Below are 144,179 nucleotides of genomic sequence, written 5' to 3'. Positions count from 1 at the left end.
GTCTTAATTTTCCATGGAACTTAATTTCTACCTAGACAAGAATGAGTTCTATGATGGTGCATGTGTAACAATGGACTTTGGCTGAGCGTCATTGAAGGCTTTCAGTCAGTAGGCTGACAAAATGTCTCTTTTGCCTGTAGGACAAATGTAAATGTACATTTCTGTATGGTTGGTTGTCTACCTGTCTATCCGCAGGACATCTTAAGAATAAAGTAAGCTTGAAGTTTGAGATTTTTAATGCAATCTTAGTGTAACCGGTCACGTGACTCATGTTGTGGCATTCATTCTATCATGTAGATACTAAAAGACACACATGAAATGTCTGGTTTAAGTAAACAATTACGCAGTACACACATACGCCTGTTTCGTAACTGCAAATCACAAAAAGAGGAACAGTAATGTTTATTGAGTGCAGTTAAAACGTACATTTTGACTTACACGATAAGTGAGACTTGTTATGCATTAGGTCATTGGCCTCAGCTGATGCGGGCCTTATCTGAACTCTGAGAACAGTCTGCACGACTAAACTATCAAAGAAGTATGGGGCACACCTGCATGCTGCTGCCGCTGCTCATGTGTGTGTCTGTTGATTTAACAGGCTGTCGATTGGCTTAATACTATATTAAATCGTCGAAACCTGTCAGACACGTAATAGCTGTCATTACATCGCTAGTTATGTAATGGCTCCGAACTCTACTATTACGTAATAGTTCTTTCGAAATTTATGACCTGATCAGGCATAATAAGAACCGTGATGAGCTTTGAAATTCCCCCTAACATTATAATAAACTATAAGCTGCCAGTATATAAATATTTAACTCTCGTTAAATTAATCTAATACAATATTTAACTCAACTATTCTTTGGGCAAAATATAAGCTGATTCATTACTTTAATATCGACTACACGTGTTCTTATTTTATTGCATACTACAAGATGCTAAAACAAATCCTATATTTACCATGAATAGGTACCAAACTTTATGAAATTTATACTTCCATAGCATTATTATTATAGTGGTTTAGGATGTTCGTGGTTTAATGAATAACGGCGCTCCCTGTGTTTCTTTCATTGAAAACTGTTTAGAGGATAGGATATTTGTAAAAGTCTTATGGGTCGAAACTTTTACTGAGCTAAATTTTCTAGAGCGCTTTGAAAATATTTATCAATGTGCAATGAATATACTCGTATTAGGAATTTTAATGGGATTAGAACGTTAATACCTGTCATCGAAGCTGTACATGATTAATTCATTGGTATTTTAACAATAAATTATAAATGTTTAGAAATTGTTTTACTCGGAAACCTCAAACGATACTTTCAAAGAGGGAAAATTTAGCACTAAGGTTTTTATTTAATCTGAGAAAATTTAATCAAATTTCTTACCATAGAAAGCAGGCCGGTTTGCTCTGAGTAAGGGATCTCTGTAAGTAAACTCCGAACTGTGTCAGTGATACATAAGATTTTGGAAACTGGTGAACCTTCTTACCTGAAACGCAGGTATTTAGACAACGAGTGACATGCATAACTGCTGCGTAGAAGGCCGGAGGCAACAAAGAGCTTTCTCGTACTTTGGACCCAAGTAGTACAATACCCTTCCAACATTGGGTTTACATATATATTATTATATATGAATATATATATATATATATATATATATATATATATATGTCACATATTATGTGTTCCAAATACCTTTCATTTACATTCATTATATTTGTATCAATTAAATAGCCTAATTTAATTTCAATAAACATTGACTCACAATCACGTGTATGTGATTGTGTGTGTGTGTGTGTGTGTGTGTGTGTGTGTGTGTGTGTGTGTGTGTGTGTGTGTGTGTGTGTGTGTGTGTGTGTGTGTGTGTGTGTGTGTGTGTGTGTGTGTGTGTGTGTGAATTTAAATTTAATTGTAGTTACTAACACGAGTTGACATTTATCAAAACTGAATTTCGCTCACATATTTATTTTATTTGGTACAATATTTGTAGTGCAAAATAGGATATAACTCCAAATACACTATAACCTGTAATTATTTATTAAAGTACCGTAATTTTCAGCATAACATAAATGTGTTAGCTTTCGAGCTAGAGTGCAGTGTTTATTATCTTCTCCACAGGGGATGTAGTTTTTAGAGGGAAACACAACGAAACAGCAGTAAACTCTCGGCGATAGTCGCTAAACCTGTCATAGTGGGGCTTAGGTTATCAGCTACTGTTGAAAGCCTCCAATATTGTTATCAGTAAAAACACTCACAGGTATTACCTGGAATGCATTAGCAGGCTAATACTTAGTAACGGTATTTATGTCACAAACTACGATAATCTGTGCTTAAATTTAATCATCAGTTTGGTTATAATATAAATTGAGTTTATTATAGCCTAAATGGATCCATACCTGTAAGCAGCAGTCACTTTACGCACTCACCCGATGCTTACATGGACATGGGAATGAAAGCTGTTGTAACAATTCGTTCGACGGATAGTATTATTAGTATTTCGGATTAACCTATGTTGACTAAAGATGGCTATTCACAGCTAGGCTGGAATATTTCAAGAGTTTAACTATGAAAACAACATTTTGACACGGTGCGAAACGGAAACCTAGAGTGTAATACACATGACGTAGCTATGGTAGGAAGGTTTGATTCAATTCAATTCTGTGAATGAAGAAAGTACCTATACCGTTCAGTGAATAAAAAATACCATCCACCAAAGGGATGGGGGGGCCAAAGGCTTAAAGGTGACTTCCGAACCACCACCAATTGCTGGGCAGGCGGGCTGCTTGCAAGGACAGGATTGCTCAGCGGTCACCCATCCAAGCAGCAGCCTCGCTCGACGTTGCTTGATCTCGTTATCATGCGATAACCGTTTTACCCGCTACACTACGCCATTAGCCAAACATCAGGAGAATTATTGACTATTTACATTATAATTGAATTTTGAGTTTAGCTTCAGTTCACCTTTCTTTTATTGCAGCGTCTGGTATATGACGCTGTCTCAGACTTGACTCCTGGGATCTGGAGTCATGTTCGTCTGATGAAATCCAAAGAAAGTCGACGATGAAGAAGCTCAAAACAAAAAATTTACATCGTTTCGACATCAGAGACAACTTTACATAGGTGAAGTGGTAGTCTCATTGTCTCATCAGGTACACAATTGAGTGAACTACTATGTTTCTGTAACGCGACCGATTTGGGGATTAATTGGTATTCCGCTGCCACACCGGATGATTCCGGAAAAAAAGAAATAAAGTTTTGTGCAACAACGTTTGAATTTTAAAAAACAATGTTTATTAAAGATTAATTTATAGAAATCACACAATTTACATTGGTTTAAAAAAGGGGAGAGCACTTCTGAATGATATAAAGTATTGAATTTACATTATTGAAAGAATTTAGAAAAGTTTTAATATAGGGCGACAGAGAGTTAACATGTCTACGAGTCTGAGGCTCCTGAACTAGGACTACCTTCCCAGCACACGCAGGTGCTGACTTCTGGCTTTGTCAGCAGTCTTTACTGCTGACCTCCTCAACAGTGCTGTACACTTTACAATTATTATTACGTCTTTAGTTAAAATTTTACCAAATGGATGAAATTTTTATATAACCAAATAAAACATAATTTCTTGAATTATTGTTAATATTGGGTTCGGGTCGTTACATCACCTCTCCTCTGGAAAAGATGTGTCATAGGATTAAAGTGGATGGCACATCTTGAATCTATGCACATTCGTATATTAATGACTTATTGTAACTTTTAAAATGTGTTTTTTTTCTTTGAAGTGTTCCCCAAATTATTAATACATATTTCTAATCTAAGTTTACATAATCATGATATTATTAAGATTTAGGATTATTACTAAAATTTACAATATTTCTTTTCAGAGTCACAAGCGGTCAGAGTCTTTTGATTTGTCCACTTTAAAGATTTTTAAAATGTTCACTACTTTAATCATGAGGGGGGGTCATCCGAACAAAGGAGGCTTCGTGGATGATCTCTGCTAATGGGAGTTCCTTCCTCCACCCTCACCGTCAGTTGGCTCTGGTCTGGGCCGCTTGTGCTCTGAGTTTGTCTTTGCCGCCGACTGGTCGTGCAAAGGCGCTTTATTCTCTCTATGACATATAAAAACTACGAGCAGTACACAATTTAAACTTACAACTAACATACATGACAATAAAATTATAATTCTTGTTTACATTAATGACGACAGGTCGGTTTTATATTATATCCTTGCAATAATGAAATTTTAGTCCTATTTCTATATGATCATCAATTAGATTCTTTTTTTATATCTTTTAGCGTTTCAAAAGTTAAGTTATTGTTTAATAATATAAGAACGGTTTCATTCGGCCTGCAACATATGTTTATTTTCGGTATATGAAGGTGCGTAATATTTCTTTTATAAACTATATTCCCTCTGATTCTTGAAAATATTTTACCACTTTTTCCAAAAATATCACACCTTGATATTTGTTTAATGATACCTGAGGTGTTAACAACAACTTCTAAATAATCCTTTACAATGTCTGTTTTAATTACAGATGTGTCATTCTTCAATATTTCTAAAACAATTTAATATTACTTTGTAAGGTTCTGCAAACACTATTAAATCCAGTCATTGCCATTTTGTAACCAAAACGGTGAGTTTTACATTCTCAGTTTAGAACTCTGTTACACTTTTTGAGTTACAGGAACTTAATCCATAAACAATGAATAGATGCAACCATCAACTGTATGGTGTAACACAACTTATTGAATTTGACAAATGTTAACATAAACTGTGTCTACATTGAACATATTCATCTGAGGCGAGAAGGTACATAGTACTACTGCCTATCTTTAGATATCAACAAGTAAATCGTGTTCAATTTTCCAAAAACTAACAATGTCTTAACCTATAGGTTGATTAAAGTGGTATCACTTCTATGTTTTATAGGTTTCAAATTGTCTATCAATTGAGCTTAATGGTACTGTAACAATCAATCTTATGCTAGCTGGGTTAGCTAATGCTTGTGCTGTACAAAGATCCTAATACAAAATATATCTTCATCATTTACAGGAACAATTAGTTTCATTGAGATGGTATACTCTTCTCAATTTTATTCAAAACCTTTGTGAAATCTATGTGGATTTAGTAGTTTACTGGCTTTATCTTACACAGAGTATATAAGTTCTAATGCTTTGCCTAAACTCTACTACTCTTAACTTAGCTTCATCAACAGTTTGACCTAAATGTCTTAACATTGTTGTAATTGCCATATGTTTTGCTAAGGACTGACAATGCATCATTATATTCTGTTCATTGAAGTTTGTTAATGATGTTATTAACCTGTCGTTGGCTGTAGATAACTTAATCATTATCTCATGAATAGCTTTAGTGTTACTTACAATTCTAGAATTTAATATCTTTCATCAAAGTTATTTGTGTATGACGCGAACTAACAACTGTACCACTTACTAACTTTAGTTCGTCTACCTTGGTATTTACATGTTCTAAATCTTCACTAGTCGGTACACCAAATAACCACTTTAATGCATAACCTCCTGCATTTATAAGTCCACGCTTATTTCTAGAATGTCCTACAGGTGGCAAAAGTTTTTAATAAGTCAGTTTATATCACTCTCATATTGCTCGATTCCTTCCTTCACTTCTTATATATTCAAACTCGAAGTCTTCATCCCAGACGTTTCACACTGATATTTTTAAACTGTTCTAATTCTACACATCTTTCTTTTAATGGTATCAGTTCATCAAGGATTTCTACTAGATCAAAGTCTAAAACGATCCTCCATTCATCTCCGGATATCACAGAGTCTTCTAGCTTCCTAAACACAACTCCTTGGCTCATTTCAGCTGCTTTGACCATCGTAATAATCATTAGTCCTGTAACAAAGGTTATACTTGACATCTATAATCTAACTTATCCATTTATGTTATGCATATTCAATGTTGTTTAACCTAACTTCTCCTTATTATAATATAACACAATTGATCTTCTTAAAGTAACTCGATTTATTCCTTTCACTTCTTACAACTTTTTTTCTTCCGGCCTTCTGTATTAGTACTACTCAGTAATCTCATGTGCTTGTGTGGATGTACTCAGACAATTTTTAGTCTTTAGGGATCCCTTTTTTTTGTTTTTCTCTCACACAACATTCAAACTCATTCAGCAACATTCGTTTCACATTTTTCACTTCTGTCAAACTGATCATTTTCACTTCATTCGCTACTGAGTTGTTATCCTACAAGATGAAATTTCAAGAATACTCAACAGCTTCGGCTTTTCTTTTACTTCTCTCGTGATATAACACTTTATTTCTACATTATTATAGTACAACTTGTATGCTTCTATTTACAACTCAACTTCATAGTCTTCCAGTCTGGACGGCTTCCTCCTTTCCCTGACTGGTCTTTCATTGTTTCCTTCTTGGGCAGGTTGTAATCCACTCGGTCCGGCTTGCTCTGCTGCTTGGCTTGGTACTGTTGGATCTTCAACTCCTCTTCTGCATCACTTGCTTCTTCTTCGAGGCTTACTCCTCTTCTTGCTTTCTTGCTAGGAACTTCTAGTGCTTCTTCATTTTCGTTCCCATGGAATTCTTCTACGCTGTCTTCGCTTTCTTCTTCTTTGTTTTTCAGTTCAACTACTGGCTTGATTCTATTCACGTGCACTTTGACGTTTTTCCCTCTTATTCTTAAAACTACATTTAACTCAGATTACGATTTCTACTATTTTGTATGGACCTTTCCATAAACTGTGAGAGTTTTTTAACTCTTCCCTTTTTTATGTGTGGTACATGCAGGTACACTAACTGTCCGACATAATACTCACTTTCTTTCGACTTCTTGTCGTAATGCTTCTTTTGAGCTTTCCTTGCCTTTTCCTGGCAGTGTTTCGATACTTCTTGAATCTCTTTTAATCTGGTTCGTAGATCTTCTACGTAATCTGAGTAGACATCTGTGTCCTCAGTTATAGTGAGATCTGCTTCTAAGGGTGTTTCCATCTTCTTTCCGTACACCATTTCAAAAGGTGTGTACCCTGTACACTCGTGTTCTTGGCTGTTGTATGCCATGTTGATCATGGGTAACAGTTCGTCCCAGTCTGACTGGTTTTTGTTGACAAAGTGGCTCAGCATTTTAGGGATGGTTCGGTGTTCTGTACTCTCTCTGTCCGTCCGTTACTCATAGGGTGGTAAGCAGTTGTCTGTAATTTTTTTATTTTCAGTAGTTTTGCAAACATTCTGAATCAGTTCTGATGTGAAATTTTTCCCTTGGTCTGTAATTAATTCTTTTTGGTACTCCGATTGACGTTATAACTTTCTGAACAAATGCTCGTGCTATGGTTTCAGCTGTTTGATCTGGTAATGCTATAAATATTCCGAATCTTGTGTGAAATGGTCGATAACAGTTAACATGTACTTGTTATTTGATCTAGTTAACGGTAAGGGACCTACTATGTCACATGCTAATCTATAACCAAATTCACTCACTTCTTGAAACTTCCCTAATGGTGCTTTTTATTTTCCATAGTCTGTTCGTCTGTTGCATGAGTCACATGATCGTACGAATGCTGTTACATCTGCTCTCATTTTTGGGCCAGTAGAATTTGTCTTGAATTCTTAATATGGTCTTCTTTATTCCTCCATGTCCACTCGTTGGTAAATCATGATGTAGTCGTATTACTTTCTCTCTCAATTCTCTTGGTATTACAATTAATTTTTCATCTTCTTTCTTGAAGTACACTACTCCTTGAGGACTTGTTTTGAAATGTTCATGTATTTTCAGTTCAGTTTTTGACATTCTTTATCTTTCTTTTTGAGCTGCTTTAATCGCGTCTATATCTAATAAGGGTAACTTTTCACACTCATTTTTGTATACTACTCTACTTAGACAATCTGCATTTTTTGTTTTTCACGCCGGGTTTGTGGTAAACTTTGTAGTCATACTCAGCTAATTTCAAAGCCCATCTGGTTAATCTACTTGAAGGATCTTTTAATGATAGTAAACCATTTGATTGCACTGTGATCCGTGTAAAGAGAAAAGGATCTTCCATAAAGGTAACATCTGAAGTACTTAACTGCCCAAACTACAGCTAATAACTCTCTTTCGGTTACACTGTAGTTCTGTTCTGCGGAATTCAACTGTCTTGATGCGTATGCTATAGGATGTTCTACACCGTTTTATTTCCTGTCCTAGCACTGCACAACCGCTACGTTGCTGGCATCTGTGCTAAGAATGAAAGATTTTGAAAAGTCTGGGTAGATCAACAAGGGTTCAGTGGTTAGTTTTTTCTTTTTAGTTTTTTTGAAAGCTGTCTCACAATCTGGTGTCCAATTAAATTTTTCATTCTTTTTGATCAATTTAGTCAATGGTTTGGCTATGTCCGCAAAGTTTGGAACATGCCTTCTGTAGTAACTGCATAATCCAATGAATCCTCTGATTTCTTTCTCATTCTTTGGCTGAGGGAACTCCTTTACAGCTTCAATCTTTTTCGGACAAGGCTTTACTCCTTGATTCGTGATTATATGTCCTAAGAAATTAATTTCGGGTTTTGCAATTTGGCATTTCTTTAGCTGCACACTTAAGTTTACCTCCTTAAACCTCTCTAGCACGTCACTCAAATCTTGTGCATGCTGTTCTATTGTCGGGCTGTAGACTAAGATGTCATCCATGTACGGTAGACAAGACTTTCCTTTCAGTCCTGATAAAGTGGTATCAATCAAACCTCTGGAAAAACTGCAGGGGAGTTTATAAGACCCATGGGCATTCTGGTATATTCATAATGTCCTGTTGGAGTACTGAAAGCTGTTTTCTCTTGGCTGTCAGGATGCATTTTAATTTGGAAAAATCCCGAATTCATATCTAGCGCAGTAAAGGAATTTACTTCCACCAAGCATGTCAAGTGTTTCGTGGATATCTGGTAAAGGATAAACTTCTGGTACTGTGCATGAGTTCAGATCTCTGTAGTCGATGCATCATTCTGTGAGTTACAACACCATCTGGACCAGGTTTCTTTGGCACTATGACCACTGGTGCTGACCATGGTGATACACTCGGTATTTTGATTCCCTTATCTAGTTGTTCCTCTATCAGATCTTGTATCACTTGTTTCTGTGCATGCGGCACTCTGTATGGCCTTTTGTTAATGGGAGGGTGGTCTCCTGTGTTAATTTTGTGGCTTACTTTTGCTGTACATCCTAAATTTTCAATTCCTCCAAGGCTAAACAAATTTCCAAATCGATGAAGTACGTTTCTAATCTTTGCTTTTTCTTCTGGTCTCAAATGCTCTATCTTTTCTTCTACTTTTCTTCTGAATTCGTCGCTTTTTTTAGATACTGTGTTGACCCTTTTTGGTTCTGTCGAAATTCTTTGGTTTTAAATGAGTTCTTCTAATTTACAGATCAGAGTGTTCTTGTACATTACTAAATCTTCTGGGCTTGTATTAACTACTTTCGTCCAACAAGTTCCATTTTCTTACTTTAGTTAGACTTCTGGCTACATAAATTCCATGAATTTTTACGAGTGCTGGTTCTGTAATTACAACTTTGTTCTCAATTTCTTGCTTTCGTTGTTTCACATTTTTCCCCAATTTTAGTTTGTACTAACATTTTCTGAACGGGCAGGTATGTTGAGGTTAGTTCTTGCAGTATGCTGGAAGATTTTCAGGCAAGTTTTCGTTTTCGTTAGGCTTCACTTGCGCGTTGATTGAGCGATCGGGTTCTACTTGGAAGGTTTGAGTTCGCTTGGTGGCTTATACCAAGTCCACTCACACAATCATTCGTTAGTTTCTTTGTCTCGTTCGTATAGGTTGACTGCGTCACAAAACCTTCAATACTTAAGACATATCGTTCTAAATCAATGACAGCTCTTTTTCCACCTAAGCACATCATACCCTATAACTGCAATATAAATCGTCAGGCAAGTCTGCTACTATGAACGTACACATCATTTCTGTGTCTCCTAGCTTTATAGTCTGTTTTACTTGACCGTAGGTGTGCATTATGGCTCCTGTGATGCCATGTACACGAAACATCAGTCGGTGAGATAGGTCCTTGGGTGGACCGTTTTCTCTATCATCGAGATTTGTGCCCCAGTATCAATTATTACTGGCCCATTGACACTCCAATGGTTCCATGAGCTAGTAGTTCATAGTTGTTTTCCTGCTCAGTGATGTATGCAATTTTAGGTTTTTTCTTCGCCTGTCCAAACCTTATCTTGTGAGGTTCAGATTTACTTCCTCACGGGGTTGCCAGCGGCGCTTCTGGGTTCCCCGCTGTAGTTTAACGGTAGAGCGTTTCTTGAACTATAACCGCTTCCTGAAGGTTGAACCTCTTTCGTTACCCGTGTTCTTTGTTCTGGCCCAGCAATTATCAGCCGTATGACCTTGCTTCTTGCAGAAGCTGCAGTGAGGACGTGTGGAGTTTGCCTTTGATTTACATTCTGATTCTCTGTGCCCTTTTCTACGGCAATATCCACATTCCTTCATCTGCCTGTCTGTAGAGCTTCTACATCTACAGTCTTTTGCTACGTGTCCTATCTTTCCACAATTGTAGCATTTACTTGTTAAATTGTTTCCAAAAACTTTCCTTGGTTTTTCTTCAAATGGATTTGGCCTTTTTTCTAAGTTATTTATTGCTATTGCGGTAGTCACTGCTTCTCTAAAATTCTTTGGAAACTTAATCCTTGTTTGTCTGCCAATTTCTCCGTAAAAGTCCTCTGACAAAGGCTTCCATTGTTCTTCGGTCCAGCTTCTTCTCTTAATACTCTATTTTACTTCTTCGTTATTGGTGGTTCTCAGTGTTTTGTCACTGACCCTCTTTACTCTGTCAGAGAATTGTTCGATAGTCTCTCCTTTATTTTGTCTGATGCTAGCTAACTGTTCAAAATAATAGTGATCTGGTAGGCTATCTCCAAACCTTTCTGTTAGAGCAGACTTAATTTCTTTAAGTGTTGTGGCGTTTTTGCATTTTTCATCTGATTTTGGAAAACTGTAGTGCACTACCAATTAACTTTAATTTCAATACTTGTAATGTTTGTGTTTCGTTCCAATTGCTCAGTTCTCCTATGCCTTGAATGCTGTCGAAGAATGGCATGAGTAGATCGGCTCTCTCTCCGTCGTAGGGAGTAATGCTAGACACTAGCTCAAATGATGGCCTGCTTGCTGCTCCGATTGTCATATCCATAGCGGATGGTGACATTCCTGTTCTGTTCAGCACAGAATTTCCCGCGATGGTTTCGTCTATGCAGTCTTGAAGAGACCTGACTTTGGTTGAAATTGCATCAAAAGCCTCTTGAAATTCAATGGTTTTTTCCTTCAAACGTTACTGTAGAAACTCATTGTTGATTTGTTATAATGATCTTAATAATCTAACATTTAATTTAGGAAACTCTACAAAAATTTTTACGAAGTTCGATTTAAAATATACGACTGAATTTATGACTAATAATACTATTTTTCTTCAAAATCCCAAAAGTTTTCTATCAAAATAAATTTTCTGATAACCAATCAATGATTGATAGCCTATATATACCCAATCCTATCAATCAATCATCATCAATTGATGTTAGTGATAATAATCCATATACATCATAATAAAACTAATTAGTAGATTAGCAATGCCTAATCAATTAACAATATTAATTTACACAGCAAGGTATAAGTATAGATTTTAAATAACGCACTGGATATAGCGTCTAACTTCAAATTCAAAATTAATTTTAAAACATCATTATTTCTCAATAACAATTATCTAAACTCAAAATATTAATTTTATCATAGCTATGACACTTTTGTTTTAAAGAGTGCTTCTACATTACAAAGATTTAATAGTTCATTTTTTTATCTGGAAACATTGGCAATTCCTACTAAATATTATTTAATAATTATTCTTATCTTAATTTTAAAATGAGAAATAGGTGCCCTGGAAGTGACGACCTGACATTGAAGTGCACATTGTTACTCCATGTTAGAGCAATTTTAATTTAATTTACTTGTTACTTAATAATTGATCACAAAATTAATAAGAAATTGTGCTATCATTCAATGCTGCATTCACTATTACACCACAGCACCTTTATTCTCTCTTATATCTATGTCTTATTTTATTATATAATTATTTAACGTAGAATATTTGGTAAGAATTAGTTTAAAAGTATAGCCAATGTTTCTTTATTATATTTATTTAGTTTCTGAATGTGAACAAAGGCTCACCAAATATCGCCGCCATTGTGACTGCCATGGTTGCTAAGGCTGTGGACAGATGATGTTGGTTGTTGACAGCGTCACCCACGATGTTGGTTGGTTTGCTCCGCTTCCGTCTCCTAGGCTGGCGACGTGATGAAGATGGCAAGATGGCGTCCTTTCTCGGCGTCCTTTCTCGGGTTGGCGTCTTCACGTGTAGATTCCTTTATCCAATTCCATCATCTCCTTGTTGCACTTTTTTATACCAAAATTTTGCAAAATCCAACTTGGAAACACTTTTCCTAACTGTTAAAACTATACTTGACACTGGATTACACTGTTTGAATAATTTTGATGTTCACGTGGTCACTTCGGCGTCGGGAAATCAATCAACTGTACAGTTAAATTGTCCCAAAGTTACGCGATCATCCCACCGCACTGCCACCAAATCTGTTAACGCGACCGATTTGGGATTAATTGGTATCCGCTGCCACCACCGGATGATTCCGGAAAAAGAAATAAAGTTTGTGCAACAACGTTTGAATTTTAAAAAACACTGTTTATTAAAGATTAATTTATAGAAATCACACAATTTACATTGGTTAAAAAAGGGGAGAGCACTTCTGAATGATATAAAGTATTGAATTACATTATTGAAAGAATTTAGAAAAGTTTTAAAATAGGGCGACAGAGAGTTACATGTCTACGAGTCTGAGGCCTGAACTAGACTACCTTCCCAGCACACGCAGGTGCTGACTCTGCATTGTCAGCAGTCTTACTGCTGACCTCCTCAACAGTGCTGTACACTTTACAATTATTATTACGTCCTTTAGTTAAATTTTTACCAAATGGATGAAATTTTTATATAACCAAATAAAAACATTAATTTCTTGAATTATTGTTAATATTGGGTTCGGGTCGTTACAGTTCTGACACGTCCTCCAAACACGGTAGAGCAACAGAGTTTTCTACACATAACGTAGCTTTGGTAGAAAGGGTTGATTCAATATTGAATTTTGAAGTTAGCTCCAGTTCACATTCCGTTTATTGCAGTGACTGGTATATGACGCTGTCTCAGACTTGACTCCTGGGATCTGTAATCAGGTTCGGCTGAAGAGATCCAAATAAAGTCAACGACGGAGAAGCCCAAAACAAAACATTTACATCGTTTCTACAACAGAGACACCTGTAAATAGGTAATAATAATAATACTCTTTATTGCAGGAAACAATTAACAATAATTGTATTGCAAGCGTCATATAGAAATAAAAGTCCTAATCTAATAACTAACACAATTAATTTTAATTCTGAGTAAAAAAATATTCGAGTAAATTTAAAATAAAAATTACTTTTTGGGTATGTGCCACCTGCCGCCGTTTTCTCGATAGTGGCCAAATTTTCTTGGATATCAGAAGGGGAGTTGTAATTTTTTTTTTTTTTTTAATGTTAGTGAAGACTATCCCAGCGACCCATCGCAAACTCGTCAACTGAGTAAAATGCTGAGGTGAATTGATAGTCTCGTTGTCTCATTAGGTACTTTCTTCATTCACTTAATTGAATTGAATCAACTCTTCCCACCATAGCTACGTTATGTGTATTACACTCTAGGTCTCCGATTCGCACCGTGTCGAAATTTTGTTCTCACAGTTAAACACTTGAAATATTTCAGCCTCGCTGTGAATAATCATCTTTAGTTAGCATTGGTTAAACCGTAAATACTAGTAATACCATCCGTCATACCAACTGTTACAACGGCTTCATTCCCATGTCCACCTAAGCATCGGGTGAGTGTGTAAAGTAACTGTTGCTGTTGGATCCATTTAGGCTATAATATACTCAATTTATAATATAACCGAAGTTACCGAGTCAAGCAACGTCGTTCAGCGTGGCTACTTCTTGCTTAGGAGACCGCTGAATGATCCTGTCCGTGCAACTAGTCCGCCTACCCGGTCATTGATGATAGTCCGGAAGACCCTTTTGTCCCAGGTTGTGACAGAGAGGGCTGCTTCTTAGGCCTAACTTTGCCTGGTAAAATAAGACATTCTTGAATTATTTTATTATTACGATGGTTGATTTGAAAGGATAACAGACTTTTGGATATCTGCCATCGTTAATGTTACATAAATAGGACACTAAATTTTGACGATTGGAATCCATCCTATGCTAAGGATTAATCACACATTCTATGGAGTATGGGTGTTCAGTGAGCATTTTCTGCACGGTGACAAGGTTGGTACTCGCTCTGATTACTACGAACCCTCAGTTATAAAAACTGATAATATTTTTTTTTTTACCTTAACCAGGGCAAGTTCATCGTCATACATAGATTAGTTTTTAATTTTTGTGTTTGCATAACCTAATGCGTTTAGGTTTTATGGCACCTGGAAAAAAGGATAGATTCTAATGCTCGAATCGTAGAGTTCTATTAAATTTTTTTATATTAATGATGGCAAAGTATTTGAATATATATCAACCTTCAAATTTAAATACACTTACTTTATAAGTCTAACATATAGTAGGAAAGACATATATTTCTGTGTTTGAATCAAGTTCCAAAATCGGTTCAATAATTTGTGCGATAGCTACATACATACAAACTTTCATAGTAATTCATAACATTAATATATTTAATGTGGAAGAGATAAGCTGGAGCTAGAACGATAGGATGTTTTAAAATATCAGAAATACAGTGAAAAAAACCTGTACACATTGTGCACACGCACAATCACAGAATGTAAAACAATATAACACTCCGTAACGAATCGTCCTTTGTCCACATTTCAAACGACTGAATATTTCGAGCTATATGTTGAGACACAAAAATAAAATGTTAGTGTTATCATCACGTATGCACAGTGGTCTGTTCTGTTATTAGGAAGGAGCACAAACTAATGTAATAATATTTTGTACAATGTTGTTTTTAGGACACATTGTCGTTCACCAAATAGTATATTAAACACTAGACTGGTTGTATTTTTAATTATATACAATGTATTTTCCAACTCTTAATATGAAATACTAGCCACTGTGTCAAATAATTTTTGCATTTGCACTACACAAGGTACGAGTATAGTTGACTAACACCAAGTACTTGATGCTCTGAGTTCGCGTGTTGTTTTGGAAATAATAACCGGGTTGAGTGAAGCAAAACTGAGAAAAGTACAATGCTAACCTTAAAAACTTCTCCGTATTTATTTCTAGCCGAACAATTATAGGATGTGTCTCTCTTCAAAGATAAGGTCAATTCACATCCGGGCGTTTGTTTTAGTTATACTGTAAAGTGTATACTTTCGTGAAGAATGAAGATTCAAAGAAACTAGAAAAATATCAAAAGTACTAAAAAGCGTTTTTAACCGTGTTGTATTTGTATTATATTTAAAATAAAACAACACTGCTATGATTTTTTGAATAAACATAAGGTTATATAGTATTTTTAATGTAGAATCGTTTTTATGCTACTGAACCCAAAACAGCCGCCAATCCACCTCATCTTATACTGAATAAACAAATCGATGAAAACTACAAACGCATGTCGTATTTTCTAGTGAGCAAACCAAAATACAAACTCAATACGCATATCTGAATTAAATTATTCGAGTTTTACTTTAATTTTTGATAATACTGTTAAAAATTTCTTTAATATTTTTATTCATCGTCAGCCATTCTATTTAATTGCATTAACTCAGACATTTAAACACTTGTTACATTTTATATGTATTAATAATTTGAAAAAATGTTAGCCGTAATAATGCAAAACAGGATTAAATTATGTCCTTTAAAAAAAATTAAAGTACTGTTTTACATCTGTGTTCGTTTAAGGGGGTTCGGTATGCCCTATCCTTCCCATGTTAATTTGGTGTACCTTTTTCTCAGAAACCTTTAAAGCTATCATTATCAAACTTTAGGACACTACTATTTAGACCTTTGTTAACATTTAGAGCGGAAGACATTATAAAAATCTATTTTTAATTTTTATTAAAAAAAAATTATAATTATAAATTATTTTACAAAAAATTAATAAATTTATTATTTACAACAAATTAAATAAATTTTCTTTTTTATCAAAGATTAAAAAAAAATAATACAAATAAGTGCTTAAATATTAGAATATTCCATGCTTTAAACAAAGGCGATGATGGTTCATATCTTCATTAAACTAAATTTTCCATCACAGATTTTTTTTATTTTGCATAATTTAGGTCACTAGATTTTAAAAATGTATATTTTTGTATATTTTCTGCTTCTAAAATTTAAGAATATAGTATCAACAACGTAAATATGACAACATATAGTAAGGAATTTAACTAACAGTGCCAAACGGTTTAATTGTTTTATTCAATTCATTGAAACTCCCTCAATGATATGAATGAAATTTCAATAACTCGTTAATAATATATCTCAAAGAGACTAATTTTGAGATATAGTAGTTTATTTTAAAAAATGTATAAGCAACTCTAAGAATAGTTATAAAAATGCTGGGAAAAGACAAACTTATTAGTTTTAACCATTAACCATTATTCGTTCATAACATGCACTTTATCCAAAAAAGTGTTCTTAAAATCTGTGAAAACCTTAATATCCTTAATAAACCTTAATTCTTTATTATTATAAATAAAGAAGCTATGTGATACTTAAGTCCTTGGGTGATTTCTGCATAGTCATATTGTGTCTTTCGTTTGCTTATATGTTTTTCGTCTCCTTTTAGTACGATCTCTACCGATATAGACCGACCTATACAACTTTTAACATAAGGTTACCTGTATATGCGAGCTGATCTGTGAATGCATAACATTCTCTCATAAAAAGCAAAAACAGATCTTGTAAAAACATATCAGAAATTGTTTAAACGATTTTGAGTATGAATCTATCACCTGCGATTTTAGTGTATGACTCGAGTAAGACCAAAAATAATAGACCAAATTCGAGTAAGGCCAAGATAATTGCGTTTTAACCCAAATGTAACTTTAAAAATTTGGATACCAGCTAAAACTCTCGGAGAAAATAATGGCAAGATGTGAAGTCATTTCGTTTGGCGTTCAAGGAACATTTGCGAGCAAGGTCGAGTTTTCAAAGTTAATACAGTTCACGGTAACTAGAACAAAACGGTAGTGCTCACGAGGAGGATGCGCAGTGGATCGCCGGGCAGATGACGTCACGCGGACCGACCGCCCTGCACTAGACACAACGCTCTAGTGCTGTTAGCTGTTTGTAGTGCGGTCTATCGCTACGACGGCTGTGTTTGTAATATTCGGACTATTTTACTGAATTTTATCGATAGACTGAATATTTATCCTCTTTAAAATGCCGTTTTGTGCCGTTGCCGGTTGTACAAACCATGCAGATAATGCGAAGAAACTGAAATTGTCATTTCACATGTTTCCAAAAGACAAAGACCTTCACAAACAATGGCAGCATTTTTGAAAACGAAAAGATGATTTTTTTCTTCTGCCAGAGTAATAGGTAAAAAAAGAACTATTGCGTTTTCAAATAGACTTTATGGTTTCAATTCGAAGTTTACAGGGTTTATTCAAGGAATTAGAAACCGAAGGTTATCAATATTTACTATCAGTGAAGTGTAATCAAGATGTGCTGCAGTCGTATTTTTCACTAATTAGTGGATTTGGGAAATTATACGACCACCCCCTCCCCACAGCGGTGATACATGGAATAAAATACCTGTTATTTTGCAAAAGTGCCTGTGACATATTAAAAACAGGCAATTGTATTGCTGAGCAGTGTGAAACGTTAAGTGTGAAAGTTCTTAAACATATAGACTTGGCAGAACCAGTACTAGATTGTGAAAATTCAGACTTGACAGAAGGCAAGTTGGAAGTGGACGATTTCTATAATGAAATATCACTGATTGAAAAGTTGACTAAAATAACTAATAACAAACTAGTTTACACTGAAGAGAATACAGATTTAATAAAAATGTCAGCTGGTTATGTAGCATACCATGTTAATAAAAAAGGCCTTTCAATAGGGAGAAAGAACTGGAAACTCAAGCAATTCTGACTGGTTTCGGTTTTGTCAAGGGATGCTCTAATAAATCCGTCACCAAAATGGTTAAGGATTGTTTAGAATTTGGAAAAAGATTTCCAACGATTTCACGGTGATAGCATAAAAGTCTTCAAGTGATGAAGAAGCTGATTGATATAATCAAAGGAAAGTTCAGTGAAGTGGATGATTCTGCTATTGCAACATATGTTAGAACGCGATCCTTTATAAGAATGAAAGAACTGAACAAGAATAAAGAGCTTAAAAGAGCAATGACGAAAGACGCAACTTCTGACACTGAGAGAAAAAATCAAAGAAGAAGTAAAAAACTGATGTAACGATTTACGTCAAACACAAGGCACTATTGTTCAATAATTTTAGTTTTCTAACAATTATAAATGATTAACTTAAATATATATTAATTACGTTTACTTGTACAGAATCCTTTTAAGAAATATATTTTTAAATTGGTCTTTACAACTGTTTTGACATTATATTTTAATAAATGTTTTATAGTGTATGTAGAAGATTTTTTCAATAATAAAATATTACATGAAACAATCTCATTAGCGAAATTATTATTTGACCCCTGAACCTTTTTCGAAAGTTTTAAAATGAAAAACAATAAAGTTTGATTGTACTTGTACAATTTTTAAAGATTTTAAAATCAATTACACTAATTTGTTTTTCAGTAATAACTACCTTAGCCTACAAAACTGTTATAATTAATTTCAAAAGAAATGTGTTAACATGTGAGTCAGTGTTAGTAAAATAATAATAGACTAAGTAAGGTAACACGAAGAGCCAACCATAAGCTTAGAAAAATCGCTTCCTGTTACGATTACAGCAGAGGAGCTAGGCATACATAGTGGACGGCGCGGCGCGGCCGGCTAGATGCAGATGACGTCACGGCCTCACAGCCAGATGCGCGTGAGCCCTACTGTCTAGTTCTAGTTACCGTGATACAGTTAATTAAAGTCCGTCTGTAGTCCGTTTGCGTCTACTCAATCATCCGGTGTTGAATCAACAAATCGGATATTCTGTCAATATAATTTACTTGCACAAGCTCGGCTTGATTACTTATATTACATACAGTTCTCTCCTGAGAAGTTGTTTAACGGTGCTAAGCCAGACTGTATTGTGTTAAAGCGTATAATTCTGAATATATTTGATCTATTTGGGAACTTTATAGCTTTTGCAGGGCGGCCATAAAAAATGCCGTAAAATAACCTTTTCATTTTGTTCTTTACAAATTTTAAATCTTTGAACGAAAATTTATTTCAGGTCAACTTATCTTTCTACCATTTGCTCATCTTTATCCTCTGTTAAGCCAGCTCTACTGGATATCTAATTCCGTAGTAAACGTATCTTATTTTAACTTTCCCACCCTGATGTACTAATTCTTTTAGTTTACTTAAATTCTTCCGATCTGTCCTCAATCACTAAAACTATCCTACCAGTAAACTTACATCCTTAATAAACCAAACCTCTTTTATTTTCTAATAATAAATTTATTACCTTGGTCACATTCCATGTTCAACTTCGAATCATTTCTCTTCACGCTGGGTCTATTATCAGTTGCACATCCTGATCAACGCACAATACTAATCAGGTAAACTTGTACAGCATAACAAACAGTGAAATTTTGCTACAATCTATGAACTATTTCAATTACACCCTAACCCCCCCCCCTTAAAATTATACCCTTCCTCATGAGATCGAGATAAAGATGAAAGTTAAAGAACTGCAGTGCCCAGCTGTTCAGGAGGAAGGTCGCCTCACTTCTCACAGCTCAAGAGCGATTAGATGTGCCTCTACAGAGCAGTGGCGTAGCGAAGGGGGGGGTCCAGGGGGACCGGACCCCCCCCCGAAATTTTAGAACATATTAAAAAATAAAGCATGAAGCAGGAGAAAAAAGGAGAGTTATCATTACTCTTGTCTACAAACATTAAATTGATTGATTTAATTGATTGAAGTGACCGTTGTTAAAAATATAATTGTCCTTTCGTTTAAATCATAAAGTATCAAACGATACTTTTGGGTTCGGCCTTTCGGATAGTGCAGTGTAATCACGGTATTTCTATAGGGCGCGGTCACGTGACGTCGCAAAGTAACCTGAACCGTAACACGGCGAACAGTTTAAATTAGCGACCACTTCGTTCAAATTCGTCTTGGGGACGTAAAATTACTGCTTAGAATTAAGTTACGACGTTGATTTTAGGTGTCATTAAACTGTTAACGTATATATAATTATCTAAAAAAATATAAAAAATTACTTTCGGTCGGAAAATACACTTGAAAAACTCTACTGATTAGAACTTCAACTAATTTGGACTTCAGTGATTGAGGTAAACGTGGTGTTTTCGATTGAGTTAGGACGACGATTTTTGATATCATCAAACTGTACACTGTACCTATATAATAATTATCGAGAAAAAAGTCACTTCCGGTCGGTAAATACCGAAGAAAAGCTCTCTACAGATTCAAGTTTTGACGATTTTGGATTTCACTGGTTGAGGTAAAATTGGTACTTATAATTATGTTAAGACGGTGATTTTAGGTATTAATCAACGCCGACTAATACATATATAATTATCAAGAAAAAAAAATTAAATTACTTGCCGTTGAAAAATACCTAGGAAAAGCTCTACTGATTCAGATTTTGACGATTTTGGATTTCACTGGTTCAGTCGTTGAGATAAAGGTGGTACTTAGAATTATATTATAACATTGATTTTAGGTATCAATTGAACGCCGACTAATACCTATAATAATTATAGAAGAAAATACACCAGAAACTCTACTGATAAGAAGTTCCGACTACTTTGGATTTAACTGACAGGTATTATTTCATTTTTCTTAGTATATTCCGATCGGAAGTGATTAATTTTGTTTTTTTTTCTCGATAACTATATATTTATTAGGCGGCGTTGAATTAATCTCTAAAATCAATGTCCTAACATAATTATAAGTACTACTTTTACCTCAACCACTCAACCAGTGAAATCCAAAATCGTCACAACTTAAATCAGTAGAGAGCTTTTCTTCGGTATTTACCGACCGGAAGTGATTTTGTTCTCGATAATTATATAGGTAGTCGAGTACAGTTTAACGATAACAAAAAATTCTTCGTCCTAACTCAATCACAAATACCACGTTTACCTCAATAATCGAAGTCCGAAGTAGTTGAAGTTCCAATCATTTGAGTTTTTCAGGTGTATTTTATTTCCGACCGTAAGTGATTTTTTTTATTTTTTCCGATAATTATATACTCGTCTACAGTGTAATGATACAAAAAATCGTCATTATAACTCATTCATAAACACCTCAATCAGTGAATTCCAAAGAAGCCGAACTTCTAATCAGTAGAGTTTTTCCTTTGTATTTTCCGACCGTTAGTTTGATCTGTACCCGAGCAACGCTCGAAAATTGCCCTCCTTTTCTAAAGGGCTTTCGGCTGTCAGTGGTCCAATGTCCACGAAGGGGTATTTAATTTTCTCCACAGAATATAGTTATGTCAATTATACGCTTGAGCGAAGCTCTGTTTTGTTATTTTTCTTTCTTATCCAGTGAATCCAACATCACTTTGGTGTCTTCTACTCGGCCAGAATCAAATTTCGTAAAGTTTTTGTAGCTATACAAGAAAATTTTTGGTACTAGAGTTGCTGTGAGAGTTTAATTTGCCTATTAAATCTTTCCACTTTCTATAAGGTGTAGTTACTAATGCTCCATATTTTTGGTATTTACCTTTTACCAGTGAATTCATTGGCAAATAACACACAAAACGTCCCCCGGATTCCCCGGTTTCGGACCCCCCCCCCCGAACGAAATTTCTGGCTACGCTACTGCTACAGAGTGTTGTGTACTGCAATTTCATATAATAACTTATTACCTAGCTACATTCTAGATTTATTAATGTCTTATTTTTAATCCTAATATATGGTATTCTTGTTATTGCTATATTATATAGTTTATTAGCTGTTAATATTCGTTGTTGTTGCTTTCATATATTTATTATATCTTATTTATTCCTTTTATTGCACTTTTATATAGTTTATTATTGTTGGAATTTATTATCTGTATATTATTATATAAAAATGAATGTTTGTGTGTTTGTCCTTTATGGAATCGTACACTATTTGACCAATCATTATGAAAATTTTAATGTATGTGTACTTTTCGACGGAGAAGGTTTATATGCTAGGCTATACTCATTTATAAAACTCACCACGAGGTGGCGCTGCAAAATATAAAAGTTTTCAAAGCGCCAGCAGATTATAAACTGCAATTACGAGACAATTACGTGTAGTAATTTGCCAAAGACTATTTGAAGCCACTAAGTTAGGATATATGTTTGTCTTTATGATAAATGGTTGAACTTAAAGCTTGACTGTTAGACCGCTTTATAATAAAATACATGTACTTGCATGAACCAGAAGTGCAAATACACGGGCAAAGTTTAGGTAAAGCGTGCGAAGCCGCGGGAAACAGCTAGTTTTATATATATATATATATATATATATATATATATATATATATATATATATATATATATATATATATATATATTATATTGTTATTAGTATCTAATTTTTGTTAATTCACGGCTCGCTATATTTCAACAGTTTGTATTTTAGTTTACATCTTGTTGTTTATAGGCTTCATATTGCTATTGTATCATATTCCTTTGATTTATACACTTATTCTTTTTACTTTCTATTTTGTATTTATATTATTTTATAGCTTGTATCAGCTATTGGGTAATTTATTGTAAAGTGGTTTGTCCGTTAATAAAATTAATTACATAATAAATAACAAAACTTTACCAATTGGGATGAAAAATTAAAATTTTAAACCCAAGTAACTAGGGCACACGGGAATCATATAGAAAAAAAGGTGTAAAGATTGTATAAACCTGAAATTGTGGACATCTATGAAAAAATATGAATCTATTTATCAATCATGAGTAATACCAAAACATGCAAGAGTGAGGATTGAAACTTTGAACTTCGACTATATGTAGGTTATGATTGCTTGCAAAGAAATGACCACTCTCAACAAAGTATAAGGTCAGAATACCCTCAATATTAAATGAATAGTATTTTATGATTTACGCTGTCAAAAGCTTTTGAAAATGTAAAAGAATGAGAATTGTGCTTTGTTTACCCTTAAATATAAAAAGTCCAAACCCCTATGCCCCCTAGCCCCCTATGCTATGTTATGGCCCTAGCGGTCTTTTTGTTTAGCCCTAACTCCGCCTCTTAAATAAAGGCATATTTCATTTCATTTCAAATATACAAGGATTGTCTACAAGATACCTTTAATAGCACCTTCCAACAACGTAAATAGTACAATAGCCGTATTGGTTAGAAAATTATTGATTTAACAATGCACAATTCTTTTTCTTATTTTCCCAGAATTTAGATAACAAATCATATGGAAAAAAATAAAAATTCTTAATTTTAATTTTTACATTTTCATCACTTTTAATTTAGCTAAAATATTGAGCAAAAACCAAATGCCTTTTAAGAAATGCATCCAGCATCCATGACCATACAAATTCATCAAACTAAGACTTTGCAACTATAGTTGGTTGTGATGAATCGGAATTTAGTAAAGTGGTATAAAAATTGTGTAATGGAAGTTACAGCATGGTAACCACAAATCAATTACGATATAACAAAAACAATTAAAATAAAACAAATATTTTTCTAAGGAAATAAAATTAAACATCATCATTATAAAATAAACAAGTGGAAAAATATTTAAATAAAGAATTTTAAAATATTTTAACTAGAAAATAATTCAACATTAAAACTGGCAAATAAGAAAGATAACAATTTTACTGGCCTTAACGTAAACTATTATTAACTAAATATTAAATTATCATTTCTATATCTCATGTTTATATATGTGACATAAAATATCACTCATGTCTGATAGTAGGAATATATTATATTGTTTAAAGTACAAACATACTTTAAGGTTGATTCCTTAGAAATTTGCAAATTGCAAAAACCCTCAAGACTGAATATCATGGAGATTTTTAGCATTTTCTCCTACCATAACCCCTAGAATCAAAAACTACCATAATTTGAAAATATATATATATGTATGTATGTATGCATGTATGTATGTATATGTTGGTATGCAATATAACCCAAATGTGAACATGATAACAGGATTTAAAAAATCCTGACAATAATTGGTACAAAGGCAGTTTTTGCACATAGCTTGGACGAGTTTGTTACTAAGTCTTAAGCTATAAAAAGTTTCAAGATGGCATCAATTCCTCTTCGAGCAACAATTTTAACTTGATGAGCTCCCCATATAGATCCAAACTGATTCATTTTTTTAATATGTTTGATAATTATAAACAGCTTAAATTACTTCACTTGTTTCTATGTCTCTTGAGGTTTCAAGAAGGCGGCCATTCATAGTTTAAAAAAGAAATGGTTTATACAAGTTATTATGCATTATAGCAGAAAATAAAAAAGTGTTTTAGAATGCTCGTGCCATTTCCAATAATGTGTGTTCTACAGAGTTTTTAGATATCTTATGATATTTACAAATAGCGTGCAAAATGATAAGTAGTATACAACATTGCAGGATTAATTATGAACACGATAATAACTACGCTAAAACATTAGATCTACTGTAGTTCTTAATAGATTGAGACTAAACTTGGTACAGAAGCAATATTTGTATATAGCTTAGATGAGTTCGTTAACCAATCTTAACCAATACCTTTTATCTCGAGCAACTTAGGAGCAAAAGTTTTATGTAGTATATTTCATAACATAAATAAAAATTGACTAATTTCACGCAAAATTTATTCTTACTTATTTTACAATAACTCTTTCAAGTTTCAAGATGGATGGCCTGATGGTTTAAAGTTATATTTTAAGTTATAATTATTATAATTATAACTTAATATAATCATTATAATTATTATATTAAAAGTTATAATTATATAGAAGTATACAATTATATGCAAACATTGAGAGTCATTGTTCCATCAGTGTTTTACATATTAAACATCTAAACTAATAATGGATCTTCAGTTTGGCAATTTGAGATAATGGTCCAATGTTAATTCTATATTCCTTCTGACTGAGCTGGAAAATATATTTTTATTTCACTTTAGAACAATTATATAAGTAGGTACCTAGTTAAGAGGAGCTTTAGACCACTTCAGTTGTACACTTATCAATGTAAATCTGGGGAAATTTTCCTCAAGAATACTGAATATTATATTAGTCTGAAGTTTTGAAAAGTTTTGGGTAGCATAATGAAGGTAAATAAAATTAAGAAAGATATTTTGAAACCTATACATCTAAATATATGTATTCTCATACTCTCTCATATATGCAGTTATGTGTGTGCGAAAACTTTCAGGTCTGCAATGCATATTTAATAGCTACCGGGGTCTACTTATATTAGAAATATATAATTTTGGAACGTGAAGAATAAAGAAAACATATGATTTACTTTTAATACATTCTGGAGAGTGGGTTGGATTTGAAGAATATTCATGCCTCTCAAACTCATCTTTTAGCCTTTCCTCAATTAAAAATTAATTTAAAAATGTGTTATTTAATACTAAACAATAATAATTGAGTTATAGAAGGGTAGAAGTGTATTGGAATTATTGAGTTCTACTAGACCGATGTTAAGAAAATATATGTATAATAAATTGAAAAGCTCTATCTTTCTTTCGGTTTGCCAAAAATTATACAAGTAAAACTTTAAAGTATTTATACCAACATTTTTATAAGAAATTCATTATTAGATTTACTTTGAACTGTACAACTTAAATTAAAGTGGACAGATCTTAAAAAATGATATGTCATAAGAAAAATTACTCAGAAAATTAAAAAATATACCATATGTTTAAAATATTTGTAGTGAAAAATCGTATTTTTCATCAGAAGTTCAATGAATCTAACTTTACACCCCCTAAAGATGGCAACTTGACCATATTTGATGTTTGAATATTGTTGACAGAAGTAACCATAAGATGTACGTAATAATGGCCAACTTATTAAAAAATAAAATATGGACTGGTGGCAAGATCCTGAAGTGTAACAATCAAGTTCTCATCATAAACTGCAAGAAACAGAAAGTATTATGACAGTTGATGTCTTAGTTTTGCGATGAGCATGACGTGTACTATTGGAAAATTCACATTGGTGGTTCAGAATACAAGAAAACACATAAGAAAATATACAGACTACCTTTTTTGGATAAATGCAGCTGAATAAATTCTTTCTATCACATCCATGCATCAGTTAAGATGACCCCATTAAGGATGACTTGGTAGAACATGACCCACATTAGGAACAGTTACCACTACATGACTTGGAATTTTATTTCAGATTCTAAATTTTTTCTCAGTTGATTGGCAATTTAACCAGAGAATAGTTTATAATGAACACAAAGCAAGTGAGAGATGCTGAAAATGACAGGCCGAAAGTGGAGAGATCATAACAAATTTTATCTAACACGCCTTGGAAGTGGTTGAAGAACATCCACGGAAGGGACTTTATTGTACGCACCCCACATTAGGAACAGTTACGTCTTGCATAATTAGAAATTCTATACAAACAGACTGGATTATGATTTTTTATGGGTATATTGGTGGAAACTGACACACTTTTAGAGATCACTATTAGAGATTAACCATAATAGAACTAATCGCTTGTATAAAAAAGATATATATTTTTTACCCAACCCTGTGATTTGGTACCAACGATTGGTGGAGGAGTGATTTGGTATTGTTACTTAGCAAATTAAAAATTTATATGGGGGATATTTATTTAATACTCTCCATGTAATATTTATCTCAAAAACTGATGTTTTAAACATTGGTTATAGTTTATATGTTGTGCCCAGTTAGGTCTATGTAATGTGAGTTTTTAAGCTAAATGATGTATTGGAGAGAAAGCACCGTCTTCTCATCTCATGGGCTTCATATAAACAAGCATGGAAAACACCTTGTAGGTAGTTAGACCAGTAATTAGAATAGAACCTTAAGTAAAACAATTAGAGTGTAATACAAACATCGAAACAATATACTGTATCTAGCACAACAGGGACTATTACTGAATTACCTTCAAGAATTCCCACCTCTACAATAGCCAGGGCAGGGAATCCAGGCAACCAGTCCACAGTCTCTAAACATCAATGCTGAGTCCTCTATGAGCATCATAACTCCTGTAGGAGCTTCTCTTCCTCAGAAAAAGACTTCCCTCTACTACTGGACATTAGCGATTCCTCACCAAGGAATGGATGAGGATCTCCGGCTGCTGCATCGTCTGTTTCGTAGTCAACTAACGAACAATTAGATGTACTGACTGATGCCTGTAATGCCACCTAACCCTACTTTAAATTCACTGCAGATCATATCGGGCCAATTAACTTAAAGCAAAGGAACAAACACACGAAAAGTAAACAGCTGAAAACTCATTAAAAATTTTACACCAAAACATTGTGTTCACCACCTAGAATAGAACAACTAAAAATTGTTTTTGAAGAGATAAATTCTCACATTTTGGTAATAACTGAACACAATATGAAAATTCATGAAATATAAAGGCTCAATATTAACGACTATGTTGTTAATGGAAGTTTTCCCGTCAAAATTCAACTGAAGGTGGTGTTTTAATGCTAAGTAAATCCTACTTAAAATTTAAAAAGTGGTTTTTTTCTTCATTAAATTCTTTGTTAGAGGAAAAGCAGTTTGAGTTTTATTAATTTAGATTTATTCTTGTTGTCTTGTATAGATAGATCTCCCAGTTCTACCTATGATGTCTTTGTAGAGATCCTACATTGTTTGATTTGAAAAATAAATAAAACCAACTGGCAAATTATAATTACAGGAGATATCAATTTTTATGTTTTAGAAAATAAAAAAAGATCATATTCAATTGAAACATGTTCTTTAAAGCAATAATATGTATTATTTAGTACATTTTCCAGTCAGAGTTTTCAATGGCTCAATTTCTTGTATAGATAAGTCAAGTAAGAGTCTGTGGCTTGATAACTTTTCTGTATGATCATGATGGACATATTCTTGAGCTCTTGAATGTTAACCACATGCATATTAAGAATCAAAGCATTATAGACTTCCGGAATCATTTTTATAAACAAATAATTAACATTTTCAAATGTTATTGAAATGAGAAATGTGGGGAAATGTATACTATACTCAAATCGAGGAAAAGTATAATGTATTTAATAGAATTTGTACGCAATACTTCAATTCATTATTTCCTAAAAAACATTTGAAATTAAGAGTAGTGATTCTAATTGGATTAATAATGAACTGAAAGAAGAGAAAAAAGAAATAATAGACTTAAGTAATTGTTCTAGGATTTCAAAATATGATAGGCATAAGATATATATAAAAAACTAATAAATACAAAGAAATCTTTTCATGACAATAACATTTCAAAATCTACTAATGTAGCTAAGCTATCAAAAACTACTTGGAGTATAATAAATGCAGAGACATGCCATAAAATAATAAACTGGATTCAAACATTATAATACACAATGGTGATGAGCCAATAACAACCCTGAGCTTATAGCAAATTCTTTAATGACTATTTTGTTAGTATAGTTTATTCCAGTGGCGTAACTAGTTTGATTGCGCCCCAATGCAAGTCTTCCTGGATACTGCTTCGCTACATACGGCATTGTACAATCTCTATCCAATTAGAGAAAGATATATGATATACTAGGTTATTTAGGTTATCATCCTGTCAAAAATGACGGTATTTCTAATTTTTTAATGTTTTATAATCAACGGATTATTAAAACTTATGATGTTATGACTTTTTACTGTTTGTATTTCTTGGTCATATTAGTTTCAAACTTAGTAAAATTTAAATCAATCATTCAATCACCTGGTAATTGGTAAACGTAAACACTAATGTTAAATTTGGCAAAACATCTGGTAAATGTTAACACCAATGATGAATCTTTTGTTTACATTTACATGTTTTGATTGTCAAAGATTATGTACAAACATTTCAATTAGGGCTAACTACAAGACTAGGATCACATTACATACTTTCAATTAATTATTGTACTTTTTAGGACGATAAAATAAGACTACTTCTTTTTACTTTTTACATTTATTTTACATTTATTCAGTGACATATAAATGATGTAAGAAGCTCCAACATTATCTTAATGTTAATTTTATGCTAAACATGAAACATAGACATTTTAATTGAGGGTTTTAATTCCTACTCCCACTCCCTGACAAAGCCCCTACGGCTCTTTGTTTCTAGGAACCGTCTAGCTAACCTTTTTACATCTAAAGACCGAGCTCTCTCATGTTCAATACTAATTACACTAAGGTCACACAGTCTAGTATTGGACATAGAATTTCTTAAGTAGTTCTTAATTATTTTTAGTTTGGAAAAAGACCTTTCACTACTTGCCACAGTCACGGGTAATGTAAGAAACATTATGAATGCAGTACATACGTTTGGCACACTTGATGAAATAAACTTATTTTCAATCAATAGATAATCAGCCAGCTGGCTGATTTTGCTTATTTTATTACTTCTGATGTCGTCTTTGACTATATTTCTAAAGCAAATGACTTCGTTAACTAAAGCATGAGTCACATCAGATTCATATTTTTTACAAAAGTCAGAGGCTGACTGTACGAGTTGTTCGTCAGAAAACCGTAACAAATTATCTGGGTTTAAAAAACTGAACGTGTCAGTTATACATAACATAGATTTAAACCTTTCGTTTAACTGTGAAATTAAAATATCAACAGCTCTCACAAATACCCTAACTTTAAAGCAATGCACAGGATCACTAAACTCATAGTCACTAGAAAGTTCGTCAAAAAAAGTCTTTACTTTTCTTTTACGTTTGGAGGTCATTGACGAATCAATATTCCCCTTAGCAGCTAACCTCCTGGCTTGATCTAGGACATCGTCGAATTCTCCTCGCAGTTGGCTCACAGTATTTAAACACTTCTGAAGGAGATTCTTTGCATCGTCTAGATTAACGTCGGACCTCTGTAGGGTTTTCGACGTGATCTGGATTCTTTCTAAAATTCGACTTTGAAACACTAACATCAAAACAAACTCAAAAGAAGACATTTCCTTTATAAGACCAGTTGCTTCTGCGACTTCATTGTTCTTGCTTGAAGGGCGGCGGCCTACTACATGCCGCATGACCTTGAGATGCGCAGCAGTCAAGGCCATGTCACACTGCCGTGGCGTCGCGTCCGTCCATCTGCGGATGGATTTTTAAAATAATCGCTAACCATGTTGTCAAATAGGACAAGTCACACTGACATAACCGACGTGGCGCAACGTTCGTCGCGTCGGCCACCGTCTGCTGCGCTATGCGGCTGGAGCGATCCTTGGCCGACGTCGGCGATGCTACGAAGGCTCCCAACCCCCTCACCGGGGCACCGCCACTGCCTACTCCTTTTATTTTATATTTTTAATAATTTGTTTAAAAAACCCTTGCGCGAAGCTCTAAAACAGCCCGACACTCCAGGATGAAATGACCGCCAGTTCTAGGTTTAATGAATACTCTGGTGTCATGTTTATATGCAATCATTTTATTTGTTATTATTCATATTATGTTTGATTTATAACAAAATTAAATACGCCTTATTTTAAAAACATAAAGACTTATTACAAAACTGAAAACACCAACACAAAAATTACAAAATAATCCTTTCAAGTGCATCTTATATATAAAAACCAATAGTTTTAAAGAGGTTTATCAAAGTATTGAATGCCCTAATTACTAAGTTCATAATAGAAATAGTATTGCATGTAATAATGAAAATATAATTTTGATAATAATAATTATTAATGAATACGCTCCAGAACAATAAATTAATTTTGTAGAGCTATAACAAACTATTAATTCTACTATCAGTGTATAACTAAACAAATTCAAAGTAGTTGAAATGCATAAGCAACTCCTAGAAAGACGTGGCGTTGGCCGCGGACGCGTACGCGTGTCTGGTAGTTTGACGGGATTCGAGACCGTCGCGGCATACGCGGACGTTCATACTATGGATGGACGGACGCGACGCCACGGCAGTGTGACATGGCCTTTACGGAGTAAAACTGAGTTGTGGGGACAGCGCGCGGCTCAGTAGTGTCCCAACATTCACACTGAACGTATCAGTCCGGCATAGTAACATCGCAGATAACCTAGACTTGAGTGGACTAGTTATCATATTTCATTTCAAATATACTCATCATGAGAATATTTTTAAATAGTGTATTAATAGTTCATACTATTGTACTGTTAGAATAACGAATACAACTCGGTGGTCAAATGTTTTGTTACCCACAAATTTAGCTTCAATTAAAAAAAAACACTTTTGCGCTCTTCTAGGGCCTGCGCCCCCTGAAGGCCTGCGCCCCAATGCACCGCATTGGTTGCATTGGCGTTAGTTACGCCACCGGTTTATTCAAGTTGTAAGAATGCTTCTGTAAGTATATGGGGGGGAAGAAACTATTGCCAAAGAAAAAATTTTAAACGTACCAAATGTTTTTCATATAAAACCAACAGACAGTAACGAAATTGGAAAAATTATAAGTTCATTTGAAAATAAGGACACTTGTGGCTATGATAGAATACCAATTGCAGTAATAAAAGGTGCGAAAAATCAACTAAGTAATTCTTGCACATCTAATAAACTCCTCTTTCTCATTTGGAATTTTTCCTGCAACATTAAAAATTGCTAAAATCATTGCTTAGTTATCGACCTATTCCACTCCTCCCAGTAATCTCCAAAATTAAAAAAAAATTATGTATGATATACTTTGTTTATTTCTCGAATCACACAATCCCTAAAGCAGGGGTTCCCAAACTGTGTGCCGTGGCACATTGGTGTGCGAGGCCGGCCAGGTGTGCCGCGGAACTCAATGAAAATAAATTTAATTTAACTGAGATTGATTTTGTTTATAGAAGTGACTGTACACGTCAGCCGTGGCTACTTGCTGCTACCAAACTCTACTATACAAGTGTGGGGGGGGGGTGGATGAGTACATGTTGCGACAAGTTTCTGGCCCTGGCCAGTTAGTTCTCGCTCCTTCATCTGTCATAATTACTGACTGCCATCGTGTTTATTTGCGACTAGCTATCTTTTATTAAAGTATATTATTCGCATTTATTTACTTCTATAATTTTTTTAATGGATCAATTTGTGATTAAAAAACGTAAAGTACGTGAAGATGAAAGTGAACTGGACTTAGTTTTATTTCATTCTAAGAACCACAGTGAAACTGCAAAACAACTCTTGCAAAACGTGATAGGCCTACCACCAGCATCCTCAAAAAGCAATTCAAAGTTGACTGCACAGAAGTATTATGAAAATTTTTTTTTTTTATTTACTTCAACATTAAATGACGGAGTGCCTGTACCTCAGTGTGTAATCTACAGAGAACGGCTGTCTAATGAAGCAATATTAATAAACTAAAACGTCATCTTACTACTAAACATAAATTTGTAGCTGACAGGTCCCTGGAATATTTCAAAAGAATTTTATCTGGGGAGACAAGCCAGGCTAAAGTTTTTACTAAACAAAAGATATCAACAAAAAATAGCTGAAAAAGCACAAGAAGGTAGCTACGCAATTGCTGAGCTTGTAGGTAAAAAATTGAATCTCATACTTCTGCAGAAACGTTAGTTATGCCAGCTTGTTGTGAAATTTCCAAAATTATTGTGCGACGAGTTTGAGACACAAGTTAATAAAATACCCCTGTCTAATAATTTCTCGAAGAATCAAAGAAATGAGTGAAGATGTGGAAGTCCAAGTTGTTGATAAACTTAAATTATTGATATGTTTGCATTACAGTTAGATGAGTCAACTGATATATTCAGAAAACCACACATGGTGACTTTTGTGTGGTTTATTGATGAAACATATATACGTAAACAATTCCTGTTTTATAAAGATCTCCCTGAAACAACAAAAGGACGACATTTTTAACTTAGTTGATAAGTACTTTGAAAATTTAAAATTATCATTGCAGTCCTGTTTAAGTGTATATAATATAAAATATAAATATAAAACTAGTTCAAAAGATGCAGAGGAAAAGTCAAAACCAAAAAAAGAAAGTAAATCCTGACCTAAAAGCTTTTTGGATGTCTTTAATAAACGAGTACCCTGCAATAACTAAAGTGGCATTGTTGTCATTTTCTACATCCTACATTTGTGAGGCAGCTTTTTCGGCTATGAACCAAATCAAAACGAAGAACAGGTCACAGATGCAATCAGTAAAGCACGACATGAGACTGGCCTTATCCGTTGTTCAACCTCGAAAAATGGAGTTAGTGAAAAAACACTAAGCCCACGTTTCACTTTAACCAAGAATGGGAATAATGGAGAGTAGGAAATATTTTGTTTAATATTATACTACTTCTACTGGTTGTATTATACTACTGTATTTTGCTCAATAAGCTAAAGTAAATTTAGTTTCTTTTAAATGTAATGTTTTTCTTTCACTTATCAAAGAAAATTATATTATTCACTATATAAGTATTTTTATATCAAGTACTTAAGCTTAATCAAAGGCATAAACGGCTATATACATTTACGGCTTATTTTTACCTAATATAAGCTGAGTTATAAATTAACAATATTAAAGTTGTCTAATTAAATTGTCTTAGTCATATGGGTTATAACTAACAATGCATTAACATTTTCAGGCCAGACAATACAGAATATTTAGTGCAAATTCCCAAACCCTTAAATATTGATCTTAGTTTTTCTTATTTCTGCGGGGAGGAAGCCAGGCTCCAAACTCTCCAAATCACGAGCCTAGGGTCTGCACCACAGGTGGAGCCTAAGGGCCTGTTTTTTTAAACCCAGCCCTGTACTGGACTAGCAATAGTATACAATGAAAACACTCTCATCCACAAGCGAAAGTAATATTAATGATATTACCATATACTTTAGACTGCCTGAGCAGAAAGCATTATATTGTGATACTGGACTAGCTATCTAGTACTCAATGATAAAACTCATAGTCACAAGTGAAAATTCATGTTAATAATATTGCTATTTACTGTAGATTCCATTAGCAAAAAGCATTATATTGTGATACTGAACTAGCTATCTAGTACTCAATGATAACACTCACAGTCACAAGCAGATTCATGTTAATGATATTACTATTTAAGATAATAATAATACTGAAGATTGCCTGGGCTACAAGAATTGTATTGCAATACTGGACTAGCTAAAGTACACAGTGAACTTTATTGTTTGGAACTTTTAGACTAGACACAGGCTCTCCAATAACAGCAAGAATTTGTAAAATCAATGGCACTTACTAGACTTTTTCAACAAATCATTTGAGAATCCTCAACAGAACACCAAATAATAATATGAAGAAATGACAAGACTAATGAAACATCTTAGATGTCATCAAGTATTTTTTTCAATATCATCATAACAATATAATCTAGCCAAAACCATGGATTAGAAATAGGAGAAGCTGCCAACAATATGTGAACAAATAACACCCTCAAAATTCTCCACTGAAACACTGACAGAGAAGTCAACAAAATTAATCGTGTAAATGAACTTCTAATCAGCACCAATCCAGACCTACTTATTCTTACAGAATATGGCCTAAAACAACAGCTTATGTTCAACACATGATTAGCTCGGTGTACACTAATCACAGACTTCAGCAAGGAACACTACCAGAATGGAGGTGTTGCAATATATGTCAGTGAAAACACCTCATTTCACTCTAAGGCCATTGACAAATCCGACCACTGCAGAGAACAGATAATATAGGGTGCTCTAGTAAAAATCTAGACAATGCATACATCTTTCTATGCCCTAGAGCTCTACAGAAACTACAGTAATCTGAAAGAAGACCTTGAGATGATGTTGGAGATATTAAACAAAATACCAACATCAAAATTCCCGGTGCTATTAATGGGAGACATTACCATTGATATTATAAGAAATGGATCTGCACAAGCCACCGATCAGAAATTCTCCTATGTCATAATATTGACTGTCTCTTCTACATATTAGAATTAAACCTACGTCTAAAACCTGTCTGTACAAACCTGGATCATGAATACTTAGATGTGACTATCATTCTTTGTTTGAAGGTTATTTTTGACGATGGAAGGATTGTGAAGGAAACAGGATTTTTCCGGACATTTGCCATCGTTAAGTGAAACAAGAAAAACAGTAACACTACGTTTTAGTAGTAGATTTGTTTATTTTAACCTAGTTTGAATTATGTATTAGGTTAGTTCTTTACCTGAAGAAGAGATCAGATTGCAGATCTCGAAACGTAGTGTTACTGTTTTCTTGTTTCACTTAACGATGGCAAAATGTCCGGAAAAAATCCTGTTTCCTTCACAATCCTTCCATCGTCAAAAATAACCTTCAAACAAAGAATTGATTCTCGGTACGGACCCGGAACCAGTAAACAAATCAAAGACCTTGAGAGCTTGCATCTTAAATTAACTAAACACATTAATCATTTTTAACTTTCTTGCATAAATGTAAGGTTGAAGACCCTTATGCCTATAGGGTTAACTCTAAAAACTCCTTTTCATAGTAGGAAAGCCAGTAAAAATTTTGTCTTCTGCTTCTAAATCTTTACTTAAAGAAAGAAATTGCATATCATCATCGTGAAAAATACCTCCTCCAAAATAGTATTGAGTGTAAAAAAACTGAATTAAAAACACTGATCGGTACAGAATTCAACAACATTCTCGAAAGCATCCAAAATAGATGTATAAAAGTTTCTGAAACAGATAAGAAAAAGAAAAATCTCCAAACTGGAAAAAATTAGGCCTAAAAAATGTGATTTGCCTAAGGATGGGCAACGTGAATACGGATGCAAATAATAAAAACGTAATCAATCTCTCTTCGAAAATCCTGAATGAAGCGGAAATATCAGTATTATCCAAGGGTTTAAACTTTTCTTGTGGCACAAAAATCGGTAAAGGCACTGGATTTCGTAGCTGGAGTTGAGTCGGCTGTTTCACAGTTACCTGAGGAACAAGGTGACCGCTTCCGCTGCGAGGCCAGTCTTTTACTCAGAAAAATTCTCCCACAAAACCCAATTTAACAATAGAGGAGAAAAAGGCCAGGTCGATCCTTGGGAAAAGATGACACGGTCAAATCTTACCTGCCGAAAAAGGCAACGCTACTGTGGTACTTGACTCAGTAGCGTATAAAGAAAAGATTGCGGAAACTTTAAATACTGGCAAATATACAGTTTTAAATAAAGACCCGACTGATTCATTTGAACGCAAAGTAGCAAACACCTTAAGAAAACATAAAGAATTTTTTTCAGATAAATTTAGATCTAAATTAACTCCTCACCACTCCAAAATCCCCCATATGTATGGCCTTCCCAAAATCCACAAACCTACCATCCCTCTCCGGCCCATCATTAGTTCTCGTGATTCACCTTGCAGGGAATTGTCTAAAGTCCTCTTGGACATCTTAACACCATTGGTAGGAAAAACTGACCTCTTTCATCAAAAATTCCAGGGATTTCGTAGACAAGTCAAAATCCCTAAAGTTGACTGAAACTGACAAACTGGTAAGTTTTGATGTCGAAAGTCTATTTTACAAATGTACCAGTTCCAGAAACTCTCGGAATTATTAAATCACGTCTCAAAGAAGACCAAACATTAAAGGATAGAACTAAAACTTCCCGTGCCAGTAATTTTGGAACTGTTAGAACTATGCACTCAATGCAATTATTTTGAGTTAGAGGGTAAAAATTTACCGTCAAGATGAGGGGATGGCAATGGGTTTCTCCACTGTCTCCTATTTTTCGCCAATATCTTTTATGGAGGAATTCGAGCGAAAAGCTTTGGCTTCAGCTCAGTTCAAACCGAAGATTTGGTGGAGGTATGTGGATGATACCTTTTGTTATTTTTTCTCATGGAGACATTGAATAAATAATTTTTTGAATCACATTAATAGTATTTCTCCTTCCATCCGCCTCACAATGGAAGTGGAAGTCCAAAACAAGCTTCCCTTTTTGGATGTGTGTGTATTAAGAGATAGGGATTCCTTAAGACAACTGTTTTTCGAAAGATAACACACACAGGAAAATATTTAAATTATCAATCCAACCATCAAAAATCTGTCAAAGAAGGAGTAGCCTACTCGTTGTTTTGATAGAGCAAAGAGCTTGTGCTCAGAAAAAGATGGACTAAAAGAAGAATTTAAGAAAATTGAATCGGATCTCAGAAGCAATGGATACCCTCAATTAGTAATTAATAAGTGCAAACGAACCAGAAGAATCATTCCTGAGTCAGAAAAACAGAATTGTGATAAATTTGCGTTTATGTCAATCCCTTATGTGCCGGGATTATCGGAGAAAATTAGAAGAGTAGGTTAGAAAGTACAACATTAGAACCGCGTTTAAAACACACAACACTTCCTTAGACAAAGTCTCGTAAAAACAAAACCAAAAAAATGGCACACAGGATTCCAAAAACTGTGTTTACAGTATAAAATGTAGCTGCAATAGGGAATACATAGGCGAGACAAAAAGACCACTAAACATAAGGATAAAAGAACACAAAGAAAAACACGAGAAAGGGTTTCACAGAAAAGTCTAAAATTGCACACCATTGTTTGGTCCGAAGACCATCATATGAATTGGGATGAAGCCCACATAATACATCGGGAACCACATTTCTTCAAAAGGAAATTAATTGAGGCAACATACATTAAATTGGCAGACCAACCAATCAGTCAACCATCAGTCGAGATTAGGCCGCTTTGGTTGCCAATTCTAAAAAATGAACTAAAGAGAATACCAAAAGTATCAAACGGATCGGATATTTGCAATAAACCAATGCGGAGTCACAATATGGTTTTAAGAAGTTCATCTCGCATGAACCAATAATAACGAAAGGGCCCATTCCTGTTCCCCTTCCCTTGTATTTCCGCCATCTTGTTTTAGCCGGCCGTCACGATTACCACTGGCTACCCCCTCTGGTTCAGTCGTAAATGGTTAGTAGACGAGTGAAGACATATTGTGACCTGTATTCCGTAGTTTAGTTTAATGATTGGTGTTTTGTATAGTTTTTTTTTATTAAGTGCATGTCTTTAGTGTTAGTGAAGTTGACATACAACATGTAGGTTGTGATTCCTGACTCAGGCGTTGCCACAACGCTTTAGTAAGATTTGTTTATTTTAACCTAGTTTGTAATTATGTATTAGGTTAGTTCTTTACCTGAAGAAGAGATCAGATTGCAGATCTCGAAACGTAGTGTTACTGTTTTCTTGTTTCACTTAACGATGGCAAATGTCCGGAAAAATCCTGTTTCCTTGACTATCATTAATACAGCAATATTGAACCACATAGCGTATTTATGAATACTTAAAATATAATGAAACACAAAGATCAGACCTTCACTTCAGAAAGTAGAATACTCAGTTTGAGAAACATTATGAATATGGGAAGTCTGCTGGATCTACATGACTGGAAAACAGTTCCTGATCGGTCTCTGTAGATGATGCATATGAAATCTTTTGCAAGATTCTAACAAATGCTTTAGACTTAACCTGCTCTGTCATCAAGTCAAGGAGAAGGAAAAAGCGAAACACAGAGAAAATTCAATTAAAGAACATATTCCTTAAAGCATCTGACAAATACAACCTGACAGGGTGAGAAGAAGACAAGAACGAAACAATTTCAAAGAAGAAAGCATATAATTTGAGATTAAGAACTGATAAACTATTAGAAATACCAAAAAATTACCCAATTAAATGGCAAATCAAAACAATTTGGAAAATCATTAACGATGAAAGGAAGATGGGTAAAACAAAAATGCTACCAACTTTGTATATAAAAGGACGGGAAGTAAATGAACCATTGCGAGTCATGTAAATGATCACTTTGTAATAATTGCAGGTAACACCTTAAAATAAAATGGGCAGATCAACACTATCCTTCCAGTCACTCAGCCATTTTCTGTACACAACTACTGAATAGAAAGTAGTCTGTGAAATTAACACATTCATAGCAAAACCCTGTGCAGGAGTGGACGGAATGTCAGTAAAAACTTACAAAGAATAACTTCAGCTACCATTAACTGACATTACAAACTAGTCTTTTGCACAAGGAAAATTTCCAGAACTATTAAAAGTGGCAAAAGTCTACCCAAAATTTAAGAAAGGTGATGCAACTGATTGGAATAACTAAAGGACCATCTTGCTATCGGAAAATGTTTTAAAGTGATAGAGAAACTTTTCATAGCTAGACTAGTATACCATCTGCAACAACACAACCTGCTAACCATCAAACAGTATGGCTTTAAAGCAGGGAAGTCAACATTCACTGCCATGGTTCACTTTTCCAAAACCGTTATTGACCACTTAGAATCTGACATTCCCATGGCAATACTCCTAGACTACAGCAAAGACTTTGACTGTCTGGACAACAATCAACTTCTCAGACAACTTAAGAATATGGACAATGAGGGGAAAGCAGCTCGATTGATTTCCACTTATATATACAAAACCATTGTACATTGCTTATGTATGCCAATGACACGATACTACTCCTAGGAAATAAGAACCCAAACATTATTAATTCACTGCCACCACTGCTTTAAATACAGCCCTTAACTATTGTAAGCAGAACAATTTAGTAGTGAGCTAACTAAAACAAAAGTTATTTTTTGCAAACAAAAAACAAACAGTGACAAGACTGTCAGAATCAGAAACTACTAATAGACCTATCTTGGCATTACACTTGACAAACAACTAACTAGGATACCTCATGTGGATAATCTCTGTAGGAGATTAGGCACAGAAATCTGTGTCATCAGAAGAATTAAGACCGTTTGTGAACTCAACAATGCCTAAATACTTTATTACTCCCCTTTCGAACCATACCTTTGATACGGGTTATTAGTCTGGGGAAACTCATACGTGTGCTTATTCTGTGGAAAAGAATCATAAGGACACTTTATGATATATCACTCAGAGAATCCAGTAGGGAAAAGTTCAAGGAACTCAAAATCTTAACTATTAGGAAGTTGTACATACCAGAAAATAACATATGCAAGGACAAAACCCTGAGCCCATTCAAGACGGGATCACGGCTGCACATGTGCAACATCCGACATCCCATTTCTGCCTCTCCGTACACGGCTGACCAAATATGAAGAGAAGCCAATCTACATGGGATCTAAGCTTCAGAACCATCTTCCAGCAGCAGTGAAGGGGACAGACCAGTACCTGAGACAGCAGCTTGTAGCTGGGTAAAAGAATATCCATTCTACTCCTTGAAGAGTTCTTTTATTCTTGATTTATACTTGACTTACCACCAACAATGTTACACAATTTGAAATCTGTCTACACGCTAATTTTGACGTAAAATTGTTCTTGAAGAATATGTTAATAAAGAATATTGTCTATTTTGTACAGATACATGGGGCTGAAGTTCTTAGAAAGCTATGTAATAATTTTAAAATTCACTAAAGGTAGTATTAGATTGTGAATAATAATAATTTATTCATGTACTTTAAAGAAAGGTTCTTTCCAAACCACCTGTAGATATAACGTGCAAGACAAAAATATGTTCATAATAACACTTCATGAAATAAATGATCTAATAATATAAAATCTCTGTTGATTGAAATTAAGCAACATGACACAACAGGAAATATTAATTTTTATTGAATAATATACAGATTTCTACGGTGCCATACAGAAGCAGTATAAGTCTCGATATATAAAAATTAATTCTGTAACTGTTCTAAATGTAATTCTTATAAGCTAAAGAGAAGCAGGAAATAAATCACTCATACCATAATAATAGTTGACCAAAATATTTTATTTGAAAATATCTCTTACTACTATGATATTAAAATTTCAATTCAATATAAATACATTAATACCTTATTTCATAATTTTTAAAATACAAGTATGATGTAGAGCTAGGGTTATGTTTCAAAATATATATACCCTTCTCGAAAGTGTACTTTAATCACACAACCAAATTTTTAATTAGGCAGTTTAATTTTAAACTGCTTAAATGAACTACACTAGTTAAGTAACATATTCCTTACAAGCACTATTAAAAAATTGAAATTTAATTCTTACATACAAATTTATAGGTTTGATCATCAGGCGACTCCACAAAGAAATATTTACATTATTTTTATTACAATTAATATTAAAATACCATATGGTGTAAATATGCAAAAACAAAAATTTTGGAAATATTTTATCCTGTATGAAAAATTAGATATGACTATAATTTAATTCTTGAATAATTTGAGAAGAAATAAGACTGGAATTTTCAATATGGCCTTCCTCATTGTTTATGAGGTTTTATTTATTTTTGTTTATGTGTAGTGTTTCCCAAGTATTTAAGTTCAATGGTTTTGTTACTTCTTTTGTTAATTTTAGATTTTTAATTGATGTTCTGAGTCCTGATATAATGCAGTACTTGGTTACAGCAGAGTTTTCAACTTTTCCACATTTTGTGTGTGATAAATGCTCTTTGAATCGTGTTTTTATTGTTCTTTTTGTTTGTCCAATATAAATTTTGTCACAGTCATCGCATCCAATTTTATAAATTCCTGATTTATTATTATTTGAAATTTTGTCTTTAGGGTTCCGAAAAATTGCGATAGTTTGTTGCTTGTTCTGTGAGTGACCGTTTTAATTGTATGTTTTTTAAAAGTTTTGCATATTTGATTAGAGAAAGTGCTGCATTTTTTGCAAATAAATTCTTGTTTCGTGCCTTCAGGTGGCATTAATGTTGTCTTATCTCTTCTAATTATTCTTTTCAATACTTTTTTGATTATATTGTCAATAAGTTGTGAAGTGTAACCATTGAACATAGCAATATTTGTTATGTAATTTATTTCTTTATTGTAGTTTTCTGTTGAAAGTGGTGTATTTAAAAGTCTGTAAATCGTTGAATTAAATGTTGCTACTTTTTGTACAGGTGGATGGTTAGATTTATTGATAATAAATCTATTTGTATAAGTTGATTTCCTGTAGATATCAAATTCATATTTTAATTACCATTATGTCTAATACGTCTAAAATGGGATATTATTGTTTTGATCAATTTCATATGTAAATTTAATGTAGGGTAAAACTAATTTAGAGTTGTGATAAAATCTTGAAGGTTTTCATTTTTAATAAATATTGTAAAGGCATCATCGACGTATCATATCCATTTTCTTAGGAAATATGTCATTTTAGATTTAGCTCTAGTTTCAAAATGGCTCATAAAATATTGGCAAAAAACATGAAAGAGGATTTCGTATAGCTGTCCCATCAATTTTGGTGTTGTAAGATTGTCTATTTTGGAATGTGCTCTGATTCATAGATAAATTTGTCATCAGGGAGTATTCATCATTATTTCCATTTTGTAAATTTGTACAAGTTAACCAATCTGTAATTACTTTCATAAATCCTTAAATGGAATATTAGGGTAAAGTGATATTACAACATAAGATATGAGATATTCATCTTCATCTAGAACAACGTCCATAATTGATTCCATAAAATTGTATCGGTTCTTGATGGAAAATAAGGAAAACTTTCTAAAGTTTGATGACTTTTCGACAATTATTGAAACCAAAATATGTTGAGGAGTTTAAACATTTTTTAGGGATTAAGATTTTAAAATTATCTTTATACATGATTATATTAAAAATCTGTATTAATAGACAATAGACAAACAACTTTATTTGTAATTTCATTAAGAAATACAATGGCGTCGCAATATATAATAAAAGAGGAATTCAGTTCAGTTGATCCAGGAATTCCTTAATTGAGTAGACTGGTCATTATACCAGAAATTTCCAGAGTATTTTCTTTAGTTTTTTACTTGGAGCAGTTTTTATATGATCTGGTAGGGAGTTAATTTTGCAGCCAATATATGAGGGTTTCTTGGTGTATTGTGTCGTGTGGTGGACAGGAAGACTGTAGCCGTTTGCTCTTCTAGTATAGTATTTGTGAAAATCCTCGTTCCTAGGAAGGTCCAAGTCCTTTGTAAACATAACCACAGCATGGATATAGAGTGCTGGGACTGTTAGAAGCTTTAAGGCTATGAAAGCTTCCCTGCAGCTGTCAACGTTGTTTAGTCCGGCGAGTGCCCTAACAGCCTTTTTTCTGGAGTAGCAGGATTTTATTAAGGTTTCCTTCAGATGTTCCTCCCCATGAGATCAATCCATACCTTATAATTGTGATTCAATCACGGCATAATATGTTGTTTTAGCTGTTTCTAGATCTCCTATTCACATCATCCTCTTCACCACATACATTCCGGACAATAGTTTTTTTTAGATAAGTCATGTATGTGATTGTTCCAGGAGAGTTCCTCATCAATTGTCAGACCTAAAAGTTTTGCATTTTTTTATACCGTGATTTCTGGAATTGTTGGTAGTTGTTCCTGTTTTCTGCTAAAATTTATCAGTTTTTATTTAAAGGGGTTAATGGCCAAATCATTTTGAAAACAGTATTACAGTGCTTTATCTGTTGATGATAGGATATCCGAGTTTAATTCTTGTGCAGTATTATGTGTAAATAGAAGAGTTGTATTGTCTGTGTACATTATGGGTTCAACATTTAATCGGATCATTTTTAAAATACCATTGAGTATTTTCCTTTAAATCAATTTTGATGATATATTTCCAAACATTCACTTTGGAATTAGTACCACATAACGCTCATTTAACATTATATACTGAAGTAGACTTTATTATTCAACAATATTACAAAGTTATCAAGTTACAAGATTTAATTTATCATATTGGCATTTAATATTTTTGTTCATTTATTATTATTACATATTACACTTCTTTGAAATTGTATGTTTTAAATTATTACAATAGCGCAAAAAGTATGGTCAGAGTTGAACTGCATAGTAGTGATGGGATACACATTCCAGTGACCATAACAGCCCAGAGATGGTGCAGCAGAACGTTATCGCTGTAGAGATTTCTATTAGAAACAATGGATTGACTTTTGTTTCTGTGAAACTGATGTTTTGACAATGTTTCATTATGGCTGGTGGTTGACAGATCTCTGATCGTAGACCAATGTTGATTGGTTGTTTTCCACACTATAGGAATTTATACTGAATGTCAAACCCGTTTCCTGTTCAGTGGCAGCTCTAGGAAACAGCAAAACTATGAAATATAGTAGAAGATTAGATGAACTGATAAGGGAGGAGGACCTTGAGAAAGGCTCTGAAATGGGTCGAATCCAACTTATTACTTGTTAATGATAAAAAAGCTGAAAAAAAAATTTTCTTTAAATTATACAATTTATTAAAGTGTTAAACCTGTTAAGTTATTATGAATACATCTGGATTTGGACCATCATATAGAATAATTATGTATGACATTGTCAAGAGTTTTTTATCTATTACGTAAATTAAGAACATGTATTACCTTAGACGTGCTAGTTTCAACTTATTATTTTTTTCACTCACATTTGAGATATGGAATAACATTGTGGGGCAATAGTAGTGGTGCACAAAAAGCTTTTATATGGCAGAAAAAGGCATTGAGAGCTATTAAGAATGTACCTGAAAGAGAAACATGTGTACCAATTTTTAAGAAACAAAAAAAGTAACAATTTCATGTTTATTGTTGATTAGTGAATGTTAAAGAATCGTGTAATTTATTTAACAAGAAATTAAATTCATAGTTTTTTTTACCAGAAGAAACCATATATTCTAGATTTACCTACTGTCAAACTTGAAAAAAGTAAAAGCTGCCACATATATATGAAAATTAATCTATGTAACAAATTACCGGAAATAGCATGGTCTGTACCTATGTAAAGATTTAAAATAGTAGTGGATAGCTGGTTAAAAGAGAATGTGTTTTATTCTGTTGATAGTTCTATAGCATGTGATATTAGCACTATACATTTTTAACTACATTGATATATTGTTTTTTTATTTTATTTATTTCTGTTCGTGTATTAAGCATATGTATGTGTTTTTGTTATCATAGTTTTAGTATAGATTATTTATATATTCATTTAATTATTATAACTTCATTATCACCTGTTATTACCTTATAGATACCTACTGAGAATTTGACAACTGTCCTTTAGACAGAGATTTATATTATGAAAATGGTTAATTGTAAATCTGACTTTGTCAATTGCACAATATGTTTAAAGACCATAAAACTTCTCGTTTCTTAACATTTAAAACGTTCGAGCACCAGTGCTTCAGAGTTCTCGTCGGTCAACTAGGTAGTGTGCTACAATGTTGGACATTAGCCGTCGCTCATTACAGCACCTTTTACATGAGTTCAGGTTTCTCCTGTATAAAATAATGATAACTCAGTAGCCTTATGAATGTGATTATAAGCGCTGAAATGGTTTTATAAAATAATGCTAGATGTGTTGCATCCTGAAGATGCTGTGGTCATATTAGATGAGACTCAATTACATTTGGATGGTTACGTCAACGAGCAGAACTGTGTAGGTACTGGGCAGCGGAAAATTTAAATTAATTGCAGAAAGTTACAGAACATTTTAAGAAGAATTTGCCTATATTCATACCAGGGTCCCTAAGAATGTATATGTAATCTGTCAGTAGAATAAGTTTTTTTTTGTTCTCTTAGGACAAGAAGCAAATAAATTGCACCTAGTCCTTTAAGGACTTCGGTGCTGCTTCTGGAGTGACAGGATATTCTGAATGGGTAAGGTTAGGGGTAGAGTCTGCCTCCTATCGAGATCCATGAGGAAGAATTTAGGGTTCTTATCTCAAGTCATGTCCCCTCGAAAGAAAGGGAAGCCAACTCTGAACCAGCCTCTCCAGTCAAAGCGGGAAAGGACTGGCACACCCTTATGTTGAAGCTAGCAAAAACCTTTGACTCTTAGCGAACGAACCCCACCAACTCCAACAGACATCTCCCGCAGTAGACTAGACCTATCGAACTACTCGTGCACTCCAGAATCTAGAAATTTGCGGTTAGTGATGTGCTGCTCCTGGACATCCATTAGGTTGCCCAGATTTAAGTGACACATCGGTTTTTGCTGTGCCCAGTGGTAGGTTCAATGGGAAGGTATAAATCAGCCAATAGTGATCCCTGCTGGGTAGTAGAGTCAGTTAACATGTTGACTGCGGGAAACACCAATTAGCGTTTGATCTATCTGCCGCATATAGGGCGGAAAACTATAACTGGTCAGTTCCTGTTGTTATTATTCAGTTATTTGATATAATTTGTCTTGGAAGGTCAAACTTAGAGGTTATGTTTTTACATTCTTCAAGCAGTTTTTGATTCAATGAATATTTTTTTGTGAAAATGAGTCAAAACAAGAAAGAACCTCAAAACCCGAATAATTGAAATATTAGTGAAATGGATAGTTATTATTGTTCTGATTCTGGATCTGAGGCTTATAGTAGTGATGTGAGTGATGATATTAACAGTGCATCTGAATTGGATTTAGACACAAAATTATAGCCAGATGGATGTGTCCTCAGCTATAAGTAGTCCACAACTGAATTTACCTTCCACAAGCCAAAACACTCAAACGAGAGTAAAAAAAGCTTCCCTTCCTCAGCTAGATTGGTATGAGAATCCTGTTATGAAAACATTTATGTTCATGGAACCAACTGGTTTACGTGTTGATATAACAGGTGCCAATACTCCCTGAGACTTTTTTAAACTTTTAGTTGATGACACCTTTCTGCATAGTATTATAAATGAAACTAATGATAATGCTGGAAATGTTTTTTTATCATCAAGTATGACAGAGAACTCTCGTATAAGCCAATGGAGAGACTTAAAACTTCCTAAATTTAACAATTTGTTGGGGCTTTTATTTCACATGGAAAATGTAAAAATGCCTAAAATTCAAGATTATTGGAAAACGAATAAACTTTTTAAGACATGTTTTGGCGAGTACATGAAACAGGATAGGTTTTATTAATATTAAGATGCTCACATTTAGCAAAGGATAATCCAGAGTCTGACGATCAATTGCAAAATATCAGGCCTGTCGTAGATTATTTTAATAATAAGATGCAATGCATATACGTACCAGGAAAGGAACTCTCTCTTGACGAGAGCATGGTCTTGTGGAAAGGTCGCTTGATTTTTAAGCAGTATATCAAACAAAAAAGGCATAAATACGGCTTAAAATTGTATATTCTATCTGAACCAAATGGCCAAGTCTTGAAGTTCTGTGTTTATGATGGAGCTAAGGATGGTCTATCAGGTGCTGGGAACACTGAAAAAGTGGTAAGCACTTATTATCTGAACGGTTGGGAAAGGGCTATGCTGTTTTTGTTGACAATTTTTATAATAGTGTACCACTGACAAAAAAACTTCTTGCTAAATAGACATACGTAACTGGAACACTCCATGTAGATAGGGTAGATAACCCTAAGAAAGCTGTGAAAATTAAACTTAAAAAGGGGGGAAACTACTGCTAAGTACCATGAAGGTGTAATGGTCGGACAATGGAGGGACTCTAGGAATGTTTTGTAAATTTCAAACCAATACGAAAATGAAATGACGACTATTATCACTAAAAGAGGAGAAGAGAAACAAAAACCATTGCCAATTATCAGATACAATGAAAATATGAGTGATATTGACAGACAAGATCAACTCCTAAGTTTCTACCTCTGCGAAAGAAAGACCATCAGGTGGTACAAAAAGTTGTTGATCCATAAATTACAAATGAGCCTACTGAACGCTTACCTGCTTTACAAAAAATGCAACGTTGGCAAAAATGTGTCATTGGTAGAATTTAGACTCAGCGTGATTGATGGATTGCTAACTCCCCTAGCACGTGAGGTGGCCAGACCTGCTGCTACCAAACATCTTCCTACTAAACTCCCCATGGGTAACAAAGGAAGGCCACTAAGAAGAAGATGTGTCATTTGCAGTGGTTAGGAAAGGAGAACAGACACGACATACATGTGTGAAGCTTGTGATGAGAAGCCCGCGTTGTGCCTAATGGGATGCTTCCAAAAATACCATCAATGAACGCTGTCAAAAAATCTTTCTATTATGGATTTTATTATTCTTATTTGTCTATTATCTAGAAAATGGTCGGTTTTGTTTGAATTAAAGTAAGTAATAGTGTTCCAAATTTGTATTTCCTTTATTTTAATCATTACTAAGTTACATTAGGCAGAAAAAGTGAAAACGCCAAATGGCGTTTTACGCATATACCATCATAAAATAATGAAATATGCGGGTAACGCCAAATGGCGTTTTTATTTTATTTTACTGCAACAAAGATGTAAAACCTCTAATTACGTTCAGATAAACATAGAAACATAGTTAAAAACCCATTCTGATATTTTGTTTTGTTTTTTGTTCATTGCATGCGTCAAATAAGGAATTTTTTTCTTAGCAGTCAACGTGTTAAGTAGTTTACGTGTGAATTCAAAACAAACAAACAATGTCACTTTTGCATTTATAATACTATTAGGATTAATGGCTAATATTGCCTTCAATTTAAACTCTAACTAAATCATCCTACTAAAATAGCGATAAGTATCGTGCCAAATTAGAGGATCAAATATGGAATACACATAATACAGTGTTTACTAGTTTACATTAAACTATCTAAATGTTTATTGTTGTAAAACATACATTACTAATTTATTTTTCCGAATTTTAAGACCTTGCAAAATAGTTGAAAGGGTTTTTTTCTATTGAATGTAGATATTACTAATGTTTTTAGATGAATTTACTGGTATCATTAAAAATAAATCATTCTATTGAAAACCTGTTCCTTCTCAAACACAGATGTTTGTTATTGTAGTTTCTAATGAGGAAAGCTCTAAAATTAAAAAAAAGTGTAACATACTGTTAGAATATACTAGCTTCAACAGAAAGTGAGCTTAACAAATATTTAGAGTATTAATATATTGAGTTTCATGTTGAAAATTTTACTACCATTGTCTGAGTGTGAAAGAAATTGGCCATTATTGTTTCAGGCATTATTTTTACTGTACTAAAAAGATAATACTCAACATGTAAACGTAATTTCAATGGTATTCTATATTTAATAATTTAAAAATGACGTTAACAATAAATAATTGTTTCAAACAAATATCTAATTTTGTAAAATAATTAATATACAAGAGTTTAAAACCATGTTAATTAAGCTAAGAAATGGCCATGTATGACACATTTACAAATATTATATATTCATATTACATAAGTTTTGAAGAAGTAAACATTTTACTACACAATTTTTATTTTCTTATGTTGATAAATATGATTATTTTAGAATTGATTTCAGTGGGTCATTACTTGAATGGTTGTTTATAGGACTTATTTATGCTACATTACATAGATAATATAAAAATAAACTTTTAACACAATAAATAAAAACATGTAAAAAAATAAATAAAAAAATAAAACATTATTATAAAAATACTGTTCAAGTCATACAAACTATACTTCTGAAATCAACAAACAATTCTAATTAGAAAGTATACATTTGGCTTTTTTTGAACACTTTAAGTTATGTATGAAACAAAATTTAATGATAAAAATATTTTTAATACAATCGAAAAATAATTAAATTTGTGCACACTTTACTCTCTAAACATTCAGCATAAGAAAGTAGACTAGATACATTGAAGAATGTTTTATTATTTTATTACGATTAGAGCTCATAAAAACTACAATAGTAAAAGTAAATACAATAAATAAGAACTGTTAAGTACTACAGACATTTGTACTCATGCTAAAAACAGAAACCTGTATTTTCCACACCCTGAAATTTACAACAACAATCATAGTGCTTTAACCCTGTAAAAGTACTTCCCAACAGAATTAAAATAATTAGTAGTTAACTTACAATATGCAAACATACATACAAAGTTAGTTATTCAATTTATAAAAGTAAATATGGGCAAATACACTATTGCTCATAACATGGATGGGACATTATATTTATTTATATAAACATAATATACTGTAACATACACACTAAAACTGAGCAGAAAAACTAGAAGACTTGAATTTTTTTGAAATTTTTGTAGTAAACGTTGGTGACAGAGTGATGAAAATGCAATTTTTTCACTGGATTTACGAAAATGTTACAATTAGGCCAATCACATATTCTATAATGCTGAGCTGTAATTCAACTTCACATTACAGACTTCAACATACTGAAACACATTTTGAATTACTACAATCAAAGAATACTTAAAATTAAAGTATTAAATACTATTGAAAATAATTAAAGTGATTGAGGATTGGACTCTCCTTACAATAAAAGTATTTGCTACAATGTTCTTTATTTATTTCTTTATCACAAAAGAATGACTAGTATTGAAAATTATTATTTAAACCCTCATAGTGCCATAGTAATGCCTTGTAACTGTGATGATACTGTAAAGTACTGCTAATATTGTACCAGAACATTGGCACGGTGGTACTCAGAGGGTTATCATAATGAGCACAGGTGGTGATGAAAATTGTTCTCTTATGTATACAATAAGCACCTTCTGAGAGTGTACTAAAATAAATTCAAATAGTGACTCCATTATAAGTACTTCATGTTTAAAATCTGATTCAAGTATTAATAAGAATAAATATACTAAGCTAATTATTTTCTTGCTTAACAGCAGATTCCATAATATAAATACTTAACTTAATTCTGAAAATAATATTTAATTTCAAAAATAATAAAAAAATAAACCACAGATAATACAGTACAGAACATAAGATAAACTTTTAAAGTTAAAACACAAATTCTTTAAAATGTCCAACACAAGCTTTAACAAAATGCTAATAAAATTATCATATAATTATAATAATAGATATGGTGACTGGTTATGGTAACTTAAGTTAAACAATGCACTGAGTTTTATACTGCTTGACGAAGTTTTCAGCTTTTTCGAGCTGATTTTTCTTCACATCTTGATTTTTACAAAACACTAACAACTGCGCAGTTCTGTCCTCTGATCTGAAAGTATGAAATATTGCATGAGTGTATGGATAAAATAATTAACTGCAAAATAAAAAAAGGTAAGAAATAAATAAATTCTGAGCTATGAAATCTGCAAAAATTTAAGGATAAACGTGGATCTAGCAACTCCATCATTTGATAGGAGTAGTTGTAAAGGAGTGACATCATAAATCAGCCTAAAATTATACACAGTTAGGAGACCTCTTTGTGGAATCGCATATTACAGCTGGAAAGAAAATTAACTGTCAATGAACATGCAGAGAAGCAAGCAACGTTATCAGATATATCTACTGTAATAAATGTCTACGAAAATGAGCGAGTTTTTGGGACAGGACATGAATGTAAGAGTGGACAGCTTCATACAAGAAAACTACCATGTTTAGAAAGACGTAAAAGGGTCGTTCGGTAAGTAAGTTGCTGGGCATCACATTTCTGAGCGAGTGGATGTAGCATCTGCGATTTGAATGTTTCATTTGAAATGGTTTTAAACATGACCACTGCAATCAAATCTCCCACTGACTATGAAATACATAGTGTATTGTGTTCTGTGCATGGAGAAGACATTATGAGCTTTACTGCAGTTAAAATTTGTGCAAGTTGTTTCACAAAGACCCGATGTTCATAATGAAAACCAAAGTGGCTCACCACTTGCAGTGTTACCAAAGACCTCATTGAACAAATGAATTGAAACCTTAATGAAAATCAAATGTTCACAATCACAGATCTAGTGTATAAAACTATCACTAAGAAACATGCACATCACAAATTTGGGGCCGATGGTACCCTAACGTTTGACTAAAGAACTCAAACCAAAGAGAATGAGACCAGCTCTTAGGTTTCATATCCATTACTTGAAGAAGGTGATGATTTGTAAAGCCACTTAGTAACTGGTGATGATAAACTGGTTTTTTATGTCAAGGTCAAACAAATAAGATAATCAATGGAATGGAGTCGCACCTCGTCACCGCAATTTGTTTACTTGCATATGCAATCGAATTGTATTAAATCGTTGTACTGAAAAGCATTCTTACCTAGATAAGTGCTTAAATAAATGTTTTTAAAAATAGTTTGAGAGTTGCTTTTACAAATATTCAAGATAAAAAAATACGTAACAGTTGTGTGTGTAATTCTTTATTTGTTAAAGCAACTTTCTTTCCGAACAACCCTCGAATTCATCACCGTGAATGTGCAACTCTCATCAATATGTTCAAAGAAGAAAGCACAGTACAACACCACCTCAGGGTAAAAGTCCAATTAACTGGTAAAGATTACATCTAAGGAAATCTATTAAAGTCCTGCAGTAGAAATTACTCGTAGAAGGAAAAAAAGTACTCTGACCAGCAGTAGCCTGTATTAATAATTTCTACTATATACCACTGTAGGATGTAAATTTTCTCCAAAAATATTTCCAAGCAAAAGTAACTCTAGATCTGGTCAAAACTGTTACAAGACAGTAAAGATGAGTTGATAGCATTACTTGACACCTGAATACCTCAATACTCGGTGCTATTAACTATGCTCGATAATGTAGCTCTTGTCACTAGATTCTGATACAAATAATTGCAATGTATTTTATTACAAAATAATGGACAAAACTTTTAATGCTTGGACACGTTTTAAAAATAAATACTGAATTAAATGTCTTTATTATATAAGAAATTAAATATTAATAACACCAAATACTCTTTAGAAAGAATCATATGACAATTTTAATCACATACTTAGCTGGGCCCTGAATTCTAAATGCCCCTTGATAAAATCTAGACCAAAAAGAGGATTTAGTTTAAAAAATACAATCGATCTAGAAGCATGCAGGCTTAAAAATATTTATCTTCAGGCACTGGAAAACGAGGTACAAAACAGGGAAGTGGCTGACAAGGTGATTACAGCTCAAGCAAAAAGAACTATGACCTTAGACTGAAGCATTTAAGGAAAGAAATCACATCAAAATTCAGAAAACAAACAAAAAAGCTATGAGAGATCCAGAAACATAGAGCATTCAACCCCCATGGAGTTGGTAATATATAAGAGGTTGATTAAAGATCCCCTCCTGGTAGCACAACATCTAAATAACATTTCACAATAACATTTCGGTACAGCTGGACATAACACCTAGAGTCACTATACAGTATCTAATTTAGAAACAGAACCATTTGGACTCCAAAATCTCCTTGAACTCATAATAAACCCAACCACAAGATTTGAAATTTAAAAAATTATCTCTGGCTTAAATTCAAAACTATCTTCCCCTCTGAACTACTTAAACGTTGCAAAGAGGAGATCACATCCCCATTAACACACATCAACAATCTATCCTTTAAGAAAGGTACTTTTTAAAAAGCCCTGAAATCATCCAAAATAATTCTAAAATTAAAACAAAAGAATTATTAACGAATTACAACCTCAATAGAAAACTACAGACCCATATCCCTTGTATGTACAATATCCAAAATAATTGAAAAGGCAATGCTTGACAGATTAATGAGTCATCTTATTAATAATAACATTCTCAGAAGTCAACAACATGATTTTCTAAAGGGAAGGTCAACCATCACAGTCCTGAATAGCCTTGTTGTGTACATAATCAATCAGATGGAGGAAGAAGCATCTATTACTAGGTTTATCTTAGACTTCAGTAGGCCTAAGGATTTGAAACTTTAGACCACTCTACTGCTAAACAAAATTAACAGCATTGGAATGAAAGGCAAAGCTCCAAATTGGTTTTCAAGCTATCTGGCAGGAAGAACACAAATAGTTGAATTAATATACACCAAAAACCACACTAACCGTATAGCAAGGTCACCTTTACTCCCAACCAATAAAGGTATACCCCAATGCTCAGTATTAGGACCAATCCTTTTCACCATGCTGACATTCGACCTGCCAAGATATCTTCGAGAATATGGGCAAGCAATTATGTACGCGGACGACACTGCACTCCTAGCTGCTGACGAACAGAAAAAAAACCAGTAGAAAATTCATCTTTCGTTACATACACCATGGCTAAGCAGTACTGTCAAAACAATTTCCTTGTATTTAATGAGAAAAAAACTCAATAATTAAATTTTCGGAAACAGAACCACTGACTTGTGAGGGCTACCTGACGTTGAACTAGAAATTGAAGCAAAATATCTCGGAGTTATAATTGACAGCAAATTCACATAGACTTCACATGTAGATAACCTTAATACCAGCCTCTATGCACCTAAAAGAATAAAAAACTCCTGTGACCCCGAAACAGCAAACGTAGTATACCACTCGCTATTTGAATTGCATATTCTGTATGGATTTATAGTGAGGGGAAACTCCTCTGCCAGGAATGTAAGCCAAGTCTTGGTATTATAGAAGAAAGAAGTAAGAACTTTAATAGGCCTAAACCAATATGACTCTTGCCGACGTGCCTTCCAAGAACTTAATATACTGACAGTCACATCACTTTACATTCTTGAAGTGGTCAAATACACAGTAGACAGGAATCATCAGAGACTAGGAGATGCTCACCAAAACAGCACTAGAGCCACACAAACATTGCCATGCCAATTCACTACACGCCCCTCTACGAGAAGAAACCGTGCTAAGCAGGAGCTAAGCTGTTCACAAGCCCGTCTACCGAATAGGCACGGTAGGCACGTGCCTAGGGCGCTAGGCAATTGGCATTTTGGGGGGGGGGGGCGCAAAATGGAAAAACAATTGCCGTAGTTGTAGCTGCATGCATCATCATCATCAAACGCACATTTTCTAGGATGTTAAATTAATGGGAGCTAATAAATTAATTTCATCCATTTCTCGCCCAACACATAGCAACACATGGTAACAAAGGCAAAGGTAGTTTATTACACCTTTCGTCTGACATTTGCAGTGAATTTATTGAGATTATGAGTAGTACTGAAAAGTAGTATTGAAACAAATCTTAAATGAAATCCAGCAAGCTCGCTATTTCTCTTTAATAATAGACTCCACACCTGACGTGTCCCGTCGCACACAGACCAATTGGCTGTAGTACTTCGGTATGTTTTATTGCCCAATGCTTGCACCAACAAATGCCTGATACAACTCTTTCTAAGTGTATGTGACAAATCTGGAATTTTGGAATAAGCAACCCTCAGTTTACTTGAGAAACTTGAGCTGGATGTCGATAAGTGTCGTGGAAAAAGTTACGACAATGCATCAAACATGTCGGGCATATATTCAGGTCTTCAGGTAAGGATTAACAGCAAAAATTATCTTACTGACTATGTACCATGTGTAGCTCACTCACTAAACCTTGCTGGGTGTTTTGCTGCCGAGAAGTAGTGTCCAGATAGCACACAACATTTTTTAAATTCGTACAAGGGCTTTATCCTTTTTTTAGGCATCCACTTACAGGTGGAACATCCTAAAAAGTCATATTGAAAAGAGTAACGAACAAAAATCAAAGAAAGATCAGAGAAAGCTAATGGTAAAACTCTTGAGTGACACAAGGTGGTCTGCTAGGGAAGACGCCCTTCGAGCTTTAAAAATAAGTCGACATGAATTAAAAGATGCTCTTGAAGGGCTAAATAAAGATGATACTCAGAAACAGAAACACAATGCATAGCTGCTGGGTTTCTAAAAACACTTGGAAATTTCCAAACCACGTTATTAACTGTGATCTGGGACGAAATTCTCGAGAGAGTTGATAAAACAAGTAAGACTCTTCAAAATCAAGATTTAGACCTACTTGGTGCTACAAAGGAACTTGAAACACTGTCCTCGTTTTTGAGTTAAAAGAGAGATTTATTTGATGATTTCGAGTCAAAGCATTGAAACTTGCAGAAAAAGAAGAAGCTGTATACGACATAGTAAGAAAAGGAAAGTTATTTCCCGATGAAAAAAAGGAGAGAAGCATGAAAGGAACATCTCCTTGAGAAATAGTCCGGTCAATTTAGCCAAAAAATAGGGGTAACTTTGCATTAATTCCCAGAAAGCTGAAAATTTGCATAGATGTTAGGGGCACCATTGTTATAAAATTGTGAAAAGTCCCCATCGATCCCATGTCTGCAAATCTTTTATTCAAGGTCAAATTTCACAAAAATAGGTTTTTTGAATTTTTCAGTGAAACGGTTAATTTTATGAAAAAAACATATCAGACAAAACTTGTAGACCATGCAATTATCTACAAAAATGCACCTTATGCTTTTTTTCATAACACTAACCATTTTTGAGAAAAAACAATTACAAACTTTTCTTATGCTGTATTGTCTATAATATAAACACGTTTCCATGCCACCTATGAGGAAGTGTACCTAGCGCGTTTTTTTTTAATGTAGTTTCCCCGATAGGTCTATTCCACAGTCTATTCTGGACTCGAATGTTTGATTATTCTTCTTCTTTTCAGTCGTACTCTTGTCAGAGTGGTCGTTGTCGATCAAGTACAGTGTCGAGTGACAAGTTCCATTATACTTGGTTGTAAACATATTTTATTCATCGTCATCATCATTAATTATTTCTTCTTCTTCCTGTTTTCTGGTGCAGGTGGAAGAATCGTGTGGGTTGGTTCCAGTACATTATTGACATGTTTCCACCCCATTGTTCTGGGTCTAGTTGATTATCAAGCCACACCTGAACCTGGTAATATACACGATAAAAATCTTAATGAGCAGAAGCCGTGGTTGGAGGAAGGCCAGCTAATTGCATACGTGTTTTATTACGTGTTTGTTTTGCAAAAGATAAGTAATGTGATTTGTCTATGAAAGTAATTTTTTTGGAGCTCCATGTACAGACAGAAGAAAGCAAATCCCATTCGTGATTAAGAGTTTCTGGTGAAGAGTTGATATCTACAAAAGCTTGTGCATAAGTAATAACTGCGAAGGAATTTTCAAGACTAACGGGGTCTAGGAGACGGGCTGACCTTAGTTGGGGTGAATCCCAATGAAGTGGGAAAGTACCTCTCCAGGGGCGGCACCGCCAAGGTGTCGCTCAAGACCGAAGGGGGATCCGAATCCAACCATCTAACCAATGGTTGGGCTCGGATAAACGCTACATAGCGTCCTGCATGAGGTGGCCCTGCTGTCAACAAAACCCCAGGATCTAGGGTAGTGCCTCGAGTGTGCACTCTGCGCGGTGACGGCCCTCGGCGCCGCGCAGTAGTGGTGCCAGTCCGGGTCCGCCTGGAATCGCACCACACAAAAACTTGTTTTTGACTGAGGGCACCCCAATCCCACGGTGTGAAGCGACCCGTGCCTAAGGGATGCATGGCGCAGGGGTTGTGCGTCGTAAACGGAGCCCTTGGGGGTTGGGCGCCCCCCCAAGCGTAAATAGCCTTACCTGGTCATGCGGGGCTCTGGCTGGGTGGACCGTTATTTCCTCGGTACTCGTGGGACCTTTTATGGAGTCTTTTAATAAAAAACAAAAAACACCAACAGATTTAGATCTGGAAGAGTTGCAACGGGCAGTTGCATCCGGCATCCAGGCCTTGGATGTATCTGCCTGTTCTTCTAGCGCTACCACCATCGACGACGATGTAGTACTCGATGATGCTAGCGGAAGGGTTGAATCCATGGACACAGACACTGGAGCATGTGTAATGGACTACAACCTTAAGCTCCCCTTTAAACTGCGCAAGCGTTGGGCGATGGAGCAGAAGAAGGCCGACGGCACCTGGCTTCCGGACAGTCAATGGAGGAGGCAAACGGGCAAGATGTCGGCCAATGAAAGAAGAAAGATGAGAAAACAGAGGGAGGCAGCACCGGAGGCAAATGCAGGTGCGGTCTCTACTCCTATTGGGAAGAGAGGGCGCTCGGGCGGTTCTTTGGCGGAAAAACCCCTGCCGAAGAGGCGCCCGACCGCACCTCCTGAGCAAGCAGCGCATGCGACGGGGACCAATCCCTCAACGGAGACATAAGACATAAGCTAGTCTTGGTCCCTGCGAACTTTCCTGAGAGGCGCCTCTCAGAGGAGGTGGCTATGGAGCTTCGGGGGCGCATTCTCGACGAGGTACTCTCAGCAGAGGGTGTGTGCCTGCAGTTCAAGAGGTGTTTCCCGGAAAGGGGGGCTCTCGTCATGCTGTGTGGCAGTGACGAGACCAGGGATTGGCTGCGGGGTCTGGCTACGGGGCTGGGGATCGGTGGCCCTGAGGGAATAGGGGTGATCTGTGGGGACTACAAAGACCTCATAAGATCTACCAAGGTCTTCCTAAGGGTTGATGGTCCCATGGCCGAGAAGGACTCTGCGACCATTCTCAAGGCCATAAATAAACAAAATGCTGGGATCTCTGTGTCGGACTGGAGGGTTGTCGGTGATGTCCACACGGGAGACTCCAGAACACTTGTGATTTTAATGGATGAACAATCTTCAGCCACTCTTAAGAGGAGGGGCTGGAGGGTGTTCATTGGTGTGGAGCAGGTCCAGCTGAGGGCGCGGGGTGGGGCGGCTGATCATGGGGATCAAGGTTCTTCAGATCAACCTGCAGCACAATAAGGCTGCCTCGGCTGTATTCTGCAGACGCTTCCTGTCGGAAGATTTCCACGTGGCTCTGATACCGGAACCTTGGATCAGCAAGGGAAAAATATCAGGGCTTTCAATGACAGGGGTGAAAATAGTTAGTGCCCAAGTTGAAAATGCCAGGACATGTATTGTTGTAAGCAACAAGGTGGACAGCATTCCTGTTCTGGAATTTTGTTGCAGGGATCTCGCCACAGTCAGGCTGATGGTGGCTGGTACTGGACGAGCCCTGCTAGTTGCATCATCATATCTACCGTATGATGATGCGGAGTCCACGTCCTCCAGGGAACTGGCTGCCTTGGTGGACCATGTTGGGAGGAGTGGAGCGGAACTGGTGGTGGGATGCGACGCCAACTCGCACAACGAGGCGTGGGGCAGCACCAACACCAACAACAGAGGTAAGTTACTTCTAGAATATATAATGTCCCGTAGTCTAATGATTGCAAATGTGGGAAACGTGCCCACGTTTCGCACGAGGACAAGAAGGGAGGTGCTAGATGTGACCATGATGTCGGAGGGTATGGCTGGTCGTATGCATGGCTGGCATGTGTCTGACGAGCCTTCCCTCTCTGATCATGCTCACATCTGTTTTAAGATCGGTGAACAGATGCTGGAAAAAGTTCAGTATAGGAATCCGAGGAACACAAACTGGGTATCATACAAGGAAAACCTCAGGGCACGGCTGGATTCTGATTCCACTAATGGGAAACGGATTCACAGCGCGGCGCAGCTTGACGAATCTGCTGACGGTCTAACTTCTGCGATTGTCGGCTCCTTCGATCTCAGCTGCCCGGTTATCAACAAGAACAGATCAAAGGTAGCCTGGTGGAGCTCTGAACTGGCCTCTTTGAGGAAGAGGGTCAGGGCTCTATTCAGGAGAGCCAAAACTTGGGGCACTTGGGACACCTACCATGAGGCTCTTGCACTGTACAACCGCAAGGTTCGTACGGCTAAGAGGTTAGCCTGGAAGAAGCTCTGCACCGATATTGACAGTGTGCAGGGCAGTGCAAGGCTGCAAAAGCTATTGGCAAAGAATCCAATCTCGCCGCTTGGTAGTCTCAAGGACGATCAAGGTGTTTACATTACTGAGCCGGAAGGAGTTCTGAAAGTTATGATGGGAACACACTTCCCGGACTGTATTGTTCATGAGGGTGAACAACCACCCGAAAGTGAGGGGAGACATGCGGGTCGCGCCACCCATTTTCGGTGGAGTCTGGCGCACCGTATTGTCCTACCTTCAGTAGGATTGAGTGGGCTATTAACTCATTCAGTCCTTACAAGGCTCCTGGGGGCGACGGGGTGAGACCGGTTTGCTTGCAGCGGGGATTGGACATTCTCCTTCCACAGCTGTGCAGACTGTTCAGAGCCTCCGTGGCTCTCAGGTACATCCCACTATCCTGGAGAGTGTCCAGAGTGGTGTTCATACCGAAGCAGGGGAGGGCGGGCATGGATCGGCCGAAGTCTTTCAGGCCGATATGCCTGTCCTCCTTCCTTCTCAAAACCATGGAGAAAATGGTTGCCAGGTTTGTTTGGGAGGGAGCTCTTCTGGAGCGACCTTTGCATCCTAACCAGCATGCCTACACTCCAGGAAAGTCATGCGACTCGGCCCTGCATCAATTGGTATGCAGGATTGAGAAGACGCTGGCGGCAAAAGAGGTAGCCATAGGAGTCTTTTTAGACATTGAAGGTGCCTTTGATAATACAGCCACTCAGGCGATTATCAATGCGGTCTCGGGACGTGGCGTTGATAGTCAGGTGTGTGACTGGATAGGGGCCTTGCTCACGGACAGGGTTGTTGTTTCAACCCTCATGGGAGCAAGTGTTAGTGCGAAGGCTACGAGGGGCTGTCCGCAGGGCGGCGTCCTCTCTCCTCTTCTGTGGAACCTCGTTGTGGATGACCTGCTAAATTCTTTGAATAGCAGCGGTGTCTTTGCACAAGGGTACGCAGATGATATTATGATTCTTGTGAGTGGCAAGTTCAACACAACAATCACGGAACTGACCAACGCTGCTCTGAACATGGTGGGAAACTGGTGTGATAAGGTTGGCCTCACCGTCAACCCCACCAAGGCTGCCGTGGTTGCCTTTACCAGGAGGCGACAGATGGAGGGTATTGGTCCCTTTCTATTTAAAGGCTCACCCGTTGAGCTGAAGCCTGAGGTCAAGTACCTGGGCGTGATCCTAGATAGGGTTCTAAACTGGGGACCTCATCTAGAAAGGGTCATTGCCAGGGGTAAGTGGTCTCTAATGCAATGCAGACGTGTGATAGGTGGGCCCTGGGGACTGAAGCCGAGGCTCTTGTACTGGCTTTATGTTTCCGTGGTCAGACCTGCACTAATGTACGGAGCTGTCGTATGGTGGCCAAAAACGGAAGCCAAGACGGTGGTAGCACGTCTGGCGAGCATCCAAAGGATGGCCTGCCTCGCTATCACAGGGGCTTTTCCTAGTGCGCCAGGCGCGGCTCTAGACTGTTGTCTTAATCTCGCCCCCCTGGACATTGTCATTCGAGCTATGGCCAGGAAGAGTGCCTACTGTCTTCAGCAGACGGGACTCTGGTCGGGCGGCAGCGGTGGGCACTCTAGAATTGGCACTCTGATACAGGAGGATGTTTTGCACATGATCTCTGATCAGATGCCACAAAAGTTTTCCTTTGACAAACCCTTTAGGATTATTTTACCCTCAAGGGATGATTGGTCAGAGGGGAAGAAATCTCTTCCACCAGCGGAGCTCGAATGGTCCACAGACGGCTCCAAAACAAAAAGCGGCACAGGCGCTGGAATTCTGGGAGTGAGACCATGTAGGGAGCTGGTGGTTCCTATGGGTCCGTATCCGACAGTCTTTCAAGCGGAGGTCGCAGCCATTATGGAATGTGCTCGTGAGAATCTTCGTCTGCGATATAGGGGCAAGACGATTAACATTTTCACGGACAGTCAGGCAGCGCTGATGGCGCTGGATTCTTGCGCAATCAAATCCAAACTGGTTTGGGATTGCTATCAGACCGCTTCCTCCCTTGCCAGAATCAACAATGTAACCGTTTGTTGGGTTCCTGGTCATGAGGGGATTCCTGGGAACGAAAGAGCTGATGCCCTGGCCAACCAGGGCTCAGCAACAATTATGACGGGCCCTCAACCATTCTGCGGTGTTCCAAGGTGTGAATCCTCTAGGGTTGTCTCGAAATGGATTCGCGCGGAGCATGGGAGAAGGTGGAGGTTGCATCCGGGTTTGAGAGTGAGTAGAATGGTATTACAGTCACCTTCCTCCAAGGTGGCTTCGGACCTTCTCTCATTAAACAGATCAATGTCTTCTAAGGTCATTGGTCTCATTACGGGGCATGGTCACCTGAAGAAACATCCACAGAGCACAGAGTTGGCATCCTTCAGGAGGATCCGCTCTGTGGAAGGTGTAATGAGCAGGAGGAGACTGCTGAGCACCTGCTCTTTGATTGCCCTGCAATAGCAAGAGAGCGGTATGCCATCTTTGGTAGCTTGAACAGGGGTGGTGAGTTTTCCCAGGAGGACCTGATAGGTTGTTTTCGGCGGTTTGTTGAACTGCTGAAGTTATAGACTGGTAGGCCTCGTGGTGTTTCCGGGGTGCGCAAAAGGCCCTTGAGGCTTAAGTGCATGGCAGAAGGCCGCCCCAAGGGGGAAAAAAAAATAAATAAAAAAAGACTAACAGTGATTTAGGTGCGACCTCAGAAAAGTAGGTAGGCGGAACGGCCACTCGAACAATGGAATGACAGGCAGATGTTGTTCAAAGGGGACATGGTCCCTTAAAATTAGGTACTCCGTTTTTTTAATATCATATTCTCAGAATTATCGGTCAATATGAATGTATTAGTCACACAGACTTACAGTTTTACTTATATTACACGCCCATTGATATCATAGGCAGCTTAGTTGTGCTTATTATGGACAATACAGTGTATGAAAGTAATTGTAATTGTGATCGACAACGACCACACTGACAAGAGTGCAACGACTGAAAAGAAGAAGAATAACCAAACATTCATTAAATTTTAGTGGAATAGACTGAGGAATAGGCCTACTAGGAAAACCACATTAAAAAAAATCGCGCTAGGTACACTTCCTCATAGGTGGCGTGGAAACGTGTTTATATTATAGACAATACAGCATAAGAAAAGTTTGTAATTGTTTTTTCTCAAAAATGGGTAGTGTTATGAAAAAAAGCATAAGGAGCATTTTTGTAGATAATTGCATTCTCTACAAGTTTTGTCTGATATGTTTTTTTTCATAAAACTAACTGTTTCACTGAAAAATTCAAAAAACCTATTTTTATGAAATTTGACTTTGAATAAAAAAATTTGCAGATATGGGATCGATGGGGACTTTTCACAATTTCATAACAATGGTATCCCTAACATCTATGCAAATTTTCAGCTTTCTGGGAATTTTTGCAAGGGTCAATGTCTAAATTGACCAGACTAAAAGATTTCGCACTGGGATGTTTATTGCCATTGTTCCCAACATAGCTTCGCAGCTCAGTAAAAGAAGGGAGGCCTATCCAAATTTCGACACAAGATTTAAGATCTTACCAAATCTAAAAGAGAAAATTCCAAAGAGGTGGCTTGTGAAGCTAAACTGTTAGGAGAAGTATACGAGAACGATATTGATGGGCAAGACTTTGAACGTAGCTTTTCAGCTTTGAAAAGAGTGAAGCCAGACATTAAATCATCGATAGTTGATGAAAAGCCTATTGGCTTATTGTTGCTGTGCACCCAAAACGTTATTACTTTACATTATGTTACAAAAAAATTACTGACGACTTTGCAACACGGAAAACTAGAAAAAATCTATTTTATGAATCTCGTGTCAGTCTAGTGGTAAGCCAACAAATCAAAAATAATTCTAAGAAAATGTGATTAAACGAATACTATAAATAAGTTAATGTAAATACTTCCAATGTAAAGAAGGGAGGTTGGATGGTCCTTGAGGTATGTTACACGAATTCCCACTGGAGGCCAGTAGATACCTCACGGCTACCGGTTGCCAGTCCGGGACACGGCTCTCAAAAAGAATTAGGATAATTTGTAAAGGAGAGTTAAGTCTAAATTACCTCACAAACAAAAACTGGCTTTTCAGACTAAATCTAAAGTTACGGGGTAGAGGCCTTATGGTAGGGCTGGTGGGGGGGGGGTTAGTCAGCTGGCAGGGGTATAAAAAGGGGCGCAACTCTTCATTGTGCCTAGGGCGCTGGCAGGGTGTAAAACGGGCCTGGCTGTTCAAAGTACTATCTGAATAGTTAAAAAGAATCCGTGAAGACAAAACCTTTAACAAGTATCTCATGGAGTGGTTCAACCAAACTGTTTGTTTCATGTAGAACTGTTGACGCAATTACTTTTCTCAAAGAATATGTAAATAAAGAAATTGGTCTATTTTCTATTGTCTCTATATGTTGTATTGTAAGAACATCGGCTGTTTAACTGCAGTAAAAGATGGCAGATCATATAGCTGGTGTTGCATACAAGTGAGCGTTCCATTAGTGAATTAACTATTTAGTTATATAGTTTAATTATATTGATGGTACACTTTATAAAACACGTAGTTCCAGTTATTATTCGAAGGCATTTTTAAAATGTGATACTATTTTTTTTAGAATCGGCCCATATCCTTAGTTAAAAATTACTTAGGAATCAGTATCGAATTCAGAATTGATAATCAAGACTACAATGTTGGTATTGGTATCAGAATTAAAACTAAATTTTTTGTACCTACCCATCCCTAGTATTCCTAATTTTGTTGGAATAATACTTTCTAATACCTCTGTAAACAAAGTATTTCTCTGGGATAAAGTAAACTAAGTACTGGTCACATGACATTCATCTTTTGGATGGAGTAATAATTTTGGAGCATGAATCAAGGATGACAAGATCCTAATGACTTTTGTCTGGGAGTTTTGGACATTCTTAAGCAGAATAGTGAGGTCCAAAACTATTAATTCATCATATAGACTTTTCCAAAAGTTCTGAGATAACTAGATAAGTTTTAATGGTTTGGTTTAAAGATAAAACTCTGCACATCAATATAGGTCATAACAATATAATTTTTTTAGCCACCAGCCTTCTTAGAGGGTCAGTATAAAGTGTTAATGAAAAATCATTTCCCCATGATCAAGTTAAATATCAAATCATTTTAAAGGACTTAATTCAACGAAAACAGTAATAGGGAAAGCAAAACAATGGCAAAATCGTAAACTAAATAGTCTATATTTTTTTATAATAAGTTTACCAAAGAGAGATCCAAACCAATGAATTTAAGGTATGGATAGCTAAAATATTACACATAACAAAAACCCCATTCCCAAAAAAGTGCACATAATGTACTCCCTTTTGTATTACAACTTGTTACAAGTTTATTAATCACCCAGTATACTAAATTAATTTATTAACTCTTTACGCTCGAAAGGCCAGTAGCACTAGCCACACAAAGGTTGCAGACAGCTCGCATTAGTTTTGTCATAATTTGTCCTCGCAACTTGTATGGACAGTACAGATGGACGCGCTACTGTAATTGACAGCTCGGCGACCATATTTGTTGTTTGCCTATCCAGATCGGAATTATTACTTTTCAATTTCCTCCACGAATTTGCATAGTAATTCAAAATGTTTAAAGAAGAAATGAAAAATAGTTTAAAATTTATTTTTAATTAATCTTTTTAATACAAAGATAAATATACATTTATGAATTTTAACTCTTATACGTTTATTGTTAACAAAGATATGCAAATAAAATTTTATAAAGTAGGCTTTTACAGTAATGTTATACTCTAACATGAACTATTTTACATTTTTCTCAGTCTTTACATTTTTTTACAGGGTAAAAGTTTAAAAATGACATATCTATGTGTAGTCAAGAATACTTACTTCATGTTTTCTAGTAAAATTGTCTAAGTTTCTATCACTTCAGTGTATAGGTCCACTACACGTTATTCATAATTTGCACAGTCAAGGGAAATTTAATTGATTTAAAAGGGAAATTATTTCTATTTGCGGACGATACGGCCTTAGTTTCAACTGGTGACACTTGGGAGGAGGCATATGACCACGCGTCCTTGGATCTCATGAGAATTAAGAATTGGTTTGACCACAATGTGCTGAGCGTAAACGTTGACAAAACAAAACACCTACCGATTTTCATGAAGAACGATCCAGGACCGAGGCAACTGAGGATGCACTCCTGCGGTGACCACCGTGCGATAGCTTGCGGCTGTGGCACTATTGAGCGTGTGGAACAATACAAGTACTTGGGAGTAATTATCGATCGGAAGCTAAGTTGGGTTCCACACGTCCAGTATGTAAAAAAGAGGCTTCGGACCATGATTTATGCATTCATGCAGCTGGCGCAGGTTCTGTCCGCTGGTCAGTGTAGGGAGGTTTACTTCACCTATGTACAGTCGACGCTGCAGTACGGCATTCTGGCGTGGGGGGCGGCCTCTTCGTCTACTCTCGAGCCGCTGGCGGTTGCTCAGAGATCCATAATGAAAGTTATCCTTATGAAAAACAGAAGATATCCTACTGAATTATTATTTGAGCGGTTTCCTGTTTTAAATATAAGACAGCTCTTTATTAAGTCCCTATTAATATATATTCGTAATAATAAAAATACAATGTTCCAAGAAAGTTCCCATACATACTTAACAAGAAATAGAGTAATTTTTGGATTTGATATTCCCAGACCGGCACACACTTTGGAAATTAATAATTCGTTTTATTTAGCTCACCAACTTTATAGGAATCTCCCAACTGATGTACTGCAGGCCGAGGGTGGTGGTGCTGCTGCATACAAGCGGAGGGTGGGCGAGTGGTTGCTCGGCCTGGGCTGGGCAGCAGCGGAGGCGCTCATTCAGTCGCCATACACATAATGGTAAATTGCACACACGTTCGTTCACTCCATCACAAGCACACACACACACACACACACACACACACGCACGCACGCACGCACGCACGCACGCACGCACGCACACACACACACACACACACACACACACACACACACACACACACACACACACACAACCAAAAAGTACGGTAACGCGCGTCCTTGCACCTGTTCTGGGTCATAATATATGATTGGCTTGACTAGCTCCGATTATTCTGACAGTAACGTATATAACTTTCTCTTAGTTCTTGGATTAACTCTCTCCTTAGCTTTATTAATTTATAGAATATCGTAGATTGTCGTGTTTACTTTTTTTTTTTACTTATATATTATGTAGGATGTATACAATGTTTTAGTTTAAAATTATACCACATTTAGAAGTTCATTTATTTAATGTTAATGTAAGCTAGCAAAGTTCAATTAAATAAGTTTATTAGTGCTGCTGGACTGACTTAAGAACTCTAATCCTGCACACAGACGTGGAGTCTCTGCAGGTATTATTCCAATTTTCGTTTTACTATTTTATAAGTCAATTTGTATTCATGAATTGTTTGGAAATAAATAAATGAAATGAAATGAAATGAAAAAATGTTTAGAAAAGAATTATAGGCTAATTTAAAATGTACTGCTTTAGATAAAAATTACTTTAAAATAAAGCTGCTTGATAGCTTTCAGCACTCATCATTCATTATAAAGCAAAGATAATATTAGAAAATAACTGCTATGTTTAGTGGCCAGTGGTGCTGGCCTTACTAGCTATGGATGTATTATAGCTTGGCCAGTACAGCAGGACATACAAGCTGAGATGACATTAAGGCAAAAATTTATCCGCGCTTATGACAAAATGGCAGCAGTAAGAGAGCTGGCCATGCGAGCTCCGAGGACAAATTATAAATACTATAGGATTAAGTTTTCTTCTGTTAAACTTAGTGTACTACATCATACAAATAATTAATTTTTAATATTAAAAAATTAAAAATAACTAAAATAGTCCCAATTTGTTTTTCATATTATTTTTTTGTTTCATTGGCCTATAAAACTATACACATACAGTTCATAAATACACTTACATTTAAATTTATCCTCTCACCCCTCAAAGGCGACAGCCTAAAAAGATTGAAAGTTGCTGAAAGCACAAAAAAGTTGTTATTTATCTGATGTGTTGAGTTTAATTTTTTAACTGAAACATTCAAATTACCTAACCGCTCTGAGACTTTTTGTCAGCCCAATATGTCCCCATATGTTTCGATAAGATAACATTTATCATTATAATGAATTACATTCAAACATGCTTATTACAGACCATCTGGTTATTGGACCTCTGGATTTTTCTTTTTGAAAATTAGTTTTTGTTACTGATACCATGAACTAAGGAAGGATTTGTGGTTGTTAGCAATAGTTTTCAGTTTTGCTATCACTAAACTTTTCATGTCAATTCCCTTGACAACATTGGCTATGGTATTTTCACTGTCGCTAGTTTTAATGATAATGACAAACATAATCCCTTTTCCTTGATACCTCAGTCATACCACTACTTGTCAAAATTGAAAAGGCACTTACTTATTTTATTGTTTCTCTTTAACTTCAATTTTTATCTGGAGATTGTGTTGGTGATATTGGATCATTAAGCAGTTTGTGGAGACTATCTGAACTGGCACTCAATTATGAATTGAAACATCTGCAGTGATACAATTTATGCCAACTTGAGAAGAACCTCCCACAATAAATGTTCTGATCAATAGACCTCTAATAAATACAACATCAGAGTACAATCACTATATAATAAAACTGAGTAGCAGTGGGATGATTGGCAGCAAATTGGTGGACAGCCAGAGGAAGCGACCCTTCTTTATAAGTACTAGTTCAGCGCAAAATTTAAACATTTTGCATTTATCTGGAATGATGTAAGACCTAATACTTTTTTGGCAGTGGGCTATCGTTATTAACAAATTATATATGATCTAAATGGACTTACAGTTGGAACGGAAATGGAGCAAGGCGATTCTTGATATTTTCAAAGGTTTCTTTCTCTATAGTTTCTTCTCCAGTTTTCTTGTAAAATTTCACATTTGCCACTGGATCACTTGTAGAATCCAAATATAAGTAGAAATCCTCCACAGAAAATTTTGATCCCTTACAGTCGTTTTCCAGTTTGCTTAACACCTTGAATTTTTCTTTTTCAATGCATTCCTACAAAAAAATGAGGTGTTGTACATTAAAATGTATATACAAACAAAAGGACACATAAAGGTTCAATAAATAACTAAATATTATAGCTGCTAAATTTAAAACAGAATAGTAATGACAACTCCGAAGTTAAGTTTGAGCTTATAATTATATAATAAAATCAATAGCTAGATATGTTGCTAAGCAGTAATTTCGGGAACAGTTTGAAAAATATGGCTATTTTCTTTTGGGGTTCAAGGAATCGAGAAAGGTTTTTATGAAGAGAACATTTTAAATGTCTATATTAAAAATGAATAGTGCATAACACATTATACCATAAAAACCATATAAGAGGATATAACATCACTTTGGAAATCAAAGCTTCAGATAAATTGGAATGTTATTTTAGTAACATTAATCAAAATGTAAGAAAGTACAATGACTTCTTACATGATACAAGTGTCTACAAATTGCAATACAACATCTGTTCAAAGTTTTACACAGGCCAATAGTGTTCATTCCACAATCGATTTGCTGAACACTTACCCAAACTAAAACTGTTGGTGCAACAATCAAAAAACAACATTGTGATATAGTTTTTTCACAGAGGCTTAAAGAAAATCAGAGGTATGTACATTACCATGCCTTAATGAGTCATTATTTCTTAGACTACTGTCCATGTTTGCACCAAAATTTCCTCAGGAATCTTTTTTCTAAGGACTTTAGCAAAATATTGCTGAGTTAGGTACTGATAACAGTGTATTACAGCTTGATTTATCCTCATCTCTCCTACGGTTTGGTACCCTGGGGAGCTTGTGCAAACTATTAGTTTCAAAGAGCATTAAAAGTATAAAAAAACTATTTGAATCATCACAAAAATTAATTTTAGAGAGGCTTGCAGGCTAGCTTTTAAGGAATTGCAGCTGTTGACTCGGCCTTAAACACATTTAGGTGTCACAGACATTTTATAATACTGACGAGGTTTTGGAACTCGACTGAGTGACCAACCAGTTAGAATGATCGACCAATTAGAATGACTACAACTAACTCCACTGTTCAAAAAGTCAAAGTCAAAATCTCTTTATTCACATATTCTTCAAGATTAGTAGTGGTGTCAACATGTTATAATACATAGAAATACAGTGAAACAATGTAATAGAACTAAAGTGAAAATATTACATTTAATTTTTTGCTTTTATAAACATGGTTGTCTCCAATTGTAAAATTCGTTCATAGTACGGTCAATTTAGACATTAACCCTTGCAAAAATTCCCAGAAAGCTGAAAATTTGCATAGATGTTAGGGACACCATGTTATGAAACTATGAAAAGTCCACATCAATCCCATGTCTGCAAAAATCTTTATTCAAGGTAAAATTTTGTTAAAATGGGGTTTTTAAATTTTTTAGTGGGACAGTTAATTTTATGATGAAATATGTCAGACAAAAATTGTAAATCATGCGATTGTCTACAAAAATTGTCCTAACGCTTTTTTTCATAACACTGACCATTTTTGAGAAAAAGCAATTACAAAATTTTCTCACGCTGTCTATAATATGTACAAGTTTCCACGCCACCAATGAGGTACTGTACCTAGCGCGTTTTTTTTAATGTAGTTTCCCCGGTAGGCCTATTCCAGTAAAATGTAATGAATGTTTGGTTATTCTTCTTCTTTTCAGTCATTGCACTCTTGTCAGAGTGGTTGTTGTCGAGTAACAAGTTCCATTATACTTGGTTGTAAACATATTTTATTCATCGTCATCATCATTAATTATTTCTTCTTCTTCCTGTTTTCTGGTGCAGGTGGAAGAAGCGTGTGGGTTGGTTCCAGTACATTATTGACATGCTTCCACCCCATTGTTCTGGATCTAGTTGATTACCAAGCCACACCTGAACCTGTTAATATACACGATAAAAATGTTAATGAGCAGAAGCCGTGGTTGGAGGAAGGCCAGCTAATTGCACACATGTTTTATTACATGTTTGTTTTGCAAAAGATAAGTAACGTGATTTGTCTATGGAAGTAATTTTTTTGGAGCTCCATGTACAGACAGAAGAAAGTGAATTCCGTTGGTGATTAGAGTTTCTGGTGAAGAGTTGATATCTTCAAAAGCTTGTGCACAAGTAATAACATTTTCTTTTTCAAACAATTTAAAAATTGATTTTTTACCCCTTCAAAACATTGTTGATGTTTCACAGCCAGTCATAGCATGTAAAAACAGTATATGATTGAACCGATTGAATATCTTCTCAAATAATTGCTGCCACAGTTTCTAGGGCCTTCAATCGATCTTCATTACCTTTAGGTTTTTTCTTTTCATTCCAAGCTTGATTGATAATATTATAATAATTACCAACAAAACATACAAATGTTAATTGTCCTTGTTTCTCAGTAATAATGACTTACCATAATTAATTCAATCGTAATTTAATTGTTCTGTTAACATTTACATTTGTACAAATAGCTGTTAATTCCTCTAACGTAAACTGGCAGTCATCACTACTTTCAATATATGAAAATATTTCCACCATGGCGAGATTCAATGCTTCATCTTGAGGATGACCGACTTGGCCTCCAGTGGTCGGATTTAAAAATGAAACAAAGCAATCATTATGGTACTTAGCTTCAGCAGCAACTAAATCATGTTCAAATCGATGCGTGTAACGATAATTGTTGCGGTGTCATCAGAACAAGACTGAGCTGCTTTCTTAACTTAGTCTTTAAATGAAAAAGTTTTAACGCTACAAAACTTACGACGAGATTTCTGTGCTTGTTTCTTTTCGTACTTCTCATTCAATTCATCACCCCAAAATAAAAATCAATATTTTAAAACGGTTGTTCTTGCAGCAAGGTTTTTAGATGTCTTCTAAAACGAAGGTGGCTGGTTGTCTTTATTTCCTCTGGTAGTGTGATCCATATTTTTGTACCAGTGTAACTCTTCTCAGTGGATGTTAGTCTGTGTATTGGAAGGCAGAACTTTCTTGCATTTCTGGTGTTGTACTCCCCTGCACGCAGTTTTAGGTGCATTAATGTAGACATAGGTAGCAATTTCCAGAACATAAAGTTTAATGACTGTAAGAATCTTCAGTTCACACAAGGCTCCTCTACAGGTTTGTCTGGGTGGTAATCTCCCCAGTATTCTGATGGTCCTTTTTGGTAGAGTTATAGACATGTTGAATGTTTAACATAGTGGTTCCACCCCAAACAACAATCCCATACTGCAGATGGGTTTCGAAGAGAGCGTGATAAGCAGTTTTGGCTGCAGTAAAGTCGCTTACAGTCATCATTCTACGCATCACAAATAATCCTGAACTTAGTTTACTGCAGAGAGGTTACTAATATGGGTTGTCCATGATAAACTGTCATCTATTATAATGCCAAGATATTTGGTTGAGGTAACTTCTTCAAGATCAGAGAGTCGCCCTACGGTCTTTCTGAATCTTCCAAATATTAGTTGTTGAACACATCTGACAATAAATGATTAATTGATTGACTTTTACTTTCGATAGCTACTAAGTTGTTGCCATGACAATACTGCATTGACATGCTTAGTGCTAAGTATTTTTAGTGCTAGTTTTTCAATAATTTTGGAGAATGTTGGTAGTAAGGATATGGGTTGATAATTTGCTGGTTCAGTTGTAGGGCCTTTTTTGTGTTTAGGATAAACTTTAGCTACATATAGTGCCAATGGGAAGACTCCTGAGGCAAATGACTTGGTAATGTTAATCAAGGGGTCCCTGAGCACTTCTGCACATACCTTGACCAGTTTGGCAAATATGTCGTCATATCAAGCTGTCTATCTCTAGTTGTTTTGGGTCAATCTGACTTAGCAATAGTGCAGTGTCATCAGCATAAATGGTTAATTTACTAAAATCTTGCATGAAATGAGCTAGGTCATTTGTGAAGAGGATAAAGAGAACAGGACCCAAGACTGATCTCTGTGGCACTCCTCTAGTGATTGGGTTTGGGTGAGCGTGTCATATCTACTTTCCCATTGTTACTATTTTTAATCTCAACCAGTTGACTTCTATTAGATAGATAGCTAGAAAACCATTTATTTGTATTATTTTGAATTCCTAGAAGGTGGTGATGATCAAGACAGTCAAAGGCTTTGTTGTAATTGAGAAATACAGTAGTAGCAGTCTTGCCTTCCTCAAGCTGATCCAGAAGGAACTCCACTAACCTGATCCAGTTGTAGATTTATTCTTTAGAAATCCATGTTGGTGGTCAATGGTTATAAGTTTATTTTTATTAAGATCATTAAAAAGTATTTTTAGTGCTAGTTTTTCAATAATTTTTGAGAATGTTGATAGTAAGGATATATGTTGATAATTTGCTGGTTCAGTTGTAGGGCCTATTTTGTGTTTAGGATAAACTTTAGCTACATATAGTGCCAATGGGAAGACTCCTGAGGCAAATGACTTGGTAATGTCAATCAAGGGGGTCTCTGAGCACTTCTGCACATAGCTTGACCAGTTTGGCAGATATGTCGTCAATTGTTCATGTCTTTGGTTGCAACAATTGAATGATGTCAGACATCTCCTTGCTACAGGTAGCTTCTAAAACAAGGATATGAGTATCTTGGGCTTCTGGAAGAAAAAGTTTTGTTTATGTTCCTTTTTGTGGATTATTTTTGTTAAGTGTTTGTCTGCTACAGTAGTAAAGAAGGTATTTGAATGATCTGCAATTTCTTTTGGATTTGTTTATTCATGCCCTTGAATGATTAGTTGTTCACTCTCTTTATTTGACTTTCTTTCAGAGTTTATTACATTCCAAATTTCTTTTTGTTTATTGTTTGATTCCATGATTCTGGCAGAGTTATTCTGTTGCCTTATAAGTTTAATATGAAGGTTGTATTCTTTTATCAGAAGTAAAGACCTTTGTCTATGATCTTCCCTACCAGTTGTAAGATATAGCCCTTGGGCAGTCAGGAATTTTTGCTTTTTTCGAATAACTGAAGGGATATTAAAGACTATTTTTCTTTCATTTTTTTAAGCTTGGCAAAAGGACAAGCTTGGTCAAGTGCTTGCTGAAGGATTAAAAGAAAGTTATTGTATGCTTCATCTGCATTTACTGTGTTGTACACTTTTGCCCAGTCCTCTATATTGGATATGGAGTGAATTGTGATGGCCAAACGTAGATGACTTTTTGACCCAAGTAGGTTTCCAAGATCTATAAATGTACGTATTTTCTTGATCCGAAATTTTGAAATATGGTACTGTAAATACATTAAAACATGAAGTAAATTTAATTGTATGAAAGTAACCACTTTTTTACTGAAATAAGTTTTCAAGATTTGCAGATGCACATATTTTCCTGATCCAATATTCTGAACTGTTGCACCGTACATATATCACACATATTATATACACATTAAGTTAATTTTATCGTCTTAAAGTAGACTCTTTTATAGAGAAAAATATTTCTATACTAGAATCTAGTATTTCAATTCAATTTTATGTTTTTGATTTCTTTGTTTCCAGGCAGGTTTTATAAAAAACTGGAATGCGAGAATTAATCTGAAGCAGTGTAATTTTTCCTCTTGTTCCTGCTTATTGAACGACTTTACGGTCGCCTTTAATGTACTGTACATTAAAATGGAAAATAATTTAAACCTTAGTAAAAAACTCTCTGGTATCAACAGCATTTTACTAAGTTAACAAACTTATTTATTTATCACTGAGATGATTAAAACTCCATAAACCCTGTAGAATGTGAAAAAGAGATGTAATAAATGGAGTTTTGTCTGGGTGGTTTATTGTCAGAATGTACAAATGGTCATGTACAAATTTAAGAATATTTTGGTAATATGCAATATTTAATTATTATTATAGCTATTACTATAGCCATATTACTACAACTCTAAAATAACTAAATCAAAGCTTTATGACCTAAATCAAAGGACATAGTCATGTACACTTCTTTTTAAAATCTGTAAAAAGTCAGTTCCTACTACACACGATGGTTTCCAAATAAATAATGAGGATCGCTCCTTATACAATCCCGAAAATGGTCTCCATGGCCTTCTTAGCTAAACAAACTATGCTAGTTAATGTGTGCAAACTCTTCTCTGATAACCTATTGTTTGACCTGTTCTTTAGATTTAGGTGGTAATACTGAGTTCGTATTTTACCAAAGAGATGCTAAAAGTTCCCTGAATTCCACTGAAATAACTGCATGACCTTCTTTGGAACAAATTACCAGATTTTTAGAAACAAGTAAATTTTTTAGGAATTAATCCAAATTTAAATTCATTACCTTTACTTATAATTATAAAAATAAAGTCATAGTTCAACATGTCTGGAAATTGGTTTTCTATTCTCCGAAGGAAGTTAGTGTCTCACTTTGTAAGGACTTACCAAATTGAATGCAACAAATATTTTGAATATTTAAACTACTTAAATTCAAGTGTTTAAAATACCTTCTGCTCCTTCTTTGAAAGACGTTTTGCGATGGGAAAGTTGATACTTCCAACAAATTTGTAGAGATCTCTCTTAAGGACTCGCTGTAAAAGTTGTTGCGCTGCTGAGAGTCTTTCATCTCTGGAGTAGAGGATATCATAGAAAACATGATCTGTGAGTGTACTGAAGGACTCGGGTGCCAGATGAGCTTCCTTCAACAATGTTCTAAAAGGCATAAACAATAAAATATTTTGAACAACTAGAAATGAAATCACGAGTTATAAACATGATACATAACTGATAGTAGTGATATATATTACATAATATACTGAAATACAGATATTTAAAAATTCAAATAAAATGCTATAAAAATCATGTAAAAATACATGGTATTTCTAAATAAAAAAAAACCTCAGTTGTTCTTGTTCACTCATGACAAGTAACTGAAGAAACTCATTACTGCACTAGTACTAAAAGTACTTGCTAGAAGTATTGACACAGCAGTCCTTCAGAGCTGTGAGAATGATTGGTTTAATGGGGGTCTATAGTCTCTCAGAAACAAACGTAACTTATGAACAATTTGTAAACAATCCAAACAACTTACTCAGAATTGTTGATTTTATAACCAGCATCACCAGCTGCCTTGAAGGCATCAATACACCTGCAGTAAAACAGTACATATATTAATGAGTGCTGATAGTATATTTGCACTATAAGTAAATGTGTTGCAAAACCTCATAAAGTGGAGTACAGTTCGGCCGCACAACAATTTCAGTGCTCACTTGAATATTTGTAAAAATAATTGTTTTGTATGATTTTGAGATTTAAACCTATTATTCTTGCCAACATCAAAACTCAGATCTAAAGACATGGCAATCCAACCAAAAGAAGACAGTTTTTGGGCCCTTGTTCATTGCTTTTTACAAATAGCGTATAATCAATATAATGAGGTTTTTACTTAGGGTCATGCATTACTGACAACTGAACTATGAAGCTATTATAAAGGGAATTCATGATCATAAAAGAAAACTAACAAGTTTACCACAATTGATTACAATTAAAAGATAAACAGTGTAGCTTAAAACATTCTCAGTACGTTTCATTTATACACTAGACAATTAAATGGCCAATTTGTCAGACAATGTTACCACACTCACATCTGTTCGATGTTGATCACCACCTTGTGACGATACGCGGCGTAGTGCAGCGCAGACCTCACGCGATACATGTCATACAAGTTGAGCATCTCCTTGTCTCGGAAGTTGATGTGTGTCAGGCCATCATCATCATAGAGTATCGTGCTGAACTCCAACAGTCGCCGATAGTCAAAGGTAATGCGCAGATTCAAATGAAGTCCGTCCCGCAAGAAATAGTCCCATCTGTCCACATCGATTCCTGTATTCTTGTTGGAAACTATCTGAACAAATGGTAGCATCATTTGTAAGAAACACTGGTTGAGATAGAACTTTTAAGATAGAAAATGAAAAAACTTTTAGGAAGGAAATCTAATAATGGACCTACCTACTTATATTTTTAATGAAACAATGAGGTGAATCAATTTCAACTCAGTGAAGTTAAGACAGAAAGTAATATTTCCTTGACAAAACAGTTATAACAATAGTTATTAAAAATTAGTTTGGTTTGTGTCTATTTTTTAAAAATTAAACATTTATACAAAAAATGGCCAAGGTTACAAAAATAATGAAAATCGTATAGAAATTCCAGATATTGAAAGTAAAGGAGGAATATTAAATATTAAACACTAAAAAAGTATTGCTTTTTATCATTTATTTATTTGTTTTATATGTTATTAAACTGTACACTGAATATGGCTTAGTGCCAAAACATGTGTCTACAATGAGAAATGTATAAAATGGGTATACATTTCTTACTTCTAAAACTAATTATAAAGATAACTCTACATTGTGGAGTTAATAATATCATGTTAAATGTATATTTTCATTTAGTTTTTAAAATACTATTATGATTAAACCACTAAGACCAAAGAACTCTTAACAAAAAAACCATCACTTTATTGAAACATTTCAAATCAAAATATAAATGTATGAGAGCCGATTTTATATTTGTTCAATCCAATCTTACACTGTGATGGCCAGACAAGTGACAGGTCTACGGTGTACACAGTAGTAGATTGTGCATCTTCAATGTGTTTATAGAGAAACATTATGAGTGATGGTGTTGTACGTGAATGGTGTAGAAAGTTTAAAGATGGCGCCAAACTAACGTGCACGATGAAGGACAGCTTTGTTGAAAAAATTGACAGTTCTTAGAAAAAAACCGGGGATTCTTTAGAATTTCCACAAGTGTAAAAATGTTCTCTTTAATCTATTGTTACAGAAAATTTAGGTTACAAAACGATTTTTGATCACCAAGTCCAAAAATGTTGACTGATACCCACAAAACTCGCAGAATGGTTTCAACTTTGACATTCTTTAAATTGAGCCTTGAATTTGACATTCAGTCATATTTAAAGTTTTTATGCTATTCACTCACAAAATCATTACTCTTGATGTTTTTTCTGTAAACACAGCACATTCTCCAATTAATTTCTGCTACACTATTCTCTTATGCTTTCAGGAAACTTACTTATATAAACCACTTGTTTAGAAAAAATATGTAGGCTAGTCTAAATTGTATTAAAAGGGGGTAAGGTATCCCCATAAAACACTTGAAAAACTAAAAGATTTTTATTATATCTGTCTTCTACACATAGTGGATGTAGTTCACGTTCATTGATAAAGATATTATCTCTACAAAGCTAGCAGTTCTAAAGGCTGTCGCTAAAGGTAGCTCAAATCTGTGGTCACACAGTAACAAATGAACCATGTAATGCTACACCTGAACCCATTTAGTGGATACATTTAATATGCAGTTCAATGTAAATGAGATAGGTGTCAAATTGATGACAAAGATTGTCCATGTTTCATGCGCAAGGTACACTTTCTATATTTTAAGCCAGTTTTTAACCCTCCAAGCGCTACTATCGCACTGTGCGATATGTTCGAACCACTTTAAAGTGCTACTATTGCACTGTGCGATATGTTCGTTTTTGTTCAATTACCGTAAAACGGTTTATTTAACTATTCCGTAATTTTCATAGTACAACATACGAGAGATTTCTCTATGCATGGCTCTATTTTGAAAGCCTTTGAGCAGAATGGAAAATAACAGTCAGCTGATTTTGTCAGCCGCGCTTGACAATCAGCTGGAGACGGTGCCCACAACCTGGTGCGACTGACTGGTGTGAAACTTCGTGTGTGCGTTGTATGTTCTACTTCTCAAAAACAAACACGTAGACGGTACTGGTGCCCTGGATGTGATTGTGGTCTTCATCCTGGTTGCTAGAGTGCCTTAGAACACTTCAGTAGGCCTGTAGGGAGAGGCAAAAGAAAGAGGGTAGCGCAGCAATTAGAATCTGACTCTGACTAAGTTTCTTTAGTCAAATGCAAATATATATATATATATATATATATATACATATGTATAAACAAAAGGACCATAATAAGATTTCTTTTACTATTCATAATTATTATAACAGACATTTAGCTTTTGTGAGGTTATATGTACATCCAAATCAATATTGTTTGAGAAGTGTTTACTTTGAATGTGTCCTTTGTGCAACATTTTGGTGTGCAGAACATTTTTTTAGTTTTTATATTTTGTGTGTGTATTTTGGTTCAAAAGGCTTTGAAGTGACATTTTTATTGTTCACAATGAAATTTGAAACAATTTGTATATTTTGAAATATTTTAAACCATGTTTGAAAACGCATTTACAACCTCACCATCTAAAAAAAAAAACAAAAAGAAAACAAATTATCTACTACTCATCAAGATTTTTTTTAGAGAAAATTTTTTGAATTATCTTTATTTCCTAAAGCATGTTTATCTGAAAAGAATGATATATAACACATGATCTTTGAATGTATATTTGTATCTTAAAAGGCCTTTTAAGAAACCATGTATTTTGCTTCAAAACAGCCCAGCACTTTAAAGTGATTTAGTAACCACTTGGAGGGTTAATTATAAGCATCCAAATTTCATCAACTGAACCTTTATAATTCATAACTGGTTTAAAATATAAGAAGTAACTTGCAAAACAAATGTACAAAATCTTCTACTTTTATTTTTACAACAAATAAAGCAACTATAATGGGTTTGCATAAAGCTTTACACGAAGCTTCATGAGCAGCCCTTTAACCCCTTCTTAAAATAAAGAATTGGAACTAAATTCAGAATTGATACAAAAGTTTGAAATTATATTTCTTAAATTTGATTTAATTAATTAATTTCTCACCAAATTATTGAATTATGACACTAAAAAGTACATATAATAATTTGTTTATTTGTAAGTAGTTAAAATATCTACTCACTTCGTAGAAGAAGTTGTCTTTATTGGCCAACAAAGGCTTTTTATTTTCATCTGGTCCACCAATGATCAACTCCTTGATAATTTTTATTTCTTCTTCCCCTAAGTTGTATTTCCTGAATTCTTCATGTAAATTGTTTTCTTTTACCAAATAATCAAACATTTGGATCGAGGCTGATTCATGCTGAAACACAATCAGTGCTACAAGTTGGTGAAAAAATATAATAACAATAATAAATTTGAAATTTATACTTTTATATAAACCTTGACAAATCTAATTATATTAAAAGCCAAAAATAGCGAGTTGAGAGAAGACTATTCAGTACATGACCTAGAGCAACAAATAAAGACCGAGCAACATTTTCTGAACTATTCATGCATGCACACTGGGTATGCATGCATTTCATGTGGCTGTAGACTACTCAAAATACTTAACTGTAATGCTCAAAAGAAATTTCAGATTGCTTTAAGTGTATAAACTAAGTAAGTTTGTATCATGTAATATGGTTATTTAAAAAATAATATATCCTTGTAGTTTATTTACTAGTTAAAATATGAAAAGTTCTTAGTTATTTGGTTAAAAGAAATTATTTCATAAAATTACATTGAAAAGATTTAAATTACTAAATTATGTTAACCATAATATAAAGTTTAGTAAATTGCAAGAACATTAGATTTAAGTACGCAATTGTTAGAGAAAACAAAAATATAGTTATATTTTAAGTTTAACTAACATATAGTATGGAAAAATGTTTTCCACTTCTGACTGTCACTAATAACATTCCTACAGTTGTGATCCTGTACAACCATTGAAACTATGCTCAATTAAATTAATTGACAGTTTATTAAAAAAACAAAAGAATAATTCATAAAAAATATCACGAACTACTTTAAGAAGTTAACAAGAAGAAAAACGAAACTGGCAATGTATGAGTTATGGTCCATTTTAAAAAGAAATAAAAAAAGTATTTGGAAAAACTTTGACATGAACATAACATTTTGCACAACAAATAAGATGAATAATCTAATTGGAAATCCAAAAGATAAAATTTTAGATGAAAATAAAAGTGGAATTTACAAAATTTAATTTACTGTGAAGATTGTGATAAGATTTACATTGGCCAGACAATAACAACCACTAAAAAAAATGTAAAGAACACAAAAGATATTATAAATACGGACAAACTCACAAATCAGGTATTGCTAAACATGCATTAGAAACAAATCACACCTTTAAAAACTTCACATTATTAAAACAAGTCCATAAACAAGAAGAACTCAACGTTGTACAAAAAAAAAACTAAATATTAAACAATAATTTTGGACCAATTCAAAATTCACCCTTCATTAAAAAAATAACTAAATTCTTTTTGACCCAAACTTTTATACATATATTAATATTTATTTTATTTTATTTTTAACTAAAAAAATTTTGTATTAAGCTTTATTCAGTTGATAATTGTTTTAAATTGTAAAATATTTCTGTTATTACAAATTATTGATTCACACCTGACGATGGCATCTTTGATGTCGAAAAGCCTCATATGAAAAAATAACATTATTGGATAATTGTGAGATTCTTTTATCAAATAATAAAAAATAGTTTTTCCAATAAGAAGAGCTCCTCCTTCAATGATATGCCTAAGGGGTTCATTGATTTACTGCTCCCAAAACTCATCAATAATAAAGTATGTTGTAGATATATAATGAACAACCAAACCAACTGCGGACAACTGACAACAAACCCTATAGTGGCATGTGCTCTTTAGTTCAATTTTAATAATTAGGTTGTTTTTATTTAATGAAAATCCTATTGTGCATTGAGTTGACACACAACATGTTACTTGTGATTCATGGTTTGTGCACGTCACAACGCTCTGGTATGATTTGTTTATTTCAAAAATAGACTGTAGTTGTATGTTACGTTAGTTATCCACTTGAGGAAGAGATCAGATTGCAGGTCTAAAAATGTAGTGTTAATGATTTCTTGCATCAATGAACGATGGGAAATGTCTGAAAAATTCCTATTACATTTGCAATAATTCCATATTCAAAAACAAACTTCATTACAAAAGGTTTTTATAAATATTTATATTATTTCTTACTATTTTATTTATGTTGTCTTACGAGAAGAAGATTAGAAACCTCTAATTGCACTTAATTCTATTAAGGACCTTTGTGTTTGCTTCAAGAGTGACATGATATTTAGGATAGGGGTAGGAGCTGCCTCCTATGGAGATCCATGAGGAAGAATTGAGGACATTATATTTCAGTCATGGCGCCTAGGAAGAAGAGGAGGGCAGCTCTTTATCAGCCTCTCCAGACAAAGCAGGTAGGGATAGCATGCCCTTATGTGTGGCTAGCAACTACCTTTAACACATAGGGGCCCAACAACTCCACCACTCTTCCTCTTTCGATCTACCCTTGAACCCAAATATCCTAACATTTGTGGTTAGTGATGTGCCGCTCCTAGACATCCAAAGGGTTACCAGATTTAAATGACACATTGGTTTTGTTGTACCCAGTGTAGGTTTATCAAGAAGGTATAAACCAGACAGAAGTGAACCCTCCAGAGAGATCATAAATTTTATGATTATTCGTGAGATTCTTGTACCTTTCTACATCACTTTTGAATATAAAGAATGTCATATCACTGAATAAATTCCTGTAGCTGGATTCGCTAGCTAATTCTCAGGTTCTCTGCTTACCTTCCAGTCATAACCCCATGTCTCCGTGATTCTCTCCCAGGTATGAGAGAAAGGGCCGTGGCCTAAGTCATGACACAGAGCTGCCAACTGCACACAAAGAGTCATCTTAAACTTATCCTCATTAGAGCGTGGTCCTGACTCACGTGACAAAAGCTTCTCCACCATCTTTCCTGCGAGGTAACATGTCCTGCACACAAATAATGTCAGTTGCAACAAGGGCAAATATAAACGTTTGAGACAATATTGGTAAAAGTGTGTACTTAAGCATAAACAATTTCTAGCTGATCTTCTTAAAACATTTCTGGCTGATCTAAACCAGCACTCCAGGCAATAATTTTCATCATGGTTCACTGACTCAAGCATGAACTATGACATGAGTTGTGATGTGGTTTCTTGGTCGTTAAGTCACACGTGGAGTTACAGGTTCAATACAAATTCAATTTTCTCACATTGTCAAGATTGTATTTGAGACTGCACGCTTTTAGAGGAACAAAAAAAATGACAAAACAGGTCTAACTACTTTTGTGATGCAGACACTTTATATTCTTTAGGTGAAGTAAAAATGTAAAACAAGAGAATTGCATTTTCTCAAGCCTGCCTTACCTCATTTCATTATGCAGGGCAAATATGCAGAAAGTAAATGTACTAAGGCTCTAAAGGCGAAAAGGATTTTTTCTAACATGTTGGCTACACTGCCGTGTAGCCCAATCTCCCGCCAAGTATAAAATATGTGGCATCATTTGTTACCTCGTTTAAAAGGAATAACTCTGGTTGAGGATTAACAATGAAGTAAAAACTGCATATGGTAGTAAACCTATGAATCGGACAAGTGTGTTCAAGTGGTGTTGTGAGTTTAAAAATGGTTGTATGTCTGTGCATGATCAGAGGAGTGGAAACACTTCAGTTGTCACTAAAATTCTGGAAAAAATTGAAAATTTGTCTGTAACGATCACAGATTGACTGTGGATGAACTTTTTGAAATATTTCTGCAAATCTCCAGATCTCTGCTACACAAAACCATCACAGAAACTCCTAGATATCGGAAACTTACCATGAGGTGGGTCCCAAATTTGCTGACAAACATAAGATGAATCGAGTGGAGCCGGGGTTTGTAGTGTATTTAAGACACTACAAACTCCATGGAGATAAATTTCTCCTCTCCATCATTTGGTATTATGCAGTATTTACTTCGTTATAAATCTCAATTGGAGTTTTTTTGCTTTCAAATGAGATAGCGGTAGACGTTGCGTATTACGCACTTGGCGGGAAATTGGCTTAACATTCTTCACAAAAACGTATTATCCCATAGACAGTTCTCAACTGGCCAAGAACACAACACAGCATTGTAGCCAACATGTCAAAAAAATCCCTCTGGCTGTGAGAGCCTCAGTAAACTTACTTTCTGGACATACCTAGTTGTATGCAAAAGAGTAAGAAATAAGTCCATTAATGCATGTGATGTATGAACAGAATATAGTTTAACTGGGCTATAATGGGGATGAACATGAGTGGCACTCATTGTCATTCACCTGCTCCATGATAACCCTGATTTCTACAATTTTTTATTGCACAAAATTCTAGACTTTTTCTGGCTCCCTTCAGTACTCAAATCTTGCCTGTACAGTGTTAATGATTTTTATACTGTATTAAGAGACAATTTGGAATAGACTATTTTAGACAAGTTATTTGACCTTATTATATGTATGTACATTACATCTTGACAATAAATGATTTGATTTGATCTCCTTTCTCTCCTTTCTTAAAAGCAGTATTTTATAAAATGCAACATAATTGAATATTCATTCAATTTAAATTTCTTGGGTATTCACTTTGAACTTACTTAAAAAACATTACATTTACAAAATATTATTATTTACAACCATAATTTTACTATTAGAGACATGTTTACAACTTAGGTTCTGCCAAAGGAGCAAAGAACAAGACATAAAAGTCCATGCCTCTGATGTTGATACAGTGCATAGTAACAATATTATTTCATGTATACGAGATAGATCAGACAGAAAAAAGTTTCCAACTAGTAAAAACATAAAAGTAAAATAATTGGTTTTGTGGTTTGCATATTAGTGTTATACATAAAAAGAGTACCTATGTTAGGACTTAAAAAGTAGCTGCAAGCTACTTTCTGGACAGTAGTGTGCCCCTTAATAAACCGTAGCAGACTATCTACACTGCAGCGTTCTGTTATTTCGCTTGTCTCTTGCTGCAAATCTCTGAAAGTCAAGTTACTTAACCTCGGCCAACAAATGTGAGACAACTATCTAGACAGTCAGTGAAACAGATGACTTTTGGCAATTTTAATCAACAGAATAGGTGAACATAAAAAGAAATCCATCTAATAGTTAAATACATGTAATAGATAAAAAATGATGGCTTACTATTCATCAGAACACAAAATTATTCGTTGGTAAAATACATATTTGTACACTCTGTACAATTAATGCTCATGAAAAATGCCCACCAGCTACAAAATATGTACACTCCTAATTTACAAGCCAGAAAAGTGTTGATGTATGTGTTTGACATAATTCTGGAATAATTCCTCACCTAGAATGAAGAATCAGTTGTAGCACTTCTAAGAACACTGCACAGACTTACAAAAACTTGGACTCCGAGCTGACAGGAGTAGGCCAAGGATGAAAACATGCAGAGTGCTTTACCAAGAATGGAAAAAGATCTCAAACAAGATATGTCTGTATGGCATAGGTAGGAGAGCCAGGGCTACACACTGATGGCTAGCTCTTTACCCCTTCCCCTTCTGACCATTGCTATCCTGTTGTTTTTGTCTCAGCACAGGGACATCAAAGGAAATACCAATATTGATTGTCTTATCTCGCACAGTTCGTGACATGTAGTTTGCTGGTCCTGAGCAAAGATATTGTTTGGCTCCAGTCGCACAGTCTCGACTTATTAGTATATAGTTGTTTTTACGAATACTTCTCTGAGGATGAGTATAGATTTTAATCTTCAAAAAATAGTGTTATACAGATTTTGTACCTTGATAGTTGCTATATTAGTTAGCTTCGCCCACTGATTAGTCTATTGTCTAAAATACTGTTTTGCAAGCAGCTGACAAAGAAAATGAACAATAGGGAACCAAGGTCCACAGCACAATTTTACTGGACTAAACCACATACCCCTAACTTTACTTAACAACATGTACACATTGAGTTAAACCCTGATATAATAGTCCTAAACGAACATAAAATGATGAATTCTGAAATTGAAAGGTTCAATTTTAAAAGATTACATTGTTAATGCATCCTTTTAAAGAGGTTTTTTCAGTTGGAGGAGGAGTAATGGTTCTATGCAAAGATGAAATAAAGTGTAAAAATGTAAATTTAAAATTGTATTCAAAACTTAATTTTAGAAAAAGAATTTGAATGCTGTGTGGTTAAGTATACAATGGTTTGGTTTACACTTTGTTTTTAATGGCAGTTTATCGATCTCCTAATTCAAATGTGTCAACATTTTTGGAAAAATTGTGTTTTTGTTTAAGAGTGTTAGTTAAGAGATTTCAAAAATGTTTTAGTTGTGGGAGATGTTAATATCGATGTTCTAGATAGCTCGAACCAACAAAAGCTTAATGATGTATTGCAATTATTTAATATGAGATTTTTAGTTTAATTTTCCAACCCGAATAACTTGTACTACAGAATCTGCATTGGATAATGTTTTAACTAATTTTGATGAGCAATTCAATAAGAGTTGAGGGAATTGACACACAGTTATCTGACCATTATGGTGTGATGGTGTTTGTTGATGTTAATGATGGAGAGGGTTTGGAAAGATTCAAGCCCTAAGCTTGAAAATAAATCTGTAACAAAAGAAACTAGGGTTTTTGATGATAGCAATTTGGCATTATTTGTTGAGGGCTTTGGATAAGGAAAATTGGTTTTAATGTCTATAATGCTTGTGTTGATGTAAAATTTGATGTTTTTCATGACATTTTTATGTACTGCTTTAACTTGTTTTTTCCTAAAGTTAAAAAGCGTTTAAGAAAGTGTAGAGATAATTGGATAACACCTGATGTAAAACAAGATAGACAAAAAATTTTAGAATTGAGTCAATCAGCTAGAGTTATTAAGGATCAAGAACTGTTTAAATATACAATTAAAACCTTAAGGAAAAATTATAAGAATACTTTAATTAATAAGAAAAAGGATTTTTATCAAAGTAAAATAGAAAAATCCAATAATGTTAGCAAAACAACCTGGCAGATTCCTGAACAAAGAGATTGGAAATAAGAAAAAACACTGTAGTAAACATTGAAAATTGTAACTAATGGCCGAACTTTGGTAGAACCACAAGAAAATTAGTAGACATTTCAATGATTTTTTTTTGCCAATTATGTTGAATTGTCAATAATTCCACAGTTAGATCCAATCATTCAGATTGACAATGATTCTCTGCTTAGTTTTAATAATTTGACAAACCAAAATTTTAAATTCAGACCAGTAACAGAACGTGAAATTCTAAAAATTTTGAGATCTTTTCCCAATAAGTTTTCAACTGGTTATGATGAAGTTCCAATGACGGTGATAAAGTTAGCCGGCAATCAACTAATTAAACCCTTAGTCCACTTAATTAATTCTTCCTTTATTAGTGGAATCTTTCCGTCAAAACTCAAAATAGCCAAAGTAATCCCGATTTTTGAAAAAAGGAGATTAAAAAAAAACCCATCACATTACAGACTATTATCGTTGCTACCTACTTTTTCAAAAATTTTTGAAAGAGCAGCCTATAATCAATTAGTAAATTTTCTTGAAACCCATTGTTTGCATGATAAGGAACAACATGGCTTTTAGACCAAATCGATCTGTGGTTACTGCTGGCATAGATTTCATTAAATCCGTCATTGACTCTGTAGATAAAGGAGAGAAAACAATAGGTATTTTCTTGGACCTAAAGCAGAGCTTTTGAATAGCGTTTCACACAAAAATTCTATTAAACAAGATTGAAGGCCTGGGAATCAATGGCATTACTCTAAATTGGTTCAGTTCATACTTAATCAATAGAAAACAATTTGTTGAAATAAAAAGTAGCATTAAGAATCAAATAGTCACCAATAATTCATCACTAGCACAGATTCAGCATGGTGTTCCGCAAGGATCAATCCTTGGCCCACTGCTGTTTTCTCTGTTATGTAAAAGGTATTCCGCACTCTTTTCAAAACCAGTCCAACAAAAACACTTTGTCTGTATGCTGACGATGCAAGTTTAAAAATTAGTAGTAGTACATTAAATAATTTGGAAAATAATGCTTCTTCTAGTTTATTGGACAAAAATAATTTCTTTAATAATCATAAACTATTATTAAATACCAGCAAAACTAATTTTATTGTTTTCAAAGCAGGAAAAAGGAAATCTTCAGTAAATCCGGGAATAAAAATAAACAACCACTCTTTGGAAAAAGTAAGTTCCACAACATTTTTGGGTTTAATCTTAGATGAAAATTTGACATGGAATCTCCATACTGAACACATAGTTAATAAAGTTACTTCTGGATTGTATGCTTTGTATAGGATGATCTAAATTTTGCTCATTAAATACTTTAAAAATAATTTATTTCTCTCTTATAGAATCATCAATAAGTTTTTGGTATTGAAATATATGGGGGTACATCAAAACGGAATTTGGATAGAATACTCCTTCTCCAAAAGAGGGCAATACGAACCATGTTAAATCTAAAAATTTGATGACTCTGTTCATCAACATTTTACTGATTTAGGAATAATGACTGTTTATAATTTATTCCGATCAATACTATCCATGTAAAAAAACTATGCATAAATAAATTGGTTCCGAAATTAGGTGACAGTCATTCATATTTTACAAGAAATCGAAAATCAAATTGCTATTAATTCTCATAGGCTAGAATTTTATACCAAAAAAACATCGTATGCAGGTGCAAAGTTTTTTACTAAGACTACCTACCTGTGGAATTGAGAAGTATAGACAATAGTAAATTATTTAAGAAAAAATTAAAAAGTTATTTGATAAACTACCCATTATATAAATTTGATGAACTTTGACAACCATCCTTAATTTATGTTGAACCTGGTAGTAGGTGTAGTTTGATTTGTTATGAAGAAAACTGTAAATACTGTTACTTAGATGTAGTTAGTTTCATTTAACATAATGACGCCATTCAATGTATACCACTGTATATTATATGAATAAAGATGTTTCAATTCAATTCACACAGAGATTTTCAAACCTTTTTTTCTTGCTGTGACATGTTTAAATCATTAAAAATAAGGATAGCACAGGAAGAAGGAAAAAGACTAACCCAAGAGAGTGTTCATAGCGGCAGTTGTTGGCTCCAGGGAACACGTAGTTAGCGAAGCCAAGCTGCTTGATGTTGCGCAGACGCTGGAACTGGGGGGTGTCCACCACCTTGACCAGTAGGGGGTGTAGAGTGATGTGTCCGTGCACAGAGTCATTGAACACCTTATATCCTGACAATTAAAATATGGGTAATTTTACAGAAAATGAGAATTTAACTTACACATATTTTCGGTTTTTTTTAAAAAGCATTTAACTAAGTTTTAATCATTAAAAACTGTTTATATTAAAACATGTATGTGTCATGAACCTAACATGAAAAACCACAGGCTACCTCATTAAGGCTTAAAAATCTAAATGAGATTGTAAACAAAAATATTTCAGAACTTGCAAATAAATACATATTTAACCTCTATAGTCCTCTCATTTGATTACTCATCTGATAAGATGTATTTACCAATGATGAAATATATTACGTACATCTGTTTCACAAATATATTTACTATCTTTTTTATGCAAGTGATATTTTAATTACTTTACACCTATAATTTTAAAGGAAAGCGGTTGAAATCTATTTGCAAAATGTTTATTAACCTCCTTGGAAATCGAACCTTTCCGGTTGATCTTTCTTTGATTCTTTCGGAGAGACACAGTCTAATCCCTACGCTATGGTGAGGGTCTATTTTGAATACAGTATAACTTTTGGATGAAGATACATAAAAATCACCAAATTTAGTAATGTTCTTTAAAAAAAATGTATTTAACAAAATGGCTAGTGAAACTGAGATGTTTTGTTCTTTTCCTATTAAACAACTTGTATTGTTGCAGTTCACATAAGTCTTAACAAAATTTTCAGTGGGAATAAATAATTCCTCTAACTTGTGAAAAACAATTAGACAGGGCAAGAGACATATAAAATAAAATACATATTTATAAAGGTGATAATAATTATTCAAATTATAAAAACATATTATGAAGTTTAAGTTAAGTATACAAAAAAATGCATTAAACCTAAAATAACAAAGGACTCACTTAAATCAATTCTTAATCCTGATGAAGCGACTTGGAGAGGGAATGAAAATTTCAGCTTTAAATACCAATTTGTCCACATGTCATATTTTTTGAAAAATTCACACAACATAAGGTATTTTATGATATAATCCACAACACGAAGACACTGAACATTATGAAGTGATGATATTCAATTCACACTTTACCTGTATAACTACCTATAGGTTGTTTCATAAGAATGTTTAGTTAATTGTTGATCATGTATGATTTAAGGAGACTACTATATTGTTAGAAACAATTGTAACAACAGATGTGAAAAATTACTATCTGTTCTAAAAAAGGTTAAATATGCAGTAAAGATAACAAAATATTTTTTTCGTTCGCTGTGGTAAGTACAACCTTAAAGTGTATGTACATTAAACTTAGTATTAAAAATATAGAAAAAGCTCTAGCAATAAACCATAAATATGCAATAACATTATGTAAAATGAAATGATGCCCCATAGAACAGTATACTGTTATACAGCTTGTTAAGATATAAAAACACTAAATAGTAAATAAACATTAACAACTGACTAAAACACTAGTAACTATAGCTAAAACTAGGTGAAGTATGATTTTTACATCTTAATTATTTTCTAGTGAATTTGGACAAACATCATCAAAAGCATAAATTTCAGTTTGAAGCATATATTCTCTCATAGATTTGTTGAAAACCCTTTAATGTAGGAATCTCCATCTACAGGTATGCTAAAGAAGGCAGTTAATTAAATAAATTATGCCTAAGAGAAAGATGTTTTAACTGGGTTGCTTTGTGTATAGATAGAGGTAGAGAATTAATATTTACTTGTTATGTAGTTATTTATGATGGGAGATAGAGATTGGACTGTACTCTTTAATAAGTTGGAGTTAACATTTTCATTATGCAAATACTTCTCACTGACAAAATGTGAAGATTAACAAAATGGCCTCTACGTGATTGATTAAATTTTAAATTTCATAGAAATTGGGTTGCTCTCTTTTGAAAACCTGTTCAACAAACAGTGAACTATCCCACCAAACAATTCTGTGTATCATCATAGATTGAAAATAGTCAAAATAAATGGTTTTTGCTGTTCTTATATCCATCAAATATTGAATTTTACGAACTGCGTAACATACTGAATTTAGTTTCCCGTTTAAGTGACTGATGTGATTGTCCCATCTCCACATTGCCATCCAAAGTAACACAAAGAAATTGAAACTTTTTTAGCATTAATTTGTTGTTTTCATGTAATTTTTGGGATAGGTCAAGTTTATTTTCAGATGTAAACGAACTTGTGATGTCGTCAGCAAAGACAATTAATTTGTCATGTAAATTGAGCTGCTTGAGTAAGCCATTTATAAAAATTAAAAACAATATGGTGCATAAAATGGAACCTTGCGGTACACCTGCCTCTAAATGTCAAGAAGGGAATAGATATTTATGTAGAGCCAGCACGGTTTTCATCTATCTCTACTACCTGGCTGTGATGCCATAATACTCCAATTTGTTTTAAAAATTCTCATGGTTTACAGAATCAAAAGCCTTCCGGAGGTCACACAAGAGTCCACAGGTTACCTCTCTTTGTTCAAGGCAGTCAGCACGTAGTCAGTTAAACCTATAATAGCATCTAAAGTTGACAAATTGGATTGAAAACCGAAAACAGATTTTTATTTGTTATTGAGAATGATTTTTTTTTTTAATTTAAAGTTATGATTTTACAACAGTTTCTAATAATATTGAAAAACTGAAATAGGTCTGTAATTTTCTGCAAGCTTGAATAATTTTTTTTTTATTGGTGTTACTCTGGCTACCTACCTTGAGATATTCAGGGAAGACTCAATCAGTCAGGGAGCTATTTACCAGGGACCAAAGAGGTTTTGACAAGATGATGAGTTCTTTCAATATCCTTGGAAGTATTTGATTTAAATTGACAATTGATTTACAACTTCAATTATCTTTTTCGCAAACTGGATAAAGATAAAGTAAACCATTCAGAAATGAATTTTGCAAAAGGATTAGTGGATCATAATGCTTGAATTCAGCAAGTATAGCTGGATACAGATAATATGCAGTACACTTGTGAAGTGGCTATTAAATGCTATTGCAATATCCATTGGATTAGTAATATCCTGTCTATTTACAATTAGATTCATATTTTTTTTAGACAAAAATGAATTTATTTCTGAATGAATTATATTCCAGTTTGTTTTTGGAATATTTTTTGAGAATTCTATTTTATCTGCTTGGGGTTCTTGCTTTGCATCTAGTACTATTTTATAATGATATTTAAGTTCTATATTCTTTCCGGCTGTTTTCTGTGTTCATTGACTTGGGTCTGGCAAACAGCTCCCTTGATAGGACGCCACTCTCCCTAACAACATCAGTCATCTAGGAATATGGATATGACTTTAATTTTGTTGTTTTTAATGGGAATGCCAATTCATAATAGAATACCAGTTTATAACAAATTTTGAGAAATTTACATCAATTGATTCATCAAAAATTACATCAAACCCGTCTTTATTTTGTTGGCCCTGCTAAGAAAATAGCCTATGGTTGGTTGTTTTATTGTTCTCAATCTGTAGGAATAAATGATTAACATTTATTTTCAAAATTTGAGAAAAACTGTGATCTGCAAAGCCGCGGTAAAGGTTAAGCCTAGATATATCCTGAGGTATATTACTAACAATATCTAAACAAGATTCACCATTTCTAGAAACTTAGTAGATTTATTTAAAATAATAGCTGCTAACCGCGGCTTTGCACGCTTTTGGTAAGTTTTGCCTGTGTATGAGCAATTCTGATTCAAGTGAATTATATTCGCACACTGATGTAGAGTTTGCCTTGTTACCACGATCAGAAAATTTTTCAAAAGTGTATGTTTATCACCATTGTACACATACATGTACTTTATTATAAAGTGGTTTAACATTCAAGCTTTAAGTTCAACCAGACAATTATTTTAAAGACAAATATACATCATAATTAGCGCCTTCAAATAGTGTTTGGCTATTGTATGTAACTTGTCTTGTAGTTGAAATTTATAATGCGCAGGTGTTTTGAGAACTTATCTTTTGCAGTTTCATCTGGTGGGTGTTACATCAATGAACACACCATATAAACCTTCTCTGTGGAAAAATACATAAACATAAACATTTCCACAATGATTGCTCAATAAGTTTCTGAGTCTATCAATGTCATACATGCAAACATCCTCTTCCATATATACAGATCTAAAATTATAATATTTTAAAATATTCTTAAAAGCTAAAGACTCTGCTGAGTTGAGGTTTAATAAATTAATGCTAAAACCACTCCAAACAACTAAATACTATTTCTCTCCTAAAGGTAGTTCACATAACAACTGCAGCTTGGAAATGCATACATAAATATCGGAGTCTGGTGTTCTGTAACTATTAACAATTAAATATTGAATTTATTAGAATTAGATGAAATTATCTAAGGGAGGAACATTAGAAAACAAAGTCATCACTAAATTCATTAAACTGTATATTATTTTTACAAGACAGACAGAAAACTCCATTTATCAAAACTAATTATACAATAAAATGAGACTACAACGTAACTTTTTACCTGAAAATACTTTTCCTGCTGAAAACCAACGTTTACTTAAAGCAATTATGTCTGCACTTATATTATAACTCATATATTCCAGCTATATAACTTTATTTAGGATACTATTAGCACTTTGGAATAAAGAGAAGGTTTTAATAGTATTATTTGTATTGTGTGACTATATAGATAGGGATGTTGCGATATTATCGATATAAATATATATCGATATTATCGTTTCGATATGTCCTTTATTGATATCGATATAAGTTATCAGATATTATCGTGATATCAGAAGAAATATACAAATATCGGGGTTTTGATATCATAATGAATGAAGAGTAGTAATTATTTATTATTTTGGCTTTATTAGTTTTACAAAAGCAAAACTCAAACAACTTGCTTTGTTCAGTTGTTAAATGCAACGACAACAAAGAAATTAACTTAGCAGATTAAGTAAAAAGTAACCAGACGATGCTTGGTTCAGTTAACCATATATAATATAGTTGCTTTTTAAAATGTAATTGTTGTTCTTAAAACTCAATTTATATTCTTATAGATTTATATTGAATTGTAAAATTGTAATTTTTATTCTTACTTTGACAATTGTTTTTAATAATTGTGCTTCAAATGGTTCTTAGTTAAAAATGTTAAATAGAATAATTAAGGAATTTCTTTTTTATCTTTAAATAATGGTTTTTTTTAATGTATTAAGTTGTATTTGTATTAAAAACATTGTTTTGGAAATGAACTCGTAAGTTGTATCTTTGATTATACTAGTTACACATACTCATCAATTCAAAGGTTGTATACACCAATTTAATCATTCCCCTTCCCTTATTTCGATATCGGTCGATATTAAGGATATCGATATTTGGATTTAGTAATATCGGTATATCGATATCCAAGCTTGATATTGATATCGATAACAAATATCGGAACTAGCCTCATATTGCAACAACCCTAATATAGAGTTTTCACATATTGAAGAAGTTTTTTTTTAGAAGATGATGTACAGACTAGGTTACTGTTAATATTTTTTTGGAATGGATGTTTTTGGTTTATTGGACAGTGTTCCCAATAGGTGCTGAGGCATGCATGGATGTTATGTAAAATAATGTTGCTACATGAAGTGTGTGGGGTTTATTAATTAAAAAAGTGGAATCGTTACCTGGTGATGAAGGTTTGATTTTATTATATGTTAATGTTCATTATTTTAGTGGAACATAATGCCTTGAATTCAGCAAGTCAAGCTGGTTAAAGATAATATGAGTACACTTAAAAAATGGTTATTAAATGCTATTGCAACTTTACCTTTAAACTCCAGTAGATCTAAAAATAACTTTGTGTGTGCATGTCTCTTTCTATATGTCTGTGGGTTTCTTCAGTTTTAAAGACTGATAAGCTAATTAAATTAAAAAATGTTTACTTGGTTTGTTTAAGTGTAGTCCAAATTCGGTATAATGTTTAAGATGCAGTGAACCCATGCTAATATAATTATATAACTTTACATTACTAGCAGCCTCCTTAATCTTTACATTCATTTTCTTATTTTCTCATTGAGAGCAGGCTGATGTAATCTATGAGTGATATCGATTACTGATGTATTAGTGTCAGCGAGTGAGATAGCATGATCATTATAGGGAAAGCTTCTTGTAAAGTCCCGCAGGTTATTGACAAGTAGTTAAAAAGAGCTCCTGAACTACTGACTACTGTTATCTTCTAACCGCAAACTGGTTTGGTCTTGAGGATTGGTGTGAGGTCCCGACCATGACTGTCGGGACAAGCAAAAGTTTCCTGTATGTTTTTCTTCACCTTCAACTGGATGACTTTGCTGGTTTTTTCTGGTTGGTGTGATCTTCAATTGAGTTTTATTTTTAGGTGTACTGAAGTTTAAAGGTAAGGTTTCGATCACACTACAAACTTCAGCTAGATCATCAAAGCGACCGTCAAGTACTTGAAAAGAGTTCTTTAATGGCAATGTGAATGTTATAAGTTTTGTGGTCTTCATCGAATTTTCCTTTTTCATTTTTTCAGGCAAACATGTCGGAGATTGTGAGTAGGAGAAACTGCTGGTATATTTATTTAATAATTTCATTATTTCTCCTTCTGTTTGAAGGACTAACATTTCTAGGTTATTGATGTGTACCTTGATTGAAGGTTATTTTTGACAATGGAAGGATTGTGAAGGAAACAGGATTTTTACGGACATTTGCCATCATTCAGTGAAACAAGAAATCAGTAACACAACGTTTCGAGATCTGCAATCTGATCTCTTCTTCAGGTAAAGAACTTTACTGCAAAGTAGTAAAGTTCTTTACCTGAAGAACTGAATTTAACTGAAGTGTTACTGATTTGTTGTTTCACTGAACGATGGCAAATGTCCGAAAAAATCCTGTTTCCTTCGTGTACCTTGAGTTGCTTGATCCCTTCATTGGTTGCTATTGAGTTCTTATGTAAAGTGTCTATAACAAAGTTAAGAGTTTCTTGTGTTTCCCTAGCAGTTTCATTTACAAAGTCATTAGATACATCATCATCGTTTTCATCAACTTTAATGTTCAATAATTTGGATATTCCACAGTCATCCGATACATTGTTATTTTTATTGTAGGTACACAAATGAGAGCTCCAGTTAATTTGGATTCTACAATAATTTTAACCCTAGAACGGTAACGCCTATTTGGCACACATAACTGGTAACGCGTAGTCTCACAGACTACTTTAGGGAAAAAATTAATACAAATTTATAAAAATTAAATTAAAATTAAATTTATTTACAAATGACATTATTTACATCTTAGAGGTCATGTTTCCTGATTTTTGTTGATTTCAGTCTTTATTGGAACACTTTACACACAGCATTCCTCGGTGCTCCAAGCAAATATGCTTATAACATTTTGTGCACTGGAATCGAGTCATTCTCCATTTTTTCGCTGGGCAAACTGCACAAATCTTCCTTGTTCCTGCTTCTTCAATAACATTTTAAGCCTCAGATGTTGATGGGCCAACGACATCTTCAATGTTGCGTTTGAGATTCCTTGATAAATTTGGCAGTTTTTGTCTTTCTTGAATGTGCGGAGTTGTTAGTTCAACACATATTTCTTTAGCAAATGCCCTTCTTGTCATTGGTTTAATTTTTTTGATAATGCCTGATGGACATAAATAACAAATGAGTTGATCAAAATGATCAAAAAAACTTTTCATCATGATCAATTTCTTGTTCATCACAATCACTTCGTTCAAGTTCAGGTAGTATATCTCTTATTTCAAAACTAGTGTTCAGTGGATCAGCCATGGTTAGTTGACCATCCACAATAAAAATTATCACAAAAACTAACACTACATTCGCTTTTTTCATATATTTACTCAGGAACAAAAAAGTAACATAAACGGTAACGCGTAGTCTACCAGACTACTATGGTCTCACTGAAATTAACTAAGTGAATGAAACAAAATGAAACCCTAACCAGCATTGACCTTGGCTGGCAGGGGGAAGGTATTGGTATTGGGGGGTCGGTCACGTCATGCACCTGCCACCTGGACCGGTTTTTTATAGCTTGCGTCGTCTGAGAGACTACACATTACCATTCTAGGGTTAAATTGGGAATAATCCATGTATGTACATTGCAAATGATTCCATTGAAGACAATGGCTACAACACTTTATAGATAATTAAAAATTTACCATTATTTTTTTACAGTTTCCACAATTATACAACTATTACTTTCTTTCATTTTTTGTTTTTTTTTATTATTAGAAATTAAAATAATGGAATAAATACAAATGTATGACAATTATTTAAAAGAATGTAAGACAAAATCCTAATATTTTAAATGAAGACGTATAACTAATTATCTCATGACACACAAAGTTTAAATATATAGATTGTTTTGAACTTTGAACGCTTAGATTCAAAGTCTATCACTTAATCTAATGAAACATCAAGTAGTCATGATAAGACCTGACAAACTAACCAATCAAGGTGTATTGTAGTTTAAGGTAGATTAGGTTGTCAGAGATCAGTCAGTCAATGTCCAAGGACAGTAGGTCAGGCCCTTTCTTGTCTCTGTATTATTTAATTATGCCAGATCCAACAGTTATTATAATGTTTTGAAAATGTTTATACTTATGATAAATGTAGTTACAAACTAACTTTTATCTTAAAAATTCACCCAATTTTATATAAAAAATTTAATTTAAATTTCTCTTAAACAAAGAACTTTAGTAGAGCTGAAATAAAAAGGATTCTGTTTCCATCTGAACTTTGAACTCTTCCGTATTGGTAAAATGATTTCACATGAAATTAAAAATTACATAGTAGAAATGCCCGACTTCCATTCCACCTAATCTCAATCCAACAAATTGTAGACCACTGAGCTCCATCCGTTCATTTCAATTTTCTATGTCATTGCAAGCAGATATTTTTTATACAATTTAGAGGGGATTCTCATAATTTGTGTTTTATCATTTGGTTCTAGACTGGACCAACCTCTATCACATATCACAACTTCTTCAGCACCCAACTTCTTGGCTGTTTGAAGTTTGAAGTTTTATGCACTATGGGTTCATAGCTTATATTTATTAATAAATATATAGATTATATTTATCAATATATTTTACATTTTTACATATTTTTACCAGGATAAAGAGCATTAACCAGTACACAAAAAGTCACATTTCAGTTTATAAAACACACGCATACACACACACACACACATCATTATGAGAAATAATACATAACATTACTCAGTTCGGTAATTTCAACAAAGGACCTACTAGATGAAAACTAATAGGAAAGGAAGAAATCCAAGCATAACTAAGAAATCATTACGGTACCCTAAGTCCCAGGTAATTTGACTTATATTTTAAGCTTTCACAACTCAAAACAGAAATAGGAAGGAACGAGTTTGATCTGCAAAAGATACTCTGGGTTTGCTGTTTATTTCATGCTTTTTATTGTTGGCTATTTGCTGAGAACCTCAATGTGGGTTGTGAATGTCACAGTAAATCTGCCCTAATTCAGTTATCATATGATTTTCGGTGTCATCATATTTATGATAAAACCCATGTGCATACGTTAAAATGTGTTGTGAGTAAGCAATAGTGTGATATACCTTTGTCCAGAAAGTTACGGACATCCTATATATATAAAAATGTAACAAATAGTTTGATAGTTCTCAACTGCGACATGTTTGTTGCTCCCAGCTTGTGCAAGCAAACTTCTTGGTATATATAGGAAACATTTTTATTGATTAAATAAGACAAAGTACTCACCTGTTGCTTCCATAGAGAAGTTTAGCCCAAATGACTGATGCCCTGAAAACAATTGTTCTATTAGAACTAAATGTCTACCATCAATCTTGTTTAATATTTGTGTCTGTATTTGGTTAGGCTTATATTGTTGTAACTAGATAACTTATTCAATACGGTAATATTGTTATCAAAGAGGATAACAAAATTACGTTTTAAGTTGTCATTGTTTGTTAGTTATTTGCTTATGTTATTCTTCTAACAAATTACTTATACAGCATAGCAGCCATGATGGTTTAATTTATGAGTTAAAAACTAGCTTGGTATTTTCTTACATGTATTAAACGTGACATATGTTTAACGATTCCAATATAAAACTTCTTTCAAACGCAAAACATAACCATTATGGTCTTCTACATAAATGGTTTAATTCCAGCCAGTTGACTGGATTTAAGGAGTGGCAGTTTCTGTAAAATGAAACTTTTAATTAATTGCATATTAGTATTGCGTGGAATGGCATTTAATCTTGTACTATTTTTAGATATGGGAGTATTTAATAATAACTGTAACCTGTCATTCTTAAAAATGTATCAATCCTTAGATGATATGACTAAGCATTCTTCAATATAAAACAGAGTTAAAACCTAGAAAAAACTTTTTTTGGTTTGGGAGGCTTTGAGTTCACCCACAGCGAATATAATCCTGATATTTAGAGCAACTCTGAATGGGATATCATTTTCAAATTCGATACATAAGTGGAGTTTAAAATCAGATTTTAAACTCTACAATTTAACTTATCCAAGAAAATTATTGTGTGTACAGAGGCACACACCTAAAATAGAAATCAGATTTCATCACCAAATGGTGAGAAAGATTTCACTAAACGCTCAGCCACAAAAGCCAAATTTTTTTTACCTGCATAATCATGAAAATAAATTAAAACTGCCTTGATTTTTGGGTTGCAGAGGGTATTCCTTCTATCCTAGGAGTATGCAAACACTCATAGTATACTTTCTAAATTTAAAGATCCTAGATTTAGTTTAAAATGTATAAAACATTCCTCCTAAACAGGCAGATAAAAAAGTGAGTTAATCCAAACTTTGGAACCATCATAAATTACATTCATGATATGTCCAGTCGATTTTCATCAGTGATAACCAGTCAATGCAACATAGTAAAAGAGCCCTTATCATTTAATTATTATAAAAAGACAACATTCCAAGTTAAGCTAAAATGATCAAGCTTTGTATGAAACCAACTAGTCCAGCAAAGTAATTTCATCAATGTATTCATGTTACTGTAAAGTAAATTGCCATATGATTGATCTTCACAATAAACTCTGTTTATTTACTTATTTGGTTATTATGTATTTTCTCGTTACCAATATGGTTACCAATAAAATCAAGAGTCGCATTTTACAGACAGGAATCAAAATAACCAATTCAGCAATATTTACCATTTTCAATAGCAATGTAGATAGTAGAAATAGTTTCACACCAAATTTCAACCCTTTGGTCAACTTACATTTATCATGCATATGGACGGACAGATATTTAACTTTTGTTCATCAACAACTGGTGGGAAAAGCTTCTCTACACACTCAGCCAATCAATAAGTGATTTAGTAAAATAAGTAATATATAAACCTAAGGCATTTTTGTTCTCCTTTAGTTAAAATATCTAACAAGACTAGCTCTAAAAAATCCAAACTAATTAATTGGTAGACTCCTGCCTTAGCAACAATAGAACCTAGAATATTTAACCTGTATATACAATTTACAAAACTCTACTTAGCTAAGGGTCTGTGCGCTATCAAGCTCCCTATAAAGTCTTCCTTAAAGCACAACATGGAATTTACCAAAAAGAATTAAAGCAAGCAAAAAATCTGCAATTAAGAAGTATATTGGAAATGTAGCAAACTACTGCAAGTTAGCGTGAAGGTGACTCTATTAATCAGTTATGCAAAGGAATAAATCCAAGCCACAATAATACAGAAAAACTTTTGGGACACAGAACAATAAATCAACTGTCGTTCACATGGTCAGACATACGACATCGGATATAATAAAAGCTGTGAAACACTTGCTTTTGTTTTCAACAAATGCTTGTAAGAGGGATACTTCGTGTAATCACTCAAAATTTCAAAAGCTACTTCAATTAAGAAAAGAAAATAAAAACTTGCCCCAATTTACAGTCCTATTTTGAAATTTCTATATTTTACAAAATACTTCAATCTTTAATGTACAATCTTACAAAACTTACTTTCCACATGTCAACACAGTTTTCGGCACTGTAAATGTACTACATCTGCAGTACTTAATTGATTTATCTTTGGACACTTTTGAAAGAAAATAATCAGTTTCTGTAATTTTGTAAGATCTTAGTAATGTTTTTGATAGTGTTCAATTAAATATTTAAACTAACATTCTACGGTATTAAGAAGAGCTCTTTAAAAATAATTCAATCTTATCTATCCAATAAGAGTCCATTTTTTCAATAAAACATAAACGTTCAACAATAAAACCAGTTGAGATAGGTGTGCCTCAAAGCTCCATTCTGGGACCAAACTTCCTCTTAATATAAATGTAAATGATTTGTCTCAAAATTTAAATGTTCATTTGATTATTTATGCTGCAACCACTAATACCATTTTGATGGCCGGTCAATAAAAAATTACTTAAAACAGACCACTAAACAAGCTGAAAGAGCAGGCTCTTTCCAGGACTTCATTTAATAAATTATCTTGTAATACTGAAAAAAACAATTCCTAACTCTAAACCTTAAGCAAGAAATTTATCTTAACTTTGTCAGGCTTCTGGGACTTCATAAGGATAAGTTACAACAGTCCCTGCTTATTGAAACAATTTGTAAAAAATATGAAGAGTAAATTACCTACTATGGATATTGAAAAACCTTGTAAGCTTAGTGACATTTTCCACATGTCCGTAATAAAGGCAGTCCGTAATATTACAGGAAAAGATTTACTTGCTCAATGTAAGCCACTTTTCATTGAACTTAAAGCTCCCATAGTTATAAATTTGTATGTTTTTCGGGTATTACTACTGTATATACCAAATCAACCTTGCAGAATATTCCAATTAATATTCACCAATATAATACTAGAGGTAGAGTTAAGCTAATAAAAGACTTTATCGACCATATGCAGACAAATTTAAACTGGAAAATCTATCACACAATTCTGTATCATTTAAGTTATTACATCACTACTTTCGACAAGGTTTATAGTGCATTATGTAGATGGCAACACTCTCATCATAGGTGACTTAAAGGATGTTTTAAACACAGCAGTGATACATACTAATGACTAATGCAACTAACAAATACATGAAGCCTTGTATATTAAATTTAGGTAACAAATGGAAGATCACTAATTACTCGATAATTTGGATTTATACAACAAATAATGACAAAAACTAAAATACGACAATTATTTACATAATTTTTGGGTTGTAGAAAACATGAAAACAGACAAAATTAATCTTTTTTACACAATTTTTACCCAAATTAGGCCTCTATTACATCAGAAGACTGATGTACAGATGTTTTCCAAAATCATGCAGTTCATTCACAGATCCCTTTCTCTTGTTTTTTGTTTTTGTTTTTTATTATTCTTTTATATCATGAGTTGAAACTAATCTCCACAAAACCTGTAAGTACCATTCAATCTTCCAGTACCATTTTATAAAGCAATGTGCCAGTTCTATTCAAAATATCTGATTCCATCGTTATATACAAAAAACTGCATAGGAATGGAGTCAAACAAACAGATAAAATCCTTAAAACTAACTTACATAAAATCTAGTAAATTTAATTACAATTATACCATCCCCCTTGAGTTAGCATTCTGATTAAAGAACTCCGCAATTGAATAACAAGGAGACTTTATTAAATATAATTTCAAAAGTGTTTTAATTGTGTAACCATTTTCTTTAGATTCTATTCAGTTATTTGCTCAAATCTAGACTGTTCTAAAATCTAAATCTAAACAGCAAAGAGGAGAGCAAGGTGACATGTTGAGGGAATCTTATGAAGTACAAATTTATCAGCAGTTGTAACAAAGAAACCATTTAGGGCATTACAAACATCCACAGGATCAGTTAAGCGGTAAACTTCCCCGTTTACAACAGATGCAATTCGTTAGAGGACTTGACTACTTATTAATTTCTAATTTCACTGCATTCATATTGTTTTAACTGTATTATTAGATATAGAATTTTACAATTGTAAAGGTATGCTTTGTTTTGAACAGTAATTTATCTAACTCCAATTTCTTATATTTAAGCATATCTTTTACATTAATTTTTTTCAAAACAACACATGACCATCTGCTTATTCTTCACAAAGGACAAAACATATGGATGGCACTGTCACTTACACTATTGATACTATAAATATTGCACACATTTTGGTAACGAGTTTTGGTATTTTGTAATTTTCTTGGAACACGGTACATGTACGTAAACAATTGGTAAAAACCCTTAATTACAGTTTGTTTAGTTTTCAAATAATATTTAAAATTGAGTTAAAACACAGTATGATAATAACACATTCCATGATATGACCACACTATGTTTTGTAACACTGAATAAATAATTTTACTCTTACCATTATTTGCCATAACTCACTGAATATGTCCAGATGGCAACTACTAACAACTAGGTGACACTGCCCTAATGGCAACTACTACCAGTTCAGTGACAACACCCTAGTGGTGACTGAGAAATTACACCTGGTGACTATTGATTATACAAGCCTGCATTTAATATCCCAGTTATCTGTGTTTACTGAACCTTGAAATCTTTATGTCACACTTTAATAACCAAAAACCTGATTTCACATAATGCTGAAATGTGTATAATTATACATTCTCTATAATATTATTTTATACCTTTTTATTATATTCTAATTTTTATTTCATTGGTAATATTACAAACATCAAATATGAAAAATATAAAGTCAAATCATTTTATTTTAGGTATTTTTTAGGGAAAAAAAGTTAAGACAAATTTATAAGAGTGGTTTTTTTTAATATTGACAGATTAAGATTATATAGTGTGTACAGGAATATTTACTGAGACATTTCAATGTTTGTGCTCCTTACACAAAAAATATAACAATTCTATGGCTATAAATATCAGATGTTGTTTTGAGTTTGTGTCTGTTTTTCTTTTGTCTAGACAGGAGTAGCACATGAACCTTTTGTTACAGCATTGATCTGGTGTTTACCTGTAACTAATGGAAAACCATTTATATTTTCAATCACTACAAGTTGGCAATGCTCCATTAAATAATTTTGGCCTAGGATTATGCCAACTTTGAAAGATAATGCACAAAATTTCAGGGAAAATCTTACTTCACATTATTTGACCTCTCAGAGGGTTTCCAACACGTGGCTCTAACTGATGATTCCTCTTGAAAATGTTGATTTGCAACCCTCTTTTTGTTTCTACTAACACTATTGTATCCTTTAACTTATCTTATAAACTGGATGTTTCACACCGGAGTCTTTCCACAATGCTTAAAAGTAACAGATATTCTTTGTACCCGTTTATCCAGAGTAATTTTTCTGTTAAAAAAACTCAGAACTTGTACTAGCTTCACCTTGCTATTAAAAGCGTACTTTGCACTTTTCCACTCACACATTTTGTATGGAACTCTCCTCTGGGGTAATTCAAATGGTGCTAAGGAGGTTTTTCTATGCCAAAAGAGAGCTTTACGCACAATTTTCAATATAGCCTTTAGTGACTCATGTAAACCTTTTTTTAAAGAACATAATATTCTTACTGTACCTTGTATGTTTATATTTCAAAGTTTAATGTTTGTTAAAGAAAATCTTGAAACACTTAGTCTTAGAAATCTAGTCATGATTATTCCACCAGATATCGAGACCTTATTGACTTAGAATACGCTAGGCTAACTAAGACCCAGCACACATACTCTTATGTTGGTGTAAAATTATTTAATAAGCTACCTTTAACGGCCAAAGATGTTTCTTGCACAAAATTTAAAAATGCTTTGCTCAAATGGTTAAAACAAAAAGCTTTTTATACAGTAGACGAAATGCTTTCTTGTAATGTAGACAATTTATTCTTTTAGTTTTTATGCTTTGTGACTTGTACTATTTACCATAAGTATGTAGTATGTATTATTTTATTCTTTAATGTCGGTGTTATACTGTGTATGTGTATAAACCATCTGATGACATTGTCAATGCAGTTATTGTGGGCCGACAATAAAGATTCTTGATGATGGTCCACATGAAGAATGTACAATTTACCCATCTCGTAAGGTAGTTTCACCACTTAGAAATTGTTAATCTAATTACCAAACCAAACCTTGTTAATCAAAATTACCAAACCTTGTATAGAGCTGACACTAACAGAAACCAGAAATAACTTCTGTACTGGACAACATTTCTTGACTTTTCCAACTTATCCTAATAAATATGGTGACTAATATTTCCTTCTTGTGCAATAGTTTAGTTCAGCAAGTTCAAGTAACATGCAAAATGTTTTTGTTAGATGTTTCCTGCTCTTATTTGTCCCTCTACTGCAGTACACCCAGTGCAACAAAATCAAGGAAAGAACAAACATTGCAAGATCAAAATTTCTTGTGTTTTCCCTCTCTACCTCATATTGAGATTGCACCCTAGCAGAATTTCAGTACTGCTTGTGTTGTAAAACGTTTCCTGTTCTTACCATGCACATTTCTGGTACAGTGTTATTGCAGAAAGATCATTAAAACCACAAAGTGCTTCAATGTTGGAAAATATTTCTGCTTTTTATAATCTTCCTCTGAGACAGGCTTGTTGTACGAGGGCCATTTAGAAACTAACGATTTGCCACTGCACAGGAAATGGACGAGGTAGTAAGTGCACCTAATTTAAGGTGCGTGCTGTCTTTCAATTCTTCAGAGCTAAGAAATATTCTGCGGCAACAATTTACACAGAATTTTGTGCTGTGTACCATGGATCAATTAAAGTTGCCAAGCAATCGTCAATCGTTCATGACAGAGAAGTGCTGCCTATAGACACAGATGAACTTGTAAAAATTCGAATCAATCAATGTTAAAAATGTATAAAGAGCTTTTGGATGAATTTCCAAAAATTTCCATGACTAATACGTACAAGATAGAATTAACACACAGATTAGAATATCATAGGTTTTGTTCTCCAAAGGTCTCTAAAATTCATTTAGATTACCACAACTCTTAAAGAATTACCACATATCTGAATATTCTACTCTGCCTGTCTTACTGAGTTCTTCCATGGTGAAGACACCATAACTTGATGAGAAAAGCCTAATTTTTTTACTTAGTCATATTAGTCAGCAGATATATTAATCTATTATCATGAATACTAAGGACTAATAGATTTTTCATCTTTCCTTTATATCTTTCCTTTAACTAATATGCATATATTTAGATTGTAATTGTATTTGAATTACATGTGTAAAATATGAGTGATAATAGTAGTCAACAGTAACTATTCTTATAATATTAAAATGTCTTTCAGTGGATTTTATATCTTTTAGTTATATAATTTTTGTCTACACATAATTAGAATGACATATATAAAATTATGATGACCCAAGACAGAGAGATGTCCAGCAAAGTTATTTCGACTGTCAAAGTGCCATATGCTCATGGACTTAACAGTTTTAACTGTTATTAGAAGAATATTATAATATTAATCTTTAACAACGAACAAGGTAGGAGTATGCAAAATCATGTGTCATGTAGCAGGTTTTGCTGATGTTGCATGCATAATTTCAAATATACATGTGTTACTATACATGTATGATATGTATCTAGATTTTCCTATATAGAAATGAAGTTTCATGCAATCTATAGGTTAGTTTTTTTATATCATGTAGACAGATAGGGAGAAGGACAGAAATCTAATTTTTTCCGTTCTAGAGTGACTGACAAGTCGCTAATGCTAAACCAGTAAATTAATTACAAAGCTACATGTTGACCGATGGTGTTTATGAACTATTCCAAACAGATGTAAGAGCAGCAATACGTATTGGTCATGTCACATTCAATTTATCGTATACATGGTGTCCATAAATTATTCTCACAAACTTCACCATTTGATTCCTCAGGTCAAAATAAGTAATAAATGTATCCTGTACAGTATAGTCCAATCTCGATGAGCTTACCGCCTGTCTGTCTGTTTGTGATTTTTAGGGCAAAAGTTATATCTTAAACTGAATAAAGGCATAAAGTACAAACTTTGCTAAATTTGTATCTAATAAGACCTGTTTTGAACTGAATTTCAGAAATGTATTATATTATATAAATGTGATTTTTAGGGCAAAAGTTATATCTTAAACTGAATAAAGGCATAAAGTACAAACTTTGCTAAATTTTTATCTAATAAGACCTGTTTTGAACTAAATTTCAGAAATGTATTATATCAGGTTTCAAAATGGCAGCCATACAAAACTTTCAAACTAACTCAAATATGGGAGATTTAATTAAAAGTTTATAAGAATAGTAACATGGGATTCATTTAGATGAACATTTTAATACAAAATTTATTTCTCAAAGACAAATAATAACTGAGTGGTGACAAATAATAACTGAGTGGTGAAAAATAATAACTAAGTAGGAAAAGTTTTACCAAGCGCCATTCCTCACTTAAAATACATTAATTGAGTTATTATTAGTACACTCATAATAAAATTTGTTTGGATGAAAAATACGTTGTTTTGCTGAATTGATTCTCAATTTTTGTTTTATTTGTTCATGTATTGTAATCAATTAGCACTTTAAAAAATCAACTGATTGGTTTGCACAAATTTTTCATTTATTATCACTTTAAATGAATTAATTTACTAAATTCACTAAAGAAAATGAATAAAGATAAACTTACATAACACAAACTATAGTTTATTATAACAATAAAAATCTAAAATTACTAGTTCATTGTTGCTAATTATATTTAAAAAATAAACAATCTTACAAGAATAAAAGATAAAATAGGAAAACTTTGTAATAAATAAAGCTAATTAATTGTAAATCTAATAATTGGTTAATGTAACTTAATAATGTATATAACATTTCTTACTTATTATTACATTAAAAACAAAAATGAAGAGTAATTTATGGATACGCAGTATATGCTTAAAACCGACTGTAATACGAGTATACATATGTTACAAATAAATTATGACATAACACAGCCAACATTTTAAAAAAGTTCAACAGATCAATGAAAAAATTACATTACTGCACACAAAATATACATTACAAACCTTTAACAAACTTCAGAAACTGGTCGACCTTGGAACAAGTAATACTACTAAAATGGCCTTGTAGTATTGGCAAGATTGTCAGTGACAGTAATTGACTACAAATTGTCACATAAAACACATGATGTACTAAAATTATAAATTACAATTTATTGACTCAGGTAAAATGGGTTTTCTTTCATCCTTTGAATCATTATGGTACAACATTATACATTGATAAACGTCTGTATACCACATTCACTACAAGAAAATATGTTTTTAATCAACATATTATATTTGTTGTACAATATTGCTGAAGGTGAAAATTAGTTTAAATTCAAAAGTTTCTCCCTCTTCTCACAGACTTGTTTCAAGATTCGGAAATGAAAAATCTAGTAAACTAATTAATACAAAATCAGGAACAGATTTGGACTACTTGTTTACTTGCTGTACGAAAAATGTATTTATTATTACGCCTACATTTAGAGTATTATGTTTTATAAGCTTAGCTATATGAGTTTGGTTGTGTTAACACTGAGGGAAAATACTACGAAAAACAAATATAAAAGGTTTAATGAAATCACGTATTTGCTGTCATGATTCAACAAAAATGATTTACAAGCATCCAAAAATTAATGTTCATTAATTATACACATTACACTTATGATTGTACAACATAATACTTTAGTTGAAACAATTACTGACATGAAAGTGTGCATCACCATTGGTTTTTAAATTTACTATTTGCAAAGAAAGGGATGCTTAGTCATAAATATTCCATCAGATAAAAGATAAATCTCAAGTATAAACTTACAGTATGTAAGTTCTACAACTAATGACCACAGATACATCTCAAAATAGTACATAGAAAATTACTGTTTATATAGATAAAAATGGAAATGTATTTATGTTGTTTAGGAATTTTATATATTTCAAGAAAAATAAATAATGGATAACATCTACTGTTTAAAACCCCACCAACAGAATAAAATAGATTCTTTAGTTTAATTAATTATAAATGTTTTTATTAATCATCAAATAGGCACATTTTATTGTAGATTGTAAAACATACAATGTAATGGCTGTTCATTATTTTGTTAAATCAACAAAAATTTATTGTTTACGTCCAGCTATCTTTGGTTGTATGAATAAGAATTTATAGTGACCAAAAGTGACTGTCATTACTTTTTTTTTTTTAATTGCAATACTGCAATACTACCACACATGCCATAAAAGATTTACCTACCTAACTTAGACTTGATTAATGATATGAAATTAAGACTATAACAAAAGTTTTGATCTGATATGATTAGCATCCAGTGGCCTTACGAAAAATATTGTTTCAGGTTTGCCTTTATTTAAAAGAAATTCGCTAATTTTGAACTACTATAAGACACTAGCTAGTGAAATTTTTTTAGGGACTTAAGTTCATTGATATCATCATTTACATTTTTACCAGTGTTATAGCATCTCAATTAAAACATCTTGGATTACATATAATTCTTAATGACTTTAATGTAGATTTAAAAAAATGTTAATTAAAAGACGCCCCCAAAATTAATCTCTGTGAGATGCATATTTGACCAAACTGCTGTTTTCTTTAAGAGCAATTGACCATACAAACCCTGGATACAATAAACTTTAATCCTTTTGCTCCTAGGAAATATTTGATAGGATGTTATAGTTTAATTTGCCTTGTCCCAATGAAGAAGATATATATATATACTAGCAGTTTCCCGCGGCTTCGCACGCAATTTCCTGTTGAAAAACAATACATTATATTCACTTATTCTTTTTCTGTCACATTCTTAAACACTCCTGATATAATTGATAGTCGTTCCTTCGTGAGCCTCTTGAGCGCATTATGAAGGTATAAACAATATTTCCTGATCTGTCTTTCGTGGTTTTTGCTAGGTGTTGATAAGTTATTCAGTACAATTACTATGTATAGATGAATGTCGATAAACTATTTTGTTTATAAAGAATCAAATTCGGTTTGTTAAAATTAATTTTCTGTCTAAGATATTTCCAGTATTGTTGTGGAGTTTGCCTTGTGCTCCGATCAAGAAAATGTATCAACGAAAACCAATTTCGATCATAAAGCGTCTTCTTTCGGCTCTTTTCATTTACCTTCAGTCTAACCAAATTCGATTACCTTATGTACAAAACTTTCACGGCTTTCAACAATGAGGTGGTTTTTTATAACAGCGTTCAATAGTATTTTCTTTGCATTAGATAGTTTATTGACCATTGGTGCAATCTAAATTTAAAATTAGGTAATAACTTCGTCTTTGCAATCTGCATTACACTACTAATTAAGCACTTAACAATAATAATTTTCTAAATTTTAAATGTAAACAAATGTTTCTGCCTCTTTGATGAACTTCAGCTGAAAGTATAAACAGCTGTTAAGTATCAGTTCATTTTGTATTACGTTTCGCAGCGCAGTCTGCCGGATCGAAGGTAAAATATTATAAAATCAACAACTACTTAGAAATTAAAAATTAATTATTAAAACATTTTCCAGTGGACCAAACCACCTCTCTAAAAGTATGCCTATGTTACTTCCAGGAACGTGTAGAATCACTGTACAAAATTTCACGATGTTTCGTGCATTGGTTCCAGAGTTATAACGGAACATACAAACAAACATTTGCATTTATATATATATAAAGCTGTTTCCCGCGGCTTCGCTCGCTTTTCGTAAGTTTTGCCCGCGTATGAGCATTTCTGGTTGAAGTAAATTATATTTCCAACCCCGATGTAGATTTTACCTTGATGTCACGATCAAGAAAAATATGTCAAAAATGTATTGTACATGCATAATGTATTTTATTACAAAGTGGTCTACCACTCAACCTTTAAGTTCAACAAAAAATTTAGTTTAGACAATTATACATCATAACTTAGCGCCTTCAAATAGTGTTTCACTGTTTAATATACGTATCTATCTCGTAATTTCAGGTTATAATGTGCAGGCGCTTTGAAAACTTTTCTTCATTTTATTCGTTTATATTCACGACATAAGCGAATAATTCAGATAATAACTATCCTATCTTCTAAGTTAGACTAAATTACGGATACATGTGAAATTTGATTGAAATTGGTTGTCGTTTTGGAGTTTATTGGCAACATACATCGTGACTCAAGATTTTTATATATATAAGATATATAACTGGGTATCTTAAAAGTCCCACTCCTCCCCCCCTCCCGTATAAACTTTCTTATGAGTAGAGATGGAGTAATTTACTTTGGGGGATGTTTATATGACCAACTGAGGAGTTTGTTTATGTATGGAAATTTTTACTCCTCCTCCCCCCCAAGTGGGGTGTTTTGGGGTTAAGTTAGGAACCCCTAGCAAGTGACACCTAATTTTAAAGGTATTAAAAAAGAAGAAGAATGGCACAAACTAGAGGTCTCTAATGTTATTCTATCAAATATGCTGGCTAATTTAAGTTTGAATTGGTTTATAAACCCCCATTGCTAGTAAATAATTTTGTAACGAAATTAAATTTAAAAATCTTGAAATATCACCTTAATTTCACTCAGGTGATATGCTTGAAATGGGTGCCATATTCTTCTTGACAAAAATAAAGTCTGGATTCAAAACTGCATCTCACATTATTTACATTTCAGGAGTGATGAGGTAGCAGGCATCTTCAATCCTTGTCCCTTATTCATTGAGGTTTGCGGGCTTTGTGCTATAAACTTTACTCTTGAGAAAACCCCAAAAGAAAAAATCCAAAGGTCAGGTGAACCACCTCTACCATAGCACCAAGTCTACCTATCCATCTGTCCAGAAACGTTTGGTCTTAAAATGTTTGGACAAATACATTGTAATGTGGTGGAGCACCATCCTGTTGAAAAATACAGGCTTGTAAGCACATTTTACGGACTCATTTATTACTAGAAAAATGCCCTTTGTAACATTTCTATGTATTTAACATCAGATAAGTCACCATCAATAAAGAATAGCCCAACTCTATGGCCTTCTTAAGGTCTTGGAAACCTACTTATTTAAAAAACTACTTCCAGCTCATATCAACTACTTTGAGGTCTATGATATTTCTATTGGCATAATTGAATTGGCCTCGTCACGATAAAGAAAATATACTACATACATATGACTGAGAAACAGCTAGAAAGCATCTGCCCCTGGTATATAGGTAAATCCTGTCAAGATCATGCAACATTTCAAAAAATTTCTTCACAGTATATTTTGTGTAAAAAGAAGTATTTTTGTTTTTCGGATTGTAATCTGGGAGAGAATTACTATTTAAGGCCTGTATGTGTTCATTCCTCTGTTCTTTCACATTTAAAAATGCCATATTACAATGTCAAGACAGCCAACCAATTTTTGAGTGTCCAAACATTCACAGCTTTGTTCATTTTATAACCATGTTTATAATAGTATTTCCAATTAATTAGATTATTTAAATCCATCAGTGGTACAAATATACTACTAGGTATACTTGTCACTCTATCTTAATATTTTCTCAGATTTAAATGTAAACACATTTTCAGCCTTTTTTATGAACTTCAATGTTAATATCACTCTATCTTAATATTTTCTCAGATTTAAATGTAAACAAATTTTCAGCCTTTTTTATGAACTCCAATGTTAATAGCTCTTTAGTGTCAGTTAATATTAGATTATGAATCATCATTACTATCAATATTTTTTCTGAATTGTAAATTATTTCAAGAAACTTTTCTGATCTTTTTCTTTACATTAACTTTCTGCTGACTTATACAATTCAATTCAAAACAGTTTTATCCACTTAGCATAAACACAAATATACAAGAATAGTGTCAGGATTTAATTCATGTTCTTACTAGATTAAAAAAAAAAAAAACAAGAATACATAACAGAAAATTCAAGATATATCACAGGAAATAGAGAAAGTTTAAAATAGAATTGTTACAGTTATTAAAAGGATACTATTAAAACAGTTCAAGTTAAAATTAAAACATTTACAATTTAACACAATTTTTTAAAGAATTAGCTAAATTGGTCCATCCGTCTTTGAGATTAGTGCTTAGCAACACAAATTAGTAATTAATTTTTATTTATAAGTAAACAAACCATAAACCTGTTTTGCATTTCATCATGTATATACTCAAAAAAGTATAAGTTTAGAGAAAAACTAAAACTCTTTGGAATGAAAATTTATTAAATGTTTAAAATGACACACCACAGGAAAATACATGATGAAAAATAAGGGCATAAAGGTTTGAATTTTAACATTGTTCTTATGGGAATTAAACTCACAGTAGATTCACTACAACTGGCTCTTACTTTCAGTCATGAATCTGAAATAAATTTCAAAGGACAATAACACTCAATTTATATGCTTATCTATGGTATGAGTTGTGACTTACCCTACCTTTCCTAAATACAAACTGATAAAGACTTAAAAGGTTGTTATGTTAAAAGATTGCACTTGTCTAATCAAAAACTAGCAGATTAAACTTGTAGATTATTTGAGCATTCTTTTGATTAAAAGAAACTGTTGATACTTAAGAAAATTATGTTTAAATTCTTTACACATCTTAGTATTTAGTTTACAAATCCCTTATAGCTAGGATAGTTCCCATTGTACACATATACATTATATATATATATATATATATATATATATATATATATATAAATTACTTTTAGTAAATGACTGTACAAATACAATAATACAATAATGTTTTTTTATTGGCATTATATTTAGGTAAAAGCCGTCTTCAGGCACATAAATTGTATAAAATATAAAAGAACATAACACAAAAAAGTAAATAAACATATATATATATATATATATGTGTTTTGTATATTATATTGCATGTATATAAAAACAAACTCACTCACCTATAGCAGGTTAGAGATCTGAGGTCAACTTTTAAAAGTCAGAGGATCTTTAGAAAATCATAAGGAACATTCACTAAAATGAAATGATGCAGATGATTCCATATAAACAACACTGTTATTCTACCATTACTAATGGCTTCCACGAAGAAGATTAGAGAATAGAAAGTTCACAACACAACAGCTAATTAGATTATTCCTTTTAATTTACTATAGTCTAATCTTTGAAACACGTATAACCATTTCAAATGTGTGTGAATTCTAGAGTATGTGAGGGTTGAACATTTGATGATCAATCTGTAATTTATTTCTTTCGATAAATATTTACGTCAAAAATTATCTTGGTAATTTATAATAAATTCAGTGGTGACAGTCAGGCGTGTGCAGGACTTCAGTAGTGGTGATGCAACTCAGATGAGTCTTTTAAAATGTGATACATTTAGCCTACTTGGATAGTTTTTAAAATATTTGTAAACATATTCGGTTTTTAACTTGTTATATATATTTAGTACACCGAACAATATTAGTATTAAAAACAGTGTAAGTTTTATCAATGTATATTGCAAACAAATCAAGATTAAAAAGACTAGAGCCTATTATTTTGAAGTTTATACACGTCTCTTAAACGTTAAGTATTACACATTGATGTTTCACACGCCACTTTACGGATTTATCAGACACTTGAATGCAACACTGTTCTTAAATATGTAAATTATATCACGTATTCATACGTTAGCAGCCAGTGCTTATCCAACAAAAGGAAAAATATAACTTTTCTAATGGTTAGATGGTTACAGGAACTGTACAAACTATTAACAACAACACTAACATTTTTAAATGTTGAACCTCGATGGAACTTTGATAACCAGTCAATCCATTCTGGAACACTTAGGCTGAACAATTTGTATCAGTTTTCCCATGCTTCGTAGAAAATACGCCTTGTTAAGTAGCCTGTTAAGTACGTAACAGGGTAATAAGTAAAAAAAATCAATTATTTTTTTTGTGCGTGTAGAAATAAGAAGAAGAGAAACTAGTGTCTTCTAATATGACTGATACTTTCCTTTTAAAAAAATTTGAAATTTTCAAAAATAGTGTATTATACATTTCCTTTATTTTGATAGGTACAGATCTCCTCATACTGTTCATCACTATTCCTCAATTGTACTAATGCAAAAAACTAGGCTTTCAACATTACGAATTGCTTGGCAAAGGTCTTTTGAAGGATTTTGCAGAGGATTCCTCATTTTCACAACAAGCTGAAGTACGGGATGAATAACTTTCAAAGATGAAATCAAATTAAAACATTTAACTTCCAGTAAAATACCTTTACCGGTGGCCCTAGCCTGTGAACCAGACTCCACAGACTGGATCATCAAAAGATTTTTCAATTTTATGTAAGTGAACATAAATAACAGACAGACACCACCTCTGGACAGCAGACCCATCTAGTGTCTGATAGAGATTTCATTCTTCAGTTTACTTACAGTTTGTTTAACGATTGCAGGCTTCGTTGGACTACCTTCAATATAGTTAAAAGTCATCTGTACTATTCCATAGAAGTAAAAAGTAATTGGATTTTCCTTATTATTTGCGCAAGTACTAACCATTGCAATGTTTAAACAATGTGCATAACAGTGAACATACATAATAGACGTATTAACTTCTTTATAATTAGCCTGTACTACAGTGAATTCACCACCCATTGTTGAAGACCTTCACCCCCACAAACTAAATCTTTCCACAGCACAACTACTTCAAACATCACAGTTTATTGACTCAAATATGCTTTCAGCATCAGTAGACTTCAATTGCTGTAGGGATACCAATCATTCAACAGGATTCTACATAAGAATGAATAATCATCGTTGTTTGTCTAAAAACAGGATGAAAAATTGGTTTTCCAACACGCATTAGGCCATCAACAAAATTTTGAACAATGTTATTCACTATAAAAGGTATTTGCAAAGTACCCGAAGATGGAAACAAAATTTACTTAAAAAATTTAGAACAGACACATCAGTTAATATTAAAATCAAAAGTGCCCCTTGGTTTGAATAAAAGATAAACTGATAAATTGTTTTCATTATATGTATTAATTTTTTTCTTAATTCTTTCTTTGTTCATGTTATTTTTCTTAGCTTTTAATCAGATGTTCAAAGATTTCTGTTTACTGATTGATGTCAATTTTGTTTGTTTGCTGTACTATTTTATTATTTTTTATTAATTCATTTGTGCGTATGAATAGCACATGATTTTCAGTGAGCGATGTATAAAGGTTGTTGTAGATTTGTCATCTCACTGCATGGAAAATTCAACCAATATACTATATATATATATATATATATATATATATATATATATATATATATATATATATATATATATATATATATATATATATATATATATATCGTATGGGGGACAAAGGCAGCTATCCATAAATAAATAAATTAAAAATTACAATTATTAAAAAGTACGTAAGAACAAAGTTCTTGAGTCATAAATTAAAAATAATATTAAAATCTCCCGTCACAAAGCTAAATCCAAATTACTGAGTCAGTTTAGAGACCCATCCTCTAAACCACTCAGACCAGCCAGACCACCAGAAAACAATCGCAAAGGGCAGTCGTTTACAATGTGCTCAATTGTCTGAGAGTTTGCGCCACAATCACACACGTCTGGGGGGTGAAGTTGTTCGCGTCCGTAGCTTGCTACACGTGCTCCCTGGGTAACGCTAAACGAACAGCAATTTTTGGTAGCTGGACCGTCACTCTTGTGATCTCCCAGTTATGGCAGCTATCGAAGACCAATATACTTTATATCATTTACTAAATTTTAAATCATTATTTTCAGAACACTTCTGTAATACAAATATTATTACTATACTATTTTTGAAATTTAAAATAAATAAGTTTGAAAAACTAACGGCAAAAGAAGGTTAAAATTAAATGTACCTTTGTACTACCTAATCTTTTCAATTCATACTTCTTCATTGCCAGAGAACAAATACAAAATTTGTATTGCAATTGTCATAAATAAGTGTAACTTATAGACTTACCAGTAAATTATATTAACGTTTAAATTGTTTTATTTCAACAATTGTTATACCTAAAGAAATGAAAACTAAATAATCTTCACCTAAAATAGAAAATGTCAACATTAGAAATGGACATGCCAACACCCAGTGAGAGATGCCTCATGATATTTCATGTTCCATTAACTCGCTCACGCTATAAAACTCATTTAATATTAAATAGTGCTTGAGTAATTTCCATATTGACAGAAAAACTAAATTATTACTTATCACAGATGAATTATCTCCTAAAATATTTACTATTGTCCTAGGGTTGACGACCTGAATAGATGCTTTAATTGAAAACAATAATACTAGAAAACTCATAATACTCTCCTTGAAGGATGAAAATCCTTTAAAATTGAAAAGAAAAACAACACTCTTTTAGTTGTTCATAGAATGTATTAAGGTAAATGTACCAAAAGCTGACAGTGATCCAAAAGCTGACAAATTTAATTTCTCTTTTAAATAATAAGGCCTACTACTGTGCAGCATATTCTGTGATTTTGTATATAGTTTTTTTATCTTTTAATTTTTGTTTAGTTGTGCTTAAAACTTGTCTTTTAAGTAATAAAACCATTAGTGTCAGCTTTCGGTACAGATACCTGTTAACTTTTGGTATGCATACAAAATTCAGATGTCAGGTTTAGGAACATTGACATGTTATTTGCTTTTAATTATTATTATAGTAAAATTTGAAAAAATGTACATAAGGTAACTTTATTTAACACCCTAAATAACCAAGTGTTCTTTTAAATCCATTAATATTAACCTATCTTAATTTCAACATACAAATTGAATTTTCTTTTGGTTGCAAGGTTCTTGTACTGTCAGCTTTTGGTACATTTACCTTACTGTATAGTACTAATATAGTACTGTATATTATCCATGTCCAGAATAAGATTTTATGAGCAATAATAATCTCTGTAGAGGTGGAATAAATAAGAAAACAAAGTTATTGATTAGGCATCAAGTAATCAGTCAAAACTGATCACAGTACTTCTCAATAAGTTCAGAAAGTGATGGTTTAGAATGGAGAATTTGTAATATTTTGAAATCTTTCAGACATTTATGACCAGACCCTCTAGAATTTCGATCTGTTACTATTAGGCTATAATTACTTCTCTTTGTAACATGATTTTACTTTATAAGACATTCTACACTTTGTTTACTGTTTGCTTTCCTAAACAATCACTTTCCAATATTTTCCATCTTAAAAATAAACTATTAAGTTATAACATGGGCAGAATAAGTGCGCCTCATTAATGTTGCTTTTTTCCCTTATTCCAACTGACCAGGTTATTAAAAATAAAATATAAACCTGAATAGTAAACTGAAAAATATGTAAAACTTAGATACTAGGATACTTTGGCATTATCCAAAGGTCACTATTTTTGTAAGTTTTTCTCCTCCTAATAAAACATTATTAGAAAGAACAGACAATTTCATTTGCTGTGTAAATTAAATATTATGATTGACAGCCGCACAGCAGGACTCTACATGAAACGTCCTACCGTATCTATTCTTCATTTGTTATTATTTTTTGCATACGTACATATAGTATTTATTGATTGTTATTGTTTTTGTTACTATATATGCATATTTATCGATTGTTATTATTCTTAGTATATTTTTCAAGTTGTTACATACTTTGCTCGTATTTATATCTGCATGTATTCGGTTGCTGGTATACTTATTATTTGCTTGTTATAGGTTTGATTTGTAAACATTGGTTTGTCTTTTATTTCTTGCATACGTACAGATAGTATTTACTAATTGTTTTTGTTTTTGTTACTATATATACATATTTATCGCTGTTATTATTCTTAGTATACTTTTCAAGTTGTTACATACTGCTTGTATTTATACTGCTTGCATGCTAGTATTCTGTTACTAGTATATTTAAGTATTTGCATGTTATAGATTTGATTTGTAAACATTGGTTTTGCCGTTGGAATGAAATAAAGAAATAAAATAAAGAAGAAGGCCACTCAGTCCTTATCTATTTGTTATTAGGCTATTACATAGGCTTACATACATATTAAAAATATAATATTTACTAATGTTGACATTATGATCTGAAGCTAGAAGAGTACCAATCAGAAATGCCCCTGGCCGTCAGTAGGAGCTTCAGTGCTGTATTCCCACACTTCAGGCCAAAAGAGAAAAACATCCCTCAAAATAGTACCCAAATTCAAGCACAGATCATGTGATGATTGCTTATAAAGATTATCTTTAACTCTGATATTACTATTGAAATATTTATGATTATCTAATATAAACTTACTTATACGGCCTAATAATAAGTAAAAAGGGATAGAGTGGCTTACTTCTCGCAGATATCGCTTCCTTTTTGGAGGCAGAAAACAAGAAACCATAACGAAATGTAATTTTCACAGTAAGCCAAATAAAGTCTGTTCTTTCTAATAATGTAGGCCTAGTTATGTTTTTATGTCCCAAGTAAGAAAACTTTTCCAAAAATAGAACCTCCAAATAATACCAAAGTACTGATACTAAGCTATCTTGAGGGATGTTTTTCATTTGTTATCATCAGCGTGGGGCAGAATCAAATATATTGATCAGAGGCTTTACTTTCAGTTTGTAAGTGAAGTATTTGCTTGTTTCTTCTACAAGGTCTTTTAAAGTTCCTTGGGCCTTCTAAAACTTAATTGTTGTCTGTTGTTTCTTCTTAATTCACTTTTAGTTAAAGTGGTTAAAATTAAGGGTAGGGTATGATAAGCGGACCCGGTTTTTTATATCACAGAATATAATCATCGATACTTAATATTCGCATCTCGAATCCTAGACTATCAATTGATATAAAAGTATATAGAGTCCTAAATAAGAATCATGTTTTAAATTAAAATATGAGTATATAGGAACATAGTAAAACTCATAAATAATTAAGAAATTACATAAATAATAAACAAACCAGAACAAGATTGATCAAACAGGAAAACTCATAAATAATTATGAGCCACAATTCATATGGTTTATGTCATAATTATTGAATTGTTTACACACGTAATTATATATTATTACGTATGTATAATTATTATTTTTGTTTTATATATATATACGTATATATATATTAATAATACATATATATTACGTGTATTATTTGAAAGTGTTTACAGCTGTTGATATAGATTAAGTTAACTGTTGAAAATAATTAAATCAGTAGGCCTACCAATTTGTTATCATATATCGATTGTTACGATTAAGTAATATTGTTTGCCAATTTCAATATAAAAAACCGAGTCCATTTATTGTACCCTACCCAAAATTAATATTTACAAGCTGATTTTAAAGCTTAAATTATACTTTAAAAAATTATCTAAAAAGGGACTCAGTACATTGAAAAAACTATTTTGAGGGATAAATGCAAGGATAAGCTTAAACATTTAAAGACTAGCCTATACTATTTTAAAACTAGGTCAGTTTTATTGTATCTTGTCTTTCAAGAACCAACCAGCTTCTTTTTCTAATTATTTGTAAGTTATAGGTTAGAGATTATAATTTAGTTTTTGCACAGCAAGATATCTGTTTAATTAGCCTAGTCTAGTCCCGTCATCTTATTAACTTACCATTTTGACAACAGTATCCATTCATTTTAAATGGAACACTGTTTTAATTAATTAATATCACTATTCACTGATCTTGACAGCTGGAACCAAAATCGAAAATAGGAACTTTTCCCAGTGGCACATAATTCGAAACTTTCAAAAACCTCAAGACGACTAATACTCTGATTTTAAATCCAATGTGCCCTACTGAACATGTATTTTTCTTATTCAACAAATTACACTCCTTCTTTCTTATTAGCTTAGTTTTAAAATTGTATAAATAATGAATAATCCCGCCATTTATTTTTCAGAGAAGTCCATCTTGTGATTCAAAACTTCTTAACCCATTAGTGCATAAAGTTTTTTTTGTAAATTTTTTTCTTGAAACTAATTTAAATGCATTATTTGCACTTTATAAAACATGGGAAAAAATATATATTAAAAAAACTTATATAGTTTACTTTTGAAATAACAGCCGTCTTATAAATAGGACGTTATGCATAATGACTACCTTGGTGAAATTTCAGCCGTCTTATAAATAGACATCATGCACTGTGACTACATTAGTGAAATTTTAGCAGAAATTTAAGTTACGCTATGACTGTATCTTTTCTCCATTATATGTGTACAATATAAAAAAGAATTTTATGCATTAAGTGTTTGGATGTCAATATAAACACCATCTAAAATGAAAATATTTATTTCACAGTATTTAAAACGTCTTTCGACGAAAATTTACAAAATTGTATGATAAAATTCTAAAACATGAGAGGGTAAATAAAATGGAAACTAAGCACAAATATAGTTAACAAATCAATATTTACAACAGGTTTTTGTGAACTACCATGTTACTTTCTGTTATTGGTAGTCCATGAAACACTTAGGATGCAGTCCCACTTTGCACTTTGAACAAATGAACTTTGCCTTTCCAGTACAGTTAGCACATCTTCTCTGTGTTTCATTCTCCAATGGCCAGTGGTCAGTGTTGTCACGTATCACTTCTGGGAGTGGTTTAGGAGATATCTTCCCTTTGAGTAGAGGGTTTTCCATACTTTTTCAATATAAATAAAGCCAAATTTCTCCGGAATTTTAACAGTTGGGGAATGGAGTCTTGAGAGGGAAGAAGTTTCCTGTTCAGTAACCATGCATTGGAGACTGATGCATCGAAAAGGTATACAAATATAGGCCACCACCACTTCCGTTGGCGCATTCGTGTCCTATATGTTGCAATGTTTTGATCAAGGAGATCAACTCCCCCCATTCCTTTGTTATAAATGGCAAAAACCGTAGGCTGTTGCACTTGTACCTTTGCTTTTTTCTCTCTTGACCATCTTGTTGTGGTTCCCACATTTAGATTTTCATGGTTTGTGGCCACTGTAACGATATTATTATCATGCCATCTTACCAACATCGTACTCTCAGTAGTTCGGAAGTCATAGGACCCTCTAGGTTCTTTTTTAAGATCTTGAGGACTTTTCAACGGACAATACTCACTTCTGTCAGCTTCTCAATGTTCCAGTTACACAAAATTCCAATCTCAGCCAAATGTTTTACGAGTGGAACTGAGGTAAAAAAGTTGTCTATAAAAATCTTGTGTCCACTGTTTGTAGGAACCCTGGCTTTTTCTAATAGTTCAATAACCACATCACCCCCAAGTCCAAACTTACTCTCACGAGTTTTGTCAACACCTGTATAAATTGAAAAACTGACAAGGTAGCCACTGGAAGAGCATATTGCCCAATTTTTGAAGCCAAAACGTATTGGCTTACCTCTGATGAATTGTTTAGAGTAGTGCTTACCATAATAAGGAATCATACTCTCGTCAACTGAAAGATTTTCATCCAGCCCCCCGTGTTGGGCAAAAGCGGTGTTCAATATTTATATGTATGGTCGTAGCTTGTAGAGCCTATCAGAATTCAATCTTACTGTTGTCATTCAAGTGGAGGAAGCGTAAGATTTGTTCAAAGCGGTTGCAACGCATACTTTCAGACAACAAAGTGGGCACATCATTGTCCCTTGACCAGTACATTCTTTTATTGGGGTATTTTGCGTACCCCGACATAAGCAGTCCACCAAAGAACACAAGCAGTTCATCACGTGTCAAATTCAAATTTACATTTTTTTGTGAAGCATACAAATTACTTTGCTCACAGATCAAGTCTAACAGTTCGTTATTAAAAAATAATGAAAAAAATTCAAATGGCGTTTGGCTCTCCATAGCCTCATCAGAGCAAGGCAAATGCTCACAATTAGTTTCCATTCCAAAATTAGGTTTAGAAGTTTTCCACTGATTTATTTTTTCCTCCTTTACTTTTGCAGCTAATTGTTTTTTTGATAAATGTTTCTCCCTATCATTTTTGTTCCGTTTAGTTTTCTTTCTAGTCGGTTCATTGTCACTTCCCTCACTATCTGAGTTTAAAGCAATGCATACTTAGTTTTTTTATGGGGGCGTTTTTTGATCCCTTTACTTAACTCACTAGATGTAACTAAATTTATGCTAAGTTTACTTGGTTGTGGATCCTGAGCTGTTGCCTCACGTTCAGTCTCAATCCCTGCAGTAGATATATCATTCCTTTGAACATTACTCATGCAAGAACTATTTACTGTTAAGATAGACTCATCAGGTGAACAAGCAGTTTGAACTTCACATTCCACTCAGAAGTAAATTGCGCCCAAGATTGTTAATATTTCCTACATGTTCGTCATCCGAGTTATCACTGTCCACATCGGTTTCTCCAAACTCGTTCGGGGGAACAACGTAGATTTGTCTTTCGACTCCATCATCATCATCATCTTCTAACTCCGCCAAAATATTCTCCACAGTTAGGCTGAAAACAAATTTAAATTAGGTCTACACGTAATGTATTTACGTACATGTTTGTAGAACTTAGCCTATATTTATTTATAACTTAATTTTCATAGGGAATGTTAATTTTAATTTTACAAAACATTATAAGAACAAAAACAATAAATAAGTACACTAAAAAAAAATGTACTACAGCTGTAAAATAAAAAAAGTAGCTATGTGGTATAAAGGTCTGAAATGGTCCTCACGATTGCCCAGTTGCATAGTGTCCCAAAAATGGGACGCTGCTGAATGAATCGCCAAAGAAAGTAAGAATACTGCAGTATTAACATTTATGATGCAACATTCATTTCATTGTATTACTAGTATGTAGGAAATATAGTTAAAGTTACAAAACTATATCTAAAAAAATATAAATAAAATAACTTACCCTTGGTGTGTTACAACAAAATTGTTGCGAGACATTTCAACATGTAGCAAATTGAGGTTATGTTGAACTCAACTAATAATGTGCTCTGCCTCAGCTGTGGTATCTAGAGGAAGCAGTGGGGGCCAACTCCAATTGCTTTTAGACTAAAATATCCTTAAAAAAAATTATTTATCAAGCGTCTTATTTTTAGGACGCTATGCACTAATGGGTTAACCTATTTTTAATCCTTTACTTTACCTCCCCAGAGAAACAATCAGTCACTACAAAAAAACTTCACCAGTTTCCATGTTGATTGTTTGAAATCTCCAGCTGGGCTGGAGTACGTGACAGTAAAAGAGTTGTCCTGTCAGCAGAAAATGAGAACTAGGACGACCTACAACTGATCTCAGCGGAATGTTTGGTTAGAGTTGAGAGTTGAGACGGTATTTCAATAGTCAGTACTTTGTAACGGCTACTTTTCTCCTGTATCTGGAACAGATACTGCGATCCAAAAAATATATTAATGACAGATACGTTGTATTTAGTACTAGTGTATATTTAGATATATTTTTTAGATATTTTCCTCAAGTACTCTTGTTCAACTGATAATGAATGCTAAAATACTGATTCGTGCTTGCAATAATTTAGTGTGTTTTGTCCATTCTTATAAAGTATTACGTTAAAACTCTTTCCGTTCGAAACGATTGTTCAATACAATAATACCTTTGTACAGTTATTATAATTTAACGTGTATGTATGTATTATTACATTTACATGATACACTGTGTTAAAACTCTTTAGCTGTATAAAATATTATTAGGTGTTGTATGATGTCACTTCAAGTGTTAACGTACCAAAAATACACCCATGAAAATTAATGCTGTTGAAATATAATAATGTTGGTACCATAATCTTGAAACATATCTAGTGTGACTAAATCAATTTATAGAAGCCACACATTTATAGAAGCGATTAGTATTACATTAAATACATTTCAAATAACAAAAATTCATTAACATAATTTAGGATTTACAGAAGTGCATTTGTACTTTTGAATAATTTTAGTTAAAACCGTCTTCCTTAAACCTGTTTACAAAAACCAAGAATCTGTAACCAGTACTTCTACTCAGTACCGCCGAGTAACGCTATCAAAAGTAATGATTACAGGCCAATACTGATTAGCCCATGATCTCTCTTTTACTTGAATGTAGAATGAAACTGGTGAGAATGGGTAAACGACGGAGAACAGCTGGTGCTTGGCTCAGAGCTGATATGAAGGTCTGATAAGTGTAATTATGGAGATTCTAAAAATTTACTAAGAAATAAAAACAACCGAATATTATAAATCCATTTAATCAGGAAGAAATCTAGGTATACGCTCATTCTTTCTATAACATGTGACTGTTTTAAGATATTTTCCAAAGTGCATCAAGAATTTAAGAATGCTTTTATGTACGGTACTAAAAGGGTAAAGTAAAATTAACAATTAGCTAGCTATATACAACCACTAAAACAGTTGTCATGAGTACAAATAAAATATAACCACTCAAAAATCTTTCCGATTTATATTTAGTTTTATATATTATTATTTATATATTTCCGGTTATATATTAATAAAGATTTCCGATACAACAATGAATTTATTTACGTAAATTTTAATTTTTGCTATTTAATTATTAGAAAAGAAGGATAATAATAATAAAAATATACAAATACTAGGACTAATTGATAAGCTTCCTATTAGGTTACACAGCTAATATATTAGCAATTTAAAAAAAAACGCCCCTTACAATATCTATAAAGTACTATAATAAATCAAACAAAATTGCCCATTTAGCCAGCGTATTTCAACTTACAATTGCTTGTCAAATCATCTGCTGTCCAGTAAGTTACAAATAAATGAATCCAAACTTAACCTACAAGATAAAGATATTGGTACGATGTTGCAATGAGAAAAAAATAATTACAAATTAAATATATTTTATCTTGTCATGAAATCTTTTGTGAGTGTATATTTCAACTTAAGTCTAAAGTTTTCACAAGAAACCACTTTTGACTCACAAGGGGATTATATTTTTCATTACAATATACTCTACGTCTTATTCTAAACTAAACAAATTCTTCTTTCAGAACTTAAGTTTATATTTATAAACAGTACAAACTATTTAGAATAGGCTACTTGTCCCAATATTTCATCCCAGAGTTTACGTTTAATGACAAGAACGTAGCCACTTTAAATCCTAGCAGTTGTTGCAACTGTTATATAGAATACGTTAAAATATTTTGCTGTAATTTTAAACTAGGTATGATCATTGTTCCCGTAGTAGGGCTCAAAAGTATATTAGAGTCTCATGCCGCCAAATTTTATGCGGCCAAGATAACTAAGATAACTTTGATTTAACAAAAAGTAAATTAATATATAATAATACACAAAATCGTCTTTTTTGTAGTGAAAACCTCTAATAAGCATAACTTACGCTAATATGATACTAAATTGGAGATACGTTAAGCTTAGTTCTTCTTCTATAGGGCGGCTTATTGCCATGCACTTAAGCCTCAAGAGCCATTTGAGCACCTCGGAAGCACACCATGAGGTCCACAAGTCTATGATTTAAGCAGTTCCACTGCCGAAAACAACTTATCAGGTCCTTCTGGGGAAATTCCACCACCCTTGTCCAATCTACCAAAGATGGCATACCGCTCCCTTGCTACTGCAGGACAATTAAAGAGCAAGTGTTCGGCAGTTTCACCCTGTTCATCACATATTCTACAGGGCAGATCCTCCCGATGGAAACCAACTCTGTGAAGAATTTTCTTCAGGTGACCATGTCCCGTGATCAGACCTATAACCCGAGGAGACATCGATCTACTTAGTGAGAGAAGGTTAGACGCCACCGTGGAGGAAGCGACTGTAGTAGCATTCTGCTAATTCTCATACCCGGATGCAACCTTCTATTATGTTCAGCGCGAAACCATTTCGAGACAGACCCAAACGATTCACACCTTGCAATACCGCAGAACGGTTGAGGACCCGTTATAATTGACGCTGAGCCCCAGTTGGCTAGGGCATCAGCTTTTTCATTCCCAGGGATCCCCTCATGACCAGGAACCCAACAAACACATGTCCACATTGTTGATTCTGGCAAGGGAAGAAACGACTTGATAACAATCCCAGACAACTTTGGATTTGATCACACAAGGTTCAGCGCCATCAGTGCTGTCTGATTATCCGTGAGAAATTGATCGTCATACTCCTATATCGCAGACGAAGATTCTCACAAGCACATTCCATAATGGCTTCGACCTCTGCCTGAATAACTATAGGATAAGGACCACCAGAGGGATAGGAACCACTAGCCCCCTGCATGGACTCATCCCTCAGAGTCTTTCGGTAGAACAGCATTTTAAAATGTTAGTGATACACTAAACTTTCATGTTAACAAGTACTGTCCTCTCAAAACCATACAAGTTTGTCCCAAAACGGTAAACAACAAATGGATCACTAAAGGAATTTTAATTTCTAGAGAAAAACTAAAGTATTTCTCAGAAATTCAGAAAACATCACACAATGAAGAATTTCAAACGATTTTTTCCGAAATTACAAACTAATTTACAGAAAAGTGATCCAGGCGGCAAAGGCATATGATGTTTCTAAATCAATTATATTTTCAAAAAATATTCTAAAACTGCTTGGAACATCATCAACAATAAAAACAAATCATGCAACAATCCAAATCAAATTAAAAAATGGTGACAGACTTGTGGAGGACGCGGTTGAGGTTGCGAATAGGCTTAACAGATTCTTTGGATCTGTTGCTTATGAGCAAGGCCCTTGCCCATCACCGCCACAAGGAATCCCAAGACGGAGACAGTGTCCAAGTAGCCTCCATGGCACTGGCACCTGTCGTTGAGGAAGAGCTTGAAAAAATAATTCAGCAGCTCCCAGCCAAAAAATCAAATGATTTAAATTTAATGTCGATGTGGCTAATAAAAACATGTTCAAAGCATATTGTGAAACCTTTAACCCAATTAGTAAATTTCTCTTTTGAACAAGGAGTTTTTCCCCTCACTCCTAAAAAAAACCGCGAAAGTGAGCCCGATTTTTAAGAAAGATGATCCCCACTCCCCACACAATTACCGGCCTGTCTCAATTTTGCCAGTTTTGAGCAAAATATTCGAAAAACTTTTCTTGGTAAGAATGCTTCAATTTTTAAATAAGCACAACCAGCTATCTGAAGACCAGTTTTTGGCTTCAGGAAGGGTAAGTCGACAATAGACGCAGTTGTACGTCTAGTCGATATGGTTGTAGAGGGGCTAGAACGTCGGGATCCCACATTGAGTGTGTTCCTAGACTTATCGAAAGCATTCGACTGCGTTGACCATGTTACAATGCTTGACAAACATGAATCTCATGGCATCCGAGGCGTGCCTCTCCAGTGGCTCAGGTCATTTTTAAGCCACAGAACCCAAATTGTCCAAATCGCAAACAAATTATCTGAACCAATTCACCTGAGCTATGGTGTCCCCACAGGGCTCAATTCTCAGTCCAATTCTCTTCCTGATCTATGTCAATGACGTAGGTTCATCACTTCTGCACGGAAAACTTGTGCAGTATGCTTGATGACACGACTCTCTGTTTCACAAGCAAATCAAAATTGATTCTGGAACAGCAAAGTTTTGTTGAGATCAACAACTGCGTCCCAACATTTTCAAACAGCCTCAATCTTAAGACAAATTCTGCAAAATCTAATTTTCTAAATTTTGCTTTGCGATCAGTAGACAGGCATGACGAGCCAGCTGTTATGTTGGCTGACACAATGCTGGGAAGAAGTCTACTGCTCGAAATTCCTGGGAATATACCTAGATCGAGGGTTGACTTGGAATAAATCACATCGATTCACGTTTGCTCCAAATTGGCTTCAGGCATTTATGTTTTGAGGTCTCTAGCCAAATACTGCCCTATTCAGGTTCTAATGATGGCGTATTTTGGGCTTGATTTACCCCCATCTCTCACTTACGGGTTGGTGTTGTGGGGAGCTTTGTGCAAACAATCAATTTATGAGAGTGTTCAAGCTGCAAAAACAAGCGATCCGCATTATCGCTCTGTTGAAATTTAGAGAGTCGTGCAAGGAAGAGCCTTCAAAAATTTACAACTGTTGACGCTGCCCAGTCCTCTACATCTTGGAAACAACTCTGTTTTGTATGTCTAAATGTACCATGACGAATGGCCGGGACATACATGCGTAATGAGAGACTAGAGGCAGAGATAACTACCGAACTGGTAGGCACAGAAACGGTGGTTTATGAACGCTTGCCTTCACAGGCAGGTGTTTCATTTCGTCAACAAATTACCAAATTCAATAAAAAACGCTCCAACGCCCAAGGTGTTAAAGACTCGTTTGAAACGCTTTTTAGTGTCACAAGCATTTTTATAATGTAGAACGAGTTTTTAGCATTTGATTGGGAGACCACCAATTAAAAAGACTGACTGAATCCGTCGCTGGAAGTGGGAATCATTGGCGAATGAATTGATTGTATGTAAATTTGTAAATTGTATGTCTGAATGAGATCTATTGTGGGGTGTATGACAAAATTCTAGCAAGTAAAAAGTTGACTTTTGCCATGCATTATAGAATGTTCCGGGCAATAAAAATCTGATTTGATTTGATCCCCACAATCCCAGCGCATGCGCCGCTTTTTGTTTTAGAGCCTTCAGTAAACCATTCAAGCTCTGCTGGTGGAAGAGGTATCCTTTTCACCGACCAATCGTCCCTAGGAGGTATTACAATCCTTAAGGGTTGGTCAATGGAACATTTTTGTGGCATCTAATTATAGATCATGTGCAGTGCATCCCCCTGAATCACGATGCTAATTCTACCGTGCCCACCGCTGCAGCCCAACCAGAGTCCCGCTTGCTGAAGACAGTAGGCACTCCTCCTGACTATAGCCCGAATAACAATGTCCAGGGGAGCGAGGTCTAGGCAACAATCTAGAGTTGCACACGGCGCACTAGGAAAAGCCCCAGTGATAGCAAGGCAAGCCATCTTTTGGATGGCAGTCTGACAGCTACCGCCATCTTGGCCTCCGTTTTTCGCCACCAGACAACAGCCCCATACATTAGTGCAGGTCTGACTACGGAAACATAGAGACAATGCAAGCCTCTGCTTAAGTCCCCAAGACCCACCTATCACGCGTCTGCATTGAATTAAAGACCATTCCCCTCTGGCGATAACCCTTTCTAGATGAGGTCCCCCGTTTAGGACCCTATCTAGGATCACGCCCAGGTACTTGACTTCGGACTTCAGCTCACTGGAAGAACCTCTGGGTAGAAATGGACCAATATTCTCCAACTGAAGCCTCCTGGTAATGACAACCACAGCAGGCTTGGTGGGGTTGACAGTAAGGCCCACACCATCACACCAGTTTCCCACCATGTTTAGAGCAATATTGGTCAGTTCCGTGACATTTGTGTTGAATTTGCCACTCAAAAGAATCACAATATCATCTGCGTACCCCTGTGCAAAGACACCACTACTGTTCGAAGACATGAGCAGGTCGTCCACAACTAGGTTCCACAGGGGAGGAAAAAGGACGCCACCCTTGGGACAGGCCCTCGTAATCCTTTCACTGACACTTGCTCCCATAAGGGTGGTGACAGCTACCCTGTCTGTGAATAAGGCCCTTATCCAGTCATATACTGTATTTGACCATTAATACGACGTCTGGAGACCGCATTAATAATCGCCTAAGTGCCCGTATTGTGAAAGGCTCCTTCGATATCCAAAAAGGCACCTATGGCTACCTCTTTTGCTGCCAGCGTCTTCTCAATCCTGTATACCAATTGATGTAGGGCCGTGTCGCATGATCTTCCTGGAGTATAGGCATACTGATTTGGATGTACAATAGTCCAGTCTCCATTGTCTTTTAAGTCAGAGATTTAAAAAATATAGATAATGCAAAGCGCATTAAACAGCTGGTCCTAATCGACAGTTTATGGTCGATGTCCTGCACGCGTAAACATCGTCCCAAAGAGAATCCACGAAGGTAGAAAAAATTTAAAAAATTTCATTAATGACAGTTTTTAAGATTATAAGTAAGTACTTAATTGGTTTATGTTAACGTAAAACCAATATAATGAGTTACGACAACTGAGTTGAGTTTTTATGGATACGACTGTGTTCCGAACGTTCGACAAACCAACTGATACGGAAAATAAGTATTTAATGTGCAAAAAAAAAAAAAAAAAATACGGCTAATGTTTAAGCAACTTTAACTATATTCTCATTATCAATACACGACCACAGAATGTGTCCTCATCAACATGCATGAATATGGAAATTGCTAGCCCACCGAGCATGCATTAGTGCTTGGGCTGGCGAACCGTAATTGTGTGATTACTTTCTCCAACTTTGTTCTACTCTGCTATCACCACATAAGCATTTATTGTTCACATCCCTATTCATTTCTCTTAACCTAAGTAAACTGTCTAAATAAAAATATGAATAACTGATCATATACAGTATATATATATGATCATATATATTTTTATATACAGAAACATTTATAATAATTATATTATAAGCGTAATGCTGTGAATGTAGATCCTACCTGTAGTATTTTACTATTTTATGGTTTCTGAATGATTGTTAAAGATTGTGCAAAAGATAAGTTTATTGATAGATACATTATAAAAATAGCTGTTACAGATGCATTTTAGTTTAGAAAGCGAAGGAAAACGGAGAGAATGTTAAATTTAGAATGGATACATATTTTACGCTATTAGCAACATTGCAGTCATGTTACATTACTGTACAATACTTATACATTCTCAATTTTGTTATAGATACGTACATATTGCATATAACCATTAAACGTGAGTAGACTTGTAAGAAACATAATTATCAAATTTGAAAAATATTTACTTGGTATTAGATTTAGCTGAAAATAAAAAAATGCATATACACAGGCCAGGTCGCTAGTATATTAAGAAATTTCACGTAAATTAATTTGAATAGCAACTAATTTAATGTGGATGACATTGTGGTAAAACATACAAAAATATGAAACATACGAACTCAATACTAGTAAAGGTGAACCAGAAACTCGCGGTAACAAAGCAACGTTTATGCTGAGAGCTTCCTGATATTTCAAAGCTGGGACTAAACAAGATCAATTTAAATTTGCTTTGAAATATTAAAAATCTTTGCTTGTCCCTTAGATAGTAGGATATCACAGGGAATATAATTAAAGTCCAATGCTTTATATTTTGTACGTTCTCAGTAAAATAAATAGAGTTCAAAATAATTGGAATTAATAAAACGAATTAGCCAATTATGGAATAGAAAATATGGTTGTTGTGGTTCTTGATTGAAGAAACTGTATATAAGATAACATTTGACTAATTGTATCAATGCATCTTCAATATTTTCTCTTATACTAGTAATAACTAACACAAGGGGTATTTTTTTCTTTTTTTATTCGAGGATAGTAAGTCGGATGACCCCAGGTATGAATATGATATGGTTTAAAACAAGTAGGCTAAATTAATGATATTTGAAAAATGCCTTAATTGTGACACACGTATTACTTATAAACATGTTTTTAAAGATTTATTAGGTTTTAAAATATATTAAAATAACGACACGCTTTGGTAAGGTAAACTCAATTCCTATAAAAATTGTGGGTAGCTTTATAAGCTATTTTATTAAGCTACGGGGTATGTTCAGAATGTAACGGGAGTTATAACTTGTTGAAAAAAATATTGATTTATTCGTCTACATTATTGTTGTCACCTTCAAAACAGTCTCCAATAAATATTATGCACTTGTTGCAGTGCTTCTCCTAGTCCTCGAAACACTTCTCAAACTCAATCTTTGGGATAGTCTTTGCTCTTTCAGCGATGAACCTTTAATGTCGTCTATTCTTGTTAAACGAGGGCTTTTTAAGGTTATATTTATTTTTGGAAATACAAAAGTAACACAAAGCCATCTCTGGAGAATATGGATGCATTATAATACTGTTTTAATCCAAACATTCACGAACTAGCAATGGAGTGTGAACAGGTGCAATGCCATGGTGGACAAGCTATGATTTGGTTTGGCACAAAACTGTCTAATTTTCCGGATTGCTGCACGCAAAGTGCGTTGAACTTGTAAGTAGTACTCCTGCGACATGCCGTAGACTTCATCAGCCGTGCCGCACAGCTGTCAGACATGCGCTGAATGGATTCTCACTCGTCGAGCCTTTTTCAGCCTTAACGATCTAGAACGCCTCCACTGCCTTATATAGCCTTAGTTTTGACATCATATCCATAAAAACCCATGTTTCGTCACTTGTTATAACATGTTTCATGTTTATTATGCATTGTCATTACTTTATTTAGTGATTGCTAAGTAACTTCCATTCGCCACTATTTTCGATCAAAATTCAACAATTTTGGAACAAATTTTGCTGCCACATATTTCATACCAAAAAGCATTCAAATATGTCATTGCATGAGTCAAATGATATGCCAACACCATCTGCGACAACTCTAATCGTAATATGGTGATCGTTCATAACCACTTCTTTAACTTTTTTTACGTTTTCATAAGTTGACTGGCCATCTTTGAAAATTTATACCACTCGTAAACACTTGTTTTACTCATAGGCCCTCGGTAACGTTTCCCACACTTTGATACAATTTATTTCATTTTTAAATCATAATTTTATAAAATTTGTTTTATAAAATCTCTGAGTTAATACAACAAGTCCAACCCTAGAAGCTGCCGTTGAAAAATTAAACAATGAATACAGCTGGAAATTGTATTATCCTTCAGGATTATCAGTACCAGCACAATAAAACGGCCTTGACAGGCGGACTCTCGAAAGCCGCGGAACATAATAATTCCTATTACTTTTTGAACACCCATTGTATACGTGTTCTACTTCGCATGTAAAAATGTTATATGATTGAACCCAGCTCGTTCAAAGATTTATTCATTTTGCGATTTTCTCGTTGCTATCATAGTTACCCATAAAACCAGTGTAAAATCATCCGCTAACGCTCAGTGGAATGGGTATACTGTTGGCGAGAGAAAAGAAGAGACCTGGCCCGTGCCGGCGCACAGCTGTGTACTAGTGTGTTGCCGCGCGGTAATTTCAGGCGCTTCGCCCCACAGCCAACCCTGCGAATTGTTTATCATAGCAATGGAACAGTGAAACAATAATGGAATTACGAAACAAGGCGCGGCAACATACTAGTAGTAGCGCCTGCAAATTTCAGATAGGCCAGAATCCAGGTCTCTTCTTTTCTCTCGCGATCAGTAGATATCTGCACTATAATATAATAATAATAATTATTATTATTATTACAATTATAACAAAAACACAACAACAATAATCACAATCATAATAATAATTCTTTATTATGAATCGCAGTAGAAACAATTTAAAACATTGTATTGCTAACGTAATTTTATAATATTAATTAAACAATATATAAAGTAAACCTATCTTAAGTTATCATAGGTAAATTTCACACATTAATGTGTGGACCAATATATTCGTATTTTGCATCCTTCGGATGTCAGAAAAGGAGAATTAAATAATAATACAATGCTATTTTTCTTCCCAGCGACCCATTTTAAACTCATTAACAGAGTAAAATGCCTTTTACAATAAATGTCTTAATTGACGTTTGAATTATTTGGATTAATTGATTCGTTTGGGATCTCCAGGGAGCTTATTGATTATCTTGACACCAACTTGAGACGGCAAGTGTTCGAACACAGTTGTTGTATGATGTTCAGTTTTTACTTAAGTTGTCTCTCCCTCTGGTCTCGTATTGGTGGACGTCCCGGCCCTAAACTAGTTCACATTTGAATCAGCAGTACAGGGTGACATCGAGAATATGGAGGCTTGGTAAGGTCAACAATTCAAGCTCCCTGAATAAAATATTAAACAAATCTGGAAATTATCTTTATTGCTTTTTTGTGTTCAAAATACTCTATGAAATTTGTGTTTACAACAGCTGCCCCATAGTCTCAAACCGTAGGCCAGATGTGGATGCACTATGTCAAAGTAGGAACAAATAGCAGAATTTTGTTAGATTGCGTAAAGCATAAATGCCCGAGGCAACATTCAGCAAACTCTGTCGATGTGATAGATTCAGATATGATTCAGCCGCCATCGTAATAGGTCGGTATTCGGCTTTTTGTTGACGGAGACAACATTTGATTACGTTATTTTTGGCATAATCAGTTTTCAGATTTATCTTTTAAAAGTGCTCGATGCATGCGTTTAATTCAATAAAGGCTTTGATCACAAGGTCTTGTTTCGTTTTTAGTCTGATGTAGAGAGTCGTATCGTCCACATATTTAATTCATAAATTAGTCCATTTTTAATTTATGAATTCAATCTGTTGATGTCAATGACAAAAAGTATGGGCCCTACAACTGAACCTCGTGGGACTCCATAGGGCATTTTTACTTTGCCTAACAGGGCGTTCGCGATCTGCACACACTGCTCTCTGCCACTGAGGTATGACGAATGCCATTTATGCGGCTGACCTCGGACACCAGATGCCTATAACTGATGCAACAGTGTCCCATGATACACACAGTGAAAGGCCTTTCAAAGGTCGAGAAATATGCTGAGCACGTGTTCTCGCCTGTCCAAGCCATCGATTTGTTTTTCCTGAATTCAAACCGTTCAGGTTAAGAATTTCAAACTGTTCAAGAAAAACTTAAAGCCTTCTAATGAATACATTCTTGCAAATTTTGCTCGTGACCGGAAGAATGGAAGCAGGACGATGGTTACTTTCGATGCAAGGATCATCCTTTTTGAAGATCGGAACCACTCTTGCTGTCTTCAAAGTTAAACGGAAAACGACTTGGGGGAAGGAAAGGTTTATCAATTTAGTAAATGGCGTCAAAATGTGCTTGAAGCAAAGCTTAATCAGCTACACTGACATTCCGTTGATATCTCTGGACTTTTTCGGCTTGAAGTCCCTCAAGACGACCGCCACCTGCACCTCCTCCACAGGAGACAGAACCATAGAATATACCGGTCTCAGTAGTAAAATGTTTGATAGGTTTGTCACTTAGGAGAGATGGGCTAAGTACAGTTACTGTTGAGAAAAATTATTGAATTAGTTAGCCACTTAAAAGAGATCGTCTATTATTTTACCGTAACATTTTTAGCTTCGGATTAGAATTTTTGAGTAGTTTGTTTGTAATGCAACGTTTTTTATTCTTTCCTATGCACTTTTTGAAAAATTTTCTGAGTTGTCATTTTTTTCGGTTTTTAATTCCTTGCGATAATTTTGTTTCAAATGTTCTATACACATCTTTTTACTCTTCGTTATAATATTTTAAATGAATTTAATGTAAAACTTGAGCTTTTTTCGTAAGTAGAAAATATAAAACTCAATACAGCTTCAGAATGAGCAGAGATGAAAAATTTCAAGTTTATACGTCAGTTCGTTTTTGATTTAACGTACAGATAAACAAACATACAGAAATGAAATGATTTCCATTCTCGTCGTTAACGCTTAGAAAATTAAATCTAATAACTTGTACAGGTCAGGCAGAACAAAATAATTTTAACATACAAAGTTAGATATTTGGTTAACAATGTTCGGTGTATGCGCAACTCCCATAAATAGGTAACACTTTTGTAATTACCAAAAGTTACGTGTAAAAAAGTTAAAAAAATAATTTTTGCAAAACGTCCTTATTTAAATTTATTACATTGTAAAGAAAAAAAATTAGTTAATATATATGAGGGAGTGCCGATGGCCGAGCGGTCTAAGATGCTGGACTTTGAGTCTGTGTTAGAGATAGCCCAAGTTCGAATCCTGTCTGTGACCCTTGCACTTTTTATCAGTACCATCGACCTTGTACTGTATCGACTCTCTGTTTGATTCTGTTTGATAATATCCTCGCACAGCCCAGAAGCCCATGAGAACGGGCAGAATAAGGCATGAAATGTAATCGGCTTCTCCTTAATATATATATCTTGTCGTTTTTGAAAAATGTTGGGTACGATGTTATGGTAGTAAAATGCAGTTATATAACGGTGGTAAGTGTACATAACCATGAAACCTTCAGTCATTGTAACCTCAACAATTGTTTATTAATTGTTGGTCTATTTTTTATCTGTATGTTACTATTGGTAGTTAATAGGTTATAAAGCATAGTCCTTGCCTTTTATTGATAACAAGTCTCCAAATATGCATGGAAATTTCCAAATGGATTTAAAAACAAATGTTAGTAATTGTATGAATATTCTGTAACTAAAAAGGAGCGTGGGACGAGAACTGATAAATTAAAAGAGAGTTGAAATAAAACTGTAGCATTTTCAGGATTAATGATTCACCATGAATCAACGGTGCGTTCTGTGTGTCTGCTGCATGTTATTTTCAACGCTTTTCGCATGTGAAACTTTCAAATATTGTAACATAGGCTATCAATTTAATTTCAATAACTTACTTCAAACTCAAGTATTTAAATAAAAGTTATTAAGTAGCTTTATTTGTATAACTTTGTTCTTGAATCTCTAATATTCCACGTTTTTATTAACATTATTCTCTCTCTCTCTCTCTCTCTCTCTCTCTCTCTCTCTCTCTCTCTCTCTCTCTCTCTCTCTCTCTCTCTCTCTCTCTCTCTCTCTCTCTCTCTCTCTCTCTCTCTCTCTCCTCTCTCTCTCTCTCTCTCTCTCTCTCTCTCTCTCTCTCTCTCTCTCTCCCTCCCTCCTCTCTCTCTCTCTCCTCCTCCCTCCCTCCCCCTCTCTCTCTCCCTCCCTCCCTCTCTCTCTCTCCCCCCTCCCTCCCTCCCTCTCTCTATCACTATCACTCTCTTATATATATATATATATATATATATGTATGTATATATGTACATACAGTGTTTTTCAATATTTTTAACGAGGATATCCTGCAAAAACTTAAAGAAAGGCTACAGCTCAATTGAAGAAACTTTTATAATCATAAATATCTTTACAAGTATGATTATGAAAATCCTAAATTAATCCTAATTAATTTGCCAACGATATCCTGGCCTCTACTAAATGAATAACATATATAAAACTTAATGCAAAATTCTTCATTGATAGACCCATTTAAAAATGTACTCTACATATTGTTTTTAAAAGCCCTCTTATATTGAAGGATATGGTATCGAAACCAGAATTATCTGCTGATTCTCATAGAGAAGCTTAATTCAACGCAGCACAGCCATGTAACAAATCATGATGCATGGTATGTTAGCAAATCGAAGAGTCATCAATTCTTTTAAGCAATCAACTAACAGTCTACAAAATTATTGGTGATTTGACATGTGAAACGACATACATTGTTTACTAAATCGAATGTAAAAATGTAAAAGGCTGAAACACTGCTATTAGCTCTACAACAGTCTGAGAATAGGGGCGGTGATCATTATGATTTCAAGCATAACACAACCATTGGTCATTCATGAGTAGATGCATAATGAAGCTTATGAAAAATTGATACAAAGTGTAACAGATACGTTAAAATTTATAAATCTGGAACAAGCATATCATAAAATCAAATTTCCTTATTGATTAAATCTTTGGTAATGAATTAATATCATCTGAACACACAAACATAATTTTGTTTACTTGTATTTGTTTACTTTATGTTTCTGGTTATATATTTCTTTCTGTTACTGATCCAAATCATAGATTTTTGCTTACAACTGGTCTTGTAATGGAAAATAGGCAAATGCTAAATAACACTAACTTTTGCATTTTAAAAATAGGCATTGGTAATGAAATAAATATTCTGTTACTGGAGGACGATTCAACCACATCTGGTTTATGCAAACAGAGACAAAACACAGAACCAGGAGATTTTCAGAACTAATGAGTAGTCATAAATCAGCAGAGCGTTGTTTGCTCAACTGCACGTTATTTTCATTGTCTTTTCAGATGAACAATTTTGTAATATCAGAATACAACTTTTATTTCTATTATGATTTAAAACCTTCAATATTCTTATTATTTTTTGAGTGGTATTATAACGGATGATTCGGTTTTCGTAAAAGATTTTATTGTCCTATAAAATGTACATTGTTGGTGATGAAGAGTGTAATTTTCAGTATCAGTTTTTAGTTTTTAATATTTTTTCTTTCTACTTGTGAAATTAATCAATACGTATTTTTAATATGGTGATGTGATTCATGTTATATTATCTTTATAAAATTAGTCTACGGTAGCTAAAAGATGGCATTCCAAAGAATTTATTAATACAGTAAAATCAGTAAGAATTTTAGATTTTATTAAGAAAACAATGCCATAAAAAACTGCTAAAGTCCATAAAAAGTACTTTCAAAGAAAGATAAAATCATAATGAATAATTACATTAGAAAAAGATTTCGGTAATAGCATACGTTATTAAAATATACGTAATATAAGATATATTGTCGTTTATAATCTTTTGAAGATTATCTCAAACATCGCAAGTAAAATACATAAAAAACTGTAGTCTCGTTTCACCTAAAATGGTACAAACTGCAACAATAGCAAAAAGCAAATTAAAAGTATAGTAGAAATTTAGAATGAAATAAGAATTTGTAATAACAAAACATTAAGAAACCTTATAATTACTGTACAGGTATAACAGATCAACTATTTGAAAAGTTTACATATTTTGAAACTTATTCAAGACTAATATACAAATAAAGTTAATATTGATTTAATTAATAATTAAGTGCAACTTTAATTTTCAAATAAAAGATGATATATAACTAAAAATGGCGTTATAAAAAGTATAAAATGTATGAATTTAGAGGGGTGATGGAATAACATAAAATTAAAGCAATTTTTTTTAACCTAAGTTCGAGTTTTAAACAAACTACAGAAAAGTTTCACTCCAAAAGGAGAGGAGAAGTCAGTGTCAAGTATTTTGAAAGATTTAAGTATTTTAACACTCCTTTTGGTATTAAATTAAAATGATCTTCGTGGAGTATTGTACAACTCCTGTTATAATGTTTACTGCATTAGTACGATATCTAAAGCTTAAATATACAACCAAATATCAAGAAAAAGTTAGTCGGAGTAAGTCAAAAATGAAGTAAAAAAGAAGAATGGTCTGCACGAGGGTTATTGTTTAGTTTTCGTTAATTAACTAGCAAAACAGCCGAAAAATTAAACATGTCTGGGTTGATCCACAAAGAAAGCAACTGCAACCTCCAGCAAAATACAAACATATCAACGTACAGCCACAATGAGGATGGTCTGACATATTTCATATAGCAAAAGGCAAAACGAGTTTATGTCTGTTTGAAAGGGGCGTTTATGATCATACAAGGAGTTGGACCAGTTTGATAAAAGCATGAGTATAATCTCGCTGGTTCAGGTATTGTTGTTCCGAAAATTGTTGCAATGGTTGATCACTTGTTCGCCAGCATCTGTTCAGTGGTTATGTGATCATAAATAGGGTTTTATTGATTGTTCATTATCAAACTCACTACAATTTATTGGTAAAGTAGTTAATGAATCCTAAGAGAGAATAGTAATATTCTTTAAACATTTATATTGAAACGAATGATTTGTGAATAAAAATCACAAATCATTTTATTTTACATTTACATCAATAATTTTCAATTATTGATGTTGAATTGAAAACCTTTAAATCACAGAACGATGAGGCTTTCTGGGCAAATAAACCAGTGATGTTTTTTGTGCTTTTGTGTGAAAATCTGCAATATTCCATTCGTTTTTTTAGTTGCTCAAAAGTTTAAGCATCGTATTGTAATAAAGGCCTAATAAAGGGTTATTAGCTGATAACCCTTTATTAGCAGATACTCGATGAGAGCTCTGTTTCACTCATTGTCATCACAGATTATATCGCTAAATTATAGTGACAGCTAAATAGGTATAACATTTGTCACAGAAAGCTATATTAAGCGAAATAGTTTTTTAATATATATACATTTTATATATATATATATATATATATATATATATATATAAGCAGATGCTGCTCGCTATATTATACACAGGCAATCTTTTGCTTGGATTTTTGGATTCAAGTAAAAGCTCAATTAGGTCGTGGAAAATGTTTTTTTCAGATTGGGTGACGTATTGTTTTTTTTTAGATAATCCAAGAATAACCTTAATGTTCAGGTTCAAATGCAGAAATCACATTTTGAGTATTTAAACTGAATACCTTTACGAAAACTAGTTCAATTACAAGTTCGACATGTTACATTTTACATTTGCATGTTTTTAATAATAATCGACTTTTCAGAATCCATATAGGTACATATCAAGTTGAAATTGAATATCAATAATTTTGGCTTATAATAACGGATTTATACTGATTATGGTACTTAGGTGTAAAAGCGGTGAGAAATAAATATATAATAAAAGTATTTATTTGTTTCATTATTCCAATTTGTTTTGTTACAACTGTATTTGAATTTATTTTATTGTTACTTCACTGGTTGAGTTAGAATGAGTTTTATGTAGGAAAGAATCATGAAAAAACATAACTTAATCACTACATTAAAAAAAACCAACCAATACTTAAAACTTATATTTTAGTGAGGACTTTCGATAGTAAGGCTATCTTCGTCAGACACATTTCAAAAGTAAATACTAAAAGTATTGGTTTTAAGTACTTTTAGTTTTAAGTATTGGTTGGCGTGTTCTAAATGTAGTGATAGAATTAACAATAGCCAATACAAGCTCCATCTTCAACATGAAAAAACATGTTTAAATTTAACACCATTATGTGAAGGGTGTGTTGGTTTCTGTGTTGTTTATTTTTATTGCAATTGGATGTCTAAAGTATGACAGCCATTGAGATTTGTGAAAAATGGCATTTTAATCTTTAATCAACAATTTAGATTAAACTGCAAGCACTTTATCTAATTAGTTTTATCTGGCAAAAATATCCATAGATAAGAGTCATGTTATCAAATCGTCAAAGCAGGGCACTATCTGACAAGTGTTGCTCAACTCCTTATCTTCCACAAATTAATTGCTTAAAACTGATGTGATATGGAACACTCTAATACTGGTGATTACATTTATACATTAAGTAATAATATTGTAAATGAATCGGTAAATGCATTCAGCGAGATTGTTTTCAATGTTCAAAATTAACTTCAGAGAAACGCTTCAGTACACGCTCGCATACGAAAGGCAAAACACTCACTCGTTTCTAACTTTCCAACTTCCCAATATGTCAGTAAGCTGAAATTTGCCACGCTCATGCCTCATGACTGAGATAGAAAAACTGAAGTATTGTTATTAAGATAAAACAGTTGTAGGACTTGAGATGGGGTTGCAACCCTTATAGTACAGGAGCTAGCAACGTTTTCGAGAGATAATTTCAAGTCAGCTGATTTTTTGATATGCTGTCTTTCTTGCTCTTTCGGTTGGAGTCCGGGCTATATGGCTGGCGGTAGTGGTTGCATTTATTAATGCGCATCTTACCTGCACAGGTAAAATTCCTGGAGTTTAAAAGAATTTTTTTATGCGTAATTTTCATATTTTTATATTATGTTATTTAAACATAAAATAACCTAAAATTAATTTGCCAGATATTAATTCGATTGTTAAATATTAAATATAAATAAAAAAGTAATGAAAAGTAATGCGGTATGACGCTTGTGGTTGGAGAGAGACAGTTTGAAGTGCAAGAGAGACAGAAAGCGACGGCAGCGCTTCGGCAAATGGACAACAATACATCGTGTCAGTCTAAAGTCACATGTTTGTGTTGTGTTTGTGTTATTTGTGATGTTTATTTATTAATTTCGCTACAATGGCCAGTGGTAAAATGAAATGTGTTTTCTGTAAAGGACATAAATATAAAATAATTCTTTTCGTGATTGATTTAATTGAAGAAGTGCCAGGAAGTTTTGAATATACGTTTAAAATACAAATTAAAGTACAGTGACATTGAACTGCCTACTGAAATAAATGAGACAGATAGATACCACAGACAATGTTATAGCAGTTGTACAGCTTTAATGGCAAAATACCGTGATCCATCGACTGAAATAGATAGTACCAGTAAATCTATTCCACATAATTTGTCATCAAACACTCCAGCAAATATCAGTGATACTATTACGAGTAACACAAGCAGTGAAATCGTAAGTGAGATGCTGCTTCAAGTTTAATTCATCAGACAACATCCCATGATCTTGAACTGAGTTTTTAATAAAACAATAATACCGGAAGATGCTGGTGAAAATGCAAATAATCAGTGTATGTCAGGACATCCTAACCCAAGTTTTAACGATGAGGTGCTTTCAGAGGATGCAGCTGTAAGTTTAGATAGTCAGAGAATGCTTGGAGATATTGCTTCCAGCTCTCTTAGCAATTTGAGTATCAACGCAAATAACGTTTGTGATAATTATCCTGACGCAAATATTGAATGTGTTGAGGCAGGTCGACAATTCAAAAATGTTTGTTTTAATTGTGATAAAGATCGTAAACAACAAAAGGAAAACAACAAAATCTTCATTCATCAAAAGATGCAAAACTTTATCAAAAAATTACTGAGTGGATGGAGAAACTTAATAATGATGTGTTGTTACAAAAATTAATGATTTAAAATCTACAAATAGACCAGTTTTTTATCATTATTTGTGTGAACTAAATTATTTAAATGAGTATAATATTGTTTCAGACATTTCATGTACTTCTTGGCATAAAAATCGTAATATCCATAAAGAAATTTTCAATCATATTGTATCAGCAATAAACGAAGAAGGTTTAATGAAAAAAATTGTGTATCGCTATCATCTCTTTGTGATATGTACAATAATGAGTTAAAGTATGAGCAGAAATTTCAGCCTTAGACAGATCTAAGTTTAATAACTAATCATTATCTGGAAGAAAAAATACAAAAGTATTTCAAGAAAAATATCAAAATTATATCGAAGCAAAAGAAAAAAATTATTATTCATAAGGATTGTAGTTTATTATAAGATGATCTAACAACACTTGAAGAAAACGACCTTATTGATAAAGTCGCGTTAATATTACGAAATACAATTTTGGAAATTGAAAAATCAAAATTACCATCAAAAATTAAAACAAATGACTTGATTAATGGTCAATGCGTGATTCCTGATAAATTATATCGATTCTTCAAGGCATTTATTGGGGGAAAGATATTAGACGCAGAGATGGTTTAAATTGTAATAGATTGAGTTCTTCAATGGCTGCTGATGCAATTGTTTGTGTTAGTAATGGTACCGTTAAACCATCCAAACACATTACTCTTTGTATGACTATAAAAAGCCTCACAAGTAGTAAGAAAATAATAAATATTTTAAAGAGATTTGGACATTGCTGTAACTATACTACTCTAGAAGAATTGGAAACAGAAGCAACTATCTCATCAGTACATCGAACACATTTTAATTTTTATGTTAAAATTTTTTCATCCCAAGTTGTATTTACAAGAACAAGCGTAAGTAATGTATTTTTGCAACTATTTTTTGTCTCATTCTTAAAAATTTCTGTTATACACTAGCCGAAGCGCTGCCGTCGCTTTTTGTCTCTCTTGCACTTCAAACTGTCTCTCTCCAACCACAAGCGTCATACCGCATTACTTTTCATTACTTTTTTATTTATATTTAATATTTAACAATCGAATTAATATCTGGCAAATTAATTTTAGGTTATTTTATGTTTAAATAACATAATATAAAAATTACAGACATTCAAAAATACTTTGAATTTTTTATTAAAAAAAAAATTTCGCGTATGGGACATAATTAACAACAGTAAAAATGTCTGGCAATAACAAATTAATGTTTGGTAGATCTATATAAAGGGATAAAATTGAAAATTACGCATAAAAAAATTCTTTTAAACTCCAGGATTTTTATCTGTGCAGGTAAGATGCGCATTAATAAAAACAATC

At 33.7% G+C, this 144,179-nt stretch overlaps 1 protein-coding gene across 2 annotated transcripts; it reads right to left on the bottom strand.

The window, feature by feature from the left end:
- Positions 1-49,788: 49,788 nt before the first annotated feature.
- LOC124366092 (deoxynucleoside triphosphate triphosphohydrolase SAMHD1) lies at positions 49,789-120,414 on the bottom strand. 2 transcript variants are annotated; one of them, XM_046822341.1, is made up of 10 exons: positions 120,093-120,414; positions 98,344-98,385; positions 88,465-88,633; positions 82,156-82,342; positions 79,452-79,631; positions 76,216-76,475; positions 75,663-75,719; positions 75,079-75,283; positions 68,467-68,681; positions 49,789-51,129 (listed from the first exon to the last, which is right to left on the bottom strand). In XM_046822341.1, exons 1-10 carry the CDS (start codon positions 120,115-120,117, stop codon positions 51,012-51,014), a joined length of 1,458 nt encoding a protein of 485 aa, XP_046678297.1. In that variant the 5' UTR covers positions 120,118-120,414; the 3' UTR covers positions 49,789-51,011. The 2 variants fall into 2 exon arrangements, with proteins under 2 accessions (XP_046678297.1, XP_046678298.1); XM_046822342.1 differs by lacking the exon at positions 75,663-75,719.
- Between the last annotated feature and the right edge of the window lie 23,765 nt (positions 120,415-144,179).

This window comes from Homalodisca vitripennis, chromosome 7 (genome assembly GCF_021130785.1).
Source record: "Homalodisca vitripennis isolate AUS2020 chromosome 7, UT_GWSS_2.1, whole genome shotgun sequence".
Taxonomy (NCBI): domain Eukaryota; kingdom Metazoa; phylum Arthropoda; class Insecta; order Hemiptera; family Cicadellidae; genus Homalodisca; species Homalodisca vitripennis.
This window is presented reverse-complemented; position numbering and strand designations above follow the sequence as displayed.

Bases quoted from the DNA above. Each gene is read 5' to 3' on its own strand.
- LOC124366092 (XM_046822341.1), bottom strand. From the start codon at position 120,117: ATGAATGGATACTGTTGTCAAAATG. The intron at 75,720-76,215 runs GTGAGTGTGGTA...GTTTTACTGCAG, and splicing joins GTGATCAACATCGAACAGAT to GTGTATTGATGCCTTCAAGG. The intron at 75,284-75,662 runs GTAAGTTGTTTG...TATGCCTTTTAG, and splicing joins TATAAAATCAACAATTCTGA to AACATTGTTGAAGGAAGCTC.